Here is a 141,162-nt window from a genome sequence, read left to right as displayed (position 1 = left end):
CCTGCAGGATCCCAGGGAAACCACTGGGGGATGTCTTCACTAGGAACAAAACAGATCAAGGATAATTAATGTCCAAATGCCAAAGCACTAATCTGGTTTGTGTGTGAGGGTCTAGGGGTTTTAACCCACCATCATTTGAAATCCCACAAGTGCTAAATATTGGAGCAGCACAGGGGAGTGCCTGGTGCAAATCCTCTGGGTGGAAAAAGATTGTGAAATTCTATTAACAATGTCCTCAGGCCATGGCAATTCATCAGCACTCCCCTTCATGAAAAATTGATTTTCTGAAAGTTCCTGTACATGATGGACTGGCTGCTGAAAAGCCGCCAACAGCTTCCTGCTGGGGAGCAGCAACCAGGAGCAGCTCTTGGGTTTGCTAACTGGTGACTAGGGTCTCGACTGGACTGAACCACTTAGTAGGATAGCAGCTGGGCTTGGCGCACGTGTGCAGCCTGCAGCCAGCACCTGACTGAGACAGCAGCTCTAGGTGAGCAAAAGGGAAGGCTCCTTGTCTCTGCCAGGCAGGCTGGGGTCATGCCAAACTCGTCTCTCTTCGTGTGCTGCTGACCTGAACGCTAACCCCTGCAAAGGGCCCTACCGCATTCAGTGACTAACAGGGTGAACTGCAGCCCTAACAAAACCTGGCGGGGTATCTGCACAGTCACTTTCCTGCACTTGGCTACAAGGAATTTGAACTCCTATGGAAGGGGTTCCTATGGCCCGGGGAGCAGGACACCTCACTCTAAAGTGGAGCAGGCTAAGGGCCGCTATGCCTTGGAGACAGCTGGCCGCAGGGACAGAGCAGCAAAGAGGAGACAGTTGCAGACCCTGCCACCACAGAGGCTGTATGGACCAGGTATAAAGCTGGGGCTACCAAAAAGAGGGGGCCTAGAGGGAAGCCCTGACCATGGACACTAGAGCCTGCAGATCCGCTGAACCCCAAAGGTTATCTAGGGAGGTGGTAGAATCTCCATCCTTAGAGGTTTTTAAGGCCTGGCTTGACAAAGCCCTGGCTGGGATGATTTAGTTGGTGTTGGCCCTGCTTTGAGCAGGGGGTTGGACTAGATGACCTCCTGAGGTCTCTTCCAACCCGGATCTTCTATGATTCTATGATTCTATGCTATCAGCATATGCTACAGAAGCCCCTGTCTCCGCCAATATCTCAAGCTGGAAGGTGAATTCTTGTCCCCAGCACTAAATCCACGTCTGCATTATTTGCTATCCTTGGGTTATTGCTGTGACAGTAGAGTTAAGGGCCTGCTGATGTTTTTATCTATCCACCTGGATCTGCAGGCAGGAACTTGGGGCGGATCTAAACTCAAAAGTTAGGTCGATTTAACGACATTGCTCAGAGGGTGTGAAAAATTCACTTCCCTGAGAGTTGTAGTTAAGCTGACCTAAGCCCTGGTGTAGTCACCACAAGGTTGATGGAACAATTCTTCCATCCACCTAGCTACTGCTGCTCAGGGCTGGTCTATGTTGGCAACATACATCAGCATAGCTGTGTCTCTGAGGGGTGTAAATCCAGGCCCCTGAGAGACATAGTTAAGCCAACCTACTTCCTGGTGTGGCCAGCACTTGGCCAATGGAAGAATTCTTCTGGCAACCTAGCTACCACCTCTCAGGGAGGTGAATTAATGACAGTGACAGGACAGCTGCCAGCATAGGTAGTGTCTACACTGAAGCGCAACAGTGGTGTAACTGCTGTGATGCTCTTGTGCTGCTGTAACGTCAGATCTCCCCCAATGTCTATTCCTTCCAGGCAACTGATAATAAGGCAGTCAATGTCTCAGGGCTGTGTGAGCCAGTCCCCGTGCAGTTGGGAGGGGTTAATGTTTTGGTTTGATTTCTCTAAATTGGTGAAATCTCAGAAAACAGGTGCAGCAAAATGTTGGTGTTTCCCCTGAAAATGGGCCTGTTTCTTAGTGAAAAACTAAAAACTGTGACATGTTGATCCTACCACCTTCTGTTCAAAAGGAATCCTAGGTCACAGGGCACTCTGATCTCTAGGGCCTAGGCCCACACACCGTGGCCCTCATCCAGCAGTGCCCTGCCACTTGGCTCCTGTCAGGGTGCAGTGCCCTAGCATGTCGCAGGCCAGCAGCTCCGCACATGGGGGAGGGAAGCTCTGGGGCCAGCAGCTGGCTATGTGTGTGACACAGGGGAAAATAGCGGGTACTCTATCCCCAAGTGCCTCCAACACTGTCATTCCCCCAGCTGCAAGAACTGCTGGGCTGCTCTTTGCTGCAGGGACATGACTCTGCATGGTGCGGGAGTCTGATTGTCTATACCATACACACAATACAGTCCAGCTGAACATTTTGTGTCTGTTCAGAGACAATTAACAGTTCATGCTCGGTCTATTTTTGACCAGTTAAATGACATCCTTGGCATTCTTAAAATTGACTGGTCATTAGTGATGTCTGTCTGTTTTGATGGCACACATCTACTATGTCTAGATGTTCTGCGGGAATTCAAATGAAATGTAAAGAAAGAAACAGTGAAATACTCTATGTACACTGCTATGCGCATTGTTTGAACCTCATCCTAGTAGATGCATGCACTTCAAGTAAACAAAAAAGAACTGTCTTTGATTTTTTTGGTGTTATTCAGACTCTTTATGCCTTCATGGAGGGGAGTCCTGTGCGACATGCAGTAATGGAGAAGATTTCACAAGAAGTAGGATTCCAGTTGAAGACTTTGAAGTCACTATCAAACACAAGATGGGCATGCAGAGCAGAAGCAGTGGCTGCTGTAAGACAAAACTACTCCATCATTTTATAAGCTTTACAAGAGATTATCGAAACAACTTGCCTTGCTGACACTAAAATAAAAGCCAGGGTCCTTATCCATGAACTAAATTCATTCAAGTTCATCTTTGCCCTTCACGTGATGCACCCTATTCTCCAGATGGTGGTAAAAGTGAGTAAGGGTATGTCTACACTACGGGATTATTCTGATTTTACATAAACCGGTTTTGTAAAACAGATTGTATAAAGTCGAGTGCACGCGGCCACACTAAGCACATTAATTCGGCGGTGTGCGTCCATGTACCGAGGCTAGCGTCGATTTCCAGAGTGTTGCACTGTGGGTAGCTATCCCGTAGCTATCCCATAGTTCCCGCAGTCTCCCCCGCCCATTGGAATTCTGGGTTGAGATCACAATGCATGATGGAGCAAAAACAGTGTCACGGGTGATTCTGGGTAAATGTCGTCACTCAATCCTTCCTCTGTGAAAGCAACGGCAGACAATCATTTCACACCCTTTTTCTCTGGATTGCCCTGGCAGACGCCATAGCATGGTAACCATGGAGCCCGTTTAGCCTTTTTTCACTGTCACCATATGTGTACTGGATGCTGCTGACAGATGCGGTACTGCAGTGCTACACAGCAGCATTCATTTGCCTTTGCAAGGTAGCAGAGACAGTTACTAGTCCTATTGCACCGTCTGCTGCTTTGGAAATTGCTGCTGGTAGACGGGGTGCTGCGGGTAGACGGGGTGCTGTACCGTCTGCTGCTATCATGGGTGCTCCTGGCTGGCCTCGCTGAGGTTGGCGGGGGGCGCATGGACAAAAATGGGAATGACTTCCCAGGTCATTCCCTTCTTTATGTTTTGTCTGAAAATAGAGTCAGTCCTGCCTAGAATATGGGGCAAGTCTACTAGAGAACCAGAGAGCACAGCTGCTCCGGGTCAGAGCCCCTGATATCCCGCAGAAATGATGAGCTGCATGCCATTCTAGGGGGTGCCCCTGCAACAACCCCACCCGTTGCTTCCCTCCTCCCACACCCCTCCTGGGCTACTGTGGCAGTTATCCCCCCATTTGTGTGATGAAGTAATAAAGAATGCAGGAATAAGAAACACTGGCTTTTTAGTGAGATAAAATGAGGGGGAGGCAGCCTCCAGCTGCTATGATATTCCAGGCAGGACATCTCCATTACTCATTAAAGGGAGGGGGAAGAAAGGAGCACAGCCTCCCGCTGCTAGGATAGTCCAGAATCTCCATTAGACATGAAAGGGTGGGGGGAGAGGAGCTCAGCCTCCAGCTGCTATGATGAGGGCAGTTATCAGCCCTATTGCACCATCTGCCAGGACTGAATCTCCAGGACACAAAGCTTAAAGAAGGGAATGACCGGGAGTCATTCCCATTTTTGCCCAGGCGCCCCCGGCCGACCTCACCAAGGCCAGCCAGGAGCACTCACAGAATGATGACGAGGACAGCTATCGGTCATTTTGTACTGTACCGTCTGCCACCGGGGAGGGGAGGGGAGGGGAGAGAATGCTGCTGTTTAGCGCTGCAGCACCCCGTCTACCAGCAGCATCCAGTAGACATACGGTGACATTGAAAAGAGGCGAGAAACGATTTTTTCCCCTTTTCTTTGATGGGGGGGGGGGAGTAAATTGACGACATAGTCCCTGAACCACTGGCGACAATGTTTTTGACCCTTCAGGCATTGGGAGCTCAGCCAAGAATGCAAATGCTTTTCGGAGACTGCAGGAACTGTGGGATAGCTCGAGTCCTCAGTCCCCAGTCCCTCCCTCCATGAGCGTCCATTTGATTCTTTGGCTTTCCGTTACGGTTGTCACACAGCACTGTGTTGAGTCCCTGCTGTGGCCTCTGTCTATCATAGCCTGGAGATTTTTTCAAATGCTTTGGTATTTCGTCTTCTGGAACGGAGCTCTGATAGAACAGATTTGTCTCCCCATACAGCGATCAGATCCAGTATCTCCCGTATGGTCCATGCTGGAGCTCTTTTTGGATTTGGGACTGCATGGCCACCCGTGCTGATCAGCGCTCCATGAGGGGCAAGCAGGAAATGAAATTCAAAAGTTCGCGGGGCTTTTCCTGTCTACCTGGACAGTGCATCCGAGTTCAGATTGCTTTCCAGAGCGGTCACAATGGTACACTGTGGGATACCGCCCGGAGGCCAATACCGTCGAATTGCGGCCACACTAACCCTAATCCGACATGGCAATACCGATTTCAGCGCTACTCCCCTCGTCAGGGAGGAATACAGAAAACGGTTTTAAGAGCCCTTTATATCGATATAAAGGGCTTCGTTGTGTGGATGGGTGCAGGGTTAAATCGGTTTAATGCTGCTAAATTCGGTATAAACGCGTAGTGTAGACCAGGCCACAGGCTCTTCAAGCTCCAGATCTCAACTTACTGCAGTGACAGGAGTGAAAAGCTTGTGTAACTCTTTGGCTGTGATGAGAAGTGGCCCAGAATATTTTTAATCTATTTTCATGACAGTGTGAAAATGTGTGTAAAGAATGATATATTGGTTCCCCCAGTTAAGAAGAGAAAAACGTCCACTCGTATTGATGACGCGTTTGAGTCCCAGCATCACTTTGATACAAAAGAGGAGCAGGAGAGAATAACTTCATTTTACCCACTCCTAGACTCAATGATTACCAGCATTGACCAGCAATTTGAACAGGAGACTTGTAAAATTGTGACTGAAATGGGAAAACTGCTGAGCTTAGACATTGGCAGGGACGTATGAGAATCATTGCCAACAAACGTAAAGTGTCCTTGGATGAGTTGGAAGCTGAAGTCAGGTTGCTTCGGGGTTATGACCGATCTGTTCCTAAAGGTAGCACTACAAACACCACCAGAGAGTGGCTTGATTGGCTAAAGGAATAGGATCGGTCTTCCATGTTCCAGGCCTTTTACAAATCTATTCAATACTTTGTAGTCTTACCTGTTACAAGCTGTTCATGTGAAAGAGCCTTTTCGAAACTAGCACATGTAAAAAACAAACTAAGTACAATGACCTAAGAGCGCCTCGACTCACTCATGATTTTGTACATTGAACAAGAATTGGCTTTGTTAAGTCCATAACACCTGGTGAGCGACATCTCATTTCTAGGACAGGAAGATGAAGAAACCTTAATCTGTTTTGGTCAGTTTGGGATAGCTCATTATCTGGTTAAAGATAAAGATCATGAAAATTGACTGTATCTTTGTATACATCTGGTTATCACTACAGCAAAAATTTGGTATTTTGTGTCTCATTTTTTAAGTAAAGTTTAGTTGTTAATTTAAAAAAAATAAGTTTAGTTAAGTTTTAGTTTCTTTAGTTTGATGAATAAAAATAATGTCCTTTATGACTGAGTATTCAATAAATGTTCACCTTTAAAGAAAAAAATTCCCTGCACACCCTAATGAAATGTGCTGTGCATGCCTATGGTGGTAGCTGATGCTAGGGATGGAATAACAGAGACTTGGTGGGACAACTCACATGATTGGAGAACTGTCATGGATGGATATAAACTGTTCAGGAAGGATAGGCAGGGCAGAAGAGGTGGGGGAGTTGCGTTGTACGTAAGAGAGCAGTATGACTGCTCAGAGCTCCAGTATGAAACTGCAGAAAAACCTGAGAGTCTCTGGATTAAATTTAGAAGTATGAACAACAAGGGTGATGTCGTGGTTGGAGTCTGCTACAGACCACCAGACCAGGGGGATGAGGTGGACGAGCCTTTCTTCCAGCAACTAACAGAAGTTGCTAGATCACAGGCCCTGGTTCTCATGGGTGACTTTAATCACCCCGATATCTGCTGGGAGAGCAATACAGCAGTGCACAGACAATCCAGGAAGTTTCTGGAAAGTTTAGGGGACAATTTCCTGGTGCAAGTGCTGGAGGAACCAACTAGGGGAAAAGCTCTTCTTGACCTGCTGCTCACAAACAGGGAAGAAATAGTAGAGGAAGCAATAGTGGATGGGAACCTGGGAGGCAGTGACCATGAGATGGTCGAGTTCAGGATCCTGACACAAGGAAAAAAGGAAAGCAGTAGAACAGAGACCCTGGACTTCAGAAAAGCAGACTTTGACTCCCTCAGGGAACTGATGGGCAAGATCTCCTGGGAGAATAACATGACGGGGAAAGGAGTCGAGGAAAGCTGGCTGTATTTTAAAGAATCCTTATTGAGGTTGCAGGAACAAACCATCCCGATGTGTAGGAAGAAAAGTAAATATGGCAGGCGACCAGCTTGGCTTAACAGTGAAATCCTTGCTCGTCTTAAACACAAAAAAACAGCTTACAAGAAGTGGAAGATTGGACAAATAACCAGGGAGGAGTATAAAAGTATTGCTCAGGCATGCAGGAGTGAAATTAGGAAGGCCAAATCACGCTTGGAGTTGCAGCTAGCCGGAGATGTTAGGAGTAACAAGAAGGGTTTCTTCAGGTATGTTAGCAACAAGAAGAAAGTCAAGGAAAGTGTGGGCCCCTTGCTGAATGAGGGAGGGAACCTAGTGATGGAGGATGTGGAGAAAGCTAGTGTACTCAATGCTTTTTTTGCCTCTGTCTTCACAGACAAGGTCAGCTCCCAGACAGCTGCACTCTGCAGTATGGTATGGGGAGGAGGTGACCAGCTCTCTGTGGAGAAAGAAGTAGTTCGGGACTATTTAGAAAAGCTGGACGAGCACAAGTCCATGGGGCCGGATGCACTGCATCCGAGGGTGCTAAAGGAGTTGGCCGATGAGATTGCAGAGCCATTGGCCATTATCTTTGAAAAATCATGGCGATCGGGGGAGGTCCCGGATGACTGGAAAAAAGCTAATGTAGTGCCCATCTTTAAAAAAGGGAAGAAGGAAGATCCAGGGAACTACAGGCCAGTCAGTCTCACCTCAGTCCCCGGAAAAATCATGGAACAGGTCCTCAAGGAATCAATTCTGAACCACTTAAAGGAGGGGAAAGTGATCAGGAACAGTCAGCATGGATTCACCAAGGGCAAGTCATGCCTGACTAACCTAATTGCCTTCTATGATGAGATAACCGGTTCTGTGGATGAGGGGAAAGCAGTGGATGTGCTATTTCTGGACTTTAGCAAAGCTTTTGATACAGTCTCCCACAGTATTCTTGCCAGCAAGTTAAAGAAGTATGGGCTGGATGAATGGACGGTAAGGTGGATAGAAAACTGGCTAGATGGTCGGGCTCAACGGGTAGTGATCAATGGTTCCATGTCTAGTTGGCAGCCGGTATCAAGTGGAGTGCCCCAAGGGTCAGTGCTGGGGCCGGTTTTGTTCAATATCTTCATTAACGATCTGGAGGATGGTGTGGACTGCACCCTTAGCAAGTTTGCAGATGACACTAAACTGGGAGGAGTGGTTGATACGCTGGAGGGTAGGGATAGGATACAGAGGGACCTAGATAAATTAGAGGATTGGGCCAAAAGAAATATGATGAGGTTCAACAAGGACAATTGCAGAGTTCTGCATTTAGGATGGAAGAATCCCATGCACTGCTACAGACTAGGGACCGAATGGCTGGGCAGCAGTTCTGCAGAAAAGGACCTAGGGGTTACGGTGGACGAAAAACTGAATATGAGTCAACAGTGTGCCCTTGTTGCCAAGAAGGCTAATGGCATTTTGGGTTGTATAAGTAGGGGCATTTCCAGCAGATCGAGGGATGTGATCATTCCCCTCTATTCAGCACTGGTGAGGCCTCATTTGGAGTACTGTGTCCAGTTTTGGGCCCCACACTACAAGAAGGATGTGGATAAATTGGAAAGAGTCCAGCGGAGGGCAACAAAAATGATTAGGGGGCTGGAGCACATGACTTACAAGGAGAGGCTGAGGGAACTGAGATTGTTTAGCCTGCAGAAGAGAAGAATGAGGGGGGATTTGATAGCTGCTTTCAACTACCTGAAAGGGGGTTCCAAAGAGGATGGAGCTCGGCTGTTCTCAGTGGTAGAAGATGGCAGAACAAGGAGTAATGGTCTCAAGTTGCAGAGGGGGAGGTTTAGGTTGGACATTAGGAAAAACTTTTTCACTAGTAGGGTGGTGAAGAACTGGAATTGGGTTACCTAGGGAGGTGGTGGAATCTCCTTCCTTAGAGGTTTTTAAGGTCAGGCTTGACAAAGCCCTGGCTGGGATGATTTAGTTGGGTTTGGTCCTGCTTTGAGCAGAGGGTTGGACTAGATGACCTCCAGAGGTCCCTTCCAACCCTGAGATTCTATGATTCTATGAACTGGAGATGGCTGATGCTAGAAGCATGCAGTGTCCCATCCCCCTCGCCTCCCTGAGGCAGGGCATCAGCCCCTGGCTGAACAGCTGTAGCTTGGTGTGTGTCCAGTCATCAGCCCTGGCCCCTGCTCTAGCCAAGGAGCATAGGAACATTAGAATGGTGATACTGGGTCAGACCAATGGTCCATCCAGTCCAGTATCCTGTCTTCTGACAGTGTCCAGTGCCAGGTGCTTCAGAGGGAATGAACAGAACAGGGCAATCATTGAATGATCCATCCCCTGTCATCCAGTCCCAGCTTTTGGCATCCAGAGGCTAGGGACACCCAGAGCATGGGGTTACGTCCCTGACCATCTTGGCTAATAGCCATTGATGGACCTATCCTCCATGAACTTATCTCGTTCTTTTTTGAACCCTGTTATATTTTTGCCTTCACAACATCCCCTGGCAATGAGTTCCATAGGTTAACTGTGCGTTGTGTGAAGTACTTCCTTTTGTTTGTTTTAAACCTGCTGTCTATTAATTTCATTGGCTGACCCCTAATTCTTGTGTTATGTGAAGGGGTAAATAACACTTCCTTATTCACTTTCTCCACACGTCACGATTTTATAGACCTCTATCATATCCCACCCATAGTCATCTCTTTTCCAAGCTGAAAAATCCTGGTCTTTTGAATCTCTCCTCATATGGAAGCTGTTCCATCTCCTTAATTGTTTTTGTTGACCTTCTCTATCCCTTTTCCAATTCTAATATATCTTTTTTGAGATGGGATGTCCACTTCTGCACGCAGTATTCAAGGTGTGGGTATACCATGGATTTATATAGTGGCATTATGATATTTCTTGTCTTATTATCTATCCCTTTCCTAATGGTTCCTAACATTCTGTTAGCTTTTTTGACTTCTGCTGCACATTGAATGGATGTTTTCAGAGAAATATCCACAATGACTCCAAGATCTTTCTTAAGTGGTAACAGCTAATTTAGATCCCATCATTTGTATGTATAGTTGGGATTATGTTTTCCAATGTGCATTACTTTACATTTATCAACACTGAATTTCATCTGCCATGTTGTTGCCCAGTCACTCAGAGTAGTGAGATCTTTTTGTAACTCTTTTTAGTCTGCTTTGGACTTAACTATCTTGAATAATTTTGTATCATCTGCAGACTTTACCACCTCACTGTTTACCCTTTTTTCCAGATCATTTATGAATATGCTGAACAGCACTGGTCCCAGTACAGATCCTTGGGGGATCCCACTCTTTACCTCTCTCCATTCTAAAAACCTACCATTTAGTCCACCCTTTGTTTCCTGTCTTTTAACCAGTTATTGATCCATGAGAATACCTTCTATCTGATCACATGACTGCTTACTTTGCTTAAGAGTCTTTGGTGAGGGACTTTGTCAGAGTCCTTCTGAAAGTCCAAGTACACTATATCCACTGGATCACCCTTGTCCGCATGCTTGTTGATCCCCTCAGAAAATTCTAGCAGATTGATGAGGCATGATTTTTCTTTACAACAGCCATGTTGACTCTTCCCCAACAAATCTTGTTCATTTATATGTCTGATAATTCTGTACTTTACTATAGGTTCAACCAATTTACCTGGTACTGAAGTTAGGTTTACTGGTCTGTAATTACCAAGACAGCTTCTGGTGTCTTTTTTTTTCAAAATTGGTGTCACATTAGCTATTCTCCAGTCATCTGGTACAGATGTTGATTTAAATGATAGGTTACATGCCACAGTTAGTAGTTTTGCAATTTCACATTTGAGTTCCTTCAAAACGCTTGAGTGAATACCATTTGGTCCTGGTGACTTCTTACTGCTTAATTTATCTGTTTGTTCCACAACCTCCTTTAGTGACACCTCAGTCTGGGAGAGTTCCTCAGGTTTGTCACCTAAAAAGAATGGCTCAGGTGTTGGAATTTTCCTCACATCCTCTGCACTGAAGATGGATGGGAAGAATTTATTTAGTTTCTCCGCAATGGCTTTGTCTTCCTTGAGTGCTCCTTTAGAACCTCGATCATCCAATGGCCCCACAGATTGTTTGGCAGGCTTCCTGCTCCTGATGTACTTAATTTTATTTATTTATTTATTTATTTTGCTGTTAGTTTGAGTCTCTTGCTAGTTGCTCTTCAAATTATTTTTTGGACTGCCTAATTATACTCTTATACTTGACTTGCCAGGGTCTATGCTGGTTTCTATTTTCCTCAGTAGAATTTGACTTCCAATTGTTAAAGGATGCCTTTTTGCCGCTAGACACTTCTTTTACTCTGTTTAACCATGGTGGCATTTTTTTTTCTCTTCTTACTGTTCTTTTTAATTTGGGGCATACATGTAATTTGAACCTCTATTATGGTGTTTTAAAAATGTCTCCCTGCAGCTTGCAGACATTTCACTCTTGTGATTAAAGAACAGGAGTACTTGTGGCACCTTAGAGACTAACAAATTTATTTCAGCATGAGCTTTCGTGAGCTACAGCTCACTTCTTCGGATGCATAGAATGGAACACACAGACAGGAGATATTTATACATACAGAGAACATGAAAAGGTGGAAGTATGCATACCAACAGGAAGAGTCTAATCAATTGACATGAGCTATCATCAGCAGGAGAAAAAAAACGTTTGAAGTGATAATTAAGATGACCCATAGAAGATGTGAGGAGAACTTAACTTATTTCAGCATGAGCTTTCGTGAGCTACATTTTATGCATCCGAAGAAGTGAGCTGTAGCTCACAAAAGCTCATGCTGAAATAAATTTGTTAGTCTTTAAGGTGCCACAAGTACTCCTGTTCTTTTTGCGGATACAGACTAACACGGCTGCTACTCTGAAACCTGACTCTTGTGATTGTTCCTTTTAATTTCTGTTTAGCTAGATTCCTCGTGTGTGTGTAGTTCCCCTTTTGGAAGTTATATATGACTGTGGTGGGCTTCCTGGGTATACTCCCCCCACAACGATGCACCCCATGCTGGGGCTGTTGTGTGCTGGGCTGCACCCCTGGCCTGGTCTCTCTAATTACAGCAGGTGACCATGGCCCAAGGCAAGGCTGTCATTGGCGGCCCTGAGGTCATGAAGGTGCTGCTATGCCAATGGAAGATTCCCTTATGCTGAGTCTAACTACACCTGCTGTAGGGCTGCTCTGGAGTTCTGGATGGTGCAGTGCCGCCCTCGCTCCAGTCTCTGCAGTGTTCACCTTGCAACCTCGTGCCCTGATGAAGTCAGTGGTATTGAACCCTTCACAGGATTGGGCCCTACACCATTGGGGACCTGTTTCTCCTGCCTTGTACTGGTGTGTAAAGGAGTAACTCCATGGAAGTCAGTGATGGCACTGGTGTCCAACTGGTGCCAGTGGGGTTGAAACTGGGCCTTTGCTGTTCAGCTTTCTGTGGCCCTCCTAAATCAGAGAGGCCGGGAGTGTTGGGGGCATGCTGGCCAAGTCCTCCAGCCTCTTCTAAGCCCTGGTAGTGGGAGAAATCCATCTCTCTCTACGGTCCATCCTCTTGCACCTGACCCAGCAAGGAGACTGACTCGTGTAAATTTGCAGCATCTGGCTCTGTGGCTTCACAGGGGCTGGCTGGATTTGCTGCTGGAGAAGGCTCTGCCTGGAGCTGCTCTTGTTGTTCCGCTGCTCACCCTGCAATCTGTGTTAGGAGCTTGTTATTTTCTTAATCCAAAATGCATCTGATGGCCTTAGATGAGGAACAGACACCTGCTGCAGCCTTGGCTCTCTCCCACTGAGAACCTGCAACAAAGGGCCACCATGGCTCTGTAAACCAAAAGCTGGACAGAATCTAGTGCTGAGCCAGTGTCCCATGCTCATGCCCTTCCCAGGTCTGGGCCAGGCTCTCCTCTGACCCTGTGTGGCAAAATCAGAGCAACACCCCTGTTTATCACAATGGAGTGTTAACTCTGGCACCTAATGATAACTATTTAAAGCCCAACATGGTTAACTCTTTCACACTTGATAATTCTAGCAGCAGTTTTCAGCTTTGCCAACTGCAGATGTGTAAAAACTGAACCGGGCACCAAAAATCATGAAACTGGCTTAAAAAAATTACGTTTTGTTTTTTTTAAAATCACAAATGTTGGACTTTCTTTCTTTGCCTTCTGGTCTCTGAGCCTGCAGGGTGCACTCAGGCCACGTTTCCCAGCTTTTCTCCACAACCAGCAGGGCAAGACACTTATTTGTTAATAATCAAAGCTGCCCATGTGCCCCCTTCCAGCTCTAACAGCTGCCCGTGTACCCCCCATCCAGTTCCGCCGGCTGCCTGCATCCCCCCTTCCAGCTCTACCAGCTGCCTGCGTCCCTCCTCCCAGCTCTACCAGCTGTCCATGTGCCCCCTTCCAGCTCTACCAGCTGCCCGTGTTCCCCTTCCAGCTCTGCCACTGCCTGCGTCCCCCTCCCAGCTCCACTGGCTGCCTGCATCCCTCTCCCAGCTCTCCCAGCTGCCCATGTGCCCCCTTCCAGCTCTAACAGCTGCCTCCGCTCCCCTCCCAGCTCCACTGGCTGCCTGCTTCCCTCCTCCCAGCTCTACCAGCTGCCTGTGTGCCCCCTTCCAGCTCTAACAGCTGCCCATGTGCCCCCTTCCAGCTCTAACAGCTGCCCGTGTTCCACTTCCAGCTCCGCCACTGCCTCCGCCCCCCTCCCAGCTCCACTGGCTGCCTGTGTCCCTCCTCCCAGCTCTACCAGCTGCCCGTGTGCCCCCTTCCAGCTCTACCAGCTGCCCATGTGCCCCCTTCCAGCTCTACCAGCTGCCCGTGTACCCCTTCCAGCTCTGCCACTGCCTTCGCCCCCCTCCCAGCTCCACTGGCTGCCTGCATCCCTCTCCCAGCTCTATCAGCTGCCTGCATCCCCCTCCCAGCTCCGCCGGCGGCCTGCGTCCCTCCTCCCAGCTCTACCAGCTGCCCACGTGCCCCCTTCCAGCTCTAACAGCTGCCCATGTGCCCCCTTCCAGCTCTAACAGCTGCCTGTGTACCCCCCATCCAGCTCTGCCGGCTGCCTGCATCCCCCCTTCAAGCTCTACCAGCTGCCCATGTGCCCCCTTCCAGCTCTAACAGCTTCCCGTGTACCCCCCATCCAGTTCCACCACTGCCTGCATCCCCCTCCCAGCTCTACCAGCTGCCTGCGTCCCTCCTCCCAGCTCCGCCGGCTGCCTGTGTCCCTCCTTCCAGCTCTACCAGCTGCCCATGTGCCCTCTTCCAGCTCTACCGGCTGCCAACATACAGTATCCCTGTGACACTGCACCCCATATTCTTCATAGTGATATTACTATAATATAATTAAATCACATTTATGATGTATTTTATGCAAGATAAGGCATGTGAGGTGTCATTGAAAAGGTTATGATTTGCTGAATATGATTATCCTATTTGTATGCATGTATCTTTTTTTATCCGAAGTTATGAATATTGACTGTGTATCTATTTCACATGTAGCTATTCCTGGGCAACGCCCATTAGGCAAAATGCTCTCAGTCTAGATGGCTGGCTGGGAAGGGCCCATTCAGGTTAATGAACCATTAGGAAGAAACAAAGGGTCTTAGGAGAAGCTTATCTCCCGCCTGGCGAGCCTTCCTGTGAATGCTCCAAACAGCCAGTGGGGGATGGCTGCTGTGACTCTACAGAGACATGTGATCAGGTCACCTGGTGCTGGACTCCATCTTGGGATGTCAGTATTCTTCCACTGGCTGACGTGAGAACCAGACTTTGAAACAAAGGGTTTCTGACATATGCAAAAGCTATATAGGGCAGGGGAGTGATGTCATTGTGGTTCTTCACTGACTCCCCACCCAAGAAGACTCCTGGAAGCACCTGAGGAACAAAAACTGAACTGGGGGGAAGTGCTGGACCCAGGCTAAAGGGATTTTTGGCCTGTGAATGGAACACCTGGGGATTCCAAGCTGTAAAGCAAGTGCAACTGGCCCCTTAAGAATCTGCAGCCTGCTTGTATCATCATTTCGGGTGAGAATCAACTATTCATATGCAATCTCTTTAGTATATTAAGCTTAGTTCGCGTTTTTGTTTATTTGCTAGGTAATCTGCTTTGATCCATTTGCTATCCCTTATAATCACTTAAAAGCTATCTTTTGTAGTTAATAAACTTATTTTTGCTTTGTCTAAACCAGTGTGTGGAAGTCATAACTTGGGGCAGAAAACTGTTGTATATTCCTCTCCACATTGAAGGAGGGGGAGAATTTTATGAGCTTATGCTGTACAGTTCCCTATGCAGCGCAAGATGGTAAAATTAGGGGTTTATACCCCAGAGAGGGTGTGTGCCTGAGGAATTGGGAGGTGCCCTAGTTGAAGCTTTCCCAGACAGGGGCTGGTCAGAGAGCCTGCCTGCCTGCATGTAACTACAGCTGGGTGTGTCCCTACCTGTATGTATGCTGGTGAAAGTGCAGGATGAAGCCTGGAGGGCTTGGCAGCTAGTCACAGCAGTACAGTGTAAGAGAGAGCCCAGGCTGGTGGGTCAGGGGAGCTCAGTGGTACCCCAGTTTCAGGTGACACCCTGGGGGGAACCCATCACATCCCCTTCCAGCTCTACTGGCTGCCCGTGTCCCCCGCCACCTTCAGCTTTACCAGCTGCCCAAGTATGGTCCCCACCACTTCCAGCTGTACTGGCTGACCGCATACCTATCTCATCACTGATACTTTGTGCGTAAGACTGGACAGTTGCAGGGCAACTGAACCCATGCTGTACAGTGATTGGAGGGAGGGCTCTGTACATAAACTTCTCTGTGTATCTATGTTCTCGTTGGTACATCTTGAAGTAAATTAACTACCGTACTTTATATAACAAATTTCCTCAGAGTTTTAAAGCTTCATCTGAGTAGCCTATTATGAAAATGCAATAAATAAAATAATAGATAAATAAAATCCACCATTACACAATTTCTCCTGCATCCCTCCCAGAGATGTCGCATGTGCTCCCGGGGTACATGTACCACAGTTTGGGAACCTCTGCTCTAGATGCTTTGCATCCCATGGGCCCTGGCCTTTCTGGGGCAGGCATCCCCCTCTATTGCTGTCCCTTCCGGATGCAGCACTGCACAAGCTGAGTGGGGCCTGCCCTCGGATGGGTGAGCCTCTCTTCCCATGAGGCACGGAAGGATTTGATTTGTATCTGTGAATGTTGCTGAACGTTGATTTTCCGTACACGCGCGCAGCGATGGAAACACTTTCCGTTGCTGATCATCCCAATGTACAGAGAGGCAAAGTAAGAAACATGCTGCTTGAGAATGCATTGGAGTTTGATTTAAGGGTAGTTCCCCTGGGAACATTTTGATGTGATGGTGACAAAGTGTGTTGAATGGCTGAACCTCAGGGCATGGAGCTGGTGACAGCAGTCATCCCCCTAAGTTTGGAGCCAACACATGGGGCGTGGTGCTGCAGGAGGGGCCACGTTTTAGATGCAACCAAGGGTCACATAGGGTGGAATCGCAGGGGTGAGTCTGGTTGTAGAAGGGCAGAGGTTGGCTGGGGCAGGGGCAGCCCCTCGCAGTGCTTGTCACTCTGGGGCTCAGGCTGACAGTGCCCCTCTACCACAAGGAGACAAGTTCCTACGGCTCCGGGGTGCCCGGGGCATGGCTGGCCCACATGCTCCTGCCTGGAGATGGTTGGCCAAGGCATGCTAGGGAAGAGCCAAGGATTAGCGCTAGGAGCTTGGTATTTATGGGCCCAGCCAGTTTCTCCCAGGCAGCCTGTTCACTGCCATGGAGGGTATCTCTGCAGTGACTGGGACCTTCTGTGAGTTCCCCTTCCCCCACACCTCCCCCCACAGATACAGCTGACAGCAGTAGGAGTCGGGACCATTTCCTCTTAGCAACTGTGGCTAAAGGTACAGGGTTCCTGAATCCCCCAGCAGGCTTGTCTCTGCCAAGCTGCAGCCAGGGTTGCTGAGGGGGCAGCCCCAGGCTGTTCTGTTACCAGGGGCTTTATAATAAGCAAAATCCCAAGTCCAGTCTCATCAACCCTCCCCCTGCTGCTGGCACCCTGCCCCGTGTGCCCAAGGGGCTCTTCTCAGGCCATGGCAGGACCCACCTCTCTGCATGCCAGCCTGGAAGCAGCTGCTCTCCTGTGGCGAGATGGGGACAGGGTTCCCCTCACCTCCCTCCACTGTTGCTGGTTTGCTTTTGGGTCCTTGCTCTGCCTGAGCAACAGCTAATCTGGTTTGCAGTAATCCTGTGTACTGGAGCTAGCCCCGGAGCCGGAGCCGTGCTGGGCTATCGAGGGTTGGGCAGTGGATTAGCTTTGATTCCCCCTACTTAATTGGGTCCAGGCTGCATGTGAATATAAATAGTACATTGGCTCCTCGCTGCCAGGCAGAGGGCTCACTGCAGAGCCCCACTGACCCCCCCATGCCCTGTCAGGCTTGTCACACCAAGTAGCGGGGCCGGAAGGCATCTTGTGGGACCCCCTTAAATGCTGGATCTCTCAGCTCAGCTTTTCCTGGGGCAGCTACAGTGTCACCATGTTACAGCTTCAAACCAGCGAGAACCCCCAGAGACGGGGTGAGGGGCAGGAACCCTGTAGGTTACCAGGTGGTTCAAGTGACTCCAGCTGCACCCACTGTAAAACATGGGATTCCAAAGGGATTCCAGCCCCTCCCCATCCCTGGGTACAGCGGGCAGTGGCCTTTCGGTGAAGTGGCTGCATCTCTGTGAGCTGAGAATGTGCCTGCCAGCTGTGGAGGCCTTGCTCTGCATATGGGCCCAGACACCCCAACAGCTGGCTGCTCTGCCCCAGATGGGGCCCAAGCCATCAAGGTTTGACATCTTGCCCATTTGGGGGTGGGCATGGCCCATTGCAGAGTATGGAAGTGTCTGTCAAAGCCAGGGGATGTTGTGTCCGGGATTTCGATTCAGGTCTGTCTGGAATTGAACAGGCATTGGCCAAACATGAACCCAGGCCTGGCCTGTCTGCTCTGCTCCAGTCCAAGCCAGTGTGGATAATCCCCACATTCCCCAGCTGGAGTCCATCGCTAGCCCTGCAACTCCGCAGCTCTGGCTCAGCCCAGGAGCATTTGAGGGGGACTGCAGTGTCCATGCTTGATGGAGGAAGGAATGATTCAGTGAAGATTTCTGCTAAGGCTGCAGAGTACCAAAAACACCACAAACCAGTTCTCTGGCATCCTCGCCAAGGGGCACCAGCTTTGTCACCCCCACATTACATATGGGGAAACTGAGGCACCGGGAGGGGAAAGGACTTGTCCAAGCTATCACAATGCCAGCAATAGCAGGTGTCTGAGCAGGGACATAAGCAGCCATACTTCAAGCTAATGGGATGGGAGCCCAGCCTACAAATCACCCGACCCTCCCTCCAGCCCTCAGACCAAAGGGCACACATTTGTCTAGAGACCCTCATGCTCCCTGCTGCTGTGGAAAGCCCCTTGCTCCATCCCTTCAGTCCTCCTCTGCCATCCCCCAGCTGGCTGCACTGGGCCACATGATGCCATTTGGGCCAAGTAGGGCACACCAAGTGGGAGTGCTGCGGTGGGGGCCCAGCAGGGCATGCAGAGATGGCCTGCTGGTAGTGTGAGTGCACAGCACCCCCTGCATGAAGAAGGGGCTGCCACATGTGGGCACACATAAAGCTGGGGCAGGCATACTGGTGTGCCCCCTGCCCCCAGAAGCAGGTGCTTACAAATGAGGCAAGGACTCTGAGTACATAATATGTACCCACATGGCACCCCCAGCTCCAGTAACATGGCACGGGACACAGAAACCCCTGGCTGCAGCCTGGGTGCTGCAACAGGTACGCTCTGGCAAGGGCTGGAGGCAGGCTGATGGCTGCACAACCCTTGAGCACTAAGGCACGGAACACAGGGACACATCCACCCTGACTGAATTGGCCCTGTCAACACTGGCTCTCCACTTTAAGGTAACTTCCTTCTCTTCGTGTGCCAGTATATTTATGCCTGCATCTGTCATTTTCACTCCATGCATCTGAAGAAGTGGGTTTTTTACCCACGAAAGCTTATGCCCAAATAAATCTGTTAGTCTTTAAGGTGCCACCGAACTCCTCATTGTTTTAGTGCTGAGTTGCTGACTCTGTCACAGCCGCCCGGTTCGCTTCTGTCGAGCGCTGGTGGGAGCAGCGTCCGGGGGAGGCTCAGTGTAGTGAGGGGGCTGAGGGAAGGTTCGGGGGAGGGGGGGCAGGCACCCCATCAGCATTCCCTGCAATAATAACAGCAGCCCCGCAATGTGCAGGACCCCTGGGTCAAAGGGCTTCCTGCTACAGTCAGGCCCCATTGAGTCTCTGGTGGTTTCCATGGCAATGGCGGCCTGCGCAGTAGTAAGGAGTGAGCAGGGATTCAACACTCAGGTTTGTGTCATTGTCCAGGCGATGGGATTCGGGCAGCCTGCTGCATTGCCCAGCGCACGGGGGAGGCGATCTGATAGCACTGGCCACCCCATCACACCCTCCCGCAAGTGATTAGAGGCAGCAGCGGAGAAAGACAATTGTCTGGAGCCTGACGCTGTGGCCAGCTGGAAAGGCCTTCAGCGTGACACACAATGGTGAGGGGAAGGGGCTGACAGGAACGGGCAGCATTGGAGAGCACAGCTGGGGGGCATGGGGAGTGAGACACCCCTCCCCATGCTGCTGGCACCTGGTCTGGTGCCCTAGTGCCAAGCGCCCATTGCAGCCACCAGCCAGAGCCCCAAGGGATGTGGCTGGCTCAGAGCCAGCCCAGAATCTACCGGGAGAGGTTCCCAGGAAATCCATGTTCCTAACACCCACAGAAACAGCCTCTGCAAACCCCGGTGTAGCTGGCATTGCAGCGTCAGGCTGGGGCATAAGACCCTGCCTGTGACACGGTCCAAGTTGAAAGCAACGCCCCAAAGGCAGTGTTTAAAGTGCTGCCAGAGGGATTTAGCTCTGGGTCAATGGTGGACAGGATTTGTGAGCTTGATCCTGATGCCCTCCCTTTGAGTCTGGACAGGGAGGGAGGCAATGGCCCTAATTAATGGACAGATGCAGGGGAAGCTGTTCAAGTGTCTCCTGATACTGCTGTGACCTTTGCCCCTTGGCTGTGATCTGAGAGCCATGGGCAGCCATTCCCTGATTATCTCCAACCCTCCCTCTGTCGCCACATTATGATCCCCATTCTGCAGGCTGGCATAAGTGATTAGTCCAAGTTATTGACAAAGTCCAGCTTAGAACCCAGGAGTCTTGGTGCCAGCACACTGCTCTAATGAGTAGATCACACAAACTCTTACTTGGACAGTGACATGAAGTGCAACAGGTCCCAAGAAGTTGCTTTTGTTTCACAAGGCCATTGGGTTGGTACCACAAGGGTGTGTGTGAGTGTGTGTACACGTTTTGTGGGAGAGGAGGGTCAGGGCCAGCTCTAGGCACCAGCCCTCCAAGCATGTGCTTGGGGTGGCACTTTCTAAGGGGCGGCACTCCGCCCCCCCTTTTTTATTTTTATTTTTTTGCTTGGGGCCTCATTGCCGGGAGCTGGCCCTGGCGCAGCCACTTGCCCAAGCCGGGATCCACGCCCACTGCCCAGCCCGGCGGCGCCCTTCACAGCCCACTCAGAAACGCGGCGCCGCCAGGAGTGGCAGTGGCAGCAGGACCTCTCCTCCCTCTGTCCCCGGCTCCTCACACGCTCCGGGAGCTCCTCACACAGCCGAGCCCGGGCTGTGGTGGCGGTGAGAGGGGCTCCCAGAGTGTGTGAGGAGCCGGGGAGAGAGGGAGGGAGACGGGGTCCCCTGAAGCCGAGCCTGGGCTGCAGCGGTGGCGAGAAGGGCTCCCAGAGTCAGAGCTTCCTGGGGGGGGGGCAAGTGGGGCAATTTTCCCCAAGCTCCGGGCCCCGCAGGGTATGTTGGAGGCCTCCCTCCCCCTCCGTCTTCCCCCATCCCCCGGTGTCTCAGCTCGTAAGGGGGCAGGGCTGCGAGCTGCAGCCGAGCGGCGGGAAGTCAGGCCACGCTGGAGACACCACGCCACTGCAGCGCTGTCGGGGAGAGGGGGTAAGCGGCATGGTAAGGGGCTGGGCCGGAGCCGGGCACCCCCCGACCTCATTCCCCCCTAGCCCTGACCCCCAGCTCCAAGCCCAGCCCCTCTGAGCTGGGCACAATCCCCCACCCCATCCCCCCCACAGCCCTGACCCCCAGCTCTGAGACCAGCCCCTCTGAACCGGACACCCCCCTGACCCCATTCCCCCCACAGCCCTGACCCCCAGCTCTGAGCCCAGCCCCTCTGAGCTGGGCACCCCCGACCCTATCCCCCACAGCCCTGACCCCCAGCTTCGAGCCCAGCTCCTCTGAGCTGGGCACCCCCTGACCCCATCCCTCCCAGCCCAGACCCCCAGCTCTGAGCCCAGCCCCTCTGAGCTGGGCACCCCCCACAGCCCTGACCCCCAGCTCTGAGCCCAGCCCCTCTGAGCCGGACAATCCCCGACCCCATCTCCCCACAGCCCTGAGCCCAGCCCCTGTGAGCCGGGCACCCCCCAACCCAGAGCCCAGCTCCCCATACAGCCCTGTGCAACAGCAGCACCACCCCCAGGCAGTGACAGCCCATTGGCACCAACCATCACCATCACCCAGTAACAGCCCATTATGTAACTGCAAATGTATACAGACCAGTAAAGCATTTAATGTTTTTAAATAATGTATTTGGTGTATTTTCAAATTATTACAAATTAATTTTTGAATGTATTTCACTAGTTATTTTTTACATTTCCAAATACATGTTACTATAGTTTTGCACTTTTTTTTATGGACGGGGACCCCGAAATTGCTTTGCCCCAGGCCCCCTGCATCCTCTGGGCGGCCCTGCCCAGAGTGTGTGAGGAGCCGGGGAGGGAAGGAAACGAGGTCCCCTGGAGCCAAGCCCCGGCTGCGGTGGCGGTGAGAGGGGCTCCTGGAGTGTGTGAGGAGGTGAGCGGCCGGCTGCGCTCGTCGGTGCTGAGCAGGTAGCCCCGCAGCCGGAGATCCTCGCCTTCCCTCCCACCAGGGCTGGGCCAGGGCACCGTGAGGCTGAAGAGCAGCAGGTCCAGGGGGCTCTCCAGGTCCTCGGCCACCAGCATGTCGGGGGTGAGGGCGGTGAGCACGAACTGATCCACCTCGGCCACCAGCAGCGCCGCGAAGCTTAGAGAGGGGGCCATGTTCTCCGCGCCACCCTGCAGCCGCGCCGCCACCTGGAAGTACTCCCACTCCGCGCCACCCAGCAGCTCCACCCGCATGGGGACAAAGTCGCAGCTGGGCCAGGGCTCGGCTGCAGTGTGCTGGTAGCAGATCCCACGTTTAGGGGGGAGCCCAGTGCTGGGGCAGCAGGGGGTGTGAGTGAGGGGGCATTGGTGGGCAGGAGGGGGAGCTCTTGTCGGGGGGGGGGGGAAGCCAAAAATTTTTTTGCTTGGGGCAGCAAAAAACCTAGAGCCAGCCCCGAGGAGGGTCACGGTTCTCCCCAGACCAGCCGTTGGTCCAGGCCCATTCACTCTCACCCCAGAATGCAGGCTCCCTGGGCAGGGCCGGCTCCAGTTTTCTGCCACTCCAAGCAGCAAAAAAACCCCAAAAAAACCCCACACCACAGCAGTGCGGTCGCGCCGCTCCACTCTTCGGCAGCAATTCAGCGGCAGGTCCTTCGCTTCGAGAGGGACTGAGGGACCCACCGCCGAATTGCCACCGAAGACCCGGACGTTCCACCCCTATAGCGGCTGGAGGGCTGCCCCTTGGTATTGGCTGCCCCAAGCACCTGCTTCTTTAGCTGGTGCCTGGAGCCGGCCCTGTCCCTGGGACAAGGGACAGAGAGAAGGAGGGCGACAGGGCACCAGCATTCTTGACTTTTGGCAAAGACTCTTCTGAGTGTCTGATGTGTGACAAAGATTCCCTTTGCAGCAGTGTCCCTTCCTGACATCCCACCTCTTTCCCCTGTCCCCTGGAACTCCCACCAGGCTCCCTTAATGACCCTGTGTGACCCCCTCTCTGGCCCTGAGCCTGCAGTTGGGCAGTGCAGGCTCTTTATGGCAGTGCTGGGCCAGTGGCGATCTGGCCAGCCCTTGGGCAGCAGGGACAGCGGGATGGGTGTTCTGCAGCCGATTTGTCCATGGCAAAGCAGCTACTGAGCTCTGCACAGGGAAGCTCAAGCGGCCACCCACAACCAGACATGTCTAACCCAGGCTCTAGGCTGTCTGTTTTCCAGGCCTGCTGAAGACCCAGGGGGCTGGTTAAGCTCATTGCTTTTCATTTTGAGTCTTCAGAAAGTCAGCTGCCCGCGGTTAATTCAGATTTATTGAATAATTCTCCTGGGAGCAGCTAGTTCAAGGCTAGACAGTAAAATAGACAATCAATGAACCAGGCTGACATGGCCTCAGCGCTGCCTGCTGCAGAGGGCCCCTCTGTGTCTCTCATTAGCCGGGCTCTCCAGGCTGCCTCGCCACAGCAAATCACCTACACTGTGCCAACGGTGGGAAGGAATATAAAGCTCCCTGCTGCTGTGGCGGAGGCAACCCATTCCTAGGCCCACAATCCTGGTGCTATCTGAGCACTCCCAAGGGGAATGTTGATCCTGTCTCTCACTGTGGCACACTAGGGTTTTCCCCAGCTCAGGTGGATTCTTGGTGGCTCAGAAATGGTTCAAGCAGGAACCTGGCTCCGTCCCTTTCTCTCTTCCAGCAGCCATGAATGCAGCCACCAGTCCCAGCCTGGGAGCAAGGTTTGCTGGCATTTAAGTGAGACTCAGCAAGATCGTGATTGCCTTGCTCTTAATCAAGCGCTGCACCCCACTGGCAGAGGGTGGAACCTGCCCAGCGGGGTATTGGGGGGATGCCAGCTACTTGGTATTGAAAAATGGGCTCAGCTCTCGCAGCACTGACCTTTCCCCTCCACTGGCACTGGTCCAGTCACCTGCCACAGGTCCCTACATCCCTCCCAAGGACACACGGACACTGTGCGCCTTGATGAAAGCCTCTCAGCCACCCCCATTGCTGGTTGTGCTCTCGGCCTGGTGCTAGAGGTGGCTGCCTCTGCCATGGAGCTGGAGTCCTGATCTAAATGTCCCACCCCCGGAGTCTGGTGGGATGGGAGCTGAGGTATGGCCCATTCCAGAGCTGGGTTGGGCCCAGCTGCAGTATTCGGCTCTGGTGACCAACGCTCCCTCCCCAAAGTGTGGGGGAGGAGATGGGGGGTTGGATCCAGTGTTTCGTTTTCAGTTAGTTAAAATTAAAAGAGTCCAAAATGTCTGGAGAGGCCACCACCAGCAGCAGCATTATTATATTTGCCAGAGAGTGTGCTGGGTGTCAGCCAGAATCCGAGGGACTGGGGCCGGAGGAAGGAGAACTCACCCCAGGGCTGCATTGCAAAGCTGCCCAGGGTCATTACGGTGAGTGGCTGTGCTGTGCTGGTGCAGGGAAGGCTCTGTCCCCTCTGTACAAGCAGCCTGAGCTCTCATTTGCTATTCAAAGCCTGTTTCCCTTTCACTACACAAGAAGCTTCCTGGAGGGTAATTGAAGGGAATTAATGAACCTTCCCAGGGGGTGAATGGCATAGCCATGTCCCTGTGCAATGACACTTCCTGCATAAGGCTCTGCCCTGTACTCCCTAGATGGTTGCAATGGCTCCTCCCCCACCTCTGAATGAGCAGGTGACAGGCCGACAGCCCTGAGAGGCAGGATCTGCTAGAAGAGCTGCCCCGGGGGGGGGGGGGGGGGGAGGCTGCCCTGGAGATGGAGGAGCCACTCAGGGCACCAGGGGATGCTTTTATCCAAGAGTCCTTTTCTCCTCTGGTCCCCCTGTGCCATCACCTGCTTCCACACCAATGGCCCACATGCAGAGCCCAGTGCTGATGGGACATCCCAGAGCCAGCCCCAGGCAGCCCAGCAGGACCCTCATTCATGGAGTGGGAGCATCCGTCTCTCCTCGCTGATTACCCCAGGCCATGCAGGTGATGACACTTCTTCAACCACATGGACATTGGCTGTTTACTGCTGAGTGTGTGACTGTCCCATGGGGAGAGAGCTGCCCAAGCACACACACTGCAGCCACAGCCCCCAGCAGGCAGGCTCACTCTCTGTGCAGGAGTGGCAGCCGGTCAGAGCCAAGCACAGAGCCAAGCCCTGAATCCCGGGGCACAGAGCTTACCATGGAGTTCACGCAGGAGAGGGGGACAGCGGAGAGGACAGGAACTGAGCAGGCAGTGCGTGGCATCCAGTAGCGCCTGTGCAGACACAACAGTGTCGAGGATACTGTGCAGAGTACAGTGGTGCGTGGGACAGCACCAGGCAGCTCACTAGCCCTGGATGAGATAGGAGAGCACAGCAACAGAGTGCAGGTGAGTCCACAGCCAATGGCCAGGCCAGGGCCACACAGAAGGCAAAGGCTGTGCAGCACTGAGAATCTTATCTAATCTAATCTATCTATCTATCTAGTGGTCCCTCGCTCTCAGGTGGGGAGGGAGGCCACACTGCTTCACTACACTATCTATCTATCTCTCATCCTGTGCTGGTCACTGGGAGTAATTTTGCTCTGGTCTCTTGGCCCTTCCGCAGATGACACACTTTCACAAGCATTCTCTGTACCAAAGTCTATCCTCTACCACCCACACGCCAATTTCCTTCCTTCTCAGGTCTCATCTACTAAGACCTGTCTGGGTGGTGCGAGAGGTTGTTGTGGTGCCTGAGAAGGGCAAGCAGCTGGGGCCCACAGTGTCTCACCAGCTCTAATGCTCCTTGATGGCCTTTTCTTTGAGTACATTTTGGATTGTATGGGCCAGACCCTGCGCATTGCTGCATGGAGATCAGCGTAACTACTCTTCCCTGCCCCAGCTGAGCCATTGGCCCTACAGCGTCCAGGGGCTCCTGGGAACAGACCATGGTGATGGGAGAGCCTTGCTTGGAGGCAGAGAAGGATTCTGACCTTCCCTTGCGGGAGGCAGTGGCATCTGCGTCCACATCCTGTCTGAAGATCAGGGTGAGGGGCGGCCGGGGGGCAGGGGTGCAGCAGCCCCAATCATGTAAGAGAGGCTGTTACAAAACCACCTTCTAACGCCACACCCAAGGGAATAGGCCAGCGTTTTGTTAGTGGGCTCAAGGGGCAGCAAACCACTGAATTTCACCTTCACTAGGTTGCCTTCAGCTGTAGGTTTGTGTTGGTTCTTTTAGGAATCAACTAGGAATACTGAGGCTCATCCAGTCATGTGACAAGGGCAGGAAGAATACTTCCCCTCTAGCCAAGCTGGGGAGGACAAATCCCCAGGGCCCTTTCTATGGTTACTGGGGGCGCCCGAACCTTCAGGGGCTGACTCATTTCCAGCCAGCACAAATGAACCCCCAGGAAACGTTCCAGTCTCGCCCGTCACATGTGGGGCTAGAAGGATGTAGTGCAGCTCGGGGCACACAGCACAGGCCCGTAGCAGGAGCAGGGGCACCTGCAGCCCAGCAGGTGGCTGGAAGCGGGCAAGCAGTGCTGAACTGCCAGGGCTCTTGCTGCACTGAGCTGGCTGCTACTTCACATTTACATTAATGCAAAGCAACGGGGGAGTGAGGTTCTGCAAGGACGAGTGCCCAGGTCTGCCTCCATGCTGCTACCCGGCAGCTGTGATGGGGAAGGGCCCTGTCTATCATCATATAAACCCCGTGGAGACAGACAGCACAGGATGCACGGCCTCGGAAGGCCAGACCGGCAGCTTCCCTGTGGCCCTACTCGGTCCAGACACCCAATTTAAGCCCAGGAGGAGCTCCAGGAAGCATCTGTGCAACAAGGTGGAATCCCTTGTCAGTGGCAGTGATGGACCCACCTCTTGGACCTCTGACTCCTGATTCCTGACCCTTGGCTTTGACTCTGGCTCTGACTCTGGGTGCCATTCCTGGCCTCTGACTGCCACTGCTCTGCCTGCTAGGCATTTCTGCCCAAGCCTTTCATGACAGGGGGTCACAATTATAGGCGCCAACTGCATGGGTGCTCTGGGGCTGGAGCACGCACAGGGAAAAAATGGTGCTCCAGCCCCAGAGCTCCCCTCTTACCCTGCAGTGTTTGCCGCCCACCGGCAGGCCCCACTGATCAGCACCTCCCCCTCCCTCCCTGCACCTCCCGGCTGCTGCGATTAGCTGTTTTGCAGCATGCAGGAGGCTTTGGGAGGGAGGGGGAAGAGCGAGGGCATGGCATGCTGGGGGAAGAGGCAGGGCAGGGGTGGGGCAGGGGCGGAAGAGGTGGGGTGGAGAGGCCTTGGAAGAAGAGGCGGAGTGGGGGTAGGGCCTGGGGCAGAGCTGGGGGTCAAGCACCCCCTGGCACATTAGAAAGTCGGCGCCTGTGATCACAATCAACTTTGCACTGCATCTGAGCCGTCAGAGCCCAGCACTGTCATTGTGAGTGCTGCAATACCTAATGCATTAGTTATTTTCCATCCCCTCTCCCACTGCTCTTGTGCCTCAGCTGACAGAGCTGGGATGGGCAGTGTACAGCTGCAGGTCCTGGGATTGCTGCACTCATGGGTGACAGTAAAACACTCAGTGTATCTGCTGTCTCAGAAGGGAATTCCCATCTGCAGACAGTGAAATGAACACTGCAAAGGCATGCGCAGCTCCTAGTGCTGTGAGAGTTGCCACTGCCACAGGCCCTATAAGTCCTTAGATTGGAGCATAGATCCCTTCAGTCTCTTTCCAGCTCTCCCAAGGTCTGGAATTAAGAGGGCAACATTAGGCCTGAGCCACTGGGACTGCTCTAAATTGCTCAAAAACCCATTTGGGAACCTAGCAGGTGGCTATGTGGCTTATGTAGGCACACACTTGCTTCTGTAAGCTAGAGGGTCATGGCTTTGAGCCCCACTGCAGCAGACTGTACAAGAGGTCAGGGTCCTGCATGCGAGGAGGGATGGTACAGCAAGGCCCAGTCCCACCTTTGGTGGGAGGTCAGTGTATTGGCACTTCTCAGAGGGCACATGGGAGAATGTCAGCATGGCTTGGTGTTCTGGAGGCTGGGTCTGCCTCACTCTTTGCATTACAGTAACCCAGAGTGGGACCCACTGTGTGAGGCACTGGAGACACACCCTGCCCCACAGACCTGATGGCAAATAGTCCAAGAGGTAACAGGTGGCTCAAGCAGAGCGGGCGGGGAGTGTGTGGGGGGAAGTAGCATGGGGCTGCTCTCCATAGTCCAGCTGTGAGCACAATGGGCAGGTGCAGGGAGGATTTGGTCATTTACTCTAGTATGGACACTAAGCAGAACAGGAGCCATTGTCCTAGCTGGCTGCTTGCCTTGCTGTTATCAGCTGGCCCCGCTCGTATCCCAGTGAGGGAAGTGGAAGGAGGAGGGTAGCGGGGCCAGAGATTCTTGGGGAGGGCCCTCCCTGGGTAAGAAATGGGGCAGGGAGCAGCCTGGGGAGCAAAGGGCATGGCTGGTGACTTGATGATAGAGCAGATAGGAACTGAACTATGACAGGCTGCTCAGCAACACCTGGCACAGAGACTTATACAGGCTGGGGGCAAGTGTGCAATGACTGCCTAGGACTGTGCACCTTGGGCCCAGGGGTTTGGGAGAGGTTGACTGTGAAAGCCGTTTCTCTCTGGTCTAACGTGTGGGGGCATCCCTTGGCCTTAGCTTTGGAGTAGTGCATCATGTGGCCGGGAGCTGGCAGTGGCCTGGAAATGAGCATCAGCGATGAACAGTGCTGCAATTGCCAGCCACGAGCATTCAAAAATCATGAGACTGACTTAGAAATCATGAGATTTCAAAATGGAACAGTGGGGCTGCTGCTGTGTTCTAAGCCTTCAGCGTCACATCCCGGTCGTGTTTCCATGCTTTCCTTCACACCCACAATGGCTGTTTAAAAAACACAAGCGGAGCTTCTTCCTGAATCCCATCCCTCAGAGCCGGGGCCTTGAGGAAAACACCAACTATTGCGAGACACAGGTTCAAATCTGTCAATGCTGCATGTGAGCTCCGTCTAGGGCAGAGCTCACAGCGCTGAGTAACTGAGGAAGTTTGAGGGTTGTACTGTGGAACAAGGGTGGATTAACGAGACAGACACAAAAGCAGCAGCAGCATTGTAATGCCTGGCTCATATCTAGCACTTTTCATCAGCAGAGCTCAAAGCGCATTATAAAGGAGGGCAGCAGTAACATTATTTCCATTCTACAGATGGAGAAACTGAGGCACAGAGCGGGAACGTGACTAGCACTAGGTCACCCAGCAGGCTAATGGCAGAGCTGGGAATTGAACTGGCTCGCCCCATGCAGCACTCCCCCTCTGATACAGTATGGCAGCATCAGGTCCAGTCCAGAGCTCTATTGACTAGGCCACATTGCAATCTATAGCAGCAGCATTGCTACCCAAAGCACACAGGACTGGGGAGTATTTCTACAGCTCATATAGCTCTCAACTCCCAAACTCCCTCTGCAAGCCCAGCTTATTCCCCACCTTGCCTGAGAGAGGATACGCTAGGCTGCTGCAGACACTCTCGCTGAGAGGGGGATGCGGCTTCCGGCAGAGTTCTTCTGCCTCACTTGCCCCTTTTCGTTGTGGCCACTGGACCAATGATTGCTTGTTCAAGTTTGTTGGGCAGCCAATTAGTTGTGCTTGGGAACTGATGCTGAACCCTGTGAACGTTAGGAACCACGAGGAAAGGGATAGATAATAAGACAGAAAATATCATAAGGCCACTATATAAATCCATAGCCCCCCTGGAATGCTGCCTGCAGTTCTGGTCACCCCAGCTCAAAAAAGATATATTAGAACTGGAAAAAGTCCAGAGAAGGGCAACAAAAGTGACTAAGGGTATAGGACAGCTTCCATAGGAGAAGAGATTAAAAAGACTGGGACTGTTCAGCTTGGAAAAGTGATAACGAAGGGGGGATATGACAGAGGTCTATAAAATCATGATTGGTGTGGAGAAAGTAAATAAGGAAGTGTTATTTACCCTTTCACATAACACAAGAACCAAGGATCGCCTGATGAAATTAATAGGCAGCACGTTTAAAATGAACAAAAGGAAGTTCTTTACACAATAAACAGTCAATCTGTGGAACTCATTGCCAGGGGACGTTGTGAAGGCCAAAAGTATAACTGGGTTCAAAAAAGAACAGAGACAAGTTAATGGAGGATAGATCTGTCAATGGCTATTAGCCAGGATAGTCAGGGACCCACCCCAGGCTCCCAGTGTCCCTAAACCTCTGAGTGTGAGAAGCTGAAACAGGACAACCTGGGTCACTCAATAATTGCCCTGTTCTGTTCATTGCCTCTGAAGCATCTGGCACAAGACTCTGTCAAAAGACAGGATACTGGGCTAGATAGACCATTGGTCTGACCCCATATGGCTGTTCTTAAACTGTCAGAGCTGCTGGTGCCTATCTCCACCATTTGGGAGGTGACACTGCTAGCCTTGTGCCCTGGGCATCTCCCCTTGCCTCCACGTGTCTACAGGAAGTGAAAGCTTGTGACAGGGTGGGTGACCTGTGGAGGCAGCACAGCACTGGGTTCCACCTGGCTGCCAGATGACAAACACCTCAGCACATGTCAATGGAAAGTTGGAGAGCCCGAAGGGGGGGGGCATGACCTTATCTTACCTGGCGCTCCCTCCAAACCCCTCTAGAGGTTTATGGATGAGTAGGATTGAGCCATATGCAGGAACTTTGCTGCACGACACCTGTTGCGATGCTGTTACCCATGGTCACTCTGGCTGGTGCATTGTCCTTCAACACCCCAGCGCTGACACTTCTGGCATCTGTGGTGGGTTCTTTAGGCTGTTGCTGTCACTGCCTGCTCCCTACCAGCCTTCTGCATCACACCCTGCAACCGAGTGTGAGCGACTGTTAGACAGGGGATCTGAGCAGGGCAAACTCCATGGTGGGTTAGAAGGAAACACAACACGGAGAGCTTGGTATGAGTGTAGTGGTGGGGGGAGGGGCACTGGCTGGTACAGCTGAGGTCTTCGGTACTGTTCCCAAGGCAGGCTGGGCCGTGCCTGCCGAACAGAGAGAATCTCAGTGCCTGTAATTCTCACTGTTTATCACTAGCAAATGAGGGTGAATTTGTTTGCACTAAGGAAAAAGTCTCTTTAAGTTTTTAAGAAAGGATGATGTTAGCGGGTCCAATTCTTCTCCCTCTGACACCAGTGTGAACTGGGAGTAAGTTTGCTGAAGTCATTGGCGTGCCTAAGTGTAAAGTTAGGGTGAGAGGAGAATCAGGCTGGTTGCATTAATTTCTTGCATGATTTATAACCTTTATCCCTTGAGCTTTCATTTATTCTTCATCAGTTTGTCAGGCTCCGCTGCAAGGACAACAGTTGTCCCCAGGGTATTAACGGGTGCTGCTGCCCTTCTCTAAACTCCAGCAGAAAAGTCACAAACACCAGGACTGGGCCCAGGGACACAGCGACAGGCCCAGATCCCTGCTGTGGTTCTTGACAGCTTCTTGGAAAGGAGGCTTCCTCTCTGAACGCTGATCCGGGCCCCATGCAGAGACGGACACTCACAGGGAGATGCTGTGTGAGTTGACTCACAGAAATTTGATTCTTCTTTGTACATTATGTATTTTCCCTCAGCATTGGCTGAGTCAGATGAGGGCCAGAGACATAGGATGCCATTGTGGTGCAATTAACTGCTGCTTGAGTGAGAAATAATTATCTTCATTAATGAAGGAGGGGACCATGGGTCAGGGGCCTGCCTAGGGACATGTGCAGTCATGCAGGGGTATTGAATCACAGCTCCTTTAGTGGACTCTGTAAATCTCAGAACTTGGAAATCCAGCACATAGTGGCAGGACACTCCCTTGCTCTCTCTTCCATCCTCCAACCCCTTCACTGGCTTTGTATCTGCCTCTGAACCCAGCTCCATACTGTCCCGCTGCTTCTCAAAGCACTCTGCAAACTCTGCCCCGCCCCTGACTGTGCCTCTCGGAACCCTACCCATTCATCCCACCTCGCCCAGCCCAGCCTGCCTCTCTGGCCTTGTGGCACTGACTCACTGTAGTTCTCCAACTGCACTTTGTAAGGGAAGGTCTTTGTTGCTGATAACGTCACAGTGCATCACACACACACCATGCCTAGGACACTGGGCTTAGCTCCCTTCACTCAGCACACACGGAGTGCTCAGCAGCAGCCCTTGTGGGATGCAAGGCAGCCTCCAGCTATGATGCACAGAGAGCCATGCATTATACCAACAACTCCTGTGAGATAAGACTCACTGGTAAACTGAGTAATATCCTCATGAGTGACCCCTGCCGCAGTGTGGCAGTCTGTATCCCTAGTTCACCCTTTTTACAAGACTAGGATAAATGTTGTACAAAGTACACCTTGTGAGGTATCACCTGAAAATGCATAATTTGTTGATCATTATTGTCCCAATAAATATGTGGCAACATTGAATGTAAAGTTATAAAATTCTACTGTATGATCTTGCTGAGACATCTTCCAAGTTTAGAAAAGCAGGCACAAACCAGTTCCCCAGAGACAAAAGGCAAACTGATGCCTCAGCCAGGTGTCAAGACAATCAAATGGACTATCACCTGGTTAAGTGGCCATTTTTTGGCAGGAAAAAGTGTGTGAGCTAGAAAAATCTACATTTTGGCAAAGAAACAGCTGGAGGTTCCCATTCCCACAGACTTGCTGTCTCCTGAACCTTAATTGGAGATGATTTTCAAAGAAAAAGAGAATTTATAAGAAAAGGGAACAGACACCCCAAAATACTTCTCCCTTTCTCTCTGCCCATGGCATCAACAACACCTGAACAACAAGGAAATTAACATTGAACTGGGGGAGGCATCCTTGCAAATAGGAAGCCAGCCAGTAAGACTGCTAAAGCATGTGGTGAGAGAAACCTTTGCTTTGAATTCATGTAGCTTGTTAAATAAGATAGTAATTGCATTTTACCTTTTATTTTCTTGTAACCAATTCTGCCTTTTATACCTCATTACTTGTAATCACTTAAAATCTACCTTTCTGTAGTTAATAAACTTGTTTTATCACAATGGTCAAAAAGGCTAATAGAATGTTATGAACTATTAGGAAAGACATATAAAATAAGACACAAAATATCATAATGACATTATAAAATCCACGGTGCATCCACACCTAGAATACAGTATCCATTTCTGGTCACCCCAGCTCAAAAAAGATGCAGTGGAACTGGAAAACATTCAGAGAATGGTAACAAAGATGACCCAAGGGTATGGAACAGCTTTTACACGAGGAGAGACTAAAAAGATTAGGGCTGTTCGCTTAGAAAAGAGACAATTATGGGAGGATATGACAGAGGTCTATACAATCATGAATGATGTGGAAAAAGTGAACAGAAAAGTGCCATTTATCCTTAACAATACAAAAACCAGGGATCACCCAATGAAATTAATAGGCAGCAGAATGAAGAAATACTTTTTCACACAACACATAATTGACCTATGGAACTAATTGCTGTGGGATGTTGTGATGGCCAGAAGTATAACTGGGTTAAAAAAAGAACTAGATAAGCTCATGGAAGACAGGTCCATCAATGGCTATTGGCCAAGATGGTCAGGGATGCAACTCCATGCTCTGGAAAACCCTAAATCTCTGATTGCCAGAAGCCAGGAGCATAGGTGCTGACTCCATGGGTGCTCTGGGGCTGGAGCACCCATGGAGAAAAATTAGTGGGTGCTGAGCACCCACCGGCAGCTCCCTGTGGCCCCACCCTGCCCCCCTGCTCCAGCTCACCTCCGCCTCCTCCATGAGTGCGCCGCCACGTCCTGCTTCTCCCCCCTCCCTTCCAGCGCTTGCACCATGAAACAGCTGATTTGCGAGGCAAGGAGGAAGGGAGGGAGGAGGGGGAACACAGCGCGCTGGGGGAAGAGGCAGGGTCGGGGCGGGGATTTGGGGAAGGGATCCAATGGGGCAGGGAGGGGGAGGAGTTAGGGTGGGGCCAAGGGTGGGGAAAGGTGTGGGGGGGGGCACGGGCACCCACCGGCACCGGAGAAAGTTGGTGCCTATGGCCAGGAGATATGCAGTGTCATATCCTTGTTGGGCACAGGATATTAAAGAGATGAGGTGGGAGAAGTAATATCTTCTATTGGACCAGCTTCTGTTGTGGAGAGACACAAGCTTTCCTGTTTACACAGAGCTCTTCTTCATGTCTGGGAAAGATACTCAGAGAGGCTAAAAACAAGCTGGAACAGACAGTTTAGCATAAGTAGTTAGCAGACAATCTAAGGGACCATTCAAGGTGAAGTGGCCCATTAACACCTCTGCAGGCATAGGACAAAAAGGGGGTTAATGGTTTACAAATTGTTGTAATGAGCCATAAATCCAGTGTCTCTGTTCAGTCCATGATTTTTAGTGTCTAGCAGAGTTATGCATTTAAGCTCCCAGGCTCATCTTTTGAAAGGGTTGTGCAGGTTTCCTTTGAGGATGAGGACTGAGAGGTCAGACACAGAGTGAAGCCCAGAAGGGAAGACAGGAGTGGATCACTCTGTTCTGCATGCTTCCCTGAAGTGCTGGTACTAGTCAGGGCCGCTCAGAGGATTCAGGGGGCCTGGAGTCTTTGGCAGCGGCGGGCCGCCAAAGAGCCGGCACTTCGGCAGCGGGTCCCAGGGCGGAAGGACCCCTGCCGCGGGTCTTCGGGGCACTTTGGCGGCGGGTCCTGGAGCGGAACAACCCCCCACCACTGAATTGCTGCCGAAGACCCGGAGCGGAAGAAGCTCTGGCAGCCCAGGCCCTGCGAGAGTTTTCCCGGCCCCCGGAGCAAGTGAAGGACCCCGCTCCAGGACCCCCGAAAAACTCTCGTGGGGGCCCCTGCGGGGCCCGGGGCCTGGGACAAATTGCCCCACTTGCTCCCCCGTCTGGGCGGCCCTGGTACTAGCTACTGTCAGAGACAGAATACTGGGCTAGATAGACCACTGGTCTGACCGTGTATGGCCGTTCTTACACATTAGCTTGTGGGTATCTTGAATGTGAAAAGAAAGGTTCAAACCCACATTAACCAGCAAATCTTGCAAATCAGTTCCACTGGCTTCAGTGCACTCTGCAGTCTGTCTGGATTTGGACTGCATGCTCGAGCGTCATCTAACTTCCCATTAAACATTCCTCATTTCTTTCTCAATGCTTCATCTCTAGTAAATAACTCCCCTACACCTCCAGGGCTGCGTGACTGGGTTTTGTTCTACAGATCAATTACAAACCTTCCTGGTGCTCCCACTGGGATGCCATTACGTGCCGACAGCACAGCTCTGAGAAGGCACGCGTTTTCTGGGCACACAGTACACATCCAAATCCAAAGTTTCCTCCTTATCTGTCTGTTGTTGAAAAACAATTCTATAGTTCAAGTGCTTCCTTGCTTGCAAGTGCAAGAAATAAAGCTGTCCTCTGATCACTTGGCTTCATCGTAGTTCCAGCAGCTTTCATGTTAGACAGGAATCCCTCTATACCTCTTCTCAGCTGTCTATGATCTTTGGCTCTAGCAGAGGTTTCAGCTGGTTTCATCCCTAGGAAGATGATGCCAGCAATATCCCACCTCTTGGGATTCCGCTGCCGTTCTTCCTTTTGACCTTCACACTGTTCAAATCTAGAGCAATACCATGCCTGTGTCTTTGCTTAGAAGTTTCTGGGCTGGAATTCAGGCGCTGTCCAGGAACGACAGGAACTGATCAGAGCGGGGCTGCTACCAGCTTGTGCTTCTCATAAACAGGGGGGTGAAGACAGGCTCTTCATTATTGGCCATTCAGAACGCATTCCCAGCAGGCCTCCACTGTCTCTAACTGATGCGTCTTGCTCAGTGCACTTAGCACACATTGGCTATGTCTGCAATTACAACCAGGTCAAGGGACGCAGCCGCAACACCAGTGCCTCCTGATTCATTTGCACTGTGGCAATAAGCTGTACTGTAGACAGGCTCTAACCATTCCTTGTAACCTGTTAAAACCCTGGGCAGTTTGGTGTTTGAACTTGCTCACACAGACATGGTTAGGTTCCCCTTAAAGGACAATTTTAACCATGTTTTAATCAGGTCAGGGGACAACCATGTTGCAACCAAGTCCCCTGGCTCAGTGACAACAGTAGTGTAGATGAGGCCATTGATTGCTTAGCATCCTTTGCCTGCAGCTCCTGTGTGTGTCACAGGACTTCCTGAGTACAGCCAAATACTCCTTTTAATTTACACTCTGGTAATGTAATATTTTACGAGACATCCGGATACAAATGATACAGCTGCAGAGCAGGCTGACCTACAACCTGTTTTCCCCAAACATCAATTTGAATTTGTAGATAAATTTGGTCTGATTGCATTTATGTCCCTTTGGCTTTCTGGGAATATGTGGTTTACTGGCAAAAATGTTGCAGGAACAGGGATTTTGGAAGTGGACATTGGTGAATATTTGCAGAAATCAAATGAGCATTCACCTCGGAAACCTGGTTCTGTGAGTTACACTGCCATGACAGGGAACTGACACAGACCATATCATCTTTGTCCAGTCAGGATTGGACAAGAGAGAGGAAACAAAATGAACAAATAGCCAATTTGCAGGAGTGAGGTGTCCCAAGAATCCACACTAGGAACAGGGGTATTTAATATATTTCTTAAAGATCTGGAAGATGGGGTGAACAAAGAGTTGGCAAAATATATGGATCACACAAAATGATTTAGACTGCTCACATCTAGGGAGTATTCTGAGGAACTTCAGAATGACTTAACAAAGGTAGGCAACTAGGCAACACAATTAGGGTGACCAGATATCCCGATTTTATAGGGACAGTCCCATTTTTCTTATATAGGCACCTATTACTCCCCACCCACTGTCCCGATTTTTCACACTTGCTGTCTGGTCACCCTAAACACAATGGCGAATGAAAGTCAATGTGGATGAGTGCACGGTAGTGTCCATTGGAGGAAACAGTATGAACTGCTCATAGACAGTGATGGGCTCTAAACTAACAGCAACCATGCAGGGAAGGAACAAGCCATTATTGTGTACAGCTCAGTGAAAATACCTGCTTGGTGGTCAAACACACAAACAAGACACAAAGCTGGATGGAGAGATACTAGACACGGCTTACACCACTATATACACAACCTCAGCTTGAATACTGTGGTTCAGTTTTCACCCCCCATCACCAAAATGATTAGATGCATGGAAATAACTCCAGCCCAGGAGAGAAGGAGTAGGACTGGTTAGTGTAGGGAAGAGGGGAAAGAAAGGAGACGGGACAGAGGTATAAAATAATGAATGCTAGAAACCTTCATGCTTTAGCACATGAACCAGTTGCTAAGGCCTGATCCAAAGCCCACTGAAGTCAGTGAGAGTCTTTCCATTGACTTCTATGGGCTTTGGATCAGGTTGTACCTATCTGGGTTAGGAAGAAACCATAGTCCATAGTCATGTTTATTGCATGTCCCTTATGAGAGGTTTGTATCTTTCTTTGAAGTATCTGGTCCAGGGCACTGTTGGAGACAAGGATTCCAGCCTAACTGGATCTCTACACAGGCAATTCCTGCCTTCCTATTCTATTCCTGTTCCTTTCCCAGATCTGCAGAAGAGCTCGGTGTCTCTCTCACCAACAGAAGTTACTCCAATAGAAGATATTACCTCACCCACCTCATCTTCATATTCTCCTGTGAGAATAAATAATATTCTTGAAATCAGGGACTATCAATGACTGAAATTCATCCTAGGAAGGAAAAGAGGATGCACCCAGCACAGCAAACCTAATGTGGTAGGACACGCCCACATCGGCCTCTGAATGGTTCTTACACCTCACTCTGATACTGACCACTGTCAGAGACAGGACACTGGGGTACTATAGACCTTGGGTCTGATCCATGCTGGTAATTCCCACAGTCCGGTGTACAAAGAGATTAGACTCCAGAAAGCAAGTGTTGAGGAATTCAATGTAGTGAGTGTGGGTCTGTTAATGGTGACACATACGAGTGATGAATTAGGTTTGTTAATTCTTGTATGGAAAGTTTGTGTGTGTTAATGATGAAATAAAATGGGTTTTAAAAAATCTGGCGAGTGAAGTCTGAAGAGAAGACGTGCTAAGGTCCAGGAGTTGTTGCTCTGTCTGGTTTAAGATTGTCACCTGGTGCTAGCAATTCATAAAGTCCTCACACACCCTGCTCTGGGCACACACTGGCTGAGGAATAGTAAAAGAAACCACAATGAAAGCACAACAGTTGGCAACTCCTGTGACAAGGGACAGTGGTAGGAAAAAGAAATGGCTCAGTAATGGGCTGCTCCAAGGCCGGAGGTTAAGGAATTCTGTCCTGGCAAGGGAGAAGGCAGAGGCACCAAAAAAGAGTGCCCAGTTCTGTTAAGAATACCAGGACAAGGTTAAGGCGGTAACAAAGTGGAATGAGGTGACAGGGGAGCCAGAAAGGCTTCTATAAACACATTGAGGGAAAGCAGGTCCACGAAACCAGGCTGCTCACAATTCATTTTAATCTGCTTGGGTATATACACTGCCACATGGACTAAACATGGGCAGCAGGGCCTAGGCAAGGAGTGATGGGAGAGTAGTGAGCTGTGAGGAGGCATCTGGCCCCTGGTACTTGAGGGATCTCTGTTAGGCCTGGTCTTGTTTAACAGCTTTGCTAACAGTCTGGAAGAGGGAGCAAGCAGCATGTTCATGGCATTCCCAGCCGACCCTAAATTGGAATGAGAACATCAAGCAGGGCAGTGCAACAGTAGCAAGGGGTCTGGAGAGATCAGAGAAAAGGGCAGGAAATAACAGTCATCTCCAAGAAAAGCAGATCATGCATCTGGGGAAGATAAACTCAAAGCAGAGATACTAGTGAGACGAGGAGACATGGGAATCAGTGAGGGGTCCCTGGGGTAAGAGTGAATTTAAACTGGAACAGGTGTAGAGAAGGCTACTAGGATAATCTCAGGAATGGAAAGCCTCTTACCAGAGGACACTAAAAGAGTGTGGCTCATTTAGCCTAGCAAAATGAAGGCTGAGAGAGGATCTAATGCTCTCTATAAATACAAACTGCTCTCTATAAAGGTAGAACAGCTATTGAAGCTGAAGAACAACATTGGTACAAGAACTAATAGGTATAAACTGGCCATGAATAAACATAGGCTGGAAAACAGAAGATGGTTTCTAAATAGCAGAGGAGTGAGGTTCTGGAACAGGTTCCCAATAGGAAGTGTGGGGGGCAAGAAACCTGGCTAGGCTTAGAATGGAGTTTGGGAAATGGATTAATGGGATGATATGATGGCATTGCCTATAATAGCAGGGGACTGGATTTGATGACCCAGGAGGTTCCTTCCAGTCCTATGGTCATATGTTTGCAAACTCAGGTTTCATTTGCTATGCGAGTCAGTAAAATGCTGGGGTGCACTGACCCTTCTGGCCCAGAGAATCCATCCAGGTTGAAAACACTGCACCCCAAGCTCTGGGGAGAGAAAAGGTCTTGGTGATAACATCAGCTTTGCAAAAGGAAAAAAACTGACTTAATCCTTATGTACTTAGAGCATCTCTGTAATAGAGGGTCTGTGACTAGCAATGAGGCTTCAGTAAGATGTCCTCAAATTATCCATTGGTGTGTTGACAGCTTTGCCATAAGCCTGCAGTGGGCTCTGTGGCTCTTTGAAGGTATTATTGCAAGCTTTGAACTAATCTTTGAATGAGGGTCTCTTGGACTTGTCATGAAATGATGGTTTTCCTTGGGCTCAGCTTGATGCAAAGCTGCTTTATGAAGACCAGAAGGCACAGTCATGTCAACTTTGTCACCCATGGCAGCTTCCTAGGTGGAGTCCTGTCACCTGAGGTTGCAGGGGAGGCTCTCATGGCCCTCCCTCCCTCATTCTGGGTATGACCAGGGATGGTTCAGAGTGACTGCTCCATTGGTGGGAGTCTTAGCAGCAGCCTTTGGCACTGAAGAAAGCAGAGGAGGAGTGTGGAGATGGCTTTTATTGTACTTCTAGGTGACAATAAAGCTGGGCCGCCCGGAGGGGGGGCAAGTGGGGCAATTTGCCCCAGGCCCTGCAGGGGCCCCCACAAGAGTTTTTTGAGGCCCCTGGAGTGGGGTGCTTCACTCGCTCCGGAGGCCCTGGAAAACTCGCGCGGGGCCCAGGTCCCCGGAGCTTCTTCCGCTCCGGGTCTTTGGCAGCGGTGGGTCCTTCCGCTCCGCCCCTGCCACTGAATTACTGCCGAAGCGGGACCCGCCACTGAAGTGCTGGGTCTTCTATGGTAATTCGGCGGCGGGGGGCCCCTGCCGTGGGTCTTCGGGGCACCTGGGAGGCGGGTCCCGGAGCGGAAGGACCCCCCACCGCCGAATTACCGCTGAAGGAGTGAAGTTCTGGAACAGCCTTCCAAGGGGAGCAGTGGGGGCAAAAGACATATCTGGCTTCAAGACTAAGCTTGATAAGTTTATGGAGGGGATGGTATAATGGGATAGCCTAATTTTGGCAATTAATTGATCTTTGACTATTAGCAGTAAATATGCCCAATGGCCTGTGATGGGATGGGAGCTGAGTTACTACAGAGAATTCTTTCCTGGGTGTCTGGCTGGTGAGTCTTGCCCACATGCTCAGGGTTTAGCTGATTGCCATATTTGGGGTTGGGACGGAATTTTCCTCCAGGGCAGATTGGCAAAGGCCCTGGGTGGGTTTCACCTTCCTCTGCAGGGTGGGGCACGGGTCACTTGCTGGAGGATTCTCTGCACCTTGAAGTCTTTAAACCATGATTTAAATTTTAATAGTTCAGACATAGGTTAGGGGTTTATTACAGGAGTGGGTGAGTGAGATTCTGTGGCCTGCGTTGTGCAGGAGGTCAGACTAGACAATCATCATGGTCCCTTCTGACCTTAAAGTCTATGAATCTATAAGAGCAGGGCCTGAGGCTCTGAAACCATACCCCTCCCCCAGGCTTTCCCCTAGTTATCAACGTATTGATATTTTTCCTAAGGACAATTCTCCTAGTGAGCCAAAGACCCGCCAGGGCCTAGCAACCAGAAGGTTGTGCATGCATTAGGTGAATGTTAGGTTCATATTAAGGTAAAGGGCTCAAATTGGATTTCCCCAGCCTCCCAGTGAACAGATTTCCATGATGATTAGCAAGATGTTGGAGGGGCTCCAGGAATGGGGAAAGGTCTCAGAGAGTTGTTCATGAAAGTGCTTTGGAGGCTTTATAGCAGGGGTCTCAAACTCAAATTACCACAAGGGCCACATGAGGACTAGTACATTGGCCCAAGGGCTGTATCACTGAAACCTTTTCATACAATGATACAAAAGTATAGTAAAAAATGAAAAAAAAAGTACAACTACAGCTAAGTGAGACCTGTGGGGTCCTGCTGAACATAGCATGGCTCGCCTGCCCCGTCAGCTACTCTGGAGGCACCAAGAGGGATTTGATCTGAAAGGGACAATGGAGAACCTGGGCAAGACACTTGGCTCTCACCTCCTGAATCTAGGATTTAAAGCCAAACTGATGTTACATGATATGAGTTTGCTGGTCTCAGCTAAGGCTCTGATGGTCAAGTCTCTTGTGACGCTTGTCTGTTGATTTAAAGGTAGTCTAGGGCTCTGGGGCCAGAGGTATGGCAACATGTGCAGGATGCAGTCCTTGAGACTCCCCCAGCTCTGAGCACCTGGGCTGGGGTTAAAGGCAAAGAGGACACTAGCTTCCACAAGGTGATGTTCTATTGTAACCGTTCCTGTGTGGGAACAGCCTCCTGGTTCATGTACACAAAAGAATGAAAATGCTGAAGGGGTAGGCAGCAGCCAGCTGCAGTTTGTAGGCAGGGAGCATGAGCAGCATGTGAGCAGTCTTGTAACAGGAGGCAGGAGGTGCTGTCCTGAGAGCATGGGGGATAGAGGCACGTTGATCTGATTCAAGTAAACAAAACCATCCAACCCCCACCCTGAAGAGAACTTCCCACCCAAAATCGCTCATCCTGCAGTGCTGCAAACCTTCCACCTTCAGCAGACAGCAGCCAAAGCAGAATGCCAAACCACCTCACTCAAACAACAAAACACGCCCCCTCCCTGCCCCTATTCCAACCCCTTCCCCAAATCCCCGCCCCGGCCTGCCTCCTCCCCTGAGCACGCCACATTCCCACTCCTCCCCTGTCCCCTCAGAGCATGCAAATAGCTGTTTGGTGGCAGGAAGCGCTGGGAAGTAGGTGGAGGAACGGGGACACGGTGCACTCAGGGGGGGAGGAGGAGGAAATGGGGCAGGTGGAGGAGGGGAGCTTGGCTGCTGGTGGGTGCAGAGCACCCACTAATTTTTCCCTGTCCCCCGGAGCACCCATGGAGTCGGCATCTATGGCAGGCCGCAGAAAATAACTCCGCGGGCCGCGTGTTTGAAACCACGACTTTATAGGAAGGGTCTTTACTCCTTTGTGTCTTCTTTGCTGTCCTACCATGTTTATGATGTTTTGTAAATGTTTGCTATGTGAGTATAACTTGTATAGCAGCAGCTACATCAGAAACAGTGTTTCTCTTAGACAGGGGCGGCTCTAGGGGTTTTGCCGCCCCAAGCACGGCAGGCAGGCTGTCTCCGGCGGTTTACCTGCGGAGGGTCTGCTGGTCCCATGGCTTCGGCGGACCTCCCACAGGGTGGGACCAGTGGACCCTCTGCAGGCAAGCCGCGGAAGGCAGCCTGCCTGCTGCCCTCGCAGTGCCGGCAGAGTGCCCCCCCGCGGCTTGCCGCCCCAAGCATGCACTTGGCGTGCTGGGGCCTGGAGCTGCCCCTGCTCTTAGAGAGACTGAATAACAGACTTTAGTGGTGATATGGTCAGTATCGCAAAAAGAATTGCACCATAGCTGACAATAAGCATTTCATGAAGCACTTACATGGGGTGGGAAGTTAGGGCACCTACTGAAGATCTGGGGAAGGGTGAGCACAAGCCCATCCTGCTCTAAAGGCCCCGCCCAAGCCTAAGGGGAGGAGCCACTGAATCCAGTTCTCAGCTGAAGTCGGAGGACAACTAATGAACAGGGGACAGGAGTGAGGGTCATAGGGTCAAAAGTAGGGAGCCGGAAGGGGACACCAAGCAGAGAATCCCAGACAGCACCCACTGCTCCTCGAAGGCTTCCAGGGACCAGTGGATGCAGCCCAGAGGAACTCTGCCCGGATACGTGATCTGAGGGAGGAGCAGAAATAGGCCCCACAGTCGCAGAGCACCTTCCTCCTCCTGGTATGGTGGATGGCCGCCTTGGCAGGGCCAGGAGCAGGTTGATGAGGAGGTCTTGTGACTTTGTGGGGCAATGGACGGGGTGAGCGTAGATCAGGAGGTGCGGGGAAAAGTGCAACCAGAACCTGAGGAGAAGGTTCTGGAAGAGCCGGAAAAGGGGCTGCAGTCTGGTAAACTCCAGGTAGACGTGCACCAGGGTCTCCCTCATGCCGCAGAAGGGACAGGTGTCGGGGAGGGGGTGAACCGTGCCAGGTACATGCCCCTGCTCTTGGCTCCATGAAGGAGCTGCCAGCTGATATCCCGGGCAGACTGTGGCACCAAGGTGGAATACAGACTGGCCCGACCCACCACCGGAGGTTGGGGTGGCTGAGCAGGAAGGATGGGGTGGTGGAGCCACAAGACAGATGGGGCTCTAAGATGCTTTTCCTTGGGGTGTCTGAAAGGTCGCAGCCCCTATGGTATCTTGCAGGGAGACCTAATTTTCTTCCTGGCTTGTCCTTAGGCCAGTAGAGGGAGGCTGCTCCCCAGCCGCCGAGCTACCGTCCTGCCCGCTCAGTGCCAGCGCAGAGCGGCGCGGCTCTGACTGTGCCAGGAGGAAATTCCCCCTCGCAGCCCAGCCAGAGAAGGGGTCGCTGTTGCCTTGAGGATCCCACCGCCCCGCTGGCGCCCGTCTCCGCCTTTTGTTTTCAGACCGTGCGCGTCACCGTCTCGGGGGCTGCTGGGCGGAGACACCCAGACAGAGCCGCGCTGCTGCCGGGGCAGGAGGCTTCCCCGTGGCGTGGCAGAGGGACGCGCTTAGGGCCACCGGGCGCTGATCACAGCCAGCTCCCGGGCGCAGCAGGGACCAGCGCGCCGATCCCGAGCTCCCAGCCAGGGCGTCCGGCTAGCGGGGCGCGCCGCAGCTCCCGGAGCGAGCCGCGGAGCTCCCGGGCCGGCGCTGCGATCCCCGGCGCGCCCAGAGGGATGCGCGCCTTCGGCCAGAGGCTCCGGGGCCGGTGAGCAGCGCGCAGCCGGCATGGAAGCGGCCGAGGCGAAGCCGAGCCAGCCAGCCAGTCCGGCCCCAGCGCCGGCGCCCGAGAAGAAGAAGCTGCAGCGGGCGCCGTCTCCGGCCAGACCCAAGGATGTGCCCGGCTGGTCCCTGGCCAAGAGCCGGCGCGGCAGCCACCCAGGCTCGCCGGCCTCGCTCTGCGGGAAGCAGGGCGCGGGGCCCGGGCACTCGCGGCGGCCGGGCGGGGGCAAAGACGGGCGGCCCGAGAAGAAGGGGAAGCAGCCGCAGCCCGCCGTGGGTCGGGGCTCCGGGAGGGGGGCTCCCGGCCGGGCCGGGGCCAAGGCGAAGGGGCGGTGCCGGGGGCCAGCCGGGGCGGAGCCGCCGCCCCCCCTGAGCCTGACGGACAGCAGCTCGGAGGGCTCGGACTGCAGCGCCTCGGAGGAGGCCAAGCTGCTCTCGCTGGAGCTGGGGCTCAGCGGCAGCGACCCCGAGTCCCCGGGCAGCGCCTCGGCTCTGCCTGCCGGCCAGGGCATCTCGCCGCCGCCCGACGAGCCCTCCGCCGCCTCCATGGCCAGCAGCCGCCTGCAGCTCAGCACTTCGCTGGCCTTCTCCGACCTCACCGAGGAGCTGCTGGACGCGGGGCAGGAGGGCCTGGCGCGGGAGCTGGAGGAGCTGCGCTCCGAGAACGACTATCTCAAGGTGCGGGACAGGGCTCGGAAGGGACCGGGCGCAGGGAGTGGCTGGAGCGGGATCGGGCCCGGGCGGGGGTTGTGGGTCACTGGCCGGGCCGGAGGACCTGGCACGTCCGTGACTGTTAAGTGGCGGGGGAAGGAGGGGTGTCAATCGGGTCCCAGCTGTGTTGTGCCCCGGGCTCGCTCCTCCCGCCCCCCCTAGGCCAGCTGTGCCGGGGCGGGGCGCGGCCCTGGGCGCGTAGCGGCTGCGGAGCCGTTAGGTTGGTGTTTGGGTGATGTCAGGTTCATCGCTTGTCAGCCGCGGCCACGTCTCGGAGGGCGGCCAGGCTGGGCTGTGTCTAGGCCCCCTGCCGAGAAGCGCAGGGGGTTGGTGCTCCAGGAGGAGGCTGGGCTGAGAGCAGCGGCACGGCTCGGTGGTTGTGGAAGCCCGGCTCAGGGGCTGCCTGCAGCTCGGTGCTGTAAGAAAGTCCATAAAGAAGCTGCCGGGAGCAGCAGGGTCTGATCACTGTGGGGTGCTGGCCAGGGGGACAGGCTCCGGGTCTGGTTCACTAGCCCCATACTGTAAAAGCAGCAAAGAATCCTGTGGCACCTTATAGACGAACAGACGTTTTGCAGCATGAGCTTTCGTGGGTGAATACCCACTTCTTCGGATGCTTTTACAGAACCAGACTAACACGGCTACCCCTCTGATACTAGCCCCATACTGTTCCTCTGCCTTACTGCTCACTGTAAGCATTGCCTCTGGCCTTGCCCCATTTACAGTGGTTTACAGCCTGGTTTAAAAGCTGTGGATTATTGATTTAGACTCAGTTCACGTAAAGCCAAATAAAGTAGTAGGGTGGTTTTTGAAACACATTGGCAGGAAATCAGGGCTTCAGGCAGACAGGCCCCTTTCAATATTCTGATACAGAACTGCTGCAGATATTCAAAGTTGTCATGGCAATGTAACAACATTTTCTAGACCTTAGAAACAAACAATAGCATGTTAAAAACTCTGCTCAAAGCTCATTAGACCTGTGACTTGGGACATTTCTCAGCTCTGGAAAAGGATGTCCATCCTTAACCAGAGGTGGCTCTGCCCCCTTGCCTGTGTGGTGGAGGTGTAACGCTTAACAGTTTTTGTAGAAATGGGGTTGGGGCTGGTCAGTATGGAATAAGGTCTGCCAGGTGTTCTGGCTCATGCTGCCACTCTTCCATGCCTGTCTGCTCACAGGAGCAGAGCAAAGCAAGTGTGATGCTCTTGCAGTACTTGCATGCACCCATTGCCATTGTGAAACACAATGACTGGTTCACCTAGCACATGTGGATGCTGTTGGCCTCATTTTGGGGAACAGATTTTCCAAATCATTTACTTTTCCATTAGTTCTTTCTCATATGTGCTGTCAGCATGGTGCCCATGTGTGCCTCAGGGCCATTTTCCAGGCCTGTGGCTTTGCTATCTAATTCATTAACATGTGAAACAGGAGGGAGGGCTTGGTGATTGGGAATGGGATAAAGGGGCTTTTACCTGTAGGGAGCTGGTCTGAATCCAGGCTGGGACAATGAGCAAAGTTCTTTGTGATGTACAGGTTGAGTATTGCTGGAGGGTACAGGAAAACCTGTAGCTGTGACTGTACTTTAAAGAAAAGTACAGGAAAATGGGGCTAGGTGGGCTGCAGGTACCTTCCACCCCCCAAATGTGCCTAAGCGATGTGGTGATGGATGAGATATACGTAGGAGTGGGTTCAGAAAGGTGATTTTTATGCCTTGGCACCTGCTGTTGCTGAGGGCTTGGGTTGGAAGACTGGGCAGTTCTCAGATGCAGAGGCCAGAAAATTGCAAGTGTGTTGGGATTTCAGCTGTGAGATGAGCACTGTGCAGAAGTAACACACTTGGGGATGCTTCCTGAGGCCTTTTGTCCATTAGCAAAGCTCTCATTCACAGCTGGAGCCCAAACTCCTACCAGGATTAGTAGGAGGAGCTTTAGGGCTTTGATTTATGGTCAGTTGGAAAATACAGATGAGAACCCTCCAGTTTCCCAGGAATGTATTTGAAAACTATTCTGTCTATCCAGCTTAAATAATTACACATCCCTGTGATCCCTTTCTGGTGACCATGTGCATATGTAGCACAGTTACACATCTTACTAGACGCTGGCAGAATGATTCAATCCTACTGGTTATAAAATGAGAGACGGGGATTCAACTTGCTGCTGCTGGGAAGGAAGAAGGGCTGGGTTTCTACTGGGGTGAATTTCTCCCGGCTGAAGACTTCATCTTTTATATTCATACTCTAGAGCCCAGCTATGCTGCTGCTCATACCTTTCCAAAGTGCAGTAGAGTGAGACTGATCTAATTCTGCAGAGGCTCAGGAAGTCAGCACCATGTTGTTTTCAGGTGGGTCACATTTGGAAGGTTTGCTTTGCAACCATGGGGACGAGACACTTTTTTGTCTGGTGGGTGGATTTTTTTCAAGCCCTTGTGTATAGTACGATTCCTGCATTTCTGTAGCTGAATACATAGTAGGCTGTATAATAGTACAGCAATATTTCCTGACGTTAGGGAAGAGCTTCCAAGTGGATGAGTGATGCTGTGCTACAGCACTACACATGGAGTGTGGCAGAGTGTCAGTAGTTCAGATCACACTAGTTATAAGCAGCTTATTTCAGGTTCCTTTCCTGAACCGTCAACCTGGGGCTGCGGAGTAGTACACTGTGCTCCAGCTGGTCAGAAACCACAGACAGACATGCCCTCCTGTGCACTGCAAAAGAAAGCAAGTTGCTGCGTGAATTCTGCCCAGCTTTTCACATGGGGGTACGTGAATAATGATGTGGTAGCGCGTGACCCTGGGAGCCACTTGATAAAGTTGGCTCCAAATTGAAAGAAGCGTTCATAGACTGCTAGGTTTTAACACAAGAAAGGATCATTATGATCATCAAGTGATTCTGACCTTCGGTATAAGACAGTCCAAAGAATCTCTCCCAGTGGTTCTTGCAGCTAGCCTACAATGTCTGGTTGAGCTAGAGCTTAGGGTTGGAGGTTCTCCTGACTCAAGTTCATCCTTCTTGGTTATTGATAAATCACTTATTTTCTAGGCCTCATGAAAATACTGAAGTCCAAATGCTTAGTCTTTGGCATGCTGTGAGCTTCCACCAAAAGCAGGTATTAAAGAAAGAGATTCCTGAGGAGGAGGCCCTCCCTTGCCCCATTTCTGACTGCCTAAGTAGAGCAGGTCTATGCTAGCATTATGCACAGTATATTTATGAGCATCAAAGTATAAACACTTTCAGCAAAGAGCAGCTTCATATAAGTTAGCCAGTTGGTGTTGTCTCCGTCCTTGGCTATGATTATAAAAAGTGCCTGTTTAAATGGAAAACAAATAAACCAATTCCACCCCTCACCCTTTCCTCTCTGCTGCACATGCATGCTTGGGACACAGGGTTTTTCAAAGACTAAGAGGGCAGATTTTTGTGGGAGTTCCTTGCTAAAATATTGGCAGCACTGGAAGGGATCTCTGTGCTGCACCGAAGCTGCTGGCTCTTGAGGTCTGGGATGTTGTCTAATCTTTAGTAAGATGGGCTAAAACCAGAATCACTTAATCAACCACTTCCAAACGTTCAGGGTTTGGCTAAAGCGAGATCCAGAAGCAAAGTGCCACTAAGGTTTGGTTTTGCACAAACACATCAGTTCTGCTCAGCTCTGTGCTTGTGACTGGATAGATAATAATTCGTATCTTGTATGGGGGAGGACCAGGAACATGCACAAGGTCTTTAAAATGACCCTGTTTGAAGGTGTGCGTGTCCCGGCCTGTGCTGTGTTATCGCAGAAGTGCAGTGCGTTTTGTACAATTGGACAGAAGCTAGTCACTGAAACCTCTAAACCTGACTGCTGATACCTCTTCCTCAATCTGATCAGGGGTATTGGAGGGAGAGGTCTGCCCCCCTCTGGCTTCTACTGTAGATATGTGTGGGAGCTCTGTTGTGTGCACCTGCCCTGACCCTCCTCAGCCATCGGGATTCTATTAAAAGCATTTCCCCTAAGAGACAGCAGAATTCATGTTCAGATTGTGAGCTCTTCAACTGAAGGAGCTGTGCCTTTAAGAGCCCCACCAGCTGCCTTGTTGTCACCCAGCAGTGTGGTGAGCAGGATCCCCGAATCCCTGATCAGCAAAATGGAAAATGTGAGATGTGATACGGCAGCAGCTGTGGAGGGATGTGAAGACAAAGAATGGGGACTGGAGATCTAGTTTGGAATGAGGGGAGGGCAAAGCCTTCAGACCAATCCCTGTTCAGACAGAAAAGGGTCATGCTACAAACATTAACAGATGGACTGAGACCTGCTACAGCCCAGGGCTCTAAACCTGACTCTGCTCATCCCAGAATTAGGCTTGTTAGCGCCCCCTTCCCCCTCCAATAACCTTCCCCAGTTGGTTTGTATTGTCTTGCACTGCCTTTTTTTTTTGTATGTGAACAGTTTGTGCTGGGCTCTGGTTGGTGTTGTTTTGTGTTCTCACCTAACGGAACGGGCCAGGAGGGAACAGGAGATGCCAACAAAATGTGTTGATGAGCTCCTGACAATATGCCCCTCTCCTGCAGGGGTGCCCAGGCTTTGTTGGCAACATGACAGGACCCCCAAGGCTGCTGCTAGTTTTTGTTAATGGGATCAAATTGCTACCGCTCCCATCTTAAAACATGGCTTTGTGGCCCCAGGAGACTATAGGTCCCAGATGTCTCTGCTCGCATCAAGGTAGAGGGTTGCATTCTGGGACCTGTCACCTCTGCGGGCCACTCGCTTGCCATCCTGCAGAGGAGAGTGCCTGCTGCTCTGCTGTAGAACGCTGGGTGCATGTGGCCACCCGAGTCATCAGTGCTCTCTGTAGCTAGCTTTGTGGAGTATCCTGCTAGTTGTGTGTGATCTGAATGCGGAGTGTGAGGAAAGAGACTTTGCGGCCCCTTTTTATTTTTGAAATGTTGCATGTTTGAGTTGATCGAAGCTCTCAGCTGTTTGGCTGTTAATTTATGAGAGCAAGTGTAAAGCTGTGAATTGTTTGTTTTCCCCCCCCCCCCAACACATTTTAATCTCTGCTGAGCTGTCTGCTATCTGCTGGCAAGATGCAGTGGGGAGTGGGGTGTTGCAGCACTTGAGAATCTCTTCTTCCAGGTTGCCGTGTGCAGAAGGCACAGTCCAGCTTTTTATTATTGCACATCAGTGTAAACCAGATGTGCTGTATCTGGTTATTTGCCCAGCGCAATGGAGGAGGAGCCTAGGTTTACAGACTGTCTCTGGTTTCCAGAGCTAGATCAGAATAGCTACTGCTTTTCAAAAATACTTATTGTGTTTTCACAGCACAGGAATACATACTGCACCTGAACAACAATCCCAGCAGAGATGTGGCTAGGTTACATCATGCCCCTCTTCCCCCCACACCTGCCCCATCTTATATTACAGGGCTGAAATGAATGATGCCAACCTGGCACCAGTCTATTGCTTTTGTATTGTGAAAACCAATATGCTGCCATCACTATTTAGGGGCAGAAAAGGGGAACACTCTGGAGGAGCTGGCCAAGATTTTCAAGAGCAATTCATGATTTTGAGGTCCCTCTTGAGCGGGTTTAAAGGGGCCTGATTTTCAGAGGTTGGGTGCTCAGCACTTTGAAACTCAGGACCCTTTGAGGCCCTTATCTCTTCTGAAAATCTTGGCCTTAGATCCCCGGGGGAAAATCCTGTCCCATTGAAGTCAATGGCAAATTGTGCCTTGACTTCCCTGGAGCCAGGATTTGGCCCCAGACTTGTGAGGAGCCCAGAACTGACCAGTCTGGGGAGGAGCAGGGGAGACAATGAGAGCAGGCAGAGGAGAGGGCAGGGATAGGGGCTGATCTCCCTTATCATCACTCTTCCAGGTATGTCTCAGAACCACCAGCATAAATGACAGCCGTTCTCCTGCAGCACACTGCTGTGCCCCACCATTTGCTCTGTGGGCAGATGACTACAGGCCCTTCCTGGAGCAATGGCAGTTGGCTAGCAGCCTGGTTTGTGTTGGCGTTGAAAGCTTGTGCCCTCTGTGGTATGCCAGGCTTCATTCACTCACTCAGGCAGCCTCGGGGATTCTGGGGCACAATCCCTGGGTGGTTGCTTTTGGCTCACTTGTCTGTGCAACCCCCAGGTAACAGCTGGCTTCACTCACTGCTGCCGCTGGTTGGCTGCCACAGCTCAGACTGACTTGTCAAAATACATCAATCGTTGCACCCTTTGGGTGGGGCTGAGGATTCTGAGTTTTCGTTTGAGCCTGTGCTTTGTAGCCGATCTTATCCCAGCCTCCGGCTGGTGGAGGTGACCTGCTGTCCTCTTGTGCTGTGCAGGGACTCAGAGCTCAGGCCTGTTACAGCAGAGTAGGATGCTGTGCTGGGGCTGGAGGTCAGCTGTGTCTGCTGGGGTCAGGGGCCCCAGGAGTTTGGGACACAGCATGGCATGGGGTCTGGAAGCCTCGGCAGCTTCCTTCTTACTAATTCTCAGTGGAAATCCCCATCTCATTTTCTCTGGTAAGTTATAGTGTGATCCCCTCCTCTGGCACTAATTGAAAGCTGCTGCTTTTGTTCTTTAATCTCAGAGGAAATGTCGCCTTGTCATTCCTGGCTAGTAATCCCCATTTTACAAGGAGAGATCACAGTGACACAGCACTGCCATCCTGCTTCAGATCTGTGGGGCTTCTAGCCTAGGACCCAGCTCTGACTGGGGCCGGTACCAGAAGCTTTGGGGGAAAGTATGAATGGACACAGTGCACACTTAGCTAAACATATACACAAGCTTCTGCTCCTATTATTGTCACCATCTCTTGTTTTCTTTCCCTTCCCCCCTCCCCATTGTGTCTTGTCCTTATTTAGACTGCAATCTCCTTAGTGCAAGGACTGTCTTCTCTTGTATGTTGTCCAGCATCCAGTGAGACTGGGCCTCAGTCCTGCCTGGAGGCTCTGCATCCTACTGTAATCAATAGTAATAAATTATATCATAACAGGCTCATGAGAGAGTTTTTTCCCTAATTCCAGGCAGGTAATAGTTAGTTTGTGCCTTGAAGCAGGAGGTTTGATATCCTTTACATATTTTCATCCTAACTAGCGTAACAGCAGGTGATATTCTTATTATCCATACAACCGTCTGATGTCTTTTGACTCCTACTAAGATCTCTGTCTCAATATTTTGTGCCAGCAAGTCTCACATGTTAATTATGCATTGTATAAAAAAAATTCCTTTTGCCAGTTTTAAGTTTGCTCTGTACTTGCAAATACCTAAGCATATGTATAACCACTTGTGTGAGTAGTTCCATTAAATTCAATGGTCAAAACCCTGTTGACTTCCGCAGAGACAGGATTTTGTGCAGTGGGTCTACTCACAAGAGTAAAGTCATGCACATGTGTAAGTGTTTGCAGGGTTGGAACCTAAGTCTTTCTATGCCTATCATCAGTTTTGTTGCTGTTCTCTGGATCTTTGCCACTTGTGCTCCTTCCTGAGACAGGGTGACTAGAATTGGAGTGCAGCTGATACAGCAAGGCTGTAGCATTGCATTTGTATAGGGATATAGCAGTGTTTCTCAAACTGGGGTCGCCACTTGTGTAGGGAAAGCCCCTGGCGGGCCAGGCAGCCAGTGGGAGCTGCAATTGGCCGGACCTGCAGACGGGGCAGGGTAAACAAATCACAGCCCTACCACTGGCTGTGGTTCGCCGCTGCAGGCCAATGGGAGCTGCTGGAAGCGGCAGTCAGTATGTCCCTCGGCCTGTGCCGCTTCCAGCAGCCCCCATTGGCCTGGAGCAGCGATCCACAGCCAGTGGGAGCTGTGATTGGCTGGACCTGCAGATGGGGCAGGTAAACAAACCGGCCTGGCCGGTCAGGGGCTTTCCCTACACAAGCGGCAACCCCAGTTTGAAAAACACCGGGGTATAGTATGTCCAGTGTGATCCCTAACCCTTTCTCAGATACCTTGTTTGTTCATTGAGCAGCCCAAAGTGATGTCAAGGAACTTTTCCTGTGTGATAACAATTAATGTGCAGCCCATCCCTGGAGATGATCATGCAGCTCTGCCTGCTATCACCTTGCACCTTGAGTTTCATCTGCTGTTGTTTTTTTTTCAGTTTTTAGGGCTTTCTGAATTTCCTCCCAATCTCTTCTCTTCTCTTGACACACAATTATTTATGTCATCTGCAAATTTTGCCACCTCATCATTCAACTCTTTTTGCATTTAATCAATATATTGATTAAAGAACAGTTGTGAGGACCACTGTTAACCTCCTTCCAGTCTAAAATTGAACAGTTGGTTTCTGTTTTTTCTTTTAACCAATTTCTAATTCATGACAGAACTTTAGCTTCATCCCATGGCTACTCTGGGCTTGTCTACTCTATAGCAGCACAGTTGCGCCACTGTGGACACAACCTGTGCTGATTGAGGGGGGCGGGGGTTCTCCCATCGGGGTAGGTAATCCCCCTCCCCAAGAGGGGGTAGCTAGGTCGACCTAGCACTTTCTACACCTGGGGTTAGGTCGGTTTATCTACATCACTCAGGGGTGTGGATTTTTCACACCTCTGAGTGATGTATCTGGGTTGACCTAACTTTAAGGCCTTAATTTCCTGAATTGTTTCTTGTGAGGGATTCTCTCTAAGGCTTATTGGAGGTCTAAGTAGTATCTCCTCTGGTTCTCCTTTAGCCACCTTTTTGGCTGACTCCCACAAGAATTCTAGCAGGTTGGATTTTCCTCTGCAGAAACAGAGCTCATTTTCCCTTTGGATCTTGGTCCCTTAGGTGTTTTAAATAACGCTCCCAGGACATCCTGGGTTCACCACAGCACTTTTTCCAAAGACAAGCGACTTCACTGATAGAATTCATACTACTTTGGGTAGCTCAGCTATTTCAGTCATAAGTTTCTCTAGAACTCTTGGGTATGTTGGGCTGGGAGACTTCTTGCTCTCTAGTTATCTTGTTCCAGCACCTCTTGACAGCTGATGGTACTTCACATTAGTTACCTGAAGAGTAGCTTTGGGGGAGGTATCTACCCAATATGTGTTGAGGTGAATACTGAGGCAAAGCTTCTTTTTATTGTCCTCATCCTCCTGGATGGGTGCCTGAGGTCCGGCTGACTCAGGCTTCCTGCTTCTGATATGCTTGTCATTTGTATTCATGTCTCTGCTTATCTGCTCTTCCGATTGATTCCCTCTTTGCCCTCCTATTTTCCAGCTGCATCTCACTTGTCTAGTTTGTGGCACTTTGTGTTGGTGATACTTGACCTGAAGTCTCAATTTTTGAAGGATCTCTTCCCGCTGTTGTTCCCTGCCATTCACCCAGCCTCTGTTTTTGGTTGTGGGTTTTTTTTTTTTTTAGTTTTGTCTCCCTTCTTACTTTAGGGCTGTGCTGTGCTTCATCCCTGGCCCCTCCTAAAACACACAAATGAAAAAAATTGGCAAGCACCGTTTGCCTTTGCAGACTGCTGTTCAAGTGAACACTTGAGCTCTGCAGGAATATCTGACTTGGCCCTGTGCACAGTCGCCTGGGTTTGCGCGGCCCTCCCTTTGACCATCTCCTCGTTGGGAAGTCGTTCCTTACATGCAGGCTAAAACTTCCCGTTTGTAATGTCTCCCCACAGCTCCTTATTAGAAGCCTGTTGTGTCACTACAAACAACTGCTCTCCCTCCAGGGCGTGGGCACCCTTCACTAACTGGAGGTGGTCAGCAAGTTCCCCTCCCCCATCATTGGCACTTAGCCAAGCTGTGCTGCACCCAGTGAACTCCTCCATTCATGGGAATCAATTCCTCCAGCCCAGGGGAGACTTGTGTGGCTTTTCTCTGAACTCTCTCCAATTTGTCAGCATTTTTCTGGCCTCTAATTCTAATCCATTTATTATGGTTTAGAGCAGTGGTTCTCAACCTGTTTACCATTGTGGGCTGCATAAGCAGGTCTCCGTGTTATGTGGGTCACATCCACACACACACTATATGTATATATATATATATACTACCTGTATGGCCCTGAAGATGTCACATGGGTCGCCGCTGTGTGCTGATTGAGCTGCGTGTGGAGAACCACTGGTTTAGAGGAACAGTTTGCCGCAAAGGGAATGAGCCATCCATGTAACACGCAGAGCCACAACTTGGAATCATGTGGCCTTGCTGCTGTGATTGCAGAATGGCTGATGGATTTGTTAGCATCAGGAACAGAGGCTGATTCCACAGGCCTGGGAAGCTAGGTGCAGCCTGTCTGTTTCCCTTCCACTCCCTCCTTGCCCTCAACCAACCCTGGAGCTCAAGACCAGGACTAGGTAGGGTCCTTGGTTGCCTTGTGCAAACGTATCTGCTGGGTCAGCTGTGCTCTTTGGTAGGGTAGCCTGAATAAGAAGGGCTTGGGACTCCGTGGCTGGGTCTCATCCAGGCAGCTCTTTACAACTCTGATGAGGAGATGGCCACGTTTTCTTGGTGCAGTTGATGCCATCCTGGAGGTAAATATGTAAACATGAGTATTTTTTAAAGCACAGAGTTTCTGCCAGTTTGTGGGTTTTTTAATTCAGCAGAAAGATTTGAGCCTTTGATTTGATGTGAACCTTCCAGAGGTAAAGCCAGCACTGTCTACCTGAGTCTGCAGAAAGCCTGACACACTAGTGCTGAGAGGTGGGAACTGTACAGCATTCACCTGTTCATCACTACCGGGGCAGAGCTGAAGGCTGTGTGTGTGTGTGTGTGTGTGTGTGTGTGTGTGTGTGTTCTGAAGGGAAGTTAGGTGGAATAAAATCAGCCCATTTCCTAAATCTGCTGATTTTTTTCTGCACTTCACCTCCAGGGGCCATTGTGTGCGTCGGGAGGAGGAGCTCCCCATGTCAGCAGCTGCATGGGATGCAAACAGCCTCTCTGACTTGTCCTAGTGAGGCATACAATGAAGTCTAGCTGCCGTGATGCGATTGAAGTTGTTTTACATTGTTAACATTCAGTAAACCAGCATTACCCTGCTTCAGCCCCCAATTCACTCCCCTTCCATCTGGGTTTTATATGCTGATAGTCTCAGTAGCCCCTGAAGTTACAGATCAGTGCTTATCCCTGGCTGGAAACTGGATGAGTTTGTAGCACACAGAGTGAGAGCTGACCCAATATACTAACTAACAGTGCTCAGTGGCCACTAAAATCAGGTCAGAATTGAAGCAGGTGGTGCGTGGGAAAGTCAGGCTGGTGATCCGAATGATTGAGGCTGAGGCTGTAATACGCCATGACTTACTGGGGTTATAAAGGAACACTAGGCACCATTGGGAATCGGAGCGCTTTCCTTTCTAGCCCTGGGCTGCACAAGACCCTGGTCCTTAAATGGTCCCTCAGGCTAGCAGTTCTATTTTGGCACTGGTCCAGGACTTAATATAGAAAGTCCAGGCGCTTGGACCAGTGTAATTTTCTCTTGCTGGACGCCTCTCTTGAATTCGATATATCACCATTTGCTCGGAGTCCCTGAGCCAGTCTGCGTGGCAGTGCTCGTTCATAGCGAAATCAGTCTGAATTAATTTGGTGATAAAAGGTTTCATGAGATGCTAGATTGAATGCTCCAGTGAAATCCAGATTGAATATGCCTGCTTTCCTCGCTGCTTCCTAGCAGTTTGTCATTTTTATTTTTAAACCAATCAGATTTTCTGGGCAAGATCTGTCCTTTATAAGCTCGGGGTTGACTGCACATGGGTGTGTTATGCCCTAGCGGTGAAACCTTGGCTCCATTGGGTCTATCTACACTGCAATTAAAAATCCGTCTGTGCCAGTTGACTTGGGCTCGTGGGGCTCTGGCTAAGGGGCTGTTTAATTGCAGTGTAGATGTTTGGGGTCAGGCGGGAGCCCGGGCTGTAGGTCCCTGCAAGGTGGGAGGGTCGTAGGGCTCAGGCTCCAGCCTGAGCTTGTACTTCTACACTGCAGTTAAACAGACCCTTAGTCCGAGTCAGCTGGCATGGCATTTTAACTGCAATATAGACATACCCATTGAGGCCCATGGCAAAACTCCCAATGACTGTGGTAGAGTCTGGATTTCATTCTAGATATTTAATGTTTTCTAGTATTTTGTCTTCACGTGTTTTTTTTAAAAAAAGACAATACCAATAATTCCGTCAAAACCTGGTGAGATGGTTTCCTCTGGAAGGTTTTGATCGTGGTAGCTCAAACAGAAGTTGTGGGCTGGATGCAGGAATTGCTGGGCGAGGTTCCCATCTCCTGTGTTATATGGGAGGTCAATCCCAATGGTCCCTTCTGGCCTTGGAATCTCTGACTCTGTGAGCAGGAGGAGGGAGGCTGCTCTGTACAGAAGTCATTCTCTAGACCGCTGGCACTGGCGATGCAGCTGTCTGCTCAGAGGGAAGGACTGTTACATTTTCAAATGTGTGATTGCACCCTTCTCATGCACGTGCAAAGCTCAGCAGTGCAGTTACGAATCCCCAGCATGCGCAAGGCGTGAGCGCTGTGGGCACACGTGTCAGGTGTACATTTGTTCACTCACTTCCAAAAGCTGAGCTTCTGAGGAAGCAGATGGCTTTATTTACCATTTGGTACTTTTCTTACTAAAACCATTCCAAAGAGGATTTGGGGACGCTGCAAGCCAAGTTGGCCCAAAGGTGGGCCGTGCAATTTCCTGCTCTCTTCCCTTCAGTCAGAGCAACAATCATGTGCATTTATAGATAAGTTTAGACTTTCTAGCCACTTTCTAGCCACATGTGAGGCCCAGAATGCAATGCTGGTCCTGAGCTGAGGTGCCTGGCTGCATTGCAATCTGGGGCTTGTTGTCCCTCTGGGGCCATGCTGCCCTGTATTAAAGAGCATCTGCTCCATTTTATGCCACCTGGTGCAGCTCTTAAGAGTCCTTGCAAGCTCTCAGTGTGGCTCTTGGTTGGGTGAATTTGGGGCACCTCTGTCTTAAAGGGGCAGTGCAGACTTAGGCAAGGCTCCAGCTTAGAACTGGCTGCTTCCCTGGTTGGTCTGCTGAGTTGTCCCTCCTCCAGCCCACCATGTTAGTTCTTGAGACATGAGGACTCCCATCTGCTGCCTGCCCTCAAGAGTGGAGCAGCAGGACAGAGTGATGCCCACACCACTCGCTGTGTGTGTCCTGGGTTTGTTGCTGCCTAGCTGTGATGCTGCAGGTGGACGAGAAAGAGACTCTTTTTTGCATCAGACCGTCTGAAGAGCTAGTGGTTACATTTTGGGTTGGTGGTCTCTAATTTGACATGTTTGAGACTTGTTTGGTTTCTGAAGCTGATCACATGTGTACATGGAGTTCTTGGGAGTAACAATTTCCTTCCCTTGGTTTTATATTGGAGGCAATTTCATCTAGAGCAGCGGTAGGCAACCTATGGCACGCTTTCCGAAGGCGGCACACAAGCTGATTTTCAGTGGCACCCACACTGCCTGGGTCCTGGCCACCGGTCCGGGGGGCTCTGCATTTTAATTTAATTTTAAATGAAGCTTCTTAAACATTTTAAAAACTTATTTACTGTACATACAACAATAGTTTAGTTATATATTATAGACTTCTAGAAAGAGACCTAAAAACGTTAAAATGTATTACTGGCACGCAAAACCTTAAATTAGAGTGAATAAATGAAGACTCGGTGCAGCACTTCTGAAAGGTCACCGACCCCTGATCTAGAGAAATACCTGCGCGCTATACTTGGACACTGGGAAGGGTGGGGGTTGGGGGTTGGACTGCTGTACTCTGTACTGTACGGTTCCAGCTCCTGCCCTTTATTATACTCCTAATAATAATAGCTATATAGGGCTTTCCAAAGGTGGGTAAGCATCCCTGTGATACAGCCTTTCATTACATGATTGCATACGGCTGCTCAATCCGCACTGCTCCCCAGGGCTGTTTGCTGAGTGTAATTGGATGCAATCGCAGTCCCAGCGACTCTTAACAATGCAGGTCTCTTGCTAAAAGGCAGCTTCATTGCTAAGGATCCTTTCTCCAAACATGTCTCCCACGAGGCCGCTCTGCCCCCTGGAACTTGCTGTTCCAAAGAGCTCACTGTGTGTTCCTCCTTTCCAAACAGCGATGGCATTTCTACCCTGGTGCTCTGATCCAGAATAGCCCCTGGGAACAGTCAAAAGCCCAGTGAGTGGGAGCCAGTTGTATGGGTCGTTTTGGCACAAAGATTTTCTTTTCAGTTTTTAATGCCAATGTGTACCTGCAGTGGTATGCATCTTGCCCCGATGGCCTGGCCTGGTGCTTTCTCCGATTGCTGGCTCCCACAAGTGGCAATGGGTGATTAACCTGGCACAAAACGGCACCTGGAATCGTGAGCTGGGTTGGATTTCTCTCCTTTGGCATTTCAGGAGTTCTCATTTCATCTGGTTGTTTGTTCTCCCTGCACTCTGAGGAGCAGCTGGGTTAGCCTTGCTGGAAGGTAATCTTGGATTGCCTGGCTGATAGTCTCTATTTGCCAGCAACAGTGACTGGTCCCCATAGCCGCCCAGCTTCGGGACTCTGGTGAGTCTCAGCCTTCTGGGTGTTCCTGGGCCAGGCTTTTGGCAGGCTGGGAGCCACAGGCGCCAGGCTTGTCGGTGCGGGAGGAAGGTGGGTCCTGACTGAACAGGTCACAAAGAAGGCTCTTGGGGAGTCTTCCCGTTGGCCAGATTCATGCCATGTTTCACCGGCAATGAGCATGAAATGGAGGAAATTTGTGGCTGGCCTCCTATTTAATATGCACCTTGGACACCACAAGTCTCAGGAATGCAAGTAGCCTCTGCCCAGAGAGATGGAGCATGGCATGCTAGGACCCGTAGTCTGCAGAGCACACCTGTATCATTATGTATGTACTTAGCACCAGCAATGTGCTGCCCAGCACATAGACACCCCTTGCCCCAGGGCTCTTCCCATCAGGGCAGCCATGGAACATGGAGCAGAACTCTGGGCCACGTTCGTTCACCCAGTACCTTGTTCTGTTGTTACTGTGGTGAAGTTCCCCGCATGAAGGGGGCGGTGTGACCAGGGCCCTGGGCTGGGAGGCAGGAGGTGGGCTCTGTTAATCACCCTGCGTAAATCGTGTGCCTTGGTGACCCTGCCTTGCCCTTTGTGTTGTCCTTTACACCTTTGTAAAATGCCACCAGAGCAGGAGTCTCCGCTCACCCCCTTTGACTGGCTGAAAATGGCTTCAGAAGGTGGGAGGCAGGGACGACTTGGGACCTGCTCCCTGAGCCTCTGTTTCCCCATCTGTGAATGGGGTTCAGAGCCCAGCTCTGGGATACCCGGTGGAAGGGCTGTGTACATGCTATGGGTCTCTGGGGTGGCGGCTGAGGGGTTTGCATCGCATAACTTAGCAAATTCAAGAACTGAAGTGAGGGGGAGAGTGCTGTGCGAGTGCTTCCCGATGGCAGATCAAGCTGGTGCCCTGGGAGATGATGCCTTGTTTTATCATCTGAGTTGACATGCTGGCTGAGACAGGCCTGCTAAGCCATTGTTCATGTCCCCTTTTCACGCTGGCTCAATCAAAAGGCTTTCTAATGGGTGCTGTCCCATGACTGGCTTTCTGCGGCTGATCACAGCAAGTGACTCATTGGCCTGGAAAAACAAGGGACTTTATATCCCTGCTCCCACCCCCAAAATCCACTCAGTAAAAGCCTGAGGGTTTCAGGGAAGAAGTGTGACCTGAAGAGGAACGGCAGAGACCTGCTGTCTGCGGTGGAGTCCTGCAGCTGGGGCAACCAGGAGTGCCAGCTGGTGCGAGCGCTCTCTAGAGCGGGCGATGGGTAATAACTGGAGGAAGCCCAAAGGGAGGAGTTCCCCTCTCGCCTAGGGTTGTGTGCTGCCATCTGGATGGGAATTGTGGAACCTGTCAGGGGAGGGACGCTGCATTACCATCTCTCTGCCTTCGGACCTGTCAGTCTGGGGAGGGACTTCGCCCCTCCCAGCTGGCCCAGGCTTTCCTGCCACATCCTGCACCGGATCCCTTGCCTGCTTGGTTGTTCCTGTGGCACCAGACAGTGATGTTCCCAGTGCAGGATTCTGAGCTTCCAGTGGGATGAGGCAGGAGAAGCTGGGCTGGGGACCCAGGACACTGTGGAATACGGATGGGAAGAGCTGCTGTATTAGCCTTCTCTCCCCCTCCCTTTGCTCCCACGTGGGAATCCTGCTCGGACCAAACCTGTACTGGAAATGGCTGGTGTCTGTGTTCTGTGCACAATAAGGCCTTTTCTCTCACCTGGCCGCGTGGGAATCCCTAGCACCGTACATACTGAAGGCACTTCTTACATATGTGGCAGGGAGGGAGCTGACTAAGGACTAGCCTAGTCCTGGGGAGAAAGGAGCTCAGGCAGAGCAGTGGCAGGGCTTGCCCCAGGCCATGCAGCCAGCCAGGTTCCTAAGGAATCTAAGCGTGTGATTGTTCACCCCTGCAGTGCCCTATGCTTGTGTCAAGTCAGCCATTTGCAGATGCAGTCATTCGCCTGGTGTGCAGCGCTGGACTCTGCATGCGTCAGGAGGTCCGTGGATATCTGAGCCAGTGAACCAAGACAGCCTCTTGGGAGCTCCTGGCTCCCTGTCCTGAGCTCAGTCTGCTAGGCAGTACTGCCCCTGAGCTTTTCCTTAGCAAAGGAGGCCCCATTGTTTGAAGGCTCAGAAGGAGGTGCCTGGTGCTGCCTTGCCAGGGGCAGAGTGGAGCTGCGGGGGCACTCCTGAGACAGAGGGGAGTCAGACACGCTGTATTGACCTCTAGAGGATTAGCTGAGGTCTCTGCTTAGCAGAGATCCCTTCCTGGGATGCGCGCACAATCTGCTTTTTAACCTTCCACTTTGGTGTTAATGTTGCTTGGTGTTGGCTCCTTTGCCATAAGGCGCCAGGCCTCCTCCTGCAAAGCTATCGCCTCCTGGAGGGCGTCAGGGCTGCGAGTTCACCTGAGACTGACTGAGTCCAAAGAGACAGCCCAGCACCGTGGCCTGATTTCTTTTCCAGCTTGGGGGAAATGGGGGGGCTGGTAAATGTCCCACTATCCCCCCCAGGTGCGGATGTGCCTCTCTGCATGGCAATGAAACCCCAGAAACTGAATGGGGCTGCAGACCCTGACAGGTCCTGCTGCTGCTGTGATCCCCCTCTGACCATCGCAGGGAGAGCATCGCATCCCCTTTGTGCTGGGGTGTGTTCCAAGAACACTCATAGGCAGCAGGGCTGGGCTGAGGACCCTTCACTGGGCTGGGTCAGAGGTTGGAGCACAGTACAGTCTCTCTGTGAATCGCTCCAGGGCCGCCTTCTGCGTTGCCGAAAGATCTCTTCCTTGTCAACCTGCATTGCTCTTGTTTTAGCTGCTGCTTCTGTCTGTGCTTCTCCTGTCCACACCGCCTCCTTCCTTTTTATTTCACTGTAAATATTTGCGGCCCCTTGTTGCACCTCCCCCTCTGTCGCCCTTGCTGGAGTCTCTCAGGTTTGATTTGTTTCTGTGGGATGTCAGGGTTACTCAGCATGCTGTCATTGCAGGGGGAGTTGGGTGTGCTGGAATTACTGCCAGCTCTCTGTGAGTAGGGGCCTGCTGGTTGTGTGGCGGTGTGGTGTGAGTGTGGAGGAGCATAGGTACCCAGAGAGTCAGTGCCATGTTCTTTCACAGGCTGTCGACATGGGCAGCGGTGCACCGTTGGTACAGTGGGGTGAGTTGGGTATGCTAAAGAAAAAGCAGGAGCCCTTTATTATTCACACTGCTCTTCTGTAGCCCTAAGGAGACCTTGGCTAATTCAGCATGTGCCTGAGGCAGGGAAAGTTTTTTTAGCTCCATTTTAAAGAAAGGGAAACTAAGGCACTGAGCAGTTATGTGAATTGCCCAGGGTCACACAGCGAGGCAGCGGGAGAGTCCAGAATAGAACCCAGGTGTCCTGGCTCACAGCAGCTGACTGTGCCCTCTGCTAACAGCTGGCAGGGGCCTGAGCACTGAACTAAAGCCTGTGGTTAGCTTTAGCTGCAGGCTGCTTTAGCGAGCCCTGTGTTCTCGGTGTGTCTGTTCGGGGCAGACTCCAGGGCCCATGGAGTGGGAGCACGTGCATCGTGAGGATGTCTGAGATCTCCCAGGCTGATGGCACAGGGCCGTGCTGCCCATGTTGCTAGCCCAGGCTGCCTGCCCGCCCCTTCCAGAGCCTGGGCACAGCGACACATATGCTCAGCGCTGGAACTGGCAGGAGATGCCCCACAGCTTGCAGAACCCTAAGCAGTTCTTGCCGCTGCTTTGGGGCTGACAGCCCCATGTAGGAGGTGTTCTCTCCTGGGCCCTTCTCTTGGAAATGGCATAGAAAGGCTTCTGACCCCTGCGGGAGCACAGCTGAAGGAGTGGCCCATCCAGTGCTGCCGGGGCCCAGGTGGGGATGTGCTTAGGGAATGAATCGCACAAAGTTGAGCCTCCTGGCCCCTTGGCTTGGGCTGGGTCAGCCTAGTGCCTGCTGCACTCCTGCACTGTGTGCAGGTCAGCTGGGGATGGTAGGGAGAGGAGCAGGAGTTTGCACATGGCCAGCCACTGTCTAGTGCATCGTGGACTGTGGCAGAGAACTGCCATTGTCCTTTCGCCCTTGGCACCTAATGTGCTGTGCAAAACGATGGTGAGAGTCTGAGTCCAGGGCGTGTGTCCCAAGCTGGTGGATGGTGGGAGCAAGCTGGGCCCCAGAGGGGGAGGCTGGAGCTATCCCTGGGGGGTGTGCTCGCTCCCAACATGTGAGGTCGTCTCTATTACTCCTTGTGACGACAGCAGCCTCTTGGGGGCTCAGGCTGCAATCCCTCGCCCACCCCTCTGGAAAGCACCTGCTGGCATGGGGCAGGGGTCGGGCTGGCTTGCTATTGCAGGGCTGGGCAATTTAACGTTCCTTTGGGGAGAGATCTGTGTAAATGGGACAGCACTGATTTCGCCAGCAGGTATAACGACAAAACCGTAGGGGAGGCTGAACTCAGGTCCTTGGTAATGCTGCTGTGTGGATCTTTCCCTGCTGCATAGGAACCCCTGCCTTCTTTTATCTCCGCATTGGACACGGTGTGTGAGTCATAATCACCCAGGTCTAATTAGCCATGTCAGCATAGGGAGGCAAGTCGGTGATGGGAGTCACAGCACGGGGTGGTCGAGAGGCCGACTGGACTCGCGTAGCTGTGATTCTCTCCCATCCCTTGGCCTGTGTGGAGCTGCCAGTGCTGGGACAGAACGGAGCCAGCGTGCTGGGGCTGCGTGTCACGGGTCCATGTGGCTGCTGCAAGGGATGAGCATGAAACGAAGCAAATGGGTCCTCATCTTTCGCGTGGATGGGCTAGTGGTAAAAGCACAGCGTGGGTGGGAGGAGACCTGGGTTTTATTCTAGCTCTGCCCCTGGCCTTAGACAAGTTATGGAATGACTCTGTGCCTCGGTTTCCCTATCTCTAAAATGGGATAATATTGCCCTACCTCAAAGGGGGGGTCGTGAGGCTCGGGGGTGACCTGGGAGGAGGGTTTGTGCCTTTGGGGGGGGTCTAGAAGGGCTGGGAGGTTTGTTGTTTTATTTGTTTTGAGTTTGGTTTCTTCACCTCAGAAAGCTGAGGGTAATGGAGCTGTGGGACTCTTTGGAGAAATCCTGTGAGTTGGGAGCTATCTTAGCCCTATTCGAAAGGGGCCACTGGGGAAACGAATCTTTAACAAGGAGAGAGTCTCTCTCTCTCTCCTGTTTCCCAAGAGTTTGAGTAAAACACACACAAAAATGGAAAGAGCATTCCCAGCCGTGTGATCAAACCCATTCCCCTGTCACTGGTGGGCCAAAGGTCTCCCTCGGTATGGCCCTGCCAGTTCTCCAGGCTCTGCTGGCGCAGAGGAGATGCAGTCTCAGGATTTCAGATGTAAAAAGCAAGCAGGAAACACAAAGCCTTCTTAAAACCTTGAATCCTCCAGCCCTGTATCCAGTCTAGGGAAAGCAAATGGGGGAGGGGCCTCTCTGCGTTCCTCACCATTGATTGCTTGCCAAGGGATTTGGAAGAAAGAGTGTGCGTGGGCGGTGCTAGCAGAGGGCAAGTCCTATTCTCACTGGTGGTGGCCAGTGAAGACTGCGGGTGCGGCTTGTAATAGGCTCAGTGTTCTCTGCAAACCCCTCCAGGCTCCTAGACAGCCTCGTAGATCTACTTGGGCTGCACCTGTCACCCTTTCAGCGGCTCCCCTAACTTGTCTCTAAGCCATCCCAAGGGCCTGTACAGTTTGGCCCAAGTCCCCCGGGTGTCAGCAGCCACCACCCTAGTGGCTGCAGGGGAGGGGAATTGTCCCCCTCCTGGGTCTGGCTGGCGCAGAGCTCTCTCTGCGGCACTATTATGCTTTCTCCGATCCCAACAGCAAAGCTTTTGCATCTTCCAGTGCCACACAGTTGGGTGCCCCAAGCCAGTTAGCTTAGCTGGGTAAAGCCTGGTGCTGATAATACCAAGGGTATGGGTTCCATCCTAGTGTGGGCCCAAGAGGCAGTGTGGGCTAGTGGATTGCCTTTGCAGTTAGGGGCAAGGTGGTTATGAGTTCTAATCCTGGCTTTTCCTCTGGTAAATCACATAATTATCCAATGCACCCCAGACAATGGGGTAGGTAAGCTGGGGCAGGGGGTCTTGCTGTCAGCGATGACTTGTTTGCTTATGAATCTATAGACACATTCAGACTGGGAATAGGATGTACATTTTGAACAGTGAGGATAATTCACCATTGGAACAATTTACTGAGAGTTCTGATGGGTTCTCTATCCATGGCCATTTTTCTGTCAAGATGGGCTGTTTCTCTAGCAGATCTTCCCTAGGAATGATTGTGGGGCTGGTCTCTGGCCTGTGTTGTACCGGAGGTCAGGCTAGGTATCAGAGTGAGCCCTTCTGGCCTGTGAAGCTGTGGATCTATGAATAAATTCATTCATGGGCCCTGAGAGGCAGGTGGGGCCGTAGCTCCTTCTTCCTGGAGCTGCAGGCTGCCCCTGGGGACTGTGAGGACACTGTCCCGCCTATGAGATCACAGTGGCACCAGTGTTTGTGGTCTGGTGCTCGCTGGAGCTGTGGTAAACTGAATTGGCATCACCCCCCAAGGTGAGACTGGAGCTCGCTGGGTGGGTGATCTGTGGTGGGGGCTTTTCCTGTAAAGAGTGGGCCTCTCTGATGCACGTGTCCCTCTCTCTCAGGATGAGATTGAGGAGCTGCGCGCAGAGATGCTGGAGATGAGAGACGTCTACATGGAGGAGGATGTGTACCAGCTGCAAGAGCTCCGGCAGCAACTGGACCAGGCCAGCAAGACCTGTCGCATCCTGCAGTACCGGCTGCGCAAAGCGGAGCGCCGCAGCCTGCGCGTGGCACAGACTGGGCAGGTGGATGGCGAGCTCATCCACAGCCTGGAGCAAGACGTCAAGGTAAGACGGGCTCAAGCCACATCTGCTCTGGCTTCTGCTCTCAGGGGACAGAAAGCTGTTAGTCGTGGGAGCTCAGATGCTGCAGGGATGGGGACCTTGCCAGAGAGATCTCTGGGGTCATGTTGCCAGGTCGGCTGATGGCGTGTGCAGGGCCCCTGAGTTGGACAGGACCAACGTGTGGTCCTGTCGGAATGGTGATTATTTTTTATTAACCATGTTTATTGTGGCAGTGCCTAAGGACTGGCCAAGACTGGGGCCCCGTCGTGCCAGGGACTTTGTACTGCAGATGCACCCAAGGGCTCCAGCCAGGCCCAGGCCCTGCTGCGCTAGGTGGTGTCCAGACACACAGGGAGAGACAGCCCCTGCCACAGACATTTCCAATCCTAGTTAATAGGGGCAAGACCCAACAAGTGGGTGAGACAAACCAGTGTAGGGACGGTGGGTGAGAGTACTAGGAGCCCAGGCCAGCCATGGATGGCCCAGGACTGGAGGAGTGGCTCAGGTGCTGTAATCTCCCCCTCCTCCCCCCTCCCTCCCCGAGTCGTTACCAGGCCGTGGGGCCAGGGCTCTGTTTCCTGCAGCCAGGAACATTCCCGGGAGTCTGGGAAGGGTTCTGGCTCCTGCCCGGCCCCTCTTGACTCGGGTGTGCGGACCCTGCGCCCTGGCGTGCTTGGAGTGAGCTGGATCAGCACTAGCTCGGGTGCCTGCATGTGCTGCGTCGCACCATATGACTGCAGTGTGGGCGTAACCATAGTGACCATAACGGTGCCAGTGCAGCTGAATGCCCTGGGCTGCGTTAGCCATCAGGCACCATAGGCCCATGCGTGGAGTCTGGCTCTGGGGTGGGTGGTACCATGTGCAGCCAGAGGTGTACACTGGGCAGGCTGCCCCAGGCAAGGGCCCGAGGGCCCGCTGCTGCTCTTTGGGTGGCTGGGAGTGGGAACCCTGCTGCTGTGGCTCTGAAGGCAGCTGGGTGTGGAAGTGCCCCCCCCACGCTGTCGGGGTGACAAGGAGGCCCTGTGGCAGTTACTGGCCTGTGGAGGCTGGGGGCTGCTATCCTACATTCCCTGGGGCGGAGCAGAGGAGTGGGCCCTTTGGAGGGGTGGGCTTCTCTCTGGCCCAAGCAATGTGAGGGGAGGGGCAGTGGATGGGCAGGGTGGGGGTCAGATGGGCCCCCTCCACGCTGGCTGGCTGTGAGGGGTTGAACTGGCCAGTCCCAGGGGCCACTGGACTCCTCTCACGTTGCAGGTAGCCTGTAAGGTCCTCTTCCACCCCCCCTGCCAGAGGGGGACTGACACTGTGACCCCATAGCCCTGCATCCCCCTTCCCTCCTCTGCACGGTGGAGCCTTGGGTTGAGATTTCTGGGCTCCCCTCTCCCATGGCAGCATCTTTCTTCTTGGGGTAGCGGGGTACGGGGAGCAGAGCTGCAGCAGGAGCCATGTTTTCCTCTGTCGTTTCCCTCGAATGCCCCTTTGTTTGTGCCGCCCAGCCTGATGTGTGGCCACCCACGTGGCGGGTCTGGGGCTCCTGGCCTCTCAGGCAGGGATTTGCTTTCCCACCAATGCTGCTTCGAATCCTGGAGCTGAACAGCTGAAGGGACCAGCAAGGGCGAGCTGTACCTGGGAGCTGGCTGAGGGTCTGGGCTAGCTAATGCCTGTCCCAGGCAGCTGGGAAAGGGGGCTGCATGGGCTCGGCACTGCAGCACCCACGTTGCTGGATGGACGGCTGTGTCATCTTGTGCCCTCTGCAGCATGGTCCCAGCCTCAGGACCCCTCCTAGAGCTTCCCTGGCTGAAGGGATAGGGGTTGGATGGGGCCATAGTGACCCTGGGAATAGCACAAGCAGCAAGGGGGCAAGAGACAGATGTGGGGAAGAGGTCAGGGAAAGGAGCTGGGGGGGAGGGAGAAAGGAAAACAGGAAGGAGGGGGCGGAGAGAGGATGGGATGGAGAGAGTGTGGAGGGAGACGGAGGAGAGAGGGCTGGTTTGGTACAGCTGGGCAGGCCATGAAGCTGCAGCTTTTTCTGACCCTCGCTGAGTGTGTGGGAATTGTTCCAGCTGCAGAGTTGTAGCCTGCAGGTCTCCCAGGGAAGTGTCGCTCCAAGATGCAGCTCGCCCCATTGTGGTGGTGCTGGCCATGCTCAGTGACCTGGAGCCTGGCTAGGTCAGAGGCTTGAGCCTTCCTGACAACAGGAAATGGCTCCCCTTTTCCCCAGCTCCAGGTGAAGCCCTTGTAGAGCCTGTGTGTGTGTGTGTGTGTGTCTCTGTCTGTCTGTCTCCTGGCTCCTACCACATGTGTCTGCCACACTGGCAGAGCTGAGCCCTTGTTGGTTGTAGCTGGTGTCGCTGAAGTCTGGTTTACAGAGTAGAGCAGAAGTGATCTGAATTTTGTAGGGCTTTAATTCCTAGCACCCCTCAGCTGGTTGCTCTCCACTCCAGTAACGATCATTGCATCCAAGACCAACAGACAGGAACATTTACCAGGTGTTCCTGCTGAAGTGATCAGCAGTAAAACAGAGAAGTGTTGGCACTTCAACTGCCATTCTGTTAACATCCATTTTGCTGAATGGAGCAATTCACAGCTCTTGATGAGTTTCAAGACCACTGGGAAGGTGACCATGGATCAGCCAAATGCTGTTCGCTATTGGCAGGTGACCTTTGCATGTAGAAAGTTTAAAAACCTAAGGCCTGGTCTATAGGTAAATATATTACATTGGCCTGGCTATATCGCTCAGGGATGGGGAAAAATTCTGCACCCTGTGCTACGTAGTTAGGTCATCCTAACCGCCGATGTAGATGCAGCTACGTCAGTGGTTCTCAAACATTTGTACTGGTGACCCCTTTCACATAGCAAGCCTCTGAGTGCGGCCCCCCCTTATAAATTAAAAACACATTTTAATATATTTAACACCATTATAAATGCTGGAGGCAAAGCGGGGTTTGGGGTGGAGGTTGACAGCTTGCGACCGCCCACGTAATAACCTCGCAACCCCCTGAGGGGTCCAGACCCCCAGTTTGAGAACCCCTGAGCTAGGTCAACAGATGGATTCTTGCCGACGAAGCTACCTCCTCTGTGGGGATCGGGGTGGCTTAACTACTGCGATGGAAAAACCCTTTTGATATAGGAAGCAGCAGTGCTGTAGCAATGCAGCTGGAGGCACTGGAGTGTAGCTATACCCTTAGGTCAGGGGTGGGCAAACTACGGCCATTTTAAGCCGGCCCCTGCTCTGGCACTCCGGCCGGGGTGCTGGGTCAGGGCCGCACCACATGGCTCCTGGAAGCCGCAACATGGCCCCGCTCCGGCTCCTCAACGCTCTCCAATGGGAGCTGCAGGGGCGGTGCCTCTGGACAGGGCAGCGTGCAGAGCTGCGTGGCCGCGCCTCTGCATAGGAGCCAGAGAAGGGACATGCCGCTGCTTCTGGGAGCCGCTTGAGGTAAGCGCTGCTCGGTGCCTGCACCCCTGAGCAAACCCAATGCCCAAACCCCCTACCCCAGCCCTGATCCCCCTCCCACCCTCCAAACCCCTCGATCCCAACCCAGAACACCCTCCTGCACCCCAAACCTCTCATTCCCATTCCCACTCCCACCCCAGAGCCCGCACTCCCAGCCAGAACCCGCACCCCTACCCCAGCCCTGATCCTCCTCCCACCCTCTGACCGCCTCGGTCCTAGCCAGAGAACCCTCCTACACAGCCCCACCCCAGAGCGTGTACCCCCTCCCTCACCCCAACCCCAATTTTGTGAATATTCATGGCCCACAATATAATTCTTATTCCCCGATGTAGCCCTTGGGCCAGAAAGTTTGCCCACCCCTGCCTTAGGTTCTGCAGCAGGAGCATGGGGGTTTCTAAAGCCACTGGGTTGCAGATAACAAGGGGAGCAGACAGCTGCTGACGTGGAGGAAGCGCCGGATTGTTAACAGTCTTTACTGACTCTCACCTGACAGTCCGCACCCCTGCTCCCAACTTCAGATTCCCTGCAAACCAAATCGCCCAGAGAACCCAGGCCTCCAAATCAGCAACCCTGCGAAGAGCTGGAACCAGGCCCCTCCTTCCAGCTTGGCCCTGAACCTTTCCTTTCTGCAGTGTCTGCTGATCCCCATAGGGCCGTATCACTCCCCTCTCTGGAGTCAGAGATGTTGTGTTCTCCCTGTTGCCTTTGTGCAGCTTGGCAGGGTTAGTGGGCAAGACCCTGGCCTGCCTTTGCCAGCGTGCGGTTTTCACAGGGCACCGTTGTCCCTCCCTTTCTCTTCTCTGGATCCATTCCAATGCTGTCTGCTCCCTAGGCAGAGTGCCTGGCCTGGCCGTGCTCCCTCCCGGGGCCAATCAGCAGACATAGGACTAAGGCAGGGGGCTGGAGGGAGCCAGATGTATCTCTCCCAAATGGCTCCTAGAGCTCACACTGCAGAGTCACTGAGGGGCAGAAATAGAAGGTAGCTGCAGCAGCTGGGCAGGGCCTGGCTTCCCCTCCCTGCCCTGCTGCGCATACAGAGGAGGAAGTCTCCATGCCCCGGCTCTATAATCTCTCTTGCACAGCCAGAGCCCAGGCGGCACCTTCCCCTCCCCCCCAGTGGCTCTCCTGAGAGCAGGCACCGCAGCCGCGCTGCTTAGATTAGCACTTGGCTGTCCTGTGGCCATGAAGTGCCTTTCCATCCTCGCGTTAGGAAGCTGAGCAAAGTCTGAATTTGAGCCAAACAAGGGCCCTTACACAAAGGAGGGGTTGGGTTGCCAAGTGCCCCAGGCACCAGAAAGCGGCTGATCCTGGAAAAGAAACACGCCACAAGTGAGTGATGGCAGCTCCTCCCCAGCATCCGGCGCTAACTGGCCTGTAATTATGAGGCGAAGTCTGAGTGTGTATTTAAAAGCGAGTCTCTTGCTGCCCACACCTGCTGGGGACAAACCCTGCTAGAGCTGATAGAGCAGAACTCTGCAACCAGTGTACCCAAACATACGGGTTTATTTCCCTGCTGCCCTCGTGCTGTTCCTCTTCTGGGCCCCCTGCACTGCTCCACTGACGTACAGCAACCCTGGCTTCATGCTTCCAGCTCCCTTGTGCAGTGCTGCCAGATAGTGTAGCTGCAGCCAGTGGCAGTCGCCTTCCCACGGCCCCTGTGTAGTGGACTGGGTGCTGGGTTGAGTGCCCTGGAGAGAGCCTGAGCCCTTGTGGATCTGCATGACACGCCCTGGCCTCAGTCTTGAGACCAGGGTTAGGAAATGTGACCAATGCCACGGGATTAGGGAATTTGATCTCTTGTCCCACAATTCCCTGGACTCCTGGAAGCCCTTTCAAAATCTCCCAGGAGCCATGGCTTCTGGAAGCTACCCCAGGGGACTGGAGGACAGGCACCCACAGGCAATGTGACTAGTGGTGCTGTCTAGTGTTACTGTGGGCGTCAGTGAGACTGCAGCCCCCAGAGCAGCAGGGGTGAGGCCCGGTTCTGCAGCTGGCCAAGGCCTGGGTGTTCAGGCCTATCAAATCAGCTTGCTGTATCTCAGGGCCGTGAGCGGGGTCCCTGTCTCCCCCGGGTTCTGCACTCCCCACCCGGCACAGCCTGCTTGCTCTGCCTTGGAGATGTGTCCAGACGCTGACACTTGTGTTCTGAGGGTGGAAGGCTTGGCTTAGCTTTGGAGGTCGGGGTCCAAGAGTGGGGATCAGTGTGTCAGGCATTGGCTGCATCTTCCTGTTCCCTTGTCGTGAGCCTTGCAGCAGGGAGGTGAATGGCGAGGCAGGGTGCCTGGCTTCAGGGTCTGGCTCTGTCCTGGGAGCAGGAGCTGGGAGCGATTGCTCCAATATGTGTGTCAGTCTGTATTGTCCCTACACCTCCCGCCCCCGACTCCTAGAAGCTGCCTCTTGGCCGTATTCCCTCGCACAGGAATTAAGCACTTTGCTCATCAAAGCCGCCTTCCCCATGGAGACTCACAGCCATGCCAGCATTCCTAGGGTGCTGTTTGCCATGCAGCAGTGCCCTCACAGCTCACTTGCTGGTTCCCAGAGACCAGTGTACGCTGGGGCGTTGCACAAATAACTGCGGAAGGTTAAACAAGGGGCATCTCCTTCACCTGGCCCCTCAGCTGTGCACTGTGCAGTTGTGTGTCACACCCCCACTCTCCCGCCCAGCCTGTCAGGGCTGCCTTGGGACCTCCCCTCCCCCCAGCCTTTGCAGCTGTTATGTTGCAGGTTCCCATGCCGGCCTGGCCTGGTATGGAGATGCCGCCCTGTTGGTTCCCTCTCTGCACTGCAGCTGGAAGCCACCCCAATTTCAGACACAGCCGCTGTCTGAGGGTGGTGCCCCAGGATCGAGGGAAAAGGCTTTTCCAGCCTTTGGGGCTGTGCAGGCCTGACTCGGCGTGGAGGTGAGATGGAGTCACCTAGACGAGGGCTCCTGGCTGGGGAAGCAGCTGGCCCAAGGAAGAGCCAGAAGCAAATCAAAATGGTGGTATAGGAATGCGCGGTGGTTCTCTGGCGTCCCCCGCTGCCTGTGTCCATGGGTGCCCTGGAGAAAAGGGCTTGGCTGCCCAGCACAGGAAGGACCCCCAGGTATAAATCCCCTTCTCTGGGGCTCTCAGACACCCTGCGCCCTCCAGCAGAGAGACAAGCGTGTGGAGCTCATGTGAGTTATTAGTGTGCGTGTTGCCATCTGAGCCTTGTCTGTCTCTCTCTCCAATCTGCTGGAATCTGGGAGGCGCTCGCCACGTGGTGGGCATGGCTTCCCCCTCATTGGCTTAGTGTGATGCCAGCGTGTGGCTGTGCCAATGTATGGCTGTGCCAGCTGCCCCCACCTAGGATAAGTGTGCTGATCTCTGGCAGATTGCACAGGGACGGTGGTGTTATCCTGGACCAGAGCTAACCTCCTCCTAACTGCTGAGGAGCGCACAGCCTGGTGCTGCCCGGTCGCAGCGTCCCTTCCCAGGGCCCGGGTGGTACGCCAGGAGACAGAACCATCACTGGGATTGGCAGGTGTGGGTTTGTGAGCGGTGAGTGATTAGGGTCACAGACGCAGACATTCAGCCCTGGGGGACTACCAGGAACCCAGCAAAGGAGCCCATTTGGTGTGACGGATACATTTGTGTTTAAAACCCATGGTCAGTTGATCTAAATCCATTCAACTGGCCTTCCTCCTTGCCTGGGGCTCGGGTCTGCCTTTGCCTCGGGCCCTTCTGGCAGCCCGAGCACTCTGTCTGGCTAGGCAGACCTGTTTGCAGAGCTCTCTGTAGTTGTCTGATATTAGGGGGTAGCCTTGTTAGTCTGTAGCCACAAAAACAAGGAGTCCGGTGGCACCTTAAAGACTGGCTGATTTATTTGGGCATAAGCTTTTCTTCAGATGTAGTTGTCAGAGTGTCTTGCTGAGTCACCCACTGTCACTTTAGTGACTCTTCTCCCTCCAGGAGCTGTGGCCAGTACAGTGGAGCTGTGCCAGTTGCCCACTGGCTGTGTCAGCAGTTACAGACTCCCCCATGGCCATTTTCACTCTGGTCGTGACGCGCTCTGTCCCCGTGTCTGAGCTCTCCACTTGTTTGGACCAGTGTTTCCACTGAATGATCCGTGCTGGCTCCTGCTCCGTGCCGCCCAGGGGATCCAGCCTGGGGACTGGGGCTGCCTGCGGGCACTGGGGACATCGGCTGCTACGCTTTGGGCCCCTGTAATTTGCACTCTCTGCTGTGCACGACTGACAATAAATGTTTCTTGCCAGCGTCAGTTGTTCCTTCCTCCGTTCTCAATGGAGCTGAGGTTTGAATCAATGTAGTGGTTCGAATAGCAATCCCGTACTAGTTCCCATTTCCTGGGGCTGCCACCAGCACTGCCAGGCCCCTGACATAGTACAGCAGGGTGGCTAACGCGCTGCTGGCGACAGCACCCTTGGGAAGTCCTCTTGGGAAGCTGGGCCAGCGGCTGTCCCCATGCAGGAGAGAACGGGGGGGGCCTCAGTGAGAGCAGCAAACCCCTAGCCCAGAGAGGGCTCAGAGGGCAGACTTCCCACACGCTTAGGGGTGGGCATATCGGCCCAGCCCTGAGAACTGCTGCTCCCTGGCTAATTGCTACTGCTCATCACAAATTGTAGGCCCTAGATAAACTGTGGCTATGTTTGCATGTTGTTTTTTAAATCCCCAGTCTACATGGATGGAAAAGCTGTTCCCAGCCATGAGGAAATGTTAGAGCCCTCTAGCCTGGTCTGCCCTTTGTGACAGTGTCTGGGTCCTTGTGTGCATGTAGAGCATCCCCGCATGATGGGCCCCAGTCCTGCCTGCCCCACTGAGCACTGCTTTCATAGGGGCATTAGAGATGCTACTCCCGCCCTTTCTGATGAGCCTTAGCCTGAGCGTTGCCCTGCTCTGTTTGCAGGTGGCCAAGGACGTCTCTGTGCGGCTCCACAACGAGCTGGAGGTGGTGGAGAAGAAGAGGATCAAGCTGGAGGAGGAGAATGAAGACCTGCGCCAGAGGCTGATCGAGACAGAGCTGGCCAAGCAGGTGCTGCAGAATGAGATGGACAAACTGCGTGAGGTGAGAGGGTCGGGCTGCATGGAGGAGCGAGTGTGTATGCACCCTGCTGTGTGGGGGTGGCGGGTATTTTATGTGTCCCTGGGGTACCAGGGAGCCAGCCCAGCTGTTAGTGGTAGTGACTACAGGCTCTCTGCCTATAGAAGGCTTCCTGTCTCCTTGCACCTTGGGAATCCACGGGCCTCTCTGCTCTCCTCATTTAAATGGAATCTGCTTTGCCATCAAAATATTTTTAACCTTCCCCCCGGTTTGCAAGCCCTGGGCAGTGCCTGTCTCCTCTCTGTGAGCCTCAATGGCCTAGGGCCTCCGCTAAGTCGCTTGTGAGATCTCTGTTCCATCCCCACCAGACACTAGCCCTGCTGGGATTTGCTTCGCTAAGGTTCAGGGAGGCCCTCCCTAGTGGCAGGAGCTGACCCGGGTGCCTCCAGCACTCTGATTTGACAGCAGCGGCTTTGGCTGCCCGTGGGGAAACGCTCCATAGACATGGCCTAATAAATACTGCTCCGTCCTCCTGTGACGGTTGGTGAGTGGGGCCAGGGTGGGAAGCCCAGGAGCTGTAGCAGATGTCCCTTAGGGGGTGCGTTTGTTTGCTGGTGGAAGGGACTGTGACACTTTCCCAACATATGAGTGGGAAACCAGCCCCTCCTGAGCCTAGAAACCTCAGCCCGAGGTGTGTGTGACTGAGCTGGAGAGGGAGGCTCCATGCATGCACCGGGCAACCAGTGCATGCAGGGGGTGACGGATAGTGTGCATGTGCCATGGTGGGGAGCTGGCTCCTGGCAGCAGCCCAGGTTTGGGGTCACTCTGGGCATAGAGCCCCCTCTCCCTCCCCATTTCCAGAATGTCCCGTGCTGCCCTTGCCCCCCACCCCCCACCGGTGTGGCTGCCTCACAGCAGCATGCATGCCCCAGTCAGCATCAGCACCATGCCCTGCCTCGTGGGGCTGGGAGAGCACTGCTGGCCTTGCAGCCTCCCAGAATGGCCTCTCTCCAGCATGCGTTGTCTGGGCTCTGCCCTGAGCCCCTGCCTTCAGCCAGGGAGCTGGGGCTGGCCGCAGGACCCCAGGGGCTGTCTAGGGGAGGCGGCTGCGGGGCAGGCCAGAGAGGAGCATTGAGAGCTGACCTGCTCCTCCCTTCTGCAGGGCCCACCCTCCCTGCCACGCTCTGACCTCTGACAGTAACGCCAGTACATGTAGTTCAGGGCAGGAAGCAAGGGGGGGTCGCTGAATATATGTGTGTGTGCGCGCGCGCGGCGGGGAAGGGTCCAGATCGGCAGGATGGAATTACTTACTTAATTAGCCTCTTAGAGTTGGTATGGCTACTTCCATCGTTCCATGTTCTGTATGTATATGTATCTCCTTACTATATGTTCCATTCTATGCATCTGATGAAGTGGGTTGTCACCCACGAAAGCTTATGCTCAAATAAATTTGTTAGGTGCTAAGGTGCCACAAGGACTCCTGTTCTTTTTGTGTTTCTTTGCCAGTCTAGATGCAGCCCAGCTGGGTTTGTCCTCCTGCCTCTGCGTTTCATTTCTTATTCTGAGCAGCTGTGCATGAATGGGGCAGGTGGGAGGAAAGGCCAGTGCACTGGTCTTTGAAGTCCCTCTTGTTAATCTTCACAGGCTTCCTGGCAGGCTACAGACAGGAAGATGAAGCTCCTTAGCTTGACTAGGAAGGTGGATCTGCCCAGATCTAGGGTCCTCAGGGCTGCCCCAGGGGCAGTTGTGATCTGATGGAGTAGTGGGCTTGAAGTCAGATGTGGCTTGTGCTCTCTTCTCTGCAGCTGACTTGCTTCGTGGCCTTGGGCAAGTTGCTGCCCCCACAGTGCCTTAGTTTCCCATCTGTGAAATGGAGGTGCTAATGGTGACCCTCCTGGGGAAGGGGCTTGAGAGAGGAAGTGCTAGATAAGTGCAGAATATTGTCATCTCTGAGGGAAATGTGCAGTTACCTGGAGGTGCCAGCATGACTAGAAACTGTTCCCCACGCACCTGAAAGCTTGCAGATGTGCCAGAGACAAATCTATAGGGAGTGTGTGTGAGAGAGAGAGAGAGACTGCCCACTGCAGGTGTCTTAGCTAAAGCCAAACTCTCCTGCCTCCTTTACAGAGGGCTGCGATGGTCAGGGCTGGCTCCAGACCCCAGCGTGCCAAGCATGCCTGCGGGAGGTCCACCGGAGCTGCGGGACCAGCGGACGCTCCGCAGGCACGTCTGCAGGAGGTCCACCGGAGCCGCGGGACCGGCGACTGCCAGAGCACCCCCCGCGGCGTGCCGCTGTGCTTGGGGCAGTGCAAATCCTAGAGCCGCCCCTGGCGATGGTCCCCTGTGAGCTGGGGAGAACCATCCCTTGTGCCAGCTCTCAGGACTCTGTGCTTCAGAGGTGTGTGATGAGCAGGGGCTGAAATCTCTTCTCAGCTGGGAGCTGTGTATTTTCATAGAATCATAGAATCTCAGGGTTGGAAGGGACCTCAGGAGGTCATCTAGTCCAACCCCCTACTCAAAGCAGGACCAAACCCAACTAAATCATCCCAGCCAGGGCTTTGTCAAGCCTGACCTTAAAAACCTCTAAGGAAGGAGATTCCACTACCTCCCTAGGTAACCCATTCCAGTTCTTCACCACCCTACTAGTGAAAAAGTTTTTCCTAATATCCAACCTAAACCTCCCCCTCTGCAACTTGAGACCATTACTCCTTGTTCTGTCATCTTCTACCACTGAGAACAGTCTAGATCCATCCTCTTTGGAACCCCCTTTCAGGTAGTTGAAAGCAGCTATCAAATCCCCCCTCATTCTTCTCTTCTGCAGACTAAACAATCCCAGTTCCCTCAGCCTCTCCTCATAAGTCATGTGCTCCAGCCCCCTAATCATTTTTGTTGCCCTTTCAATGGCTTATACCTGAAGTGCAGGTGTGGGTCAGGTCCTGACTCCAGCAGGCATCCTCTGGGGAACTCACGCTTGGCTGCTAACTTATTTAGCCTGCTGTTCTTTGAATATGTCCAAACCGTGATGCTCCTCTGGGCTGAGGTGCTAGCTGAGCAAAGGAGTTGGGCTAGTGAGAGCTTGGAGGCTGGGCTGGGCTGGCACGTCCATGCAGTGGATACCCCGAAGCCAGCAAGGTCCCAGTTCCTCATTAGCAGCTTCAGTGATTCATTTGGTTGTCTCATTAGGATTTCTGAACAAGTGAGTTAACAGCCCCAGCCGCCTCTTCCTCCTGTGCTGAGGCGCATGTTGGCAGCACAGCAGTCGAGCTGGTTAATAGCAAAACAAACAAGCCCCTCTCCAAGGCTCAGCACAGGGACAGGCTTGCCCCTAAGGGGATTAGAGGCTGATTATTTCTGCAGCCGGAAGAGCATCTCCCATAATTGGATAAATACTGGGAAGGCCAGTTAATCACCGAACGCATGCACCGCGACACCTGTGGCTCCGTGCATCTTCTCCTCTCCCAGGCATCTCCCGGAGAGCCTGAGCCCTTTGGCGGCGGGAGGGGGATGACACAGGACCTGGTCTTGATGCCCAGCGGAGCCACGTGCTGCAGCTCAGCGCAGCAGGACTGACATGTTAATCTGAACCCAGCATCGCGCAGCAGTCACAGTCCTGCTGCTACCCAGCAGTGCTGGTGTGATCCCTGGCGGCATGGCTGCGCCGACACCATCACCCCAGCAACAGAGACTGATGTGACTGTGGTGCTGATATCGCAGGCTCAGGGACGCCCCCTCCAGACCTTGCCCAGCCATTTTTCTGGCCTTGGGGTGGGGCAGCCGGGTCCAGCCCTGTTCCAGGGTCATGCTGGTGTCACAAGAGCATTGGAGAAACCTGTGGTGTGGTCCTGCTCCCTTGGGAGGGTTTGCTCACTGCATGTGGGCTTCCCAGTAGCAGCAGCAGCAGCCCTGACAATGGGCTTGTCCTTAATAGGAGTGGCCTAGATCTCAGCACCTTGGCACAGGCAGCGGCTTGCATTGCTTAGCTGCATTCTTTGGCTGCTGGGTCCTAGCACCAGCTTGTGAATATTTCTGGTGCAGCACGTGTTTAGGACAGCATCCACGGGGCACTGCTCTACTGAAGTGTCCCTGATTTAGCAGTGTGGCTGGCAGGGCTGCTTACCAAACACTTGCTGGGACTGTGGGATGGAGGAGGCAGCTGGGCTGCTCCCCTGGGCGAGGAGAAGTGCCTGCATCTGGGAGGAGCAGGAGACCTGGTGCCTCACAGTGGAGGGTTTCTCAAGACGCACTAAAGTGGCATGAAATTTGTCCCCTTCAAGTCAGTGTGGCTTCTCTTCCCCCTCCCCACCCCATCTCCCATGGCTCTCTGCACCAGGAGCAGGCAGCAGTGGCGGGAAAACAAGAATCAAATTCAGCTTTGAAAAGAGCTGTGAACATTGGTGGGAAGGAAGGAGGTAATGTGCTGAAAATGTAGGAGCAGCTCAGGAGCATGATGCCTGCCTGGGACCTGACTCTGCACCATCCATGATGGGGAACTGCCTCTGCGTGTGAGGCTCCCCAAGCAATCTGCTTGGCAAAGAGCTGATGATCATGAGCCTCAGAGGCCGCTGCACGCCCTTCTCTTCACCACCACTCTACGTGCAGGGCTCGCGGGGGCAGGGATTGCCATGGTTCTGCATCCTGTGTGCTGCCCTGCACATTAAACAATGGCAGTGAGGGTCCTTGACCCGCAGGCTCCCCCTGCCCACCTGGGCATTCGCGTCTCTTCCTGCTCATGCTTAAGCCACAACATGTTGAAAATCTGCACGTGCCTTTCGGTGCCCATGGCTACATGCCTTCTGGTCATCGCCCCCCATTGCTGCCCCCTCCTCCCTTTTGGCTTGCCTCCTGCCCGGCTTGCCAAATGGCACCTGCTAAACTTACCTTGCTTGCCTGCCAGCCAGACCCACCCCCAGCCGGTGAGGGAAGTGGGAGGGGCATGGCCACGAGACATTATCCCAACCACGCTCACTCCCCTACTCGGAGCTGGTGAGTCACAGGTGGGTTTTAGGCAGTGGGACGCATTGGTGCTTCCAGGGCCAGGGTATTTTTGGAGCTAACCCTACCCAGCAGCAAGCAGTGGTGTGCACAGAGCCTGTGCCGGCCCAGGCCCCAGGTTTGTGGGTGCACAGATGGAGAATCTTGGGGCTCACTCATATAAGCACGTGTGTTTTGCCACTTACCTGAAATGTATCCCAACCTCTGGGGCCCCGCCATATCCTTCTGCTCTAGTTGCCCCCTTCTCCAGCAGCCCCTGCCTTGCCTGCTGCACGTTCCCCCGGCAGGCCCCAGCAACCTGCTCACCTGTCAGGTGCAAGCCCACTCTTCCCACACGCAGTGTCTCTGGGCAGGCAGCAGGCCCTCTTCGCTCTGAGTGTGCTGGGGGCAGCCCCTTTCCCCAGGCATCCCCCGCTTCCTCCCTGCTTATCTGACTCCCCCCACAGCCACCTTCCCCGGCTGATGTACCCTCTCTCCCTCCCTCCAGCCACCCCCACCCAGCTCCCCTCTTTTCTCTCCTTCCCAGCTCTGACTCCTCCAGGTAGCAGTGCCTGCTCCCGAGACCCTGCCAGGCTGTTCCTGGGTCCTGCTCTGTGTGCAGCCGCAGACATGGCAAGGCCCAGGCAGTGAGCACTAGCCCAGAAGGTGTGTGCGTGTGTGTGTGCGTGTGTGGTGGGGTCTTAATTCCTCTTGGGCAGCACGGCCCACAGCTGCAACCCCGGGCCGGGAGGTCAGACAGAGCCCCGGGTGCTGCTTGCTTGGAAGCTGGGTTGTCCAAGCTGCTGTGGGTAGGGAACAAGTTGGGAACATCTTTGGGCAGGTTCGTCATTGGGTGCAACGCCTTACCCTTGCTGCCCAGCAAGCCCTCTGTACCCTCTTTGCTACTGAGCGGAGAACCAGGGCTAACCAGCAGCTTTGCTGCCCTGCTGGATTGGCCTGAACAGCTGGCCAGGCTGCTGCGCATGTGGCCAGAATGAAACCTGCCGTACAAATGGTTGTGGTGTCCTGTGAAGTCGCCAGCTGGTGGAACACCTACCCAGGTTTCAGTTCTGCTGCCCTACGTGGGGTAGCGAGGATGAGGCCGGCAGGTGCTTGCTGTGGTGTTGGAGGGTCATCTGGGTCATTCGTCCCCTCCCTGAATTCACTGTCTGCTACCCAAACACTCCCTGCTGGATGGTGCAGAAAGTCAGGCCAGGCAGCTTGGGACTGGATGCCCAGTCCGAGTCTCTCCTGCTTATGAGATACTTATTCTGCCTCCCCACAGTATCTGAGCCCCTCACCATCTCCCATGCATTTATCCTCACTGCCCCAGGAAGCAGGGCAGGCTTGTGATGACCCACCCTGCACAGATGGGACCTGAGGCCCCAGGAGGCTAAGGGGCACGCCCAAGGGCACACAGGAAATCTGAGACAGAGCAGGAAATTGAGCCTGGATGGCCCGAGTCCTAGCCTCGAGCCCTGCCCTGTCTCAGCTACCTGGGGGAGCGTGATGGCTCGGGGCTCAGTGGCATCGTGCTGTGGACAATGTGGTGGTGGTTGGGGGCAGTTGCATTTTTAGTAGATGTATAGGAGGGATGTCTGTAACAAACCCCTTACATCTTGTATCAGCAAGTGCTTGGGCCTGCCAGCTCCATGCTGCCCTGGGGAGGGAGGAAACCACGTGGGCCAGAGAGCCGCTTGGTTTCCTCAGAGGCTTGCAGCTGTAGCAGGCTGCAGGACTGAAAGCGGGTGATAAATCGAATAAAGCTCTCAATCAGCCGTTCCCCAAATCCCATCTTCATCTCTGCAGCATTCAGCTGCTCTATGCCTCTTTCCTTTCCATGCTGTGTAAGGGACCAGAGGCAGAAGCTGTGGGCTCTGGCTTTCCCTGGAGTCCCTCTGTCCCCAGTACTGAGAAATCTGGGATTCATGGGCCAATATGTGTAGTGCAAAGGGGAGCTGGCATGTTGGTGCTGACGTGATTTGTGGGCTCCTTGCTGGTGGAGAGGCCCAGGAGCGTCTGCATTCCCTCAACCTGTCACTTCCTGCAGTGGTTGGCAATCTTACACTGGGATTTCCAGGAGGCTGAGGTGAGGAGACTGGGTTTGCCGGAGCCAGGCAGCTGGGAGACCAGGGGTTTCAGAGCCTGCCTGGGAGAACTCGACCTCTGAGCCCTGTAGGAGTGCTTGATCTTTTGCCTGGGCAAGTAAAATAGAGCTGCAGCCCTGGGGACTGAGATCGAATTGGTCTTATAATGGCTGCAGAGCAATGAATAATGCTCTCTCCTCAAGCCGAAAACGCACACCCAAGTCCTGTGCTGCCCCCCCCCCTCCGGAATCAGCAGGTAAAACAAAATCTGTTCCTGCAGCCTGGTAAAAGAATTATAGCAGCAAAGCTGCTTCTCTCCTGGGCCAATGGTGGCACCTGGGCACCGCCTGCATCTGCCCATTTAGATGGGGAAAGCATAAAGAACTCTGGGACCCCTCCTGAGAGATGGTCATCCAACCTGGGCACCTCGCCTGAGCAGAGGAATCTGCCATGCTGCCCCAGGCAGGCAGGAGTCAGCCCAGAACTAACAGAACCCTTGCTCCAGGGAATGACCGGGCAGTGCTGCCTTGCAGGCCTCACACTCCTGAACAAGCTGATAGAGAAGCTAATAAACAAACAGGGTCCAGTTCCTCCTGGTGGCCAACTAGCTGGACCCTATTGCATCAGGCTCCAGCCCAGGGAATGAGCGAGACAGCACTTGTCAGTCTGGTGGGCAGGTACAGGTACCTCCATCCTCGTGACATTGGGCCTCTGCTGCCGTGGATGGCTTCGATCAGTAGACAGTCCGATCCCACCTCTTAACTCCCTGCACAGATCAACCGAAACACCCTGAACTGGCTCAGGTCTTCGCTCTTGCAGCAAACCCAGGCTGGTTTTATGGGCATCTGAGCAACAGACATGAGTGCTCTGAGCCGTCCCTTCCAGCTCCATCCTCTTCCTCATGTTGCCCTAAATCTGGGGAAGGCTGGTGGTGATGCAGCCTGGGCTGAAGTGCCTGCTCAGCCTGGGCTCAGCATCATCTCCCCCTCGCTCAGTGCCTGGCGGAGGTCAGCTAAGCTGCTGAACCCAGGCAAGCCTGAGGGGATGCTGGTAGGAAGAAGTGTTTTGTGAGCTTGCTTCCTCTCTGACCTCTGACCTCAGACTGTTGGGCTGCAGCTGTGGGTTCCTGGACTCTGTCTAAAGACTCGCACTCTGGTGCTGGCATGCCAGCAATGGGAGCACCGTAAGGACCTGGACAGACTCTGCCTTTGGCCGGTGATGTCAGGTTGGAGCTGGGGGAGCAGGTAAGAAATAAAGATGCTGTTTCCATGCAAATCTACCTGATCAAGACTAAAGCTGGGTGGCCAATCCAGGAAGTCCGGCCTGGAACTGGAGTGACTGAAGCTGGGAGTGTAGGTGCATGACTGGCTGGCAGGAGCTGCTGCTCTAAGGTGCAACAGAGCAGCTGCCACTGGTTGTGAAGCCCCAGGAAATGCCCTGGGCCAAGGTCATTATTGTAGCTCTGGGCTGACGCTGGAACCGCACGGGCATGTTGCGACTTTCTTGATGGGTGGTGCAGGACATGGCTTTGCATAGACCATCACGAGCCGCTCAGCTACTTGCAGCCCCTCCCGACGTGGTTAGTCAGGTATTGTGTCAAGTAGCCCAGCAAACCACCTCACGGGGTTTGTTCACTCTTTGGCCCTGCCCCGAAGCTGTCAGCGTCTCATTCCACAGGGAGCCAGCTCCCTCACAGGGGAGCCTGTTGTGAGCACATTTCCCCTCTGTGCCGATTCCTCCACTGGCTTCCCGCTCACTTCCATCACCAGTACGAGGCCTCGGGCCTGATCTCCAAAGTCATCAATAGGTTTGAGCCAGCTGCATCAGTCACTCTGTCTGCATCCAGTGTTTGTCAGGGCAGCTGTCTCTGCATCAGTGTGGTTTACAAAGCCCAGGGCAGCTTATGATAAAGTGACTTCCCTCCAGGGTGTTCAGCTTCTAGAAGAAATTAGACTTCTCCACAGTCCAACTCCCTTCCCCACCTTGAGGACGGGGAAGGGCTGCTCTGCAGAAGGAAGCTTTTCCACTATGGTTGGATAATGCCTCTTTTAACCGGGGAGGGGAGAAGAGTGCTAGGCCCTTGCTGGATGGGAAAGCCTTAAGATACCCACACTGGGCGTTTTAGGAGCTGGTGTGCAGGTTCACTGCATGTGGCTGATCTCCATTCGACAGGCCAAAGTGGGTGGCGCCAGAAGGTCTGCAACAGGATTCCTGTACACGTGGAAGTTTTCCAAGTGAGATAATCAGAAGCCAGGGAGGTTTGTGGTGGTGTCTGCTTTACATACACTGCACTGTGCTGCTGAGAGATGCCAGGCTGAACTGTCCTTTATCACCAAAACGGGTAGTAGGAGCAGAAGCTTCCTCTTGTGCTTCTGCTCCCCGTGGGGTACACCGCCCTGTTCACAGGGTGCCCCTAGACACTCTGGGATGGCAGCATGGTCTAGTGGGTAGAGCTGGGAGCTGGGTCTGCTGGTCTCCAGCCCCAGCTATGTTGCTCTAGTCCATGGCAGACCCTGCCTATGACAGCACTTCCCTGCTTCACTGGGGATTGGCTTAGTGCTTGGTGTTCTTCCATCCGCAGAAGCAGGAGGCTGGGAATGCAAGGCATTAAACAAGCTGCCAGAAGCCCCCCTCAGAGGAATGTGGCTATCAGCATTGCTGCCTGCTGCACCTTTAACTACATCCTTGGCCAAAGTCCATTTATCTAGCTGGGGACCATGTCGTGATGGGATTTCTCCTAGTCGGTGGCAGCATGCCTCCATAATTAAGGCTAAGATTTTGTCATGGTTATTTTTAGTAAAAGTCATGGACAGGTCACAGGCAATAAACAAAAAAAATCACAGAAGCTGTGACCTGTCTGTGACTTCTGCTGCTGCAGTGGCTCCATGGTTTCCCCTGCCGTTGTGGTGGCTGGGAGCTGTGGGGTTCCCCCTCTGCCCGCAGCAGCTGGAAGCTGCAGGGGGGCCTCCCTCCACCCACGGCAGCTCGGAGCTGTAGGGTGACCATATTTCCCAAAGAGAAAACAGGGCACACCCAGCCGCTCAACAAAGGTGCTGCCCGCCACTGTGCGAGGCTGTTGCCTGTCGCTGAAACCCTCTCGGGGCCCCGCTGGCTGCCAGCTCCCATCCCTCAACCCCTGGGGCTGAAGCAGAGAATGTCTCCATGACCTCCCTGACATAAACACAGCCTTACCCATAATGCAGCATGGCAGGCATTGGTATCATTTTTGCAGCTGGTTAGACTGACCTTGGTGATGAAAAGGTCAAAGTTCACATTTTGGGGTTGGTTTTCTGCATTCAGCAGCCCATAACCAAAGCTGGCAGCAAAAAGCAGGGTTCTAGCTCAGGGTTGGGCACACAACCGATAGCGCAGTCACCTTGTGCAAGTGTCTGCGTGATATTAATAAGCAAATTCACAAATGCTTGTCCTGGCTGCGTAGGAAGTGCAGTGTGCAAATGACTATGCATAACCTAGGATGACCAGATGTTCCAATTTTATAGGGACAGTCCAGATTTTTTGCATCTTATTCTTATATAGGTTCCTATTAACCCCCCACCCTCTGTCCCGATTTTTCACATTTGCTGTCTGGTCACCCTAGCATAACCCTTCTCTCTTCTCTTTCCAGAATTCGTTGAAGAAAAGGGGATCTCGTTCTGTGGGGAAGACTGAAAAGAAGCCTTCAGTCCAGGTACCCAAACTGTAGCCAGTCAGGCCCTCCTAGGGCCATGTTGACTATCAATGGTGTTGTAGAACTCGAAGAGCCATGCTCACCCTGCAGGTGGCCAGTCCTGGCATAGCAGTGCAACCATGCATGTGGAAGTGTCATGCCTTAATTTGTGTGGCCCTGGTGAGTCGAGTGGCCCCCGGGGAATGGTTATGGTGAAGGGTTTCTAATAAAGGGTTTGGAATGTAGCTCCCGAGGCCTGGAACTTGGCCCCACTGAGGCACTGGAGGTGCCAAGTGGGCTGGCCAGCCTGCTCAGCCATGGAGCGATGCTGATGCTGCAGAGAGCCATGTAGCTGACTTTCTCTGCGGCCAAGCTGGGGCTCTTCTCTGGAGAACATGCAATGGCTGAGGAGCAAATGGAGCATCTGCCCCAGCAGTGCTCCCAGCTGGGATGCTAACAGTCACTTTTCTAGGGAGTGCTACAGAGTTCATGCTCTCACCCCCACATGGCTGGGTGGGGAGGCAGATGAGCATATGGCGTACTGAGTGATGTGCTCTGTAGGGAATCTCAGCCAGGCCTACTTGGCCGGAGGGAGGATACTTATGACACAGCTAGAGAGTCAAGCCTGAAGAAATGGGGTGGGGCTCAGAACAGTCCAGACTCCGTTGAGGTAACGAGGATCCATTAACCAGAAAACTACTCAGGCCCAATATGTAGCTAAGTGCCCTTGCTTTACACCTTGGCTCTGGGCCTAGCTGCATGGGATGGATGGGGACTACATGGTGGGGTTGCCTGCAATAACAGGGAACTGGATCCGATGACCCAGGAGGTCCCTCCCAGTCCCACCTCCTGTTCCTGTGTGCCTGGTGGAGAGAGCACCGTGCCTGGCTAGAACAGTGACCTCAGCACTACTTGGATAGTTTTGACACTGAGATAATATTTAAAAATCTGAGCCAAAGCTCAGCCTGCAGAGAGGGTGCTGTGCCCTGGCTATCAGGTGATTGTGTGTGTCCCATTCACTTCTGCCTCTGCAGCATGAGCCATTTCCCATGGGCATTCTCAGGTATCCGTCTTGCTCAAACCGTTTAGTGGGTGCAGCTGAGGTGCCTCTGTCCAGCAGTCTGGCCTTATAAACTTCCTGAACATCCTGCACTCTGCATCCCTGCCTTGCACAGGACACTGGACAATGCAGCAGTTATGGGCTCTCTCCACTGGTGGAAGGATTTTGTCTCTCAGTGATTGGTGTGTTCAGTGGCTTTGACTCTCTGATAACCTGACCGGGGTGTGAAGGTCATTAGTTAATCCCGAATAACAGTGGAATATCTGAATTACATGTAACCCAAGACACTGTCAGCAATGCCAAGAGGGTTCATTAGAATGATACAGTGATACAAAGGAAATAACATGAGTCTGCTGCAGCAGAATGAGTGTTAGAGGAAATTCCAACTCATTGCATTACAGGGTTAAACTTATGGCCCTGCTTAAATCTGCAGTGAGGATAAAATTCGCCTTCCAGCTTGTGCGCGCACACAGAATGGGTCTCAGTTGGTGTAAATCAGCATAGCTACACTGACGTCAGTTGAGCTGATTTCCACTGGCTGAGGATCTGGCCTGCCATCTGTATGTGGGGGCTTAGTGTGGAGGGCGCACACGCAGATTCACACACACATACAAAGTAGCCACTGGAATAGCAGGTATATCTTCCCTGCAGAGTTAGGGAAAGGTCCATGTCTCCTGAGAGTTTCTCTTGCCCCCATACCTGCGCAGTGAGGATAAACCTGATAATCCACTGCCCACGGTGACACACTTGGTGGTGGTTCTGAAGTCATTGACCAAGAAGCAGTCTGTGATTTCCCTTTGCAGGGTATTTGTGTGTTAGCCGATCTCTTCGGTGGAGGGGACATGCTGAAGAATGGGGGGCTGTTTCTGCTGGTTTCTTTTCCTTTCATTTGTGGCTTAAGTTCTATCCTCCCGTATGTTATCAGTGGAGGAACTTGGTCAAGACAATTGGATGTTCCCCCGGAGCCCACATCTGTATATGTGTTGGGCACTATGGCTAACGGTCAGGTGCACCAGTTTGCACGTTTGAGCTGCACTTGGAAACACTGTCCCCGCTGCCGTCTTTGTCCCTCTTAGTGGGAGACGTTCAGGCCTTTGACAACATCAAAAACATTCTTACAAGACATTGTTGAGACTGAAATACAAAACCATCCCCACTTCCTCCTATTGAGATCCCACAAGGGGCTGAGGGAACAAACCCAACCCAACTCCAAGCCACAGGACATAAATCTCTTGTTTCTCAGGCTGTTGGCTTCATGGAGCCAAGACTGACCCCGTGGCTGCTGCAGAGCTGGCTGAGCTCTGGAGATGGACCCCCCAGATAGTCCAGAGATCCCTAGGGTGTGAGCAGTGCACTGGTGTGCAAGGGTGGGCAAAGGGATTAGGCTGTCCATGCTACTTAGCGAAAGGGTCCGGGGGACTCGAGGCTCTGCCTCATGTGAGTTATGACCACCCCTGTCTCAGCACTGTGGGTAAAACTGGAAAGACCAGCAATTTCTCAGCAAGACTAGCCCCTTCCCGTGATGCAACTGATGTAAGCCGTGATGAGTGCAGCATGAGCACCTAGAGAGATAGCACCCTTCTGCCCAGCCTTATTCACGTTCGTTTCCTCACTTGCATGTCTCTGGGGGAGGGAGCGCCGTTCGTGGGTAAGTCTCAGCACTGCTACTTGTGTGCTATGGGCTATCGTCTGTGACAGCTTTGATTCATGATTGATCGCTGATTTAGAGAGTTCCTGGGGCCATATCCTGCTCACCTCTGACTGGTGTAGTACGAAATGTGACTCTGTTCAAATGAAATGGGTGTTAGGTGGAAATCAGACAGACTGCTATTGGTGGGCTTCCTTCCGTCTGAGCGTTCAGAGAGGACCATTCACCATCACTTCTAGGGGTCTGATGGTTCCAGGCCAGTGGTTTGGCAGTTCTAAGTGTGTTAATCTTCAAGACTAAGACCTGAATTTTCTCAAGATCTGAGCTCCCATTCAGGCACCTGTCGAAGAAAAACTAAGTTTTTGCTTTTTGTTTGGGTACAGCAAAATTAAATACTTTATTACTTTTTTTAGTGATTACAAGAGGGAGAGAGTGTTATAGGAAACTGGGTTGCCCCTTGTTTTGGACGGATTTTTTTAAATTAGTAAACAATTATAGCAATTATTTATACCTTTGTTACAGACAATGGCTAGCAATTTTGGAGACATTAAAGGAAAACATTTGCATTTGTTTATACATAAGCCTATTTGCTATTTTATTTGTTTTTAATACTAGAACAAAAACAAGGCTGCATTTTACAAGGCCGTAATGACTTTTTACACAATTTACTTTGTACCACATTATTTTATTTCTACATATTTTACAGCATTAGAATTAGAGCCTAACTTTTGCTAAATTAGCTAACATACATTAAGATTTTTTTAAACCTTTATTAATTATTTTTTGGCCTTTATACTTTTTTTTTTGTACTTTTAGTACAACAAATACTTTACATTTTAATTTGCATTAAACCATGGATTTTAGAGTTTACAGCAGACATGTTAACCTTAGGTGTTTTTATGGGATGTAATGACAATGCATGATTAGCATGAACATGAAAAGTATTATAACCATTATTACGTTTTTTACAACAACAACAACAATAACATAATTTTACACCAACTAACAATACTACAAACAATAACATTTTTATAGGAATAAAATAATGGGGTTGTTGTACAGTTTTGGTAACAAAGCACAATACATTATACTTAGTACATAAAGTAGACACTTTATAAGCTGTATGAAAGGCAGTTTTTTTAGCATGATATATATTTTGAAGCATGTGAATTTGCCCTTGCAACTTAGAGATTTTTTGAACCTTTGGTAACAATGAAAGCAAATTTTGAAACCGATTAGGCACTACTTTAGTTTAATTAAAATATACCTGAAATTTAAGAGTTACATGTAACATTTTATTTGCAGGCCAGTAAATGATATGATTGCCTGCAGCAGTGGTAAGATTAATATGTATATTATGCAATGTGGTGGTATTAACGTGCACACAGCTATTATTAGCCTGAAAAAGTGGGTGTTTTGTAAGGGTAGTTTTTTGACCTTTACCCTTTTAGCAAATATTGTTATAAACAGTGACAACTTTTTTTGGCTTCAGTTTTTGTATACACTGAAGCTGTGGTGGTTTTAACGGCTAAAATGTTTATAAATTTTTTAACCCCATTTAAATATTAGCTGTAATTTTAGGAGCACTAACTAAAAATTGATTAGGAGAATTAGGTGGTTTTACTTTTTAGATATTTTGGTGAAGCACCCAATTTTACATGCATTTTTTTTATGGACCCGGCAGGATTTGGTATGTGGGAGCCCACACCCCCTTAACCGGTTTATATGCTTGGAAGGAGCACTGTGAACGTTTACACTTTTATTTAGAAAGTTTTTAAGTATGTTTTTATGGCCACAGATTAGATGGTACTTTTGACGTGTTTGTAAGGGCAGTGGGCCAAGCTTGGTGCACGAGATTATTTTGAATGGCCATTAGCTGGTTATTTAGGAAATTTTGAATTTTTGAACATGCTAGATTTTACTGCAATGCCTTTTTAGCCTTAGTGATATTTAGTACCATTTTTTTAAATAAATTTTGGGTTATAGAACTAAGGGCGGAAATGACATGTAACTTACCCACTTTGGTTTGCACTTGGGTTAGCTGTGCCCCAGAAATTAGGCCAGTGGCCTTTTTTAATTGGCCCAATTTTTTATTATGTTTTTGGGTTTTAAAAATATTTTAAACAGCAGCGGCAGAATTGGCCCCATTTTACAAGGATTTGGCCAGATTTTTTTTTTTTAGAGGAAATAACCCAGGCCCTTTGTTGTGCTAGTTTAATGGCAGCCCCTTGTGAACAATTTGGATATGTAGAGGTGATTTGAAAACTAGATAAAGGCAATGTAAACTTTACAGTTTTTAGTGTAGTGTTAAGTACAGTTTACCGATATTTTGCTCACCTAAGCAAGGGGCAGATTTGAAAAGGGTACCGCATCTTGGGAGCTGAGATATTTTGAAAATCTGGCCAGGAGTGTCCCCACGGGAGCTGCGAGGAGTTGTGTGTTTTGAAAATCTGGCTTTTATTTAGGTGCCCAAATGGAAACCTCTCCTGGAAATCTGCCTCCAACTGAGGATGCTCAACACTTGAAAATTTGGCCCTCATAGGACATAGTAAGGGCTATATCCTGCCCTCCGCAGTACACAGTGCTTCCACTGATCTGAAATCAGCTGGTGAGCTCCTGCTGAATGTTCGAGTGAGCCGGAAGGATAACGTGTGGCCATCATGCCCACTGCTCCGTCAAGCAGGGGTTTGCACCCTAGCTTGGGAGCAGGCACCCACCTTTACACTCTGAACGAGGCTGTTGTAAAAAGCTCTGTGGGGTTTCATAAAGCAGCCTGGGAAGTTTGCAGAGTCAATAGCTGCTGCTTATCTGAGGATGATGCAGGCTCAGGCGTAGCTGTTGAATTTGAATTTTCAAACTGTATTGACCATCTGGAAAAAAGATCTTAACTGCTTCACAGGGCACTCAGTGGGAGGGATTCGTCACCAGTGTGCAGAGTTTTCCCAGGAACACGTTTCTCCCAGCCCTGAAAACAGGAAATGAAATGCGTTCAATGAGATTTACAACCAACGGACCCTTTGCATGAGGTCATATTCGTGGAGCAAAAAATCCCTAACGCACTTGGGGAGTCCAGGAAAGAAATCTCCAAATTCCTAACGGTTTGGCTTTTGAAAGATGGATGGTAACGAACAGCAGAGCTGAGATTTTCCCCTCAATTGTCCCTCTGGACGTGGAACAGGTCCAGCTTTCCCTTTATTCCACATGCAATGGCTTCATCCCATCTTTCTGGCTTAGTATTTACTGTTGGGTTTTGAGATGGAAGTCGCAGAGTGGAAGTGCTCTCTAGCCCCTCAGGCAGCTGACTTCCCCTCCCCGCAAGACATGTGCTTGGTGTTTCGCAGGGAGCACCCTGCTCTCCTCTGTGTGTCTCCATCTCTTGGCGTGAGCAGGGGAGGGGGCTCCCCCAAGCCGCTTTGAAAGGCTGACTTGACAGACACCAGGGGTCTGTGTCAGATCAGTGCTGGCTCTCTATGCCATTGTCAGCAGTGGGGCAACTCTCGGAGCAGTGGAGTGGATTCCCACAAAGGGAACTACAGGAAATCTTCCTGAGGGTGGAGAATAGTCTTCCCAGGGAACTGGGGGCCTCCCCACTGCCCCATGGACAAAGCACTAGAGAGTGGTGCTGAGAGGAGCAGCCCAGCGTTGGCCCTTGGGAGAAGGGGGCAGATGGGACCTAGCAGGGTTTCCCCATCTATGCACATGCAAAGAAGTTGTGGCACACAGGGACAGATACTTCAGCCGTTGGGTCAGGATGTGGGTGGGGCTGTTCCAGTGGCTGCTGGGAGCTGTACAGTGAAAGGCTCAGCTCATTTTGAAAATGGATCTTTGACGTTTCCAGCCCTTAGACAAATGAGATCTGTGTTTGCTGCTGCTAACATCCGCGGGGATGTATGCGGCACTGTCCGAGAGCACACAGAGCGTCTCTGTGCCCCGCCACGCTCAGTCCAAGCACAAGGAGCACACAGCAGGCTGGATGGAGTGACGAGCCCAGGGGAGGGAGCGAATGGGAGGCTGGGCTGCTCTGTTTTGAAACAATTGACTCCTGTTGGCTGGGCAGCAGAAGGGAGCCCAGAGGAGGGATTTGTAGCAATCTGAACTAATTCAAACACTGCTGCACTTGCACAGCAATGCCAGGCGTTCAGGAGGAAACCTGCTTGTGGGTTTATTTTTCCACATGGAGTCCAACAGCTTGTTCCCCACGTTGCTGAAACAACACTTAGCTCTATTTTATTGGCCTGGTTAGAGTGCAGTGTGAACATCATTTCAGTGCCCTGGGGCATCAGGGGTGTGAATTCCTCCCTGTCAGTTCAGACCAGTTGGGGCCCATCTCCTGTATGATTAGCTGCTTTCCAGCTCCCTGGGTACCCTTTTCCTGTGTTTGCCACAGTTCCACGGAGCTGTATTTCCAGGTATTGGAGGTTTGGTAGGGCCCATAGGAACTGGCACTCTGCAGACCTGAGGGACAGTTTTCTGACAATGGCGGAATGTCTGCTATGGGCCAGTTCACCTGTTTTTTCTCCATGTCAGTGCCCCAATTAATTCACAACTTCAAGGGCCAAATTCTGCACTTAGATTTGAGGGCACAGCTCCACTTCGTGACATGAGCTCCCAGACTTCTCACGTGCCCAGTGTATCTGAGGCAATGAGACCATTGAGATAAGGCCATTAATTCTCAATAAACTACAGTCTGTATGAAGCCATGTCTTGTGCTCCTGGCCTCGTGCTTTGGCTCATATGTATGTTGATAAATTACAAATAGGCGGGTTGACTACTTGAAGTTTGTAGAGCTGCAAACAATAGGTATTAAAATACTCTGTTCTGGGAGTTATTTGAGAGAAGTTCTCTGGCCTGTGTTGTACAGGAGGTCAGACTAGATGATCACAATGGTCCTATGTGGTCTATGACTCATTTTTAACCAGAAGCAGCCTGTTTTCTAATGCCTGTGCCATTTTGGCCCATAGGAGGACAGCGCAGACCTAAAGTGTCAGCTGCATTTTGCGAAAGAGGAGTCAGCTCTGATGTGCAAGAAACTAACGAAGTTAGCCAAGGAGAATGACAGCATGAAGGAGGAGCTGGTGAAATACCGCTCCTTGTACGGGGACTTGGAGAGCTCTCTGTCCATAGAGGAGCTGGTGGACTCCCCTCATTCGCGAGAGGCAGAACTGAAGGCTCATCTGAAGCTCGTTGAGGAAGAAGCCAACATCCTGAGTCGGAGGATCGTGGAGCTCGAGGTTGAAAACCGTGGGCTGAGGGCAGAGATGGATGACATGAAGGGACAAGGTGACAGAGAGCTGATGGGGCAGGACATTCGGTTTGCTTTCTCCTCCACCAGCTGTGGGGACTCTGGGGAGAGCCAGGTGGAACTGAGGCGACACCTGCAGTTCGTGGAAGAGGAGGCAGAGCTACTGAGGAGGTCGCTGATGGAGCTGGAAGACCAAAACAAGCTCCTCATGAATGAGCTGAACAAGTACAAGTCGGACCACGACCTGGACATTACCCTGTCGGAGGACAGCTGCTCGGTGATCAGCGAGCCATCTCAAGAGGAGCTGGCCACGGCCAAGGTGCAGATCAGTGAGCTCAGCGGCAAGGTGAAGAAGCTGCAGTACGAGAACCGCGTGCTGCTCTCTAACCTTCAGCGCTGCGACCTGGCCTCCTGCCAGACCACGAGGCCGATGATGGAGACCGACGCTGAGGCTGGCGATTCTGCGGACTGCATCCCCACCCCTCTCTGGAGAGAGGTGCCCATTGGAGGAGAGAATGATGCCAAGGACCGCCCTGAGAGAGGGCCCAGCAATGGCAACGGGAAGTCTCAGGACAACAGCCCCACCCGGCTGTTCAAATCCAAGGACTTGGAGACTCTGCTCGGCATCCGGGACCAGGCCGCACTTGTTAGCAAAGCCATCGACGTCTTGATTTCTGACTCCAATGGCTTCACCTCCAGCCTGAAGGTGTGTCTGGACAATGACTGCATGGATCTGGTGCTGAGTGAGCCAGTGGATAACAATAGTGAAAGCACCAGTGACTCCAAGCTGATCAACATGATCTTCGTGAGGCTCCGCGTCCTGCAGCAGGAGCTGAGCTCCTTCATGAGGAAGGTGGATCACATTGGGGACTGCTGGAAAGAGCAGATGGACCCTTTCTCCTTCCTGCCCAGCTGCGGCGCCCAGGACTCTCCCAAAGGAGCACTGCACAAAGAGCACAGCTCCGACTTCCAGGTAGGGTGTTTTCCATGTCATTGCCGTTCCCGTGCAGTGGTGGTTGCTTTATTTGCCATGCTGTTTCTCCTGCTTTAACAAAACAAACCCCACCTATAATGTAACCTCCTTTGTGCCTCTCTAGAGTGAACTACAAACTAACAACAACTCACTGCATGGTAATGAACCCACAGACAAGATAGGACTCTGCTCTATCAGAGTGTGCGTAGCGGGGAAGGTGGAGCCCTGGAGATTGGGCAGGCAGAGGAACACTGTTTTGGGTCATCGTCACTTCAGAACACTTGGGGCATGGGGTGGCTGACACTGAGCCTGTCCCCAGCCACAGGGTAAGGGCTCTCAAGTACAGTCCTACCTCAGCATGCCCAGGGTCCGTCCCAGGTGAATGCACTGTTCTGCAGATCCAGCAATGGCTGCATGGTCTGATGCCAGATTCCTGTCATGGTGAAACATCCCCAAGTGAGCTCAGTCCCTATCTCAGCGAGGCGGGAGGCTCGTGTGAAGTCAGTACAGTGCATGGGAGAGAGGGCGAGGGGTGCTGTCCTGGGTCTCCAGGATCCAGGTGGCACCCCACCTTACAGCCAGATGCGGCACTCTTGGGGAGAGAACTTCCCAGCCCCTTTGCTAAGTGCTGCAGAGAGAGCCCAGGAGCAAGAGACTTCAGAGTGAACATATGAAAGGCAAATTTAGTAAGACTCTGAGCATGTCCTCTTGTCCCCGGGGAGCAGCCCCTCCATGCCGCTGGAGCAGCAGAGTGTGGCTTGGCCCAAAGCACACAATCCCCTTGAGATGCATGGTGACGCTCCCCTTGAGGATCGTCTCCAGCAGCACCATCTCCTCACGGCATGGACCCTTGGCCACCACCATCCAGAATCTGACTCGCTGGGAGTGTGCCAAAAACCCTGAGTTCAGGCTGTTCCCAAAACCTGCCAGCATGCCCTACCTCCCCCTGAGCTCCACATCACCCAGCCCATGTGCAGCAGGAGGAGGGGGACCATAGCTGAGAACTTGCAGACTGCCAGGGGAGGGTAGAGGGCTCCGGGCTCTGAAGAGGGAGCAGATTTCCAGAGGTGGCCGGGTGGCAGTGCCCCTTTCCGAAGCACACTCTCATTTGTTCAGAGTTCTATTTTCCTGCATGCTGCTGGGTTTTAGTCCAACCCAGCCCAAACTCCCCACCCCACCAGTCACTGCATGGCACCATAACTGGGGTTTGCACATTTTTTCCCTTTCTCTCTCCCTCACCCCAAACAATCCAGCCCACGTGTCTCCTCATCCTGTGTTTCCTTTTGTTTTCCACATTGTCTTATGCCACGGTGCTGAAGCTCCTCTTCATCTTCATCCTTTTTGTTGTCTTGTAGTTCTTTGCTGTTTCTGAGACCCATTGTTTTGTTTGTTTTTCTTTTCTTCCCGCCCTTTTGGTTTGTTCTCATTAACTTGCCCATGCATGCAGCAGCCAGACTTTAGGGACGGCCCGGACTGGGACGCCGCGGGGAGCCGACCCCATGACCTGTACTGCAGCAACAACACCATGGACGTGGACTCCAATGTGAAACTCCCCAGGAATTACAAGCCCTACCGACCTGACGAGAACGACTCCTATGTCACCGAGGTAGGTGAGCAGAGGGGCGGGAGCTCCCCGCCCTGCAGGGGATGGGGCTGGCCTAGGAGATGCTGAGTCAGTGTGGGGAGAGGGAAGGCCAGAAGATGTGAAAGGGGAGGCACTGATGTGGGGCAGGGGTGGCTATGCTGGGGCCCTTGGGGATCCCCCATGGGAGAGCTCTTGGCACCTGTGTTCAGCAGGCCCACGGCCCAGCTGGGTGAGAGGGAGCACAGGCCCAAAGAGCTGCTGGATCGCTCTGAAAACTGTTTTCTGGAGCTTTCCAGATGTGGATGGGGAGAGCTCCCCTCTCTCTGTGGTAAATGGGGTGATGGGGGAGAGCACCGCAGAGCTAGTGGGGCAATGGGGCAGACCCCTTCTAGAGAGCAGAGACTCCAGCTAGCAGGCTGTGCCCTTTCCCATGTGCCAGCACTGCCCGGAGGGGAGCCAGTTGTCCTGGGAGGAGAGGAGGCTGTGAGGATCCCGGGCTGCCATAAAGTCCTGCAGCCCCTCTCGTGTCTTGGAGCTCAGCCAGCTGGTGATATGGGCACTGCAGGCACGCTGCTCCCAGCAGGACCACTTCCCTAAGCAAGCAGGCGCAGTGTGACAGAGGGACAAGCAGCATCAACCTGAGTGTCCCTAAAATGCACCTGACCCATACATGACTGGGGTCTGTGTCTGTTAGCTGCTGTAGGGGAGGGGGCTTCCCCCTCTCACGATCTCCCACCTCTCTGCCCAGATCTCCCTGTGTCTGTCTGACGCTGGGAGGGATTCTGATTGCTTCTCCACAGGCAGGAAAGTGCTGCCAGCCCCAAACAAAGAGTGCCTTGCCCAGAGAGCTCCCTGTGCTTTCTGCAAGCTGCCCACCCAGTGCTCCGTCTTCCTGACATGAAGCCTGGGGTAGTTGGCTTTCCATGAGCTCTGGGAAGCGTGTTTGCACCCTGTCTCTGAGCCGCCTCCTCTGTGCCACGGGCTTTGCGCTTCTCTGGCGCAGCACCTTCAGTGTTACCCTCTGCTGAGCCAGCCTGTGGATTTGTTGCCAGGTTTAGCCCTGACCCAGGGTGGTTTCATGCTTTTATGCCCAACTCACGAAGTATCCATGGACCCAGCTCTTCTGCAGAGCGTATGGAATAGTCTGTCTGTGTCTCAAGGACGGCCTTGTATAGCACATGGTACATTTCCGCAGCAGCTGCTCAGGTTGCAAGGCAAAGCTGTAACAAATTCGAAAGGCCAGTTCCCTCCTCATTTCAGCTCCATGTGTGGTTTGCAGCAGGGGCATGTAACCAGGTGGAGGTTTAATTTGGCCCAAAGCTAACTGTGGTTTGGCCTTTGTGGCAGAAGATGGAGCCATGACTAACTGAGAAGCCCTGCCTCTCCCCTCCCCAGTCACTGCCCCAGAGGTAGGGTCAGGGCACTCACAGCACGGCCCTGCCTCAGGCACAGCCAGCAGGGCTCTGCTCCCTGGTCCTACCTCCACTGTCCACGGTGTCGCTGGTGTGATTGGCAGCTTGGTCCGTCCCCGTCCCCTCTGACTGGTAGTTCTGTGCTGCTGGGCCCAGTGCCCTCAGCCGCCTCCATTGTCCTTGTGCAGTTGGCATGAGCCCTGACCCTTGTCCTGGGCTGCCGGGTAGTAGGGTTTTCCCCAGCCTGGCCTAAGGGGGTTTCCCCACCCCCTTAACACCCTCCTGCCCCCACCTGCTGCCCCTTCTGCCGAGGCTGGGGGCTGCTGAACCCACCTGCTCTTCATTGCCTGCTCAGCCTGACTGTTCGCAGCACCCCACTTGCTGCTGCCTCAGCTCCCCTGCAGCCCCAGTGATGCGCACCCTAGGGCAGGCATGGATCTGGCTCTGTGTGGTGTTTCTGCCGGCTTAGTGCTAGCTCTGTGGCCCTGCCCCTCCCTGGTAGGGGGCATTCTGGAGCAGGAGGGGAATGGCTCTAGGTATGGCTGCAGCAGTGATGCAAGGCAGGGCCTGTGTTGGAGGTCTCCCCCGCTCCTGGCTACCCCTCAACAGGGGGGAACAAACTGCCCCCCCAGCCCTGCACTGGCCAGTCTCTCCAGAGCAGGGTCTGGGTTCTGAGCTGCGCTGGCATGAGTCTCATTGCTGCCTTTCCACAAAGCGGCGTGTTCCTGCCAGGCTGGCTCTGCTGACGGGAATCTCTGTACAAACTGGTGCAGTGTTTGTGTCCTGGCCTCCGGGTGCAGAGCCCTGCTCCACGCCCGGCTGGTGGCTGGAAACCTTGAGCTGTGCCACCTGGCGTGCTGCTCCTGTCAGACCCGGGGAGGGCAGAGCTTTGGGAAAGGTTGGCGCCATTGGCCTGGGGCTGCGGATCTCGGGGGGGGGCCCTGCTTCCAGACAAGCGGGTGTGGGGCACCCAGCCAGCAGTAGGGCTGTTGGCTCAGTTGCTCTGAATTAACCAAGGTCCAGACATGGAAAAGGGGCCTTTAAAATATGGGGCTGGGACCCCAATGGCAGGGGATGGGCCCGATGGCTCACTAGAGGTCCTGTCCCTCCCTAGGGATCCTGTGAGCAGCCACCTACTGCCAGGCATGTCCAGGGAGGAGACCCTTGGAGGGACAGGTGCACTGGGAGAACAGAGCTCCTGGAAGGGGAACTTTCCAAGAGGCCGGTTCACACCCCAGCCTCCAGCGTGTCTCCAGCAAGCGCTGCTCAATGTGGCTCTGTCCCTGCACCACCCTTCAGCTCCTGGGCCAGGCCCGGTGTCTCCGAGCTGCTCCCTGAGTGCAGTGTGACTCTGTGGCTAAACCGAGAGGGATTTGGTTAGGGCCCGGGTGAAGGCCCAGCCTTTCCAAACCACTGCTTGGCTGCAATGGCCTGAGCTCCCCCCGTCCCAGCAGCAGCACGATCAGGGCTGGGGCCTTTCTGCTCTCATATGCCCTTGAGCAGTGTCTGCCCCGAGGCCCCAGTAGAGCAAATGGCCACCTGCCCCAGGCTCCGAGTCCCTGTGTGCCTGTCTGCAGCCCCTCCCAGGCTGGCTAGTGAGGAACCTGGCGGGAAGGACGTGGCTTCTCTGTTTTAAAGCTGGCTCGGCTGCGGGGCAGAGCGGTGATGAGCTCAAGGTCACCGCATGTGTCATGAGCAGAGACCAAGGGTGCAGGCTGGGGTGGAGCCCAGGAGAGCTGAATCCGCCGCCCGCTCCAATGCACTGGCCCCCCTGCAGGCTACTGTGGGCGTTGCTCTTCATGGGAGAGGAACAAGGCCTGGGCGTGACGAGGCACCAGGGGACTGACTCTGTCCACTGCCCATGCAGATCAAGGAGCTGCAGCTGGTGCTGGCTGAAGCCAACGAGAGCCTGCGGGGCCTGCAGGAGCAGCTCGCCCAGGAGAGGCAGCTGAGGAAGGAGGAGCTGGAGAACTTCTCCCAGAAGATCTGCCAGGTCAGTGAGAGGCGCCGCAGGGAGCTGCTGCAGCGACCCAGTGTGGTCTGTGCCATGACCGTCTGCCCCTGCCTAGGCTGGGAGTGACTGGGGGGCAGCCAAGAGCCAGGCTGGGCCTTGGGGATAGTCACAGAGCTTGGAGGAGACAAGCACAGAACCCCACCCCACTCCCAGCACCTCCTGGGCAGGCACGAGGCAGCCACTGCCTGCCCAATCTGCTGGGGAGGAGAGGGCGAGTCTCCGTGAGAGCTTGTGACCATCAGCTCCTTCAGAGGAGTGTGCAGCACCCAGGGCCCCCGCTAACTCGAACCCTTCTTCCCCAGCACTGGCAGAGCCGTGCCACAGCCCCTCCTTGAGACCTTCAGCGTGCCCAGGGCCCGTGGGATTGCCCCCTCCCCCCGCCCACCAACATGCCTGGGGCCTGTGAGATCACTCCCCCTTTCCCTCCCCCACCAGCGCACCCAAGGTCTGCAGGATTGCCCCCTTTCCCAGCCCACAAGCACGCCCACGGGATCACCCCCTCCCAGTGCAGCTGGGGCCCGCAGGATCCCCCCAGTGTGCCTAGGGCCCGTGGGATCACTCCCTCCTCCCCTCCCCCAGCACACTTGCGAGATCATCCCCTCCCTCCCCTCGCCCACTAGTGTGCCCGGGGCTCTTGAGGGGCGCACACACTCCCCATAACCTGTCGTCAGGGCAAATATCCAACAAGTCCATATTTCTCCCCCGTCCCCACTGCTGCGGCCCACAGCTCCCTGGCACAGCACCACTATCTCCAGAGGCAGGTGACCCTGCTCTGGGCCCTCCCTCTTCCACCGCCTGCTGTCCTGGTGCCCATGGGGCCAGGGAATGAATGACAGCCCTAGGAGCTCTGCTCCAGCCTCAGCCCCTCCCCACCAGGGGCCTAACCCCCCCAGTCCCACCACCTGCACAGATCCTGCAGCAGCACCCCCTCGCGTGGCTGAGGGGAGGATCCTTCTCATGGTGCTCTCCCCCAGCTGCAAGAAGACCAGCAGAAGGCTCTCCTGAGGCGGGAGTTTGAGCTGCAGAGCCTGAGCCTCCAGAGGCGGCTGGAGCAGAAGTTCTGGAGCCAGGAGAAAAACCTCCTGGTGCAGGAATCTCAGCAGTTCAAGCAGAATTTCTTGCTTCTCTTCATGAAGCTCAAGTGGTTCCTCAAACGCTGGAGACAGGGGAAGATCCTTCACAGTGAGGGCGATGGCTTCTTGGAGGTAGGACATGCAGCCAGGAGCTCCCATCCCATAGTCTGCCGGGCACAGGGCTGCACTTTCCCAACTGGAGAGACCTACAGCAGAGTCTGTGCAGGCAGCCAGCCATGTGGCATGGAGTGGAGCCGATCCCACCCTTTGTGACCCTTCATGTAGATATGCAGCCTGGAGAGCTTGTGGGCCGCAGCCTGAGAGGGAGCTTGGCGTGCTGGGACCTGCAGTCTCTGGGCTATCAGCTGGGTAGAGTCAGCATTGCCAACTCCCATCACTTCTGGCCTGGGGAGGGCCACTGTAGGGACTATGGGGGTCAGTCTGGCTTAGCCGTTCCTTCCTCTCTCACATGGGACTGCGTATAAGGTGCCACCTGGTGCCACCCTCACGCTCTGCAGCCCCCTAAGAGCCCTGCTCATTTAACCCAGGTCACTGCAGGAACCAGCTGCTAGGCAGTAAAGTCCTGCAGTGTCCTGAGGTGAAGGGCCCCGTGGCCCATTGCTGGGCAAGCTGCTCCCTGCCCTGTGCTCTGTCCTGGATGGTTTCTTGCATCTGGGTGGTGTCCTGTGTCCTGTCTCACACTCAACGCCCCCAAACTCAGTGGGTTCAGAAAGGCCCCAGGCTGAGGCTGTGTGTGGGGACAGCCTGGGCAGTGCCAGCAAAGGTTGGCTTGTGCTGGATGCTGCCCTCTTTTCTGCAGCAGCTGGGCTGGGCAGCTCGGTGCAGGGGGAGGAGTGGGAGCAGCATGGAGACGTGGGAGCAACAGCAGGGCTAATGGCTCATTGCCTTCGGTGTCGATTGTTCTGTGGGCAGAGTTGGTGCCTGGCACAGGGTTTTTCTGACTGGGGCATGCTGCTGCAAAGGGCCACGTCTGCCTCTCAACGGTGCTGGCTGCTGGAAACCTGCTGGCTGTTACCCGACGTCAGCTTGCACTCAGCTCCCCAGCAATGGTCACGTGCTAGGGAGGAGGTCACAGGGCAGGAAGCAGGAGAGTCCGGAGCCAGCGTAGGTCAGCCTTCAGACTCCAGCCCTGCATCCAAGCAGACAGGCTGGGGCCTGTTAGTCTCCGGGCTGCACCTCTGCATCATTACTGTTCATGTGCACGTCCGTGAGACGCCCATCTACATGCCACACTGGGGCAGCTGCTCCCTGCTCTAATGCCAGTTAAGTGCATACTGCCCCTCGGGGAAGCTTGCCCAGCACCTGTCTGTGCCGGGCTCTCGTCCCTCGCTTCTCTGAGAACTAAACTCATTCACAAACGAGAACAAATGACGTGCACAGAGTGTGCAGCCTCTGGACGGCAGCGACTGTGTCTGAGGCTTGGTAACAACAGCCTCTTTATGGCCCGGCCTTGTGCTGAGGCCAGAAGATGACTATGCCCTGGCACGAGGCTGCAGTTTCTGGTGCCTGGTACGGAAGAGCAGGAAACACGAGCTGGGGAGGTGCTGAGACCAGATCACCCCCACCCCACAGCTCTGCTGAAGGCCCTCAGTCTACGTGTGCAGCTCCTCCGTTACTCTAGTCCTGGGTATCACACACAGCTCTCCTGGTGGCCCTCCTTCCCAGCTCACAGTCACCTCCTATCCCTGGGCTCTGCTGGGTACAGGCAACCTTGGGTGCCAGCTTCTCACTGCCCCAGGGCCCCTTCCCCCCACTCCCCTGGGCCAGGAGCCCCTTGTCTGCCCGTGGCTGGAGGCTGAGGGGGACCGAGCTACCTCCCCTCATTGTATCTGGTCGTGTTTCCAGGTGAACAGCATGAAAGAGCTGTGCCTGCTGATCGAGGAGGAGGAGCTCACCCCACAGCAGCAGGCCGATAACAAGACGTGTGCCGGAGACATCTGGACCCAGAACACGGTGAGCTGGGACCCTGGCACACCTGCTGCAGCAAGCGCCCATGCGCTGAGCTTGGAGCGGTGGTGGTGGGGCAAGTGCTCTGTAGTCTCTGGGTTCAGCCTGGTTCCCTGGGCACAGGCTGGTGCCTGACATCCCCCATCCCTTTCCCACTCAGTTCTCATTTCCTGAGAGCCGAGAGCACCCAGGACCAGGAGGCTGTGCGGAGCCAGGCTGGGGTAGGAGGGTGCTGTGCCCATGGGAGTTCAGGCAGCCCGGGGCCCTGTGTGTGTCTTCTGCGGCAGCCCCTCAGTCGTGCCATTCTGGCCCCTCTCCTGGGCTGGCAGGAAGGACTGTGGGCTGGTGTGCTGCACCCCAAGCCCAGCACCGGCGGCCCGGTCAGACTCTGCCATCTGGGCAGTGAGGCCAGGGGCCCTGGTGTGTGCTGGGAACCAGGGCCAGAGCTACAGTGCAGACCACTCATGCTATTTGTAGGCATTGGGGATTGATCGGAAAGTGTTAATGCCGCGCAGACGAGCCGAGGTAATGTGGCTCCCAGTGCTGGTAGGTAGGTGGGTGTTCCTCAGAGATCGGGGCTGCAGATCCTGTGCAGGGGTGGGCAGGTCTGTACTGGAAACATCACCCACTGCTGGGGGCTGTGGAGAGGCGTTCATGGGGGGGGGCGGGGTTGAGGCTGAGTGGGGCTGTCTCTGAGCCTGGCCCAGCTCAGGCCTATGGGCACGGGTCCATGTTTACATTGGAGAGCAGCAGCCATCCAGATGTCTGTGCTTAGCCCTTGTAAGGCAGAAGCTGGATGGGGAGGGAGCCTGCATGCAGCTTCCAGGCTGGGCTCTGAGCGACACTGCAGTGCTGGGCATCTGTCACCAGCTCCCCCTGCCAGCAGGATATCCCATAGCAGGCAAACATGGTAGCTGGCTGTGGGGTAAGCTCTGGCCGGCCGGAGTCTCTGCACCAGGCCATTACGCTTTCTGTGTCATGTAGAGCAAGGGGCTGGGCCTGACCAGCAAACTCCAGGCCTAGTTTGTGGCAGAGCCGCTGTGTCCTGTGGGCTCCGGCTTCCTGCTGCTCTGTCTGCTGAGAACAAGGTGCCTTTGAAGCCTGCCTCCTTACTATGAAAAACACAGCGTCTGGGTGTAGCTGGCAGTACAAAGGAGCCTGAACTTCCCATCCCTGGGGCTGCACACCTGGCTGCCCTGCCCACAGCGCTAGCCCAAGATCTCACAGCGGAAGTGCCAATGAAGAGACACCCTCCTCCCCCCACTTCAGCGTGTGAGGTTCTGCTGGGAGCCTCCGTGGAGCGTGCCAGCCTGCGTGCCCCTCTGCCCTTGTTCTGCAGACATTCCTCCTCTTCTCTGATCCTCCAGGGACCCAGGAGGGCCTGGGGTCAGGGACGACCAGGGGTGCTGGGAGAGGCCCTGGGACTGCACCTTCTCAGCACTCTCACATGGAGACTGGCCTCCCAGCCACCGGGCAGGCTTGACCTTCCTGAGACCGCGGCAGCTGGGTGAGCTCAGTGGACAGGACCAAGTTCTGCAGGAACAGGCGCCTGCTGCAGCTTCCTGGGGTCCTTCAGCCCAGAGCTGGCTCCAAGTTTTTTGCTGCCCCAAGCAACCAAACCAAACCAAACCAAAACAAAAAAAAAAAAAAGCCAGAGTGCTGTCCCCTGAAAAGTGCTGTCCCCAAAGGGCCAAAATGCCACCCCTTGAAAAGTGCTGCCCCAACACATGCTTGGAATGCTGGTGCCTAGAGCTGGCCCTGCTTCAGCCTGTGGGGTTGGGGGAATGGCCTCTCACCCTCCTCAAAGGCCAGGGAGGGGGTAGCCTCTACATGCTGAGTGCAGGGCATGTGCACAAGCTGTCTGACCCCAGGGTGGCTAGGAGGGGTCCGTGCACTGTTTCCCAGCCTTCTGCCCCGGAACTGCTCCAGCAGGGGCGGGGCAGCGGGCGGAAGCCAATGGGCAGAGAGAGCAGATGGTGGTGGAACACTGAGCTTCTGCTGAGCTGAGTCATGTTCTCCAAACTGGTGCCAGGCGAAGGGGAGAGGACAGCTCCCTGGAGGCGGGCAGTGCTGCCGAGGGAGCCCCTAGGCATTCCCCAGGACTCCTCTGCAGCCTGACAGCTTCGCAGGCCGGTGGGATGGAGGGTTAGAGCCCAGTGAACGGGGCAGGGGCTGCAGCCGTTTTCTGCCCTAGCATCAGGGCTGGCTCCAGACCCCAGCGCGCCAAGCGCACGCTTGGGGCGGCATTTTGCCGGCAGGGCAGCAGGCGGTTCCGGCGGACCTTCCGCAGTCATGCCTGTGGGAGGTCCACCGGAGCTGCGGGACCAGCGGACCTCCCGCAGGCATGACTGCGGAGGGTTCGCTGGTCCCGTGGCTTGGGTGGACCTCCCACAGGCATGACTGTGGAAGGTCTGCCGGAGCCGCCTGCCGCCCTCCCAGCGCACCCTCCTCAGGCACGTCTGCAAGAGGTCCCCCGGAGCCGCGGGACCGGCAGCGCGCTCCCTGCAGCATGCCGCCCTGCTTGGGGCGGCCAAATTCCTAGAGCCGCCCCTGCCTGACATTTGCTGGTTCTCCAACCTGACTGCCTGGGCCCGGCATGGATGGAGGAACACTGGCCTGCTGCACACAGCAAGGAGTCTCCCAGCCCTCCAGCAGCTGGCCAGGGTCCTTCTCCCCTTTGTATGATGGGGACTGGGGTGGAGGGGATTTTTGGAGCAGTCTCCCAGTCCTGTGCTCTGCCCTCCCAACTCTGCAGCCTACTGGCATGGAGGGCCTCAGGGTTACTTCTGTGTCCCTTCCCCCTATGGGATCATCAGTCTCAGCAGGGGGGTTCTGCAGGAGGTTTGATGACCATGACAGGAATCCGATGTGTATTGCAGGGTGCTTCTACTGCCCCTCGCTAGAGTGCTGGACTGGAGTGAACCTTCCTCCCCCAGGTCCCTGGGGTAGGGGCTGGACAGCCCAGCTGGCTCCAGTGCTGCTGAACTGGCTGTAGGGCAAGGCACATTCTTGAAACTCAATCCACGGGAGGAGGCAGCACAGCCTAGACCAGAGCCCTGGTGCCTGCAGAGCTGCCTCTTCCTGTCCTCGTTGCCTGGTATAGACAGACACGGGGCCCGCGGAGCCCTGCGCCCACTGCTACTCCCCCCTTGCAGATGTCTGTGAACAGCTGCCCAGGCTCACGCCTTTCTTCCTTCCCCTGCCCGGCAGCCCAATGAGTACGTCAAGACCCTGGCAGACATGAAGGTGATCCTGAAGGAGCTGTGCACAGAGCTGCGTGAGGAGAGGCGGGGCATGAATGAGCTGCAGCTGCAATTTGCCAAGGCCAAGGCTGCCTGGGAGGTAGAGCGGACTGAGCTCAAGTGCCACATCGCCCAGGTAAGAGCAGCAGACACGCACTGGACTCTTGGAGGTGGGGGGTGGGGTGGGCATTTTCCTCCTTTGGCTTCCTTCCTCCATCACCCTAAAATCCCTGCTTTGGGATGACCCTCCTTCCAGGACAGCAGGATGGCCCCAGCAGACCTGCTCAGCAGGGCTTTGAATGCGATGGCAGCGTGTGCTCAGAGCCCAGCAGGGCAGAGCACACTTCCTGGTGCTTGTCTAATATCAGAGGGTCTGGGAGCTGCAGGAGATGTCTGCAGGCTGATAAACTGGGCTGGGGCAGAGGATGAAAGCAGTGCATTGTGGGAATCTTAATTAGCAATCTCTGCCTCTGCTGAGGGAGTTTCTATAGCAACAGAGCTGACACTGAGAATCCAATTGTTGGAGTAAATGATGCCCATTATTTTCCTTGCAGGGATTGCTGGGCTGGGGACCCAGAGCAGGTGGGAGGAGTATCCTGGCTGGAGAGATCCCAGACAGAAGCAGGGCTGGCTCCAGAGCCCAGCGGGGCAAGCACCTGCCTGGGGCGGCCCTTTCCCGGGGGGGCGGCAGGCTGGGCCGGCGGACCTGCCGCAGTCATGCCTGCGGGAGGTCCACCGGAGCCCCGGGAGCAGCGGACCTGCCGCAGGCATGACTGCAGAGGGGACGCTCGGCCGGCGGCTCCAGTGGACCTCCCGCAGGCATGACTGCGGACGGTTCGCTGGTCCCGCGGCTCGGCTGGACCTCCCGCAGGCATGACTGCGGCAGCTCAACCGGAGCCGCCGGACCTGTGAACTGCCCGCAGCTGCGGGAGGTCCAGCCAAGCCGCGCGACCAGTGGACCCTCTGCAGTCATGCCTGCGGGAGGTCCGCTTCTCCTGCGGCTCGGGGGCGCCTCCCGGGCATGACTGCTTGGGGCGGCCAAAAACCTAGAGCCACCCCTGGACAGAAGCTGGCTGCACGTGCAGTGAGCTTTGAGGGTGCTCAGCAGGGACCCTGGCTGAACAGGATAGCTTTCCAGCACCACTGTCATGAACTGGGATGTGGGCCGCCAAGCCTAGTGGTTGGAGCAGGACTCAGGCACCAGAGTCAGGAAGCCAGTAGGCAAGTAGGGAACAGACTGGGCAAGCCAGGAACAATGCTGGGAACAAGCCAGGATCAGGGCTGGAGCAAGGCTAAGAGCAGGGCAGGCACCAGAGAGAGAGCAGCTGCAGCCATGTGTGATGAGCACCCAGAGATCATTCAGTCCTTGCTGTTGGGTGTAAGAGCAGGCCTGGTGACCTCCTCAGCCAGTCAGGTGGAATAGTCCATCAGGTGGCCCTGCTGTGCTCGTAGGCTGTCCTGAGACTGAGCAGGTGCAGCTGCAAGTCCTCACTTCTGACAATCACTCATTTTGGGAGATAGTAAGAGGTGGTACCCGCCAAACTCCGCCCATAATCCATGCTACACCCACGTGTGATGCCAAAATGAGGTGCCGCTTGCGGTGGATTGGTCGGCAGTTTTCAGAAATTCCTTGAGTGCTGATTGGCAGTGAAATAGTCAACAGCGTTGCCATCATTAGACTGTAGGTTAACACTCATGGAGCTGCATGGACCAGCTCCCATCTCTGAGTTCTTTTGTCAGGCTTTCTGCAGACTCAGGCAGACACCACCACATCTGTGACACTAGGGTCACCTTTTCAACCAGGAGGCTCAGTATTTATCTTAGGGACTCCATCTCATGTGTGTCACAAGTAGAAGGAAACAGCCCGACCTGGTGAATCAGCCTGGGATCAGAGAATCAAGCTGGGCTTTTTCCTATGCATAGGAAACCACTAATAAAGGCTTTGTAGCTAACTTTGCCCTGCATGGCCCCACTAGTCAGCAGGCATTAGCACAGGGGTTGCTGAGTGGGAGCGAGTGAGCAGACTCCAGACCCTTCTTTGTCAGCTGTGCTGGCTGGGCAGGGCTGCCAGGAGCACAGACTGATTTTAGTCCTTAAGAACAGTGGCTCGGACTCTGATCCACACACTGCAGCGGGAAGGGCTGTTTCTGAGCAGATCTGCACTTTAAGGCGAGCAGATTCCAGTGACATTCCTGGCCCATCTAACATCAAGAGTCCATTATGCTAGCCTTGCAAAGCCAATTCATCTGGCAATCAGCCCGTTTTCCTAAAGCCTGGAAATACTCGCCCAGTACATGTCCACTCTGTGGGCTTTCCCAGAATCGGTGAACGTGCAGTCCCTTAGCCGTGCAGGGTCGATGTCTCTGGCATACAAATATTCATCTCCAAGCTGTCGTGTGCTCAGAGCCATGCCAGGCTTGCGTGCAGCTCAAAGCTTAGTGCTGAGATCAGCAGAACCCAAACTAGTGTAAATGAAGCCTGGATTTATGGCCTCATTGGCTCCAATGACCGGACACAATAAAGGCTGGATGATCACAATGCCCAGGCTTCAGGAGACTGTGTTACTCGACAGATTCATTTGGGGAACCTTTTCATGGCCAGGTGCTGCAACTGCACCTGAGCTTGGGAGCTGGAGCCAGCGTGTTGACAAGACCTTCCCTTGGGGGCGCTGTGTGGGTCCCATGGGTCACATAGGGTTGCCAGGTGTCCGGTTCTAAACCTGAATGTCTGGTTGAAAAGGGACCCTGGTGGCGGTGCTGACTGGGACGTTAAAAGTCCAGTCAGTGGCGCAGTGGGGCTAAGGCAGGCTCCCTGCTTGCCATGGCTTTATGTGGCTCCCAAAAGCAGTGGCACGTGCCCTCTCCAGCTCCTATATGTAGGGCAGCCAGGGGACTCTGCACGCTGCCCCTGCCCCAAGCGACCGCTCTGCAGCTCCCATTGGCTGGGAACCACGGCCAATGGGAGCTGCAGGGGCAGTGCTTGCTGATGGAGTAGCATGCAGAGCCTCCTGGTCGCACCTCCGCATAGGAGCCAGAGGGAGGACATGCCGCTGCTTCCAGGAGCTGCTTGAGGTAAGCACTGCCTGGATCCTGCACCCCTGACCCTCTCCCACGCCCAACCCCCCTGCCCCAGCCTACATCTCCTTCCTGCCCTCCAAACCCCTCAATCCCAGCCCAGAGCACCCTCCTGCACCTCAAATCCCTCATCCCTGGGCCCACCCTAGAGCCTGCACCCCCAGCTGGAGCCCTCCCCCTCTCCCCCATGCCCCTGCCAAGCATGGTCCCCCTCCCGCCCTCTGAACCCCTCAGTCCCAGCCCAGAGCACCCTCCTGCACTCCAAACTCTTCATCCCCAGCCCCATCACAGAGTCTGCACCCGCCCAGAGCCCCCTCCCGCACTCTGAACCCCCCCAGTCTGGACCCCCCTCCTGCACCCCAAATCCCTCATCCCCGGTTCCACACCAGAGCCTGCACCCCCAGCTGGAGCCCCCACTCCAGCCCAGTGAAAATGAGCGAGTGAGTGAGGGTTGGGAGAGCGAGTGACAGAGGGAGGGGGGATGGAGTGAGCGGGGGCGGGATCTCAGAGGAGGGGCAGTGCAAGGGTGTTTGGTTTTGTGCGAGTAGAAAGTTGGCAACCTTAGGGTCACACCAGGCACCTTTGGGGATATCAGTAGCCGGGGAGCCGAGCTTGTTTCTAATGGTGGTTAACCCTGTTGGGAAAGGGGCGCCCTCTGTTGTGGGGGGCATTGTGAGGCGCAGTCAGCGGAATTGCAGCCAGCCTGGAGTGTCAGAGACCCTCTCCAGCTGAGCAGGCTGTGTGTGCTGGTGATTTGCAGGCCGGGGGAAGGAGAACAGTTAGGCCATTAGGCAAACACAGTGGGCGAAGCTGGGAGACCTTCTGCCAGACCTGCCATCCAGCAGCAGGGCCAGAGAGGCTGCAGCTATAACGTTCCCCATCTCGGAACTGCAGCTGTTTCCCGGGTGCCTTTCTGTCCCCTCCCGAGCATGCGATGGGCCCCACGCGGGCGCCTGTGCCAGAAAATGGAACGGCTTCCCGCGGCACTGTTACTAGTAAAACAGTCAGTTCTGTAAATGGAGAGAGGCCAAGCTCAGCCCTGGGAGCAGCTTCGATATGAATGTAGCACCCAGCATGGCCCATGGCACCTTGCCTCTTCGATGCACCCTGCAAACCACCACCACCACCCTGCCTTGCCCTGGGGGAAGCTCCATGTTACCCCGTTCTGTGGAGGGGAAATGGAGGCCCAGAGAGAGTGTGACATGCCTCCAATGTCGCAGTCAGTTCTCGAGCCCCGCTCTCGGCGCTAGCCATTAGGCACGCGCTCGTTCTCTGTTTTTAAGCCTCTACGGTTGTAACAAAGGTGCCTGTGGTAATGTATTAAAATCCAGGTTTAGGTGTTGAGAGCTACATGTGCATTTGAGTGCACGGTTACCACAGCTGTTTGCACACTGGGGTAATTGTGCAGCATCACGTGCCCAAATACAAAGGCAGTTTTGCATTCCTGCTTCTCAGCCTGTGGGCCCTGAGTTTTCTGGCACTCCCTGGCCATTGAGATCTGTCTCACTGCAGTCCTGGCTACTCCACTGCTCAATGGTTCCCGCCCACTCCAAGCTGGTGTCTGATAAGCTAGCTGTGTTCCTTTGGCCACTCTGACACCAGGGCACCTTTTCTGTCCCGTCATCTAACTCTTACTGCTTTGGAAATGTCCCGAGGCTACTGGTTGGTTTCATCCCCATCACACTGAAACGCTGAGCTGTCTGGGGCTGGGGCCGTGTCAGTGTGATACTAGCATAATGTGATTGTCAGGGCCTGCTCAGAGACGCACTGGGCCCTAATGAAGTCATGAATAATAAACCATTTGCCAGCCCCATGCTCCAGTGGTATCATTCTTAGGCTTTCCTCCAGACTCTAGTATCCCATAGTGTCATTGCACTGGCTTGGCTTTATGCATCCGCGCAGCATCCAGACCCATTTATCGTCAAGCTTAGAATAATCATTTCCCACTCTGCTGTCTGAGCTGTTGTTTGCCAGAGGACTTGAGCCCTGCCCTGGCTGCCTGCTAGCTGGACCCTGCCATGTTCTGTAATGGTATTGCCTTGTCCACCTCACTGGGGTCTGTGTCAAACCTGCCCTCAGATGCCCTGAGCTCTGTTCTCTTCTCTGATTGCTTTTCCTGGGTCCTCATCTCCCTTTTGCAAGGCAGATCCATGAGGAACTAACTGAGAACCGAGTTTGGTTTACACCCCAAAATGGCCAGCTGTTGTTCGGTGCTACCTCCCAAGGCGCTGGACACTGCTCGAGGGGTTAGCCCCCTAGCGGTGCCCCAGCCCGTATTGCCGAGCCGATGTTCCTGGCAGTAGCAGCATCTCTTGCTGATGCTCTTTCTGAGCAGCTGTCAGTGGCTTCAATCTGCCTCTCAAGCCATCACGTGCTTAAGCCCCTTGTGAGCTGTCTGAGCTGCTGAGCCCAGGATGAGACACACATGGATTCACACCTGCTCGTGAGCTGGCCTCAGGGTTTGGGGCCACTTCTGCAGAGGGGGTGTTCACCAGGTCTCTGGGAGATCCTGGGTATCGCATCCCATGCTTGCTCCCTCCAGGGCACAGGCATGGGCTGGCTTTGGGCTCTAGGATTTCCCATAGCCCGCCTTAGCCCTGCCTTCTCCCAGTGTGGCCCCTTCCTTTCAGAGTGCAGCTCATCTGTGTCCAGGCTGAGGCCAGCCAGGAGTCTCCCTGCTGCGCTGGAAGCGGGCAGCCTCCTGCTCTCAGCCTGAGTGCTGTCCCTCTCCCAGCTGTGGGGTGTTAGCCAGCCTGTCTGCTGAGCACTGCTCTCACTGCCTGGCCTCTGTACTGTATTGTGCAGGCACCACGTGATCCCAGTCCCATTCAGGTTGTACCTTGAAACCCCTGTGCCGGGTTCTGGGCCCATTCCTCATGCAGCACTGGAAAGGGCTAAGCCCTGGTTTCTTTTGCCCATTCCTGGTGTGTGCCCAGAGAGGGGCTCAGACACTGCCACAGGGAGCATGGTATGACTAGATAATGAGACAGAGGCAAGCTGAAGATCTAATGGTACCTTTCCTGAAAAATTGGGGCTAACTAACCCTGGGATGCTGGAGGCTGAGGGTCCTACCTGGGGAGTGTTTGTCCCTGTGCAGTCACTGCCCAGCTGGGATTTGGCTCGTGGCTTTGAGAACCAGCACCGTCCATGAGGTCCCAGCCAGTGATCTGCTGTAAAGATCTGTAATGCCCCCTGCTCATGCCCATGCCTCTGAGCTGTGTTCTCCCTCCCAGCCAGCCCTCCAAGAGCCACCCGGTCACAGGCTGCTAGCACCTGAGCTTGCATGTTCAGCTTCGTGCGTCCCTTCTGCATGACCCTGGCTGCAGCTGCCCTCCTGTTCCTTTAATAAAGAGACTGTCCCCTTGTGGGCACAGCAGCTCCAGGAGGACATGCCGGGAGAGGCTCTGGAAAGCTGACTCAGCGATAGCCCCCTGATCCAGCCCAGTGTTAGCAAGGGCTGGTGGTTGGCAAGCTGTAATAATCCGCTGGAAGCAGGTGTGTCTGCGCTCTGATCTCTCCCCTGGATTCCCTACAGCTGGAGTCAAAGGTTGGGAAAGGGGTCCCAGAGCGAGCCCCATCGGACTGGAAAGTGGCTCTGAAGAGGGAGCGAGAGGAACACCAGCACCTCCTGGCCGAGTCCTACAGCGCGGTCATGGACCTCACCAAGCAGCTGCAGATCAGTGAGAAGAACTGGAACCAGGAGAAGCTGGAGCTGCTGGACAGGTTCAAGGACGAGCAGCAGCAGGCAGAGCAGCAAGTGAAAGAACTGCAGAACAAAATCAACCAGGTGGGGGCGTACCCGCGCGCGTTCTGCTCACTGGAGTGTGCATTCCCACGTGTGTACATGCACGCGCGCCTGAGCTCTCACTCACAGAGACGCTCATGGGAGCATTGCTCCTGCATGTGTACACATATACGCATATGCATGTGAGCTGGTGCTTAGAGATGCTCCCAGGAGCATCCTCTCATGTGCATGCATGTACGAGTAGCTGGGCTCACTCTCACAAAGGTGCTTGCAGCTCACAGGGATTTGTGTGAATGCACGGATACACCCAACCTCTCACGCCAGTGCTCTCTGCTCCCATTAACACACAAGCACATGCTCGCATGAGCGTACGCATGTACACCCACTGCCATGCATGCTCCCACGCAACTGGTCCCGGCACGCTTTTGCACATGCTCACATGACACTTGCGTAGTGCACACTCATAGGAACACGCTCACAGGAATACACATTCACACATCGCCCCAAACTGCTCTCAGAAGCCCCTTCTCCCGCGGGCAATGGCTCACGTTTTGTGGTGACTGGGTGAACGCAGGCCCTGCACTCTGCTAGCAGGTTTGTCTGATCCCCAGGGTGGAACTCGTCCCCTCTGCCTTTGGCTCACCATCCCCCCATTGCGGGCCTGCCCCAGTCCTTAGATCTCCCACTCCCCATGCAGCAGTCCTGTAAGCTCCCCAGCCCAGCCATGTTCCTGCAGCCCAGCCCAGCCCTGGTCCTGCCCTGAGCCTGAGGAGTCCAGTACGTTCCTGGCCGCTGGCCGAGAGTGCTCTGGGCCATGGGAAAGCCATCACGCTGCTGAGCCTCAGTTCAGCCGTCGCTGCCTGCAGGCAGCAGCTGCTCTAACGAGGCCTTGTCAAGTGACTGGTTCCTTTTCTGTGTGATTCCCAGCTGCAGAGGGGAGCCGACCGGTGGGCCATGGAGAAGCAGGGCAGCAACTGGAAAGAGGTGAGCAGGAGAACAGCTGTGCCCTGACTGTTGAGGAATGGGGGGTCGCCAGCTGCTTCCCAGGGAGTGAGCTGGGCATGGGCCTGGATCCTTGGGAAGGCGGAGCAGCTGCCTTCTGAGAGGAGAAGCCCAGCCCCCTTGCCTTGGATTGGGGTGCAGCACTGCATGCTGGGACTCGTCACCTGTGTTACAGTCATGCCCCGCACACAGCTGTGGTGGGGCCCCTCTGTGCCAGACACCAACATGCCAGTCCCTGCCCCAGAGCACTCAGTCTGACCAATCCGCTCCCTTGGATTGTGACTGGACCCTCACTGGGTGTGGCGTTTATGTAACCCTTGGCACCCTGAGATCTCAGAGGGGGGCCATTGTTACCAGGCAGGTTAATGTGGCATTAAGATGATGGGCAGGTTCAAACATAGGGCCCTACAGTTAGAGCCCTGAATACGTGGCTTTAGATCCAGGCTTGCCGAGCGCTGGCAGCTCTGCCTGGCGCCATGGGGGCTGTATGTCTCTCTCCTGCAGATTTAGGTTCCTAACTTTAGGCTCTCAAGGTGAAAAGTTCTGGCTCAATGAGGCCGGGAATGGAACCCAGGCGTCCTGGCTGCCAGATGAGCTGTACTGTCACTTGGATACAGGTGAGGTGTAGCTCCTTTGCTCCTGGGAAGTTGCCAGTGCAGCTCCTCGGTTTAGAGTACCCTGGCCTGACGTACCATTCCCAAGTCCAGATCGTGTGCCAGCGAATGTCAGCGCTTCCTCCTGTGTCGTTCTAGACGCTCAACGAAAAGATCACCGACAAAGAGACCGTTTCTGAAACAGACCCCAAGGGAGCCAGTTTAAAAAGGTGAGACACACACCCCCAATTGGTACAGGGCAGCCCAGCACTGCTCACTCCTCCTGGGGGGTGGGAAGAAGCTGAAGGGTGGGGGGGTGAGTGCAGGAGCCTCAGCCCAGGTCTGCAACTGGTTGGTGAACGTAGGCTGATGGGCTCACAGCCCTCCTTACAGGTGTCCCATTGCCAGGACCCCCCCAGCTCACCTCCTCAGTATCTGATGGCCTTCACATCTATCTCAGTGGGCTTGTGCTGGGGACCTGCTTCCCCCTACAGACTCTGGGGGGAGGCTGCAGCTCCAACCCCTAGAATGGTGCCCTGCAATGTTCCCTCCAATTTTTTCCATCCCTGTGTGGAATGAATTTTGTTAAGTGCACCAATATCAAGTTAATGTGTGGGTGGGCGCCACTAGTAGAAACCAAAAACCCAGCTATAATATATATTTTTAAAAAGTTACCGTGGGGATAATTACTCCAGCCAGGACAGGTTGAGAATTTTAGAACTCACTACTCAAAGAATTAAATTTAAGCATAAGAGAGAAATAAAATTATGAAATGCACAGACCAGTCAAAAAACTAAAATAACAACACTTTGAAAGAATAAAACTACAGAGAATATATGTGCATTGCAGGAAGTACCAAGAAGTAACAATAATAACAACACAAGTATGTGTTGGGAGGTGTGTGTGACAGAGACAGAGACAGAGAGAGAGTGTGTGTGTGTGTGTGTGTGTGTGAGAGAGAGAGACAGACAGACAGAGACTGTGTGTGTGAAAGATAGGGCCCTACCAAATTTGTGGCCATGAAAAATGTGTAATTGACTGTGAAATTTGATCTCCCACCGCAAAATCTAGTCTTTTATGTGCTTTTACCCTATACTGTACAGATTTTACAGGGGGAGACCAGTGTTTCTTAAATTGGGGGTCCTGACCCAAAAGGGAGTTGCAGGGGGGTTGCAAGGTTATTTTAGGGGGGGTGGGGGGGTTGTGCTATTGCCACCCTTACTTCTGCACTGACTTCAGAGCTGGGTAGCCAGAGAGTGGCTGGGCGCCCAGCTCTGAAGGCAGCACCACTGCCATCAGCAGCAGTGCAGAAGTAAGGGTAGCAGTTCCATAATCCCCCCTACAATAACCTTGCAGTCCCCCCTCCCTCCTCCCCCCCCCCCCCCCCACACTCCTTTTTGGGTCAGGATCCCTACGATTACAACACCATGAAATTTCAGATTTAAATAACTGAAATGAAATTTACAATTTTTAAAATCCTCTGACTGTGACATTGACCAAAATGGATTGTGAATTTGGTAGGGCCCTAGTCAGAGAGAGAGAGAGAGAGAGAGAGAGAGAGAGCACGAGCGTGCATGCGTGTGTGCGCGCGCAAGCTGCTGGGGAAGTGTATGAGAGGCTGTGCGTTGTCCCTTTAAGCAGAGAGGCACTCACCAGAACTCAGACCGCAGCAGCTCCGTCCTGCTCCTGAGCCCTGTCTCCCTATCCCTGCTCTGTGGAGATGGGTTACATGGGCATGGGGGAGAGGGACACCCTGAAATCAGCATCCCAACCCTGCACTCCCCTGCTGTGCACAGCAAGCAGGAGGGTCCTGGGAGCAGCTGGCCAGGGGCTCGAAGGCAGAGGGCAGGAGCAATGCAGCTGCAGAGCAGTGGGGGGAGGGGCACATGAACACACGCGATGTGCGCGGCACTTGATTGACTCTTGGGCAGCAGCGCAGCTTAGAGGGAACACTGGTGTCCTGGGGTAGAGAGGTGAACTCGGCTTCTCCTCCACAAGGAACATGAGCATAAAGCACCGTTATTGGGCAGGGGCTGGGAGATGCCCCAGAATCCTTTGCTGCTAGGGAACTCCAGGGTGTTACTGTGGGAGGGATTTGGCGGGGGGGCTCACTGTTCACACAAGGACCTGGCTGCAGGGTGGGAGGAATCATTGCTGTTTTTGCTGTGCAGGGGAGTGGTGCACGTTCTGCTCCCTGGGTGCTCTCAGAGCCTGCAGAGGTGTGTGAGTGGGGCAGGACTGCCAGGGGGGCGAGGACTGGCAGGGTTTGAGTGCGTCTGGAACAGATGCTCAGGTTTGAACCCAAAGATGAATGCATAGGGTGGGTTTGCGGCCAGCCCTTGCAAACAGACTTGTAGGATTTGGCTTATGACCCCCCTGACCCCTGCTTTGCCCTGCTTCCAGCCCGCATTCAACCAGCACTCCCCCAAACATGCCGTTGCTCCATGCTCCCAGTCCCGAGCATGTTCTCCCAGGGACCTGCCTGTGGCAGATTCACCTGAAAGCAAGCTCCTATACAACCAAACGATACTCAAGGCAGGCTGGCCAGGCAGGCTGTGCCTGGCATAACCTGACCCAGAACAGTCTCTTCGCTGACTCAGGCTGAACAGTGCTGGCAGAGTGAGGGGCCAGGTCAGGCTTTCAGGTTAAGACAGGTCCCAGCTTCACCCAGAACTGGACACTTGGAGGAGGCAGCCAGCCTTTTTCATCTTGACTGTTGGGCCCTGATTGGCTTCTGCCCACTCCTGGCTCTTCTAGCCACTGGAGGACCAAATCTTATTGGTTCCACCAGCAGCTGATCATGGGTGGCCTCTCTGGGCACCTCCTGAAGGTCTAAACTTGATGCTCATTTTCCCCCCAAAAGACACCTGCTTTGGGTGGGGTGTGCCAAGGTGGTGTGCCCTGCAGCAAGGGGCACCCAGCACCGGGTAGCCCCCCCCCCACACTGCATGAACTGCTGTGCTGGCTTGTAGCCATAAATCCTGCCTGAGGACAGGAAGGTTGGGTTGGTGTAGAACCATTCCTTGCAGCTTGTTAGCCCACCCAGCATTTCACCACACTGCACAAAGGCCCAGCAGAGTGAGCAGCGATAAATACCGGGTGTGTGCCTCGAGATCACAACAGCTGTGTAATCCAGCCCATCTAGAGCCTGTTAGCCATGCAGGAAACATGCCCAGAGCAGCTGCATTCGGAGGGGACTCAGCACGCACTGGAATGATTCCTTGGCATGACCCCAGCGGCAGGTCATTTGTGTTCTCATCTTCCTCGGCTCGTCCGGGCTGTAGGCTTCTTACCGCATTTGTAATTCCTGGCACCTCTTCAGCTCTCATCTGTCAGGCTCTCTCTGCTGCTTCTGGGTTTTCCCCGCTCTCCAGCGTCTTCGCTGCTGGGGCTGCGCCAGTGATAGCATGTGGCTGCCTTAGCCACTCCTCTGGGTTTGCTCTCTCATTGGTGAGTTACAACAGCCCTGAGAGCAGCCACTTCTCATCTAGCTAGATGGTTGTGGGTCACAATTCAGGGCAAGGGCACCCTCTCTAGGCTCCCTAGCCGCAGCCTCTCTTGGCTGGAGACCCGCACCTCTCTCCCTTCTGAGCAGGGTATTTCAGGCTGAATGGCCCCCTGCCTGCATGGTGTTATCCCCTAAGCAGGCCTGCAGCGCTTCTCTCCTCTGAGGCAGTGCAGTGTGTGATTGCCCCAGGTATTAGTTACCACCCAGGCCTTTGTAAGCCAGCACATTTCATTTGTCAGGTAGAAGCATTACAGAGAAAACCGCTTACCAACAATGAAAGAACCTACATGCAGACAGGCCTACCAGAGGTCACCCAGCTGCCAAATGGCTCTGGCAGGAACAGTCCTTCTGCCATCTCAGAAGTTTTCCTGTGGCTTCAAGGTCCCCACCCTCTTTGCTCGAACCTGAGCACGCCGCTCACTCGTTTATCCAGTTACGCTCTCTGAGGAGACCCAGAGCAGGTCACCAACCCGATAGTGGGTCTCTGCTCAAAGTGCAGCTTCAGAAGCCTGAATTCGAGGTGGAGTCTTTGCCTTCCCCTGGCCTCCAAATATTTCCTAGGAAATCCACTTCACATGTATTGTTCCCATAAGGCCTTTAAGTTAATAAATAAATTAAAAAAATAAATAAATAATGGAGATATACCTGTCTCCTAGAACTGGAAGGGACCTTGAAAGGTCATCGAGTCCAGCCCCCTGCCTTCACTAGCAGGACCAAGTACTGATTTTGCCACAGATCCCTAAGTGGCCCCCTGAAGGATTGAACTTTCAGCCCTGGGTTTAAGCAGGCCAATGCTCAAACCACTGAGCTATCCCTGAGATTGCATTAATCCTGCCTGCCTGGTCTATAAAGCCCTCATTAAAACTCATACATTTGTATTTTCATACAATGGGGAGGTATTAAACTTGATTCAGTAAGGTGGTTCTTCAAGTAGATGCAGCCGTCTAGTGCAGCTGGGTGTGTGCATGCCCAGCCTGCTGGAGCCCGAGATTCTGCCTAGCAGTACCCGTAGGGGGGCGGTGCTCGTGGCTGTGGCCCCTCCCCTGGCTCAGGCAGCACCACCCCAACCCCACTCAGTTCCTTCTCCCCGCCTGTGGCCGGAGTCAGAGCTCTGTGTGGTTGTAGCCTCACAACCTCGCAAATTGTCTAGTTTCTTATTGTATATGGTTAGAGTTTGTTAGTCTGTTTCCCTGGTGATGCCCTTAATTCAGTAAGGTTTATCTTAATTCCATAAAGTTTGTCAAGGACATTGCAGGATATTGCATGCAGTGTAATTGTAGCCATGTTGGTCCCAGGGTATTAGAAAGACAAGGTGGGTGGAAAACGATAAAAGACAAAAGCAGCAAAGAGTCCTGTGGCACCTTATAGACTAACAGACGTATTGGAGCATGAGCTTTCGTGGGTGAATACCCACTTCGTCAGATGCATGTAGTGGAAATATGCATCCAACGAAGTGGGTATTCACCCACGAAAGCTCATGCTCCAATACGTCTGTTAGTCTACAAGGTGCCACAGGACTCTTTGCTGCTTTTACAGATCCAGACTAACACGGTTACCCCTCTGATAAAAGACAAAACCACCCTGTCACCTGTGAGTGAACCCTTCTCCCAAAGCGATCACGCTGGGTCTGACCTCTCAGTCCTCATCCTCCAAGGAAACGTGCACAGCACCTTCAGAAGACGAGCCTGGGAGCTTAAATGCGTAACTCTGCTAGACACTAAAAATCATGGACTCATTACAACAAACTAACACAGTAGCCCCCTTTTTGTCCTATGTCTGCAAAGGTGTTAACAGCCACTTCACCTTGAATGGTCGCTTAGATTGTGTGCTAACTACTGACGCTAAACAATCTGTTCCACCTTGTATTTCGCTATGAGGCTGGGAGTAACTTTCCCAGACCTGAAGAAGGGCTCTGTGTGTTCGAAAGCTCTTCTCTGTCCCCAACAGAAGCTGGTCCAGTAAAAGCTATTCCCTCCCCTACCTCGTCGCTCTGATTGCAGGATAATGTCAGATCAGTCCCAGTGTGAACTCCCCGGAGTGGAGCGAGCACTGAGCGTAGCAAGAAACTAGGCTGCTCAGCAGAGTCACTTCCTAGCCCAGGGGTGGCCAACCTGTAGCTCCAGAGCCACATGCAGCTCTTCAGAGGTTAATATGCGGCTCCTTGTATAGACACGGAATCCGGGGCTGGAGCTACAGGTGCCAACTTTCCAATGTGCTACAGGGTGCTCGCTGCTCAACCCCTGGCTCTGCCACCGGCCCCACTCCGCTCCTTCCCCCGCCCCTTCCCCTGAGTCTGCTGCGCCTTTGCTCTTCTTCCCTGCCCCCCTCCCCCAGCCTCTTGAACACCACAAAACAGCTGATCGTGGCGGGCGGGAGGCGCAGGGATGGAGGGTTAGGTGCTGCTGCCGGGTGGGAGACACTGGGGGCAGGGTGGGGAGCAGAGCTGATGGGAGGCTGCTGACATGTTACTGTGGCTCTTTGGCAATGCACATTGGTAAATTCTTGTTCCTTCTCAGGCGCACGTTGGCCACCCTTGTCCTAGAGGGAGCGAGAAGGGTTGGGGTGGGAGGGCCAGGAAGAATGCCGGAAGTGCCTATCACTGTTTGGGTCTCCCCAGCTTGGAGAGGCGAGCGTGGATGGGACCATTCATTTGGGGTGCTATAGAAAGCCCAGGGGCCCCGATGACCCTGCAGAGAAACCCATCGGTAGCTGAGTGTTGTCAAGTTCTGGATTAGCCCAGGGGGTCAGTTCAGGTTGAGAACCCCACCGTGCTGCACAAGGGCAGAGTGCCCATGCGTGCGGCTCTGGCGCTTCCTAGCACAAACATGGCGCTGACGCTCCGAGTAGAGTCCTGAGAGTGAATCCCAGTCCGGTTCCCCCTGAGGGGCAGCGCCCCTCCTCGGGCTGGCACGGTGCTAGCACAGGTGTCTGACAGCACTGCCCAGAGGCCCAGACTGGACCAGGGCCCCCTTTTGCTCAGTGCTGGGTGGACCTGGAGGCATACAGAGCCTCACCCCTTTGGGGTGTGATGCCCTCTTTGTGCGCAGGTTCAGGTCCCCAGGGAAGTGAGTGTCTTCACCCAGCCCTGTGAGCTGGAGCGTGCACCCAGACCCCCTCCGGGGAGCAGCTCTGCACAACAGAGTCCAAGGGCTGAGCCTGGGGGGTCCCTGCCTCCCTCTCCCTTTCAGACGAAAGGCAGGCGTGAGTTTGCGTTGCCACCCAGCTCCTAACGTCAGAAGCCATCATAGGTGCCAAGTTTCTAATCTCCTGGGGTGGTGCTCCTCCAGCTTTGCCCAGGCCCCACTCCCACTCCATCCCTTCCCCAAGGCCCCACCCCTGCTCCGTCCCCACCCAGCCTTTTCCTGCCCCCTCCCCCAAGTGCGTTGCTCCATCGCTCCTCCCCCCTCAGTGCCTCTTGACGCTGCAAAACAGCTGATCCAGGGCAGGAAGGGGGGGTGCTGATCTGCAGGGCCCACCAGCAGGCAGGAAGCATTGGGGGAAGGGAGAGGTTCTAGTAGGGGAGCTGCCAGTGGGTGCTTAGCACCCACCATTTTTTTTTCCCCACGTAGTCTGAGCCTATGGAAGCCGTTATTCCAACAAACCCCAGGGCAGTAGCTGGCCGTGTATGTCAGAGAGCTGGAGCCAGGGCTAGCAGAAGCAAAGCCATCGGGAGCACTGGGCCAGCACTGTGGGTCGAACAGGAGGGGCCTAGCTGTTCACCCTAGCCCAGAACAGGTCCAAGCCCTCGTCTCCATGAGCAGCCAAGAGAGGCTTGCTGGGCTGGGCTCCTTTTTCTGCTGGCTAGCGAGTGTTGTTGAACAGCTGGAGGGAGAAGCAGCAGGGGTTTGTTGCGTTATGTGTCGGTGTGGATCCCACTGCAGGGAGCGTGCGTCTCGTGCACAAGGCCGGAGTTGGTTTGACGAGCAGAGCCTCTCACGTCTTCCCATGTGCCTACACATGCTCCCATAAAGGGCAGGGCATCCATGACCCTCCCTCAGGTCCCTCTCACCACATGCAGCACAAAGATGAAACCTGGTGGGTGTCCGACCTGCTAGTTCTTAGCTTTGACTGATATCAAAAATCTTCTACAAATGGTGAGAGCTCTTCCGATTCTTCCACTTATCTCTGCCATGATCTACATCAGGGGTTGGCAACCTATGGCATGCGTGCCAAAGACGGCACGCGAGCCAATTTTTAATGGCACGCAGCTGCCTGCTGGGACTCCGCGTGCCATTAAAAATCCTGCCTGGCGCGGCAAGCCGCAGGGTCTGCGGTCCCGGGCTGGAGCACCGGGCTGAGTGCAGCAAGCCGCCGGCCCCTCTCCCGCCTTCTCCCCTCTCCTGGAGCCCTGCTGCCGCGCACGCATTGCTCTGGGGGCTGGGGCTGCGCGCTCCCGCGGTGCAGTGTTTGGCTCCACAGGGAGAGAAGGACGCTCCCCGCCATACTGCTGTGCGCGTGGCATTCTAAGGGGCGGGGCTGCCTGCTCCCGTGGGGTAGTGTATCTGGCTCTGCTTGGAGCCTCAAGGTAAGGGGTCTGAGGCTGGGGGGGGTGGGGTGGATAAGGGATGGGGGCAGTCAGGGGACAGGGAGAAGGGTGGGTTAGATAGGGGGTGGGATTCCGGGGGGGTGTGGATAAGGGGGGGGGTCTCTGGAGGGGGGAAGTCAGGGAGTGGGGGGGGTGGATGAGGCATGGGAGTTCCGGGGTCTGTTAGGAAGCAGGGGGTGGATAGGGGTCAGGGCAGTCAGGGGACAGGGAGCAAGGAGGATCCGGGAGGGAGCAGTTAGGGTGGGGGGGTCTCTGGAGGGGGTGGTCAGAGGGCAAGGACCTGGGAGGGTTGGATGAGTCAGAAGTTCGGGTGGGGGGCTGTCAGGCGGCAGGGGTGTGGAGAGGGGTTGCGGCAGGCAGGGAGCAGGGGGAGGGTTGTATGGGTCAGGAGTTCTGGGGGTCCTGTCAGGGGGCAGGGAGTGGTTGGATGAGGCATGGGAGTCCCAGGAGTGAGTCTGGGGGTGGGGTGTGGATAAGGGTTGCGGCAGTCAGGGGACAGGTAGGGGGTAGGGTCCTAGGGGGGCAGTCAGGGGACAAGGAGTAGGGAGGCTTAGATGGGGGATGGGGTCCTGGGGGGACGTTAGGGGCAGGGGTCCCAGGAGGGGGTAGTCAGGGGACAAGGAGCGAGGGGGTTGGGGGTTCTGAGGGGGGCAGTCACCCAGCCCTGAGCCCTGACTCCCCCCCCCTCACACACACACACCCCAGGGCCCTGTACCTCCCTCATACACACCCAGACCTCTGCTTGACTTCTTCACACACACCCCACGACCCCAGCCCTGACACCTGCACCCCCACACATACCCAGCCCCCCCTCTGCCCTGACACCTGCACCCGCCTCAAATGCCCCCAGCCCTCTGCCCTGACTCTTGCAACCCCCCACGTCCCCAGCCCCCCCACACCCGATGCACCCCCCACATCCCCACCCCCACCTGGAGCACCAAACGGGAGCTCCTGCACCACCACCATCCCACCCCCCACCCCCCACATTCCCACCTGCACCCATCGCATCATATGGGAGCTGCCCAGGTAAGTGCCCCACACCCAAACCTCCTGCCCCAACCCTGAGCCCCCTCCCTCATTCTAGCTCCTGGCCAGACCCTTCACCCCCAGCCCTGTGCTCAGTGCACTCCCACCCTCAGCTCAGTGCAGAGAGGAAGAGAATGGGCCAGACCAGGGAGAAGGTAGGTACCCACTGTATGTGGGCAGGGCCGGGACCCCAGATTGGCAGTGAGCTGAGTGGATCCGGCAGTCAGAATTCCGGCTGGCAGGAGCCGGCGGATGGAACCCCTAAGTGGCAGCGGGCTGAGCTGCTCAGCCCACTGCCGGCCCGGGGTCCCAGCAGCCGGCCCCGCATAGCCCGCTGCCGGTCTGGGGTTCTGGCTGCCGGACCCTTGCCAGCCAGGGTCCCAGCCGCAGGCCCCGCTCAGCCCGCTGCCGGCCTAGGTGAACAGAACCCCAGACCAGCAGTGGGCTGAGCGGGCCGGCGGTGTAAGATCAACATTTTAATTTAATTTTAAATGAAGCTTCTTAAACATTTTGAAAACCTTGTTTATTTTACAATACAACACTAGTTTAGTTATATAATATATAGACTTAGAGAGAGAAACCTTCTAAAAAATATTAAAATGTGTTACTGGCACGCGAAACCTTAAATTAGAGTGAATAAATGAAGACTCGGCACACCGCTTCTGAAAGGTTGCCGACCCCTGATCTACATCAACCTGTCTGGACTGAGTATTGGCTGTCAGACCCCACTGGACATCCTCCTCCTCCTCCCCTCCCCCCCACCGCCCCCCCGGGTGCAGCTCCTTAATATGGTGTCAGAGCCCGCTGGACATCCACCCTGGACACAGCTACTTAACGTGGTGGACTGGAAACCTCAGGGTGTCAAGCCCTGGCCAGCCTGCGAAGGACTCCCCACTGAAAGCTGGGCATGGCAGGTATCTAGAAGAGTCGCACATACTGAGCAGGGGTTTGGAATACCTGTTGTTCTGGTCTAGGACTCCCAAGTTATGAGACGTGGCTGAAGGCCCATCTTCTGGAGCAATCTGTGGAGTTTCATCAAAACCTGAGGATCGTGCCCAGAGCCCTGCTAGTAGAAAGTGTTATCCAGTGCCCCGTCTAGCAGACTCACAGTGCCAAAGCCCAGCATGGAGAAGATAATGCTGAGAAAGTTCCCTGCTCCGGCACCCCCACTGACACTCCCTGCAGTGCCAAAGCAGGCACCATTTCCTGTTCTCAAGTCACACCAAGAGGAAGCTCTAAGCACAGAGGCAGACTCCAGGTGGAGCTCGGTGTCCTCTCATAAAGACAGACCACGTATAGCCCCTGGGGATAAAACCACCATGCCCCGCACAGCCCGAGGGCTGCTGATAACGAGCAGCCTGTGTCAGAGGCAGACTCCGGTGATACCTCAGCATCGATGCCAGGACCTTCATCATTGCTGAAGAACCTGCCTGCACCAGTTCAGTCCCCGGTACCAAAAGTGCCATAAACACCAGTGCCGCCTCCAGAGGGGATCTGCTGCTCCTTCATTGGAGCATTGTCACCCCATCTTCCGGCCGAGAGCCCTCTCTTCTGTCATCTGTGTCAACCTCTGGTCCAGCCAGGGTTCTCTTCTCCATGAATGAGAGACTCGTTGGCCTGGCCAGGGCCTTGTGGCAGATGCCTGCCACAGTAACACTCTGTGTGAAGTCTCTGACAGGGTTCAAGTGCGTCTCTGCTCACCCCAGCCCAGGCTTCCCCAGCCATGTCAGTGGTACAAGAACAGTCTCAGTTGAGTAAGAGCATCCCTAAGGACAAGGACCCTGAAGGCTCTTTTGGAGAAAGTCGTACTCTGCCTCAGCTTGTGGCTAATTGCCGGACTGTACTGGGTCGCCCCCTTCCTCTCAAAGGTCCTGCTTAGCAACAGGTAGCAGCTCAGGGACGTCATTAAGAACAGCCAGTTGGTGGCCAAGATGGCCTTACATTGGTGACGGACACCACTGACACTGCAGCTCGGTCTTTGGCCACCGCTATGACAATGCACTGAGTGTTGTGGCCCTAGGCATCGGGTACCCCCAGAGAGGAACGGGCCATGACTGAGCCTTGTCCTTTGATGGCACAGAGCAGACAGATGGCGCTCTACACCCATTAAGACTCCAAGGCCATCCTGTGCTCCTTGAGGTTTATGCCCCAATCCCATACTGTCCTCAGCCTCCATCAAGACAGTGGAGCCATCCTGCCATCCAAGGCAACCTAAGTACCACACCAATACAACAGAGGGTACCAGCCTTTCTCCTTGGCAATGCACCCTTCCCCGCTGGCAGGCATCTGAATGTCTGTCTCACATCTAACCCCCAGCACAATCTTCAGGCCGGGGAAGATGGGTGGGGTCACGCCTACCTCATCTGCAGGGCCCAATCCGGTTGGTGGACCCAGAGCACGCCTAACTCCACACCCAGTGACCAGAGGAGAAGGACCCCTTTATAAAGTTTAGCCAGTGGTTAGGACATTCACTCAAGAGATGGGAAACCCCATCCCAATCCCTTCCCCCCATCAGGCAATGGGGGGAATTGAACTGGGGTCTCCCACATGCCAGGTGAGCGCCTCAACCGCTGGGCTAAGGTTATGAGGGAGGAGCCATCTCACTTGTGTGGAGTTAAGTGCGAATGGTGCCTGGCTCCAGGATCACAAGCAGCCATAGGTGCCAAATTCTGTGAGGGGGGGTGGGCTTAGGACACACCCTCTCATGGTCAGCATCTCCCGTGGGTTAGCTTAGGCGGCTCACTGCTCAGTGTGCTGGCTTCTGTGAGTCCCACTCTGAGGTACCTGGCTCCGCCATGCCTTGCATAGGGAGCCTGGGCCCCTAGCAGTGATTTTCTGGGTGCTCAAAAGTGAGGCATTGCAATGCTCAAGTCCCTTTGCGGATCCGTGCGCAAGACCTCATGGCCAAGCTGCCTTACACATCTTTCCATATGGACCTGCATCCCACCCGTCATCCCCAAGGCAGCTTCGGAATTCCACCTACCCATCAATTGCCTTGTCAAACCCCACTTGACACTGAGGGAAGAGAAGCCATATACCTTTGCTGTGGACAGAGCTTTTCTCTGCTGTCTTAACAGGACTTAACACCTATCAGGCACCAGGCCTCTCTGTATTTATCCCCAGCCCATCAACAGGCCATGCCATCTTGCCACAGAGAATCTCTAAATGGATCCCATTGTGCATTTCCATCTACTGGCGGATGGCTGGTGAGCCTCTCCCTCCGTACGTCACCACACACTCCACCAAGGCACAGGCACTGTCTTTTGCCTGCTCAGGAATGTGCCTTCTCTGAGATGGGCAAGGCTGGAACACGGAGCAACCCACTGACTTTTGCTAAACATTATGTCCTTGACATGGCAGCTAGGGCAGATCACGAGTTTGGAAGAGCTTTTCTTTGACAGGGTCACTGGCCTGGGGGAGGGAGAGAGCAGTAGATGTGATGTATCTTGATCTTAGTATGACTTGTTCGGACACAATCCCACGTGATGTTCTCATAAGCAACCTAGGAAAATGTGGTCTAAATTAAATTACTGTAAGGTGGGTGCACAGCTATTTGAAAAACAGTACTCACAGATGTTTTCAATGGTTCGCTGTCCAACTAGGAGAGCTTATCTAGTGGGGACCTGAAGGTGTCTGTCCTGTTCTGGTACTAGTAAAATTTTTAATTAATGACTTGTGTGACGGGTTCGTTCACAGAGACCCCCTTGGGACTGTCACCTGATGTGCTGAGACTACTTCTGAGCCTGTTTTCTCTGCCAGTTTGGGCCTCCAGAACCCTGTCTTGTTGAGCCAGATATGCTAATCTGCTGCAACACAGACCCATGGTCTGACCCATGCCTCCAAAGCTGCAGACTTAACTGAAAACAGCTTAGTAAGTGCTCCTGTCTCTAGCACCCAGATACCCAGCTCCCAATGGGATCCAACCCCCAAATAAATCCATTTTACTCTGTATAAAGCTTATACAGGGCAAAGTCATAAATTGGCCGCCCTCTGTAACACTGATAGAGAGATATGCATAGCTGTTTGCTCTACCAGTTATTAATTACTTACTCTGGGTTAATTAATAAGCAAAAGTGATTTTATTAAGTATAAAAAGTAGGATTTAAGTGGTTCCAAGTAATAACAGACAGAACAAAGTAAGTTACCAAGCAAAATAAAACAAAACACGCAAGTCTAAGCCTAATACATTAAGAAACTGATTACAGGTGAAATATCACCCCCAGAGATGTTCCAATAAGCTTCTTTCACAGACTGGACTCCTTCCTAGTCTGGGTCCAGCACTCACTCATACCCCCATAGTTACTGACCTTTGTTCCAGTTTCTTTCAGGCATCTTTTGGGGGTGGAGAGCCAGCTGAAGACAAAATGGAGAGGCTTCCAGGGCCTTTTATATTCTCTCTCTTGTGGGCGGAAACCCCTTTGTTCTTCTGTGCAAAGTCACAGCAACAAGATGGAGTTTATAGCCACCTGGGCAAGTCACATGTCCATGAATGATTCAGCTTTTTGCAGGCTGATGCCATTGTTTGCATGTTAGTCTGAATGTTCCCAGGAAAGCTCAGATGTGGATTGGCGTCTCCCAAAGTCCATTGTCAGTTAAGTGTTCCTTGATTGGGCACTTACTGAGAATAGTCCTTTCTCAAGAAGCTGACCAAATGCTTCACTGAGGCTACTTAGAATCAAACACATTGAGATAAAAGTACATAGCCAATATTCATAACTTCAAATACAAAAATGATACACACATACAGACAGCATAATCATAACCAGCAAACTACAACCTTTCCATAGATACCCCCACTTGACCTCCTCTGTACAGGACCTGGTGCAACCATAGGACCCTGGTTGCTACAATGATTTATATGGTCACAGTTCATGTCAGTAACATCACAACTTGGATAATGGAGTGGAGAGTATGCTTATAAAATTTGCAGGTGACACCTAGCTGGGAGGGGTTGCAAGTACTTTGGAGTACAGGATTAGACTTCACAATGACCATGATCAATTGGTCTGAAATCAAAAAGATGAAATTCAGTAAAGATAAGTGCAAAGTACTTCGCCTAGGAAGGAAAAATCACACGCACAAATACAAAATGAGGAATAACTGGCTCAGCAGTAAGACTTCAGAAATGGATCTGGAGTTATAATGGATCATAAATTGAATATTGGACAACATGATGCAGTTGCAAAAAAGGCTAATATCATTCTGGGGTGTATTAACAGGAGGTATGTAAGACATGGGAGGTGTCTGCTCAGCACTGGTGAGGCCTCAGCTGCAGTACTGTGTCCAGTTTTGGGAAATACACTTTAAGAATGTTGTGGACAAATTGGAGAGAGTCTAGAGGAGAGCAAACAAACAAAAAAAAGGTTTAGAAAAACCCACTCTATGTGGAAGGGTTAAAAGAACTGGCCATGTTTAGTCTTGAGAAAAGAGAAAGTCAGTCTTCAGATATGTTCAGGGCTGTGATAGAGAGGTCTGATCAATTGTTCTCCATGTTCACAGAAGATAGGACAAGAAGTAATCAGCACTGTAAGGGTAGCTAAGCGTTGGAACAGGCTTCCCTGGGAGGCTGTGGAATGCCCACACTGGAGGTCTTTAGTAACAGGTTGGACAAACACCTGCAAGGGGTGGTCTGGGTTTTACTTGGTCCTGCCTCAGTGGGGGGGGGCGTGGATTAGATAACCCCTCAAGGTCCCTGCCAGCCCTACCTTGCTGTGAGTCTCTGATTCAATCCCTGTTTGAGTGATACAGCTGAAACGCCCCACACCCATGGCCCAGGGGGGAAATTGCCAGTCACCTACTGCGGGATCCACTGACGCACACTCGAAGAAGGAAGAACGGGTACTTACCCTGCAGGAACTGCGGTTCTTGGAGATGTCATTGTCAGCATGGATCCCGACCCACCCTCGCTTTTCGGAGCCCTCGGGAGGATGGGCTTTGAATTGCAAGGGTACAGTGGGAGGCTCGCAGTGGGCCCTTGTATTGGAGCATGAGCAGGAAGGGGGAACAAGCGCAGGCCCAACAGACACTGTTATTCCAAACACTCTAGTCTCGTGCATGGGGCACTTGTGTACTTACAGTGGGATCCACAGCCTCTCACTGGAGTTCTTTACCCACCTTTCCCACGTGTGCTTTGACCACTCCCCTCTTCTCTCCACTTAGGACGAAGTCCGTTTCCTCGATGTCCGAGTTTGAAAGCTTGCTCGACTGTTCTCCCTACCTTCCAGGCAAGACCAGCCCTGTGATCGCTGACCACGCACGAGGCAAGGTGTCCCCAGCCACACAGCTACTGCCTAATGGTATAACAGACCCTGCAGGAGTCCACCCCAAAAACTGTACGTATGTGACTACAGAGCAACCTGCCCCTGAGAGCCTGGCAAAAGAGAAGCTGAACATTTCCTCATGGGATTATTCACGGGCAAGCAACCTCTCTGGGCAGGATCCGGCCCAGAAGCAAATGCAGAGGAGCTACACGGCACCAGACAAGACTGGGATCCGCATCTATTACAGCCCTCCGGTGGTGCGAAGACTGGAGGCGCCGCTAATCCACAATAAGGAGGGGAAGATCATGACTGAGCCGGGCTTCCTGTTCACAATGGCCAAGCCGACAGAGCTGGAGGAATCTGACCGCTCGGAGAATACGTACAGCAGGTGGCTGTGCAACTTCTCCAAGCAGCACCGCGAGCTGCTGGACAGCCGCAGTGCTGACAAGGCTGGGCCCTCCGGCCCCAGGTTCCCAGCCTCCCTGCACGATTTTGAGATTTCCGGCAACATGAGCGACGACATGAAAGAGATCACCAACTGCGTGCGGCAGGCCATCCGCTCCAGCTCACTGGAGAGGAAGGTGAAGAGCACCTCCAGTCAGACCACGGGGCTGACAACCGTCGGAACCCAGACCATTCAGATGGTGAGCATCGGCTTGCAGACAGACACGCCCCGGGGAAACCTCCACAGCAAGAGCTGGTCCCCACGCAGCTCCTCCCTGATGTCTGTGCGTAGCAAACAGATTTCTTCGTCTCTGGACAAAGTCCACTCCAGGATCGAACGGCCCTGTTGTTCTCCCAAGTATGGCTCCCCGAAGCTCCAGAGACGGTCTTCTTCCAAGCTCGACAATTCAAAGGACAGAAGCCTGTGGAACCTTCATCAGAGTAAGCAAAATGGGTCGGCCTGGGCTAGGTCGACCACAACCAGAGACAGCCCGGTCCTCAGTAACATCAACGATGGCCTGTCCAGCTTGTTCAATGTTGTGGAGCATTCTGGGAGTACAGAGTCCATCTGGAAACCAGGCTGTCCAGAGAGCAAAGCCAAGCCAGAAGCCCCGAAATACGGCATCGTGCAAGAGTTCTTCAGGAACGTGTGCGGGAGGGCTCAGAGCCCCACTTCTGCCCCAGAGAAGAAAGAATCACCGGGAGATGATGGCACCAAAAAGCAGGATCACTCCCAGCCGCCCACCTGCCATCCATCTGAAAATGTCTCCCGGAGCTTAAACAAGAAACTCCCGAAGCAAAGCAGCAGCGAGGAGCCCAAGGTGTCTTCCCCAAACCAGGGGAGCAAAGATGGGACCCCAAGGGACCTGGACATCACATCTGTGATAGCCAATGAGGTAAGACCATAAGAACGGCCAGACTGGGTCAGACCAATGGTCCATCTAGCCCAGTATCCTGTCTCTGCCAGTGGCCGGTGCCAGATGCTTCAGAGGGAATGAACAGAACAGGGCAATTTATTAAGTGATCCATCCCGTGTCATTCAGGCCCAGCTTCTGGCAGTCGGAGGTTTAGGGACACCCAGAGCATGGGGTTGCATCCTTGCCCCTCCTGGCTAATAGCTATTGATGGACATAGCTTCCATGAACTTGTCTTATTCTTTTTTGAGCCCAGTTATACTTTTGGCCTTCCCAGCATCCCCTGGCAGCTTTGTTTTTACCCTAGCAAATGACACAGACTTCAGGGCAGAGCTGGCTGACAAAGCAAATGTATTTAGCTTCTGCGCCCACCAGAGGAGGCAGCTTCCTCACCAGCCTGAAGTGCAGCCCCTCTCCACCCTGGGGGCCGGAGGAGTGAGAAGAGTAGACCTGTTCCTGCAGCAGTTGGTGGGTTGGCTGTAGCACTGTCTGCATCTGACAGCTAGACACACTCAGGCAGCAGCAGCCCAGGCCTGTGCTGCAGCCTGGAGGGGCCCCACTGGCTCAGCCCTTGGCTTCTCCCATGCAGAGACTGCTCCCCACAGGGGGGCTGGGTACACGCCCTCATTCATGGAGCTGGGTCAAGACACTGGCGGTCTGGGGGACCTCAGCCTGCACTCGCGTCAGGGCTTCATGCACTAAAGAGCTGACTCTCGGGACAGGCACTCTGCGTCTGGGCTTACCCAGTGCCAACCCCAGGGGGCCCTGGTCCCAGCTGGGTGTTGCTGCAGTATGGCTGATAAGAGCAGTCCCCTCTGCTAGCACTGCACCTAGCCCAAGGAGATCTGTCCTCAAGTGGGTACCAGACTGGTCCCAGCTGCCGCTCCCCTGAGACCCCAGGGCTGCCCAGAGGATTCAGAGGCCCTGGGGCAAAGCAATTTTGGGGGCCCCTTCCATTAAAAAAAAGTTGCAATACTATAGAATACTATATTCTCGTCGGGGCCCCTGCAGGGCCTGGGGCAAATTGCCCCACTTGCCTCTCCCTCTCCCCCTACCCTCCCGGGCAGCCCTGCTTCCACACCTCTAATCCCCCCCTCCTCTTTCTCTTTGCAGGACACAGCATGCGACTGCAGCTCCCAGTCCCTCACCTCCTGCTTCGCCCGGCCCTCCCGCTCAGCTGTGCGGCACTCCCCTTCCAAGTGCAAGCTGCATCCCTCTGACCCCAGCCGGGTGGAGGAGAAGGCAGGGCCTCTGAGTGAGTGAGTGAGGGCAGCGGGGACTGGGCTAAGCCGTGTCTGCTTTCTGCGGTCCTGACGAAAGAGCACGCTTCCCGCCTGTGCCAGCTCCACCGCAGCCTGCGGGACCTGCCAGCCCTGAGAGAGCTGTGCTGGGTCCCAGTGGGCCCCTCACTCTCGCAGAGACACAGGCACATGCACATCTGTCTCCTAACTGTTCCCCAGCTGATGGGGGCGCTTAAGAAGCAGATGCTGCAGGATAGTCGGGAACGGAGGCTTCCGGCATTATGCCTGGACCTGGTTCCAGGGATGGAGGGGAAGTTACTCTGGGCGGGTGTCTCCTGACCCCCAAGAAGTAGCCTGCCAACCTCACTGCTCCTGCAAGGGAAGGATGATTCCAGGAGCGAGGAGGGTGGGGTGTGGGGAGCTCTGTGCAATTTCCATAGCCCTTCCAGGCTCCTCAGAGACCTGCACTTCAGGGAGACGGACTGTTCCCAGGCAGCCGGCGGGGGGTGGGGGGAATGAAGAGATGGGCCCTGCCTGCCCTGGGATGTGGGAACTGGGAACCACCACCCTGCAGCAGCCTCTGGAAAGCTGGCAAAGCCAAGGCCCCGAGCCTGGGATTCCTTGGGGCCGTGCTGCTGACAAGCACCCTGGAGAGGAATCAGCAGCAGGAGCGCAGAGAGCAGCTGGGTCAGCGCTCAGAGGAAATGCCCCAGGCATACTGTCACTGCACTTCACAGCCAGGGCTGTGGGCCGGGGGTGTGCCCTGGGGGGCATGCTGTATAATGCTGATTGATGTGTGTGAGGCTCTTTCACTGTGTCGCCTCCCTTGTCATTTTGTCATCGAGTGGCACTGGCACGCCCCTTCACTGACACGGCCCCTCTCCCCCGCACCTGGGGGCTTTGTGCACACCCAGCCCAGGGTGGATTGCCCTGCTGTTGCATCAGCTGCTGCCGTGCTCGGCTCGCCTGCTGTGCTGGAAGGATGCCGAGGGGAGGATCCTGGGGGCAGGCACAGGGCACGTTCAGGCCCTTCTCCTCACCCAAACAATGTTTAATTCCCCACCCCAGCACCAGAGTGGCCAGTGGCTGAAGCAAGCTGCCCCCCTGGAATGCTCACCGAGCTAGCGTGCTGGCCGAGTGGCTATGGGGCTCCCTTTGTCTCTGGCTCGCCTAGCTGGATCCTGGCTCAGAAGCTGTGCAGCCGCTTGGCCTCTGAAAGCCTGATCTCAGGAGGCACAGCCAAAGGTAGATGGGAACAGGAGAAAATGCAATGGGGGGGTGAGTAGACTGCAGTAGAGAGGGGACCTAGCAGCCTTGCAGAGCCTAGGCCAGTAGGAAGTACAGCACGCGTTCTCCCTTCTCCAGGGGGCTGTGCAGGAGCAGAGAGAGAGAGAGAGTGTCTGTATGTGTGAATGAATGTTTGTGTGTTCTCTCTTCCCCTCCCCTCCGGAGCATTAGGCCGAGAGCACTGAAACCCTGGGGACAAGATGAGCCAGGCCTATGTTCCCCCGCAGCTGGTCTGAGCAAGGTTCTAACCAAGGTGGCAGCATTTCCCTAGGTTGTGTCCCACCTAGTGTCTGGCAGATCTCGTTGGACACGGAGGGTCTCCTGGGTCTCACTATTTAAGGTATTTGTTCATGGTTTATGATGCAATTCGCAGAGGTCCCCTCAGGGTTATTTGTTTGTGTGTTTGGCCTGATAGCCTGGAGCTTGCTGTGGTTGTGTCTGACTGTGCCAGTCGTGGGAGATCGAATGGGGCGGTGTCGGTTGGAGGTCAGGGGTGTGTGTGTGTGTTGGTCGGAGGAGGCAGAGGGCAGCAGGGCCACAGCTGGAATTCAATCTGATGTTCCCCAACCATTACCGGGAGCCTGGCTCTGACTCAGTGGCCAAACAGCTCTAAGACCCCTGCTTCTGCCCAGGAGCTCATGCTGGCCCCTCAAGGACCCCTGCACTCACTTCTTCCTAGCCCTTCTGCTCCCTTCCTCAGTGTGGGTGCTGCATTCTGGCTCGTGTCCTCCGTTGGGACGGGGATTCCTCCGCACATGCACTGCTGCCTCCAAGGCCAAGCATTTGTGCCTTAGCACGGGTTAGCCACCACAGTAACAAGAGTGGTGCAAGTACCTGGGCCAGGGTAATCCCTGGTGTAGAGAGTCAGGGCTGCCTTTGTCCCAGTGTGATTCTCACCCGAGGCTTAGCACCCAACTTGCTATGGTTGCCCAGCACTAAAAGTTCCAGGACTTAGTGAGCTGTGACAGGGAACAGACTCCATAATATCACTGATACCACTGAGCTATTTGCCCTTCCATTGGGCCTTGTGCACTAGAGGAAGTGGGGCATTTGGACTTTGTATTAAAGGTGCAGAAACAGCCTCCAAACTCCTATTCCAGGCAGCTTTATGTGGCACCAGGCAGGCCTGGAGAGCTCTCAGACCAAGCCCTGTTAATAAGCTCTAATTAAATATCCCTGAACCTCTGTGGTCATAGCAGCAGGTGCTGGGCCAGGCCAGGGCCAGGCTCACTTAGCATCAAAGGCAAGGTTGCTGCGGCTTTCACCAGCTTTGCAGCAGGTTCTGGGGAGGAATCAGCAAGGCAGAATCTGCCAGGCTGGGCCGTGCAGTTTGTGCTGGCAATGCAGGCCGCAGCTCGCGGGCAAAACCCAGAGCAGACTGCAGCTGCCATCGGCTTGACTAGGCTGTGCTGCCCAGGGAGCCTGCAGCTCCCAGCATGCCCCGCTCCAGCTGGAGCTGAGCAGGGACTCTGGGAGTCTTGGGCCCCCCTGTTGTACTAAAGGCTAGGGCAGCTTGGGGTCACAGTGCATAGACCTGCATGGCAGCTCTCTGGCCTCCCTCTGTTAAAGCTTCCCAGCTAGTAACATTTGACTCCCACTTTGCCCAGAGCTGAGTGAAGGGCCCGGGGATCAGAGCATGTTCCCTGAGCCCCCTTCAGACACAGCGTTTATTGCACCCTTCTGTGTCTTCTCCCTGGGGCCGTACTGAGCGGCTGCTCCGCCCATGGAGGCAGGGTGGCAGGCAGGGCAGCTCTATGCGCCGTTCCCCTGCTCTCTGCTGCCAGGCGCCTGGATTAACTGCTGGAGCAGCCATCAGGGCTGTGGGGGATTTGCCATCTCTGGCCATTAGTAAACTGAGAGGATTGTGGGTTTTTTCCCAAGAACTCTAGTTCTAACAGGAATTAATGCAGGGAAGAGCTCTGGCCTGTGGTAGGCAGGAGGCCAGTCTAGATGGTCACAACAGTCCCCTCAGGCCTCAGAATCTTAAACATCCTAGCACTTCCCAAGAAACACTTCAAGCTGTTTGCTCTGTCAGTGCAGGAGGCTGCAGCACTGCCATGGAGTGAGTGAGGCAAAGCAATTGAAGGTCTGTAACCCACCTTCTCGTGCTGCATTTAATACTGCAATTAAATCCATCCCCAGGCCTCTAAGCCCTGGTCTGCACGACAGAGACAGATCACAGCGACCTAATTCTGTCAGCATCTACACTAGAATGCAGCTCCCACCAATGTAACTCACCCGCTGTGCTGACAATAACTCCACCTCCGCGAGAGGTAGAGCACTTAGGTCGATGTAGACACTGCGTTGCTGAGATCCTGTTGCTGCCTTTCAGAAGCCTTCCCACAATGCCCTATACTGACAGTTAAATTGGTGCAAGCACTCCTGGTGAGGACACGCACTAGCGCCACAAGGAGCACAGTGTGGACGTGCAAAGGTGGTTTAATTACTGCGGTGGCTGGACATCGCAACTTCAACTGTGTCTGCACTGCACTGATGGAGCTGTGCCGCTGTAGCGCTTCTGGTGAAGCTCTCCAGCGGCTTAACTCCTGCCTCCGCGAGCAGCAGTAGCTGTGTCGGCGGGAGGAGCTCTCCTGCCAACGTAGTGCTGTCCACACCAGCGCGTAGATCAGTGTAACTTACATCACTGGGAGTTTATACTGAAGTAATTTTTAGTGTAGACACCCAATGGTCAACTTAATTTTGTAGCATAGCCTTGCCCTGTCGCGTGTCTCTTGTTGCTTCAGAGTGTGTCCAGGGTGCGTCAGGGCAGGAAATGCTCAATGAGACAGAGTGGGCTGTCCCTCGGGTGCTCTGGGACACATGACCTGCCACAGCAAAGCTCAGGGTCAGCTTGATCTTGGTGCTTGGAAACCACTTCCCCAGTTCAGGTGGTGGGTGAGGGTGTTTACAGCCAGCACAAACTGTCTGGCCCCTTCTTCCCAGGGCTATTAGTTACACTTCAGCAAGCCCCACACTGTGCTCTGCTCATGTCTCCTAGCAGTTAGACAGGCTAAGTTAGAATTCCCCCCCGGGGGGGCTCCTCTGATATTCGGACTGGGCCGTACAGCTCACCTCAGAGCAAGCCAGCAGTGTGGAGCGGGCTGGGCCTGGCCCCACCAGGGGAGGGGGGCCAGTTAAGGGCTGTGGGAGCATGCCCTTCTTCTGCCTTTCAGCACTTGCTGCTTCTGACTGGCACCAACAACCTCTGGAGGCGGGAGACCCTTTTCCTGCCTGTGTTTCCAGCCCTCCCCAAGCCCAGCTGTGCTGGAAGTGGTGTGAGAAAAGCTGACCTCATCAGACATGGATTCCAGCTGCTCCATTATGCTGGTCCCCGGGCCTTGGCAGGGTCCACCCACCCCTCGCTGTGCATCAGCCTCCTCTGCAGCCCTGTGCTCGCTGTAAACTCCGTTTCTAGCCCATTTTATCATCATGGCTCCTGGTGCATTTTGATTGACTTCCCTCCCCAGGGTCTCTGAGAACACTGAGAGAGAGAGAGTGCGCGCGCGTGTGCAGAGTGGGGAGTTTTAATTAATTTAGCCTGCAACTGGGAAATCATTTCTTCAACCCACTGCCCTGTCCAGTACTTGTACTGGGGAGCTGTATCTGACAGCATTTTGCTTCAATATTTAAAAAAACAATACAGGCCCCAGAGCTACCCCTAAGCCCAGTTGTATCCCTGAGCAGATATGGGTTGTCCAGGGAGCCCTGGCCTTCTCGCTAACAGCACCTGCTGAATCTATTACTCGGTTTCACAGACTCAGCTGGGACACCTCAGCTCCTTGGGGGGCTGTTTTATTTGCTCATTACAAGTGTCTTGCAAATGTCCCTTCCTTTTGGTTTGACCTATTCTGATACACTGCAGGCCTGGGCGGAGCACATGGCAGGGTCAGTTTAAATCAGCACGAACTTTAGAGCTGAAGGAATTTTTAAAAATAATGAAATTAGCTAAAGTGGGAGGGTAGCAAATGAGTTAAAAATACCAATTGGATTATGGGCTTGCAAGTCATGCAATCCTGCCCAGGAACAGAACTGCTGTTTGGCTGGGAATGGAGTCTCGGGGGAGAGGAGGAAGTGCCAACAAGCCACCCCGTTAATAAAGAGCCAGTGTTTATCAGCTTGGAGCCCTGGAAGGCATCAGCACTTTGTGAAGCCCTGGCGCCCAATGCCAGCAGATTTCTGAAGCTAAAAATAAATGCCCGTTGCATTAGGTGCTAATGAAGTCCAATTACCGGCCTGCTGCTCTTTGCACTGCTTTGGGAGAGAGTACAAACATCCTCCCCATAGAGGATTATGACAGCTAGTGTGGAGAGCACCTGGGCTTGCAGAAGAGCAGGGGGTAGGTGTGTGAGATGCCAGCCAAACCCATGGAGAGGATTCCAGCCAGAAGATGCATCTACCCAGATGTGTAACAGCCGCACAGCCAGGGATGAATCCACCTCTGGGGATGCGGAGAAACTCATGCATTTATCCCTTAAACAGAGGGTCCGTGCAAATGAAGCTGCTGCTTCCTGCCCACCCTGCTCTGCGCTCCGGCAGTGTGTATGCTAGTACCACAGCCTTGTTCTCTGTCAGCAGCCCCGGGCTACACTCAGTGCACCTCTGTTACAGGAGGGGAGTGCAGTGGCCCAGCTGGTTCTGCACAAGTCACCTTACTCTGCCTGGTGACTATGGGTGGGTCTTGTTGTGTCCTTCCACTGGCAGAGCCAGAGAGGGTCCGGGCACATCCTCACCTGAGAGGAGCAGGAGGCAGAACAGGCAGCTTATTGTCCAATCTTACCAGCAGACAACGAGCTATGGGAGCCTGGTGGTTAGTGCAGCTCTTGTTATTTCTTGCATGCGTTTGGCAGGCGTGGGTGTCTGTTCTGGGAGGGGGCTGGGACAGTGTTGTTAATTGGTCGATAACACCCACTGTAAATACTTCTGTTGGGGTGGGTTTCGCATTTTCATTGGTAACTAGGGTTTTGTTAAAGAATCTACTTTTTGGAATGTGGTTTCTCATTTTTACAAATGCCTTTTTAATTATTTGTGATACTCGTCGTGTCTGTCCTGTCCTGTAAATAGCAGCGCTGGGCATTTCTGCCATGGGGGGAGGTGATGGGCCATGTGTGACCTAGCGACTCTGTGGTTGGGAGGGATGGCACTGGGCATGTGCCCAGGGCTCTGTCTTGGCCACCTGATGGCCCACCCTAACGAGCGTGCAAAGAAGCTGGACTTTGCTTCAGCAAAGTCAGTTGAAGGATGCGGGGAGGTAGCTGAGAGAGCAACCCTGAGCCATGGTGTGTGTAATACGCAGCCTTTAAACTTGACACTGTCATCTCCCTGCTTGGAATTTGAAAGAGCAAAATCTCAATATGAGCTGAGCCTCAGTTGGCTGCAGCCCCAGGTGCCGGCCATTCTGAAAATAGCATACTTGAAATTAAAGATGAGCCAATTTGGCTTCTTTAACTCCCAGCTGCCCGTTTGGTTCAGTCAGCCATGTCCTGTTTCCCAGTGTCTCCTGCAGGGAAGGGTCTGTGTACAGGGAGGTGCTGATTTCATGTCATTCCCATGCATCTTACCGGATTAGGGTTTCTCCCTGCGGGGCGAGGGGGGCGGGGGAGAGGAAAGCTGCCCTTTGGGGGCTGTTCCCCCTGCAGCCCTGCCATATGACTGGTAAGCTATTCCCAAGCAGAGCACTGTCCGTGTCACCTGCACCATCGCAGCCTTTCCCTGCTCTTCCTCACTGCAGCGGTGGGGTTTGAAAAGCCAGCCAAGCTCTTTTCAAAGGCCTGTCCTGCCGCAAAGCTCACGCATATGGCAGGGCTGGGGGCTGTTACCGACTGTTTTCTCTGTCCCAGGCGCTGTTTCCCTAGCAGCCTGCGGTGTCCGGGTCTGGGTTCCATGTGCTCACCCCTTCCTTTTGCATGGCCCCACGCTCACATGAAGGGCAGTTTCACTGCCACTGATGACGGGGCTTCTGCACTCACTCCATCCTCTGTCTGTACAATTGTGTGTTGTGTGATAGAAAATAAAGGGCCTGCGAGCTCTGAAATGAAACCCCCAGAGCTACCTTCTGTGTCCATGTGTGCGGGGTGCCTGGCTGACCCCTTGGTCGGGGGAGTAGCTCCCTGACACCCTCTCTGTCCAAGGGAAAGGCAAAATCCTGCTCTTGGCTCATCCTGCCCTGAGCAGATCCTGGGGGCTAGGTCAGGGGTGTTTCCGTTGCTGAGGTGACAGACTGTTCCCAGGAGACAGAGAGAGGAGCTGGGGGAGGCTGTTTGGTCTCCTGCTGGTACATGCGGCTTCTGGAACCTCATGCCCGTTAGGTGACCTTGGAGCCCTGCTTCAGCTGTTGGAAGTTGGGTGTAAACAGCCAGCAGAAGAGAGCGGGCTGGGGTACAGCCCCCTGCTGGTTGATTTAGGAGCAGCAACAGCTGCCTGGATAGACCTTGGAAGGAACACACCTTCTTCCCAGGAGGAGGCTCCAGTGATAGAGCAGGAGGCCCCACTGAGCAGGGGAGCTGAGGGGCGCCTGGACTCCCATTCCTCCCCAAGCGATCCCAGAAGGAGCTGGACCAAGGGAGCCAGAGCCCACTGCTAAAATCTAGTCAGCCCTTTCCTTGTGTGCGAGCACCAGGCTGGACTCTGTTGCTGCGTGGCCCCGCAGTGGGGCTGGACTCGGTGCAGCCCCTTCGCTGTGCATGGCACCTGTGGGTGCAGGGCCCCCGAGAGCGGGTTTGGGCCCCGGTGAAAAAAATGTTTCAGGCCCCTCCCCAGCAAGGGCAGACTGGCTAAAAAGGGCCAGACCACCAGGCCCCAGTAATTAATACCGGCTTCCTCCCCCTCTCATTGGCCCTGGCCCAGGGTCCTGCAGGTGCTGGCACAGCAGGTCCTGGTTAATGCGGCAGAAGGACAAAGCCTCGCCTCCCCATGTCCCTTGCTGCCTGGACCTGGAGCAGCCATAAGATTGCTAGTTTTGTTTGGACGTAGTCCTGGAGGTTTCATCACATGCCACCATTTTTAAAGATTAATGTTTTATTTCCTTGAGACTCCAGGACAATCCTGGAGGGTTGGCAACCTTCAGCAGCCATGACAGCAAATCCTCTGGGCTGTGGGCTGCAAACTGCTGCCGGCCACAGGAGCAGCTGCTCATGCTGCACTGTGCCGTGGGGCAAGGCCTCCCTCTGCTAGTGAAGCTACGTTGATCCTCTACTCCAGTCAGTGTCCCCTGCTGCGGGGCTTCCCAGCTACTGCCCTGGAAATCGAGCTGCTTGCAGCTGAGATCACGGAACCGGTCCCTCACCAGCAGGGCTACCACATGGAGTGCCGAACAGCCACTAGCTGCACACCATCGCTGGGCGGGGTGCAGGGCTCTCCGACATCTGTGTCTAACACCCGCCCTAACAGCTTCCACAGCTCTGGCTCTCCCTACTCCTGCCCCTCCATCTGCCCCCAGTAACCCTGCCCAGCTGGGGCGGTCAGTCTCAGGCCTGCAGCACACCTGGCCTGGCTGCACCCCATGCAGGAGCTAGGTTTGAGAGGATCGGGAAGGCCCTGGCGCCCAGCTGTCCCCTCCCATCTGCTTCCAGCAGCTACTTCCTGCGATGTACTTGAGCCAGCCTCAGCCTGGGTCACAGTTGCTGAACCAGTCCCAGCCCCAGGATTCACCCTGCTACACACTCATGTAGTGTCACAGGCACACAATTACACACACGTTTGCAGAGTGCTCCTGGCTGGAGCAGCCCTTCAGCCCTGGCCTGCATCCTTTCCAGCTGCCGCTCCTTGGCCAGTCCCATGTCATGGGGCATCCCTACATCTAGGGCAGGGGTGGGCAAACTGCGGGCCACCCATCAGATGTTTTAGTCCAGCCCTCGAGCTTCCACTGGGGAGCAGGGTCGGGAACTTGTTCCGCTCCACGTGTGCCATGGCTCCGAGCAGCTCCCAGAAGCAGCAGCATGTTCTCCCCTTGGGCTCCTATGCGTAGGGGCAGCCAGGGGGCTCCACACGCTGTCCCTGTCCACTGGCACTGCCTCAGCAGCTCCCATTGGCTGGGAAATGCAGCCAATAGGGTCTGCAGGGGCGGTGCCTGCAGATGAAACAGCGTGCAGAGCCGCCTGGCCACACCTCTGCATAGAAGCC

At 53.8% G+C, this 141,162-nt stretch overlaps 1 protein-coding gene across 4 annotated transcripts; it reads left to right on the top strand.

Moving 5' to 3' along the window:
* The first annotated feature begins 43,761 nt into the window (after positions 1 to 43,761).
* On the top strand, positions 43,762 to 133,368 carry SOGA1 (suppressor of glucose, autophagy associated 1). 4 transcript variants are annotated; one of them, XM_044986231.1, is made up of 15 exons: positions 43,762 to 44,688; positions 65,765 to 65,989; positions 74,328 to 74,486; positions 85,146 to 85,208; positions 92,857 to 94,110; positions 95,561 to 95,716; positions 98,975 to 99,100; positions 100,096 to 100,326; positions 102,061 to 102,168; positions 105,373 to 105,540; positions 112,014 to 112,265; positions 113,151 to 113,207; positions 113,978 to 114,048; positions 129,058 to 130,498; positions 131,630 to 133,368. In XM_044986231.1, exons 1-15 carry the CDS (start codon positions 44,017 to 44,019, stop codon positions 131,777 to 131,779), a joined length of 5,133 nt encoding a protein of 1,710 aa, XP_044842166.1. In that variant the 5' UTR covers positions 43,762 to 44,016; the 3' UTR covers positions 131,780 to 133,368. The 4 variants fall into 4 exon arrangements, with proteins under 4 accessions (XP_044842166.1, XP_044842165.1, XP_044842167.1 ...); XM_044986230.1 differs by having other exon boundaries at positions 95,558 to 95,716; XM_044986233.1 differs by lacking the exon at positions 43,762 to 44,688 and adding an exon at positions 46,956 to 47,056 and having other exon boundaries at positions 95,558 to 95,716.
* Positions 133,369 to 141,162: the final 7,794 nt, after the last annotated feature.

The sequence above is a fragment of the Mauremys mutica genome, chromosome 13, assembly GCF_020497125.1.
Source record: "Mauremys mutica isolate MM-2020 ecotype Southern chromosome 13, ASM2049712v1, whole genome shotgun sequence".
Lineage (NCBI taxonomy): Eukaryota > Metazoa > Chordata > Testudines > Geoemydidae > Mauremys > Mauremys mutica.
The sequence above is the reverse complement of the archived record's forward strand: the minus strand, read 5'-3'. Positions and strand labels throughout refer to the sequence as shown.

Coding starts and splice junctions, on each gene's coding strand:
- SOGA1 (XM_044986230.1), top strand. CDS start 44,017: ATGGAAGCGGCCGAGGCGAAGCCGAGCCAGCCAGCCAGTCCGGCCCCA. Junction 44,689..65,764: donor CCGAGAACGACTATCTCAAG/GTGCGGGACAGG, acceptor CCTCTCTCTCAG/GATGAGATTGAGGAGCTGCG. Junction 74,487..85,145: donor AGATGGACAAACTGCGTGAG/GTGAGAGGGTCG, acceptor TTCTCTTTCCAG/AATTCGTTGAAGAAAAGGGG.